Source organism: Bos indicus, chromosome 1 (assembly GCF_029378745.1).
Source record: "Bos indicus isolate NIAB-ARS_2022 breed Sahiwal x Tharparkar chromosome 1, NIAB-ARS_B.indTharparkar_mat_pri_1.0, whole genome shotgun sequence".
In the NCBI taxonomy this organism is placed as follows: Eukaryota; Metazoa; Chordata; class Mammalia; order Artiodactyla; family Bovidae; genus Bos; species Bos indicus.
Genome location: NC_091760.1, coordinates 112,861,264 through 113,005,442, shown reverse-complemented (window position 1 = coordinate 113,005,442; position 144,179 = coordinate 112,861,264). Strand labels below are relative to the sequence as shown.

Sequence of the window (144,179 nt, the reverse complement as noted above, 5' to 3'; positions counted from 1 at the left end):
TCCTGCCTTTTACCTTCTTTTCTTTATTGTCCACCCCTTTGTTTCCTAGTGTTTTGTTCTGGGTAATTTTTGTTTTCTTTTGATTTGTTTTTCTGACTTAGATTCAAGGTAAATAATCCTATATTTATCTTCAAATTTAGTTCTTTTTTTTTTTTTAAGTTTCCAGCTATATGAAAAAGTATTCAAGCTTGGCTTTTATGTCTTGGATCATAATAATCATATTTTGAAGAATTGATGCTTTTGAAGTGTGGTGTTGAAGAAGACTCTTGAGAGTCCCTTGGACTGCAAGGAGATCCAACCAGTCCATTCTGAAGGAGATCAGCCCTGGGATTTCTTTGGAAGGAATGATGCTAAAGCTGAAACTCCAGTACTTTCGCCACCTCATGCAAAGAGTTGACTCATTGGAAAAGACTCTGATGTTGGGAAGGATTGGGGGCAGGAGGAGGAGGGGACAACAGAGGATGAGATGGCTGGATGGCATCACTGACTCGATGGACGTGAGTCTCAGTGAACTCCGGGAGTTGGTGATGGACAGGGAGGCCTGGAGTGCTGCGATTCATGGGGTTGCAAAGAGTCGGACACGAATGAGCCACCGAACTGAACTGAACTGAACTGAACTGAATTATTTTAAAATCTGTTTTTGATAATTCCAGTGTCCATTACTTCTCAGTCACTTCTCTTGTATATTGTTTATCCAATGTTTTGTTTCCTTTCTCTCTTTTGCTCATGTGCCTGTTTATTTTTGACTGAGTGCTAAAAATTGTGTATTAAAAACTGTGGAACAATTCTAAGCATAGTGTAATATTATTTTTTGAAATAATTTTTCTAAACCATGGAGGATTTAGATTTGCTTCTTTACTGGTGTATGCATGCTCAGCTGTGTCTGACTCTTTGTGACCCCCTGTGACTCTTTGTGACTCAGAGGGCCCACCAGGATCCTCTGTCCATGGAATTTTCCAGGCAAGAATACTGAAACAGGTTTCTTTACTGGTGAGGGGCTAACAATGCTGGGTTACCTTAATTCAATTTAAGGGATAGATGTGTTTTACACTGAACTTCAGTTCCTAGAAGAAACAGGTTATTTTCAAACACTTTAATTCTTAAAGTGCAGTCTCAACTCAAAGCAGTGAGACATTTACTGTTTCATTTGTTTTCTATTGGCTGGTGCTATACTCAATTTTTGTTTTTTGTTTTTTTTTTAAATCTAGTTGTGCAAAACTGTGAAAAGCACTGCTTCATCTCAGGCTCTCAGACATCTCTTCAAATATGAGCGTATGACCCTGGAGGAACAGTGCTCCAAACTGAGGGCTCACTTCCTAGGTGATCTTTTTCTCCTGGATTTTGACCCTTTGATGTCCCACTATTTTATTATATTATCTTCCTTGCTTTTTCTGTTGTTCACAATAGAAATTTTGCTCTGAATTACACAGTCTGCTGGGGCTTCCTAGGTGGCTCAGTGGGTAAAGAATTTGCCTGCAATATAGGAGACACAGGAGACATGGGTTGGGAAGATCCTCCCTGATAGCTCAGTGTAAAGAATTCACGTGCAATGCAGGAGACCTGGGTTCTATCCCTGGGTTGGGAAGATCACCTGAAGAAGGGAAAGGCTACCCACTCCAGTATTCTGGCTTGGAGAATTCCATGGACTGCATAGTCCGTGGGGTCGCAAAGAGTCGGACATGACTGAGTGACTTTCACTTTTGGAGGAGGACATGGCAACCTACTCCAGGATTCTTGCCTGGAGAATCCCATGGACAGAGGAGCCTGGCAGGCTACAGTCAATAGGGTCACAAAGAATGGGACACAACTAAAGTGACTGAGCGCATTTAGTCTGCTATTATAGATAAGCCAATTCTTTCTAATTCAAACTCATAAGGTCTTCTGGTCCTTTTTTTTAAATTTCTTAACCATGATATAGCTAAAAAGAAGTTGCTGATCATAGAATTACTTTATAAATTTTATCTTAAAAGAGGTAAAAAAGGATTTAAAAATTGTATTTCTAGCTTTTCAAGATATAATTCAGGAAGAAATATTTATTTTTAAGGCAAAATAACTGGATCCTGTGTTAATTATGTGATTGATTTTGTTATGCCAGCTGATCTCAGCAAATTTTATACCATATCATCATCTTATAAAAGATGCAATAGTTGTTATCATGCAAAGGCAACCAAACTATAAAATAATATTTAACAAAAATTATTTAGAATCACACAGTGTCATATGATGACCTTTCTGTCAATGAGACAGAATGTAGCAGTTAAACGCAGAGTCTTTTGCAACAAAAACACCCATGCTTGACTTGTAGCCCATCATTTGCTGGGACAGATTAATTTCTCCAACCTTTAGTTTCCTCATTTGTAAAATGGTATTCATAATACTATGTACTAAATCAAGAATATCTTGAGGATAAAGAAACCATTGTTTAGAAATGATTTATTTAGCACAATGCTTGGTATCTGATAAATATTTAATAAAGATATTTATTATTAGCCATTATGCTAGATCACAGTTTTCAACCTTAGCTCTTGACATTTTGGACTGAATAACTTTCTCTGAGAAAATATCCTATATATAGTAAAATTTTCAGAGGTTATCTTGACCTCTGTTCATCAGATGCCAGCAGTATCCCCTCAGTGGGACAACTAAAAATGTCTCTAGAAATTGTCAAATATTGTCTAGAAAACAAAAAATTCCTGGTTGAGAACCTCTTTGCTTGAAAATCATGTATATATAATTAGTCATCAAACTCAAGTGGGAAAGATGCTAAATTTGAAGTTAGAATACTTAAATTAATATGCTAGATTTTATCATTATTAATCAATGAACTTCAGAAAATTCCTTAATTTCTCCCATCTCAGCTTCCCCACTGTACACATGCACACAGATGCATATATATGTTCATATGCTATACAAATGTGGGTAAATATATGTAGCTATTTAATATATATGGCAGTTTGTAGTATCCTTAAAAGGATCATACAAGAACAAACTGTGAAAAATAGCTTTGTAAACTTTCTCAATACTTCATTGACCTGATAAAGAAGAAAATAATAATTGCTTACCTGTTAATGACCTACACCCTGCCCTCCAATTCTGAGGAGAATAGAAACAGAAAACTTGTCATTTTATAACCTTTTACAGTGAAGTAGAATCTTCACTGTAGATCAGTCCAGTGATAGACAAAAATTAGGTAGAGCCAAAATTACTCTTGTAAACCATTAGAAAGTTGCTAAACTGGAAACTTATTAATGATCTCTGAGTAATTAAGATATCCAATTTTAGTTCATATTGGAATAGAACTGTTTCTTCAGTTGAGTACCAGATGAAGTGTTTGGGGCCATGGTGCTTTTTTAAAAACTATATTTAATAACTGTATTAACCCTCCAATTTGCGAAATACTCAATGAGAAGCGTGCTGCTGCTGCTGCTAAGTCGCTTCAGTCATGTCCGACTCTGTGCGACCCCATAGACAGCAGCCCACCAGGCTCTGCTGTCCCTGGGATTCTCCAGGCAAGAACACTGGAGTGGGTTACCATTTCCTTCTCCATTGTGTGAAAGTGAAAAGTGAAAGTAAAGTCGCTCAGTCGCGACCGACTCGTGGCGACCGCATGGACTGTAGCCCACCAGGCTCCTCCATCCATGGGATTTTCCAGGCAAGAGTACTGGAGTGGCTTGCCATTGCCTTCTCCAGATGAGAGGCATGGTGACCAGCTTAAAAAAAAAAACAAAAAACAGGCTAAAGTCTGTATCTCATTTCTCGTGTTCTTCCTGTGGCATATGCTCAATTGTACAGCATGATAAGGAACATCACTGGTTGTATTTATTATTCATTTAACCACACATAGCATGTTGAATTATAACTCAATTGTGTTAATAGGACTCTTCTATTCCTTTGCCTTTGAACATGCTGGCACCTTTACTTAGAAAATCTTTCCCTTCAGTGTACTCAGTGAGCTCCTAGGTATCTGGACTAGGATACCTAGTCCTAGTCTCCCAAGGACATTTTTAACAAAGTACCACCATTGGCTGCTTAAAACAATCATGAAATTTATTGTGTCACTGCTCTAGAAGCTAGAAATTCAAAAGCCAAGTGTAAATAGGGCCAGGCTCCCTGTAAAGTCTGTAAGGGAGAATTCATTCTTGCCTCTTCTAGCTTCTGGTACTTGTTGGTAGCAACCCTTGGCATTCCTTGGCTTGTAGAAGCACCACTCTAACCCTTGCCTTGACTGTTGCATGGTCACCTTCTCCCTGCGTGACTCTGCTCTGAGTCTTTTCTCTTCAAGGACATCAGGCATACTAAATTAAGACTCACTCTATTTCAAGACTTCCCAGATGGCTCAGTGGTAAGGAATCCACCTACAGTGTAAGAGACACAGGAAATACAGGTTCAATCCCTGGATTGGGATGATCCCCTGGAGAAGGAAATGACTACCTACTCTAGTATTCTTGCCTGGGAAGTCCCCTAGACAGAGGAGCCTGGAGGGCTATGGTCCATGGGGTAGCAGAGACGGACACAACCGAATGACTCAGCATGCATGCACTCCAATAGGGCCACATCTTAATGAATTATAACTGCAATGACCTTATTTCCAAATAAATTCTTAGTCTGAGGTTCCAAAAAGACATGAATTTGGAGTGGGAACATTATTAAGCCCAATAAAGTAGTGTTTGGCAGTTTCTTCAAAGACAATCTGTGTGAATTCTTTTTTTTTTAATTGACCACTTTAGGCATTCTTTCATCAGGGTGAGTTTTGTATTATCTAACTTAAAATATGAGCTATATGACATAAACACAATCTACCTTGTAGAGCACTAGGAGGTGCCTTAAATAAACAGGCAGTCATTGTCCAGAGCAACCAAAGCTGAGGTGAAGTGAGAGGTCAGAGATTAACTAGAAGAAGCTTTCCATACATAATAAGACACTGTGGTTGTAAAAGAACAGTAGCTTTAAATATGAACCCAAATTGTACTGATATGCACTGATGTTCCTAATTACTGTCACTGCTGTATATGGAGCTACTTTTACATGGACAGCTCCATATGTATAGTGCCTTCCAGGATGAATAAGGAGGGACTGATATTTTTAAGCCACTCAAGAGCTTCTAGCTGATTCACCTAATGAATCAAGGAGTGTTAGAGCAGGAAAGTATTCTAGATATCATATAGTCCACCCCTCACTTTGTAGAAGTGAAACTGAGGCTCACAGTTTAAGTACTCTGTTTCAAAAATCAACTTTCAAAGACTATGTAATGACAGAAAATAAACCTTTTCCAGTATTTATTTCTTAAAGAAATATATAAAATAATGACACAATCTTATTTATAAAATAACATGTTGTTGTTTAGTAGCTAAGCTGTGTCTGACTCTTTGAGACTCCATAGACTGTAGCCCACCAGGTTCCTCTATCCATGGGATTTCCCAGGCAAGAATACTAGAGTGGGTTGCCATTTCCTTCTCCAGGGGGTCTTCGCAACTCAGGGATTGAACCTGCGTCTCCTGCATTGGGAGGCAGGTTCTTTACCACTGAGTCATCAAGGAAGCCCCAAAATAATCCATATGGACATAGAAAGAGAGTACAGGATGTGCACTGAAAGGAAATGATAGCACAAACGAACACAGATGATTATTGTCTTCTTCGCATTTTCTGATATTTCCTATTTCCTATAAATAAATATTATGAGCTGTTATGATTGGTCCCAAGGTTGGGCACCCTAAATTTGTTTGTTCATCTCTCCTTGCTTACCGGTTGCCAATAGTGAAGGCACCCCCATGTAAACTCTCATTTCTTGGGTAGCATAGTTTTAAAGTAATTAGGATAAATATTAAAGCAGCTTTTCCCAAATTTCAGTCATTTGTGTGCATGTGTGTGTATTTGGAGGAAAATTGCTTTACAATGTTGTGTTGGTTTCTGCTTGTACAACAACATGAGTCGGCTATAAGTGTGTGTGTGTATATATATATATATATATATATATATATATATATCTCCCACCTTTGAGCCTCCCTCCCATCCACTCCCATCCCACCCCTCTAGGTCATCTCTGAGCACTGAGCTGAGTTCCCTATGCTATACAACTGCTTTCTGCTAGCCACATTTGTATATTATGTTAGTGAGTTTGGCATATCTGAGTATCAATTGAATATTACTTACCTTATTGAAAGTTTTTTAAATTGTTTTTTAATAGACACTTTAACAAGCAAGATATAAGGATAAAAAAACAGGCACATGGAAAGATTCAAAGTCACTAGTAATTAAAAAATATATACATTGAAATCACAATGAGGCATTACTATGTATCTGACCCAATGGCTAAAATTAAAAGATTGACCATGCCAGTGTTGGCAAGGATGTGGACCAAACAGAACCCTTACACATTACTGGTGAAAAGAAAGAAAGCTACAGCCACTTTGGAAAACAGTTTGGCAGTTTGCTGAAAAGTTAAACATGCCTACCATATCCAATCATTGCACTCCTAGGTATTTATCCAAGAGAAATGAAAACATATGCTCCTATGCTTGTACAAAGACTTGCACATTAATTTTCATAGCAGTTTTATTTGTAGTAGCCTAAATGGGAAACAGCACAAGGACTAATGGCTAAGCAAGCTGTGGTGTATCCATACGATGACACCACTCAACAATTAAAAAAAAAAAAACAGACTTTTGCTATTAAATGGATGAATAACTATTTTAAGTGAAAAAGCCAGGCAAAAAAAGAGTATACTTTTATAAATCTAAGTAACTAACTACATATTAATAAATATACATATATATGTGATTATATTTACATAAATTCTAGAAAGTGAAAACTATCATATAGTGACAGAGAGCCAATTAAATGTTGCCTGAGGATAAGAGAAAGGTAGAGGAGGGGCAGGAGAGAAAGATTATCAAGGGGCAGAAGGAATTTTTGGAGAGTGACGGATAAATTTGTTATCTTGCAATGATTCTTCCATTGATATGTACATATGCCAAAATGTATCAAGTTGTACACTTAAATATATGTCAATTAAACATTAATAAAGTTGTTGAAGCCAAAATAATGCCCCCCCAAAACTTGGGTACCATAAGCGTGTCTGATACAGTATCATTGGTGTTATTATCAACTACTTTGCTTGAAGTCTCTGTACTTATAAACACCTTTCCCATTCTAATTGGCCCACCACACACTTAACAAGTTTTACTAAATTTAGTGTAGCATGAGTAACATTTTAGACTGCAGAAGTCTACAGCAGTAGGGAATTATTGAAAGTTTTTGAACAGTTGAGGAGTGAAATAATCTGAGCTTCTATTTAAAACAATCTACCAGAGAGTATAGTGAACAATAAATTGGCATAAAGAAAAGATGAAATTGTGCATTTGTAAGAATAATAGTTAAAATGTTAGTATAATAATTCAGAAAAAGTAAGAGCATTCATGCTGGTTAATGTTAGCTTTGGAATAGGGTATAGGGGAAGAATACAGCAGATCCTATAGAGGTAAAAACATTAGGATTTGGAAACCTATTGTATGGTTAGTAATAAAGAAGTCATTAAAGGTCACTTGAATGTGTAAAGCCTAGGTGACCTGGGACAATGGTAATTCTATAAAATGTATGGGTTCATAAGAGCATGGGTATGTGGAGTTTCCTGCAGATGGAAAGAAAGTTGGGTCTACCACTCAGGAAATACACTGGACAGACTGACATCAATTTGGTAGTTGTCTGTCATGAGATCATAGCTGAGATAATGGGAATGGATAAAAATAATCAAGGAAGAAACGGTAGAGAGATGAAAAGAGAAGAAAAGATGCTTTGTTTACTAGACACACAGAGGGAAAAGAGGACAGGGGAGGCCAGTGTAGGCACAGTGTTAGCATAGCATGGCAGAAGCTGAGTTAAAAGTTCAAGAAATATATGTGTTAAGGGTTTCAGGAGAAGAAATAATCGAGAAAATTGAAGGCTTTCAGTAAGAGAGTGGACAACTCAGAGTTGAGAGCTTTGTCCAGGCCCGGGATAAGGCTAGAGGGAAGATGAACATTCCAGTAAATGAAGAGCACTAACCTGACCCTTTTGCTCTGAGGCACTTTATAGGAGTATTAATTTCTTGCTAGAATGTGAAATGGTGCCCTAGCAATTTACTGAAGATACTGGAGGAGGAGAAAAATTGTACTTTATGGAGAAATCTTTTTTACTTTTATATTAACTCCTACTTCAAAGAGTTCTTGGAGAAATTAATCTGGCCCTGAATTCCTTAGCAGAAAGAAACTCATTGAGTTTCAGATGAGTAGGAAGCAATACCATCAGCTTAACAAACTGAGACTAGGCTCCATTACCTTCAGCTATTTTAATACCCAGATACTGACTCAATTTGGCAAGAATGACACTGAACCTATTCCTTATCTTTGTGATGTCAGGCAACCCCAGCAAAAACACCTCTTTGGGATTTGCCTTCCTACCCAGCTCCAGAAGCAGCCAGAAATGAGCATAACCAGAGAGAACAGGAAGAGATTATTTTCCCTTTGGAATGTAACTGCCACCTCTACCCAAAACCAACAGATATCACAGGTGGACTAGGGGAAGGGACAATAACTGGTCTGCTGCTGCTGCCACTAAGTCACTTCAGTCGTGTCAAACTCTGTGTGACCCCATAGACGGCAGCCCACCAGGCTCCCCTGTCCCCAGGATTCTCCAGGCAAGAATACTGGAGTGGGTTGCCATTTCCTTCTCCAATGCATGCATGCATGCTAAATCGCTTCAGTCATGTCTGGCTCCGTGCGACCCTATGGACAGCAGCCCACCAGGCTCCTCTGACCATGGGATTCTCTAGGCAAGAATACTAGAGTGGGTTGCCATTTCCTTCTCCAAATAACTTGTCTATACAAATAAAATTAGTTTGATAGAAGTAAAAACATGGCAGACCACACAGTTTAATATGTCTGAAGCTTTCAATTATATCAATTTTTCCCTAGTGAAATTTCTTTAATTTTCCTGGCCCAGTTTTGAAAGTTACAATGCATTAATGTACATTGAACAAACTTTTTAAGTAATATTCCCCAATCACTATACTCGAAAAGATTTTTTACATTAAAAAGTATCTTGTAGCAATGAGCAGTTGGTTTTATTTAGGAATTGGCATTCAGAAATTTTGAACATTATTAAAAATATACACTGAAAGCCACTAGGTACATACATCTGCTTGTACAGATCCGATTGAAGTTTTTAAAGTTTTCTTTACAATTGAACTTAAAGAATGTAGGTAAATGTAATAATCTGATTGGTAAGAATGACTGTCTGGTGGAAAGGATTAAGATGGATGGGGTTAAAGGTCAGCTTTATCTTTGCAAATGAATTGGTAGAAACTAAAGCAGAAAACATGAGTCTAAAATCAAGATATTTCTATTTCATTTGGCACTTTTCCTGCAAACATTAGGCATTCAAGAAGTCGGGAATCAATTATATTTAAAATATGAGTATATCAAGGTAAGATACCAGCTTTCCTCTTCAGGATTGCTTAGAAGACACATTTCTTTTCTTTATCGTGCTTCTCCTGGTTTTGACTATTTGTAAACATCCCTCTTCCCCCTCCACAGTCAGAGTCAGAAAGTACCAGATATTTAAAGGTGAACTGTGCCAAGGCTGGACAGCTGTCCACAGTCTGGATTCTTCCTGTGGCTGTTGCTGTGTTGTATTCAACTCCCCACTCTTACCCCAGAGCCAGGGCCACAGATGTCCACAGGAAATGCATCTGAGAGGTCTAAGGGGAGTGAATCAGATGCACATGTTCCTTGGTATGTGGTGATGGGCATCCTCAAAGTGCCGGCCACAGGCAGGGCTCCCTCAGGCCAGAATTGTTTCCAGGCTTGTGAATGCCGAGTGTCTGCACAAGTTGTGCTGGAAAACCGCCTCTCCTTCCCCTTCTCAGTACAGTGTCAGCGATGGAATGTTAGAGTGTTGCTGAGATGAAACATGTAATCATCTTGGGGATGTGAGGGATGAGCACATCTTTGTAACTGAGCTTAGTCACGTTCTAGGTGAGGGGTAAGTGCAGCCTGTCCCCAGACGGATTTTCCTGCCCCACAATATCAGAGCATATGGAACAGTTTAGCCAGAGAAGAGGCTCGATTCCATGTTTTAAAATGCAATTTTCAGTGGCTCAGAGGTTAAAGTGTCTGCAATGCGGGAGACCTGGCTTCGATCCCTGGGTCAGGAAGATCCCCTGGAGAAGGAAACAGCAACCCACTCCAGTATTCTTAAGCCTGGAGAATCTCATGGGCAGAGGAGCCTGGTGGGCTACAGTCCACGGGGTCACAAAGAGTCGGATACAACTGAGTGACTTCACTTTCACTTTCACGTCAATCAAAAAATTGCTTGATGAGTAGAGCTTGGTGTTACAATGTTTCTGAGCCTTATTTGTATCATTGTCACAATTAATGATTGCCTTTGAAAGTGAAAGTGAAGTCACTCAGTCATGTCCGACTCTTTGCGACCCCATGGAATGTAGCCTACCAGGCTCCTCCGTCCGTCCGTGGGATTCTCCAGGTTGGGTTGCCATTTCCTTCTCCAGGAGATCTTCCCAACCCAGGGATCGAACCCTGGTCTCCAGCACTGCAGGCAGATGCTTTACCATTGGAGCCACCAGGAAAGACTCTGATTGCCTTTGGCACATAACAAATATTTAGATGTTTTGTCAGTTTGTCAGAAACAACAAACTTCCCATTGTTACGTTCTGTCATTTCACAGAAATACAGCAATTTCAACAATTTGTTCTACATTCTATCTATAACTCACCACCACCAAATGTTCCCTGTCTCAGTGAAGTGATAGATCCATCTCCTTGCCCCAAACGACAGGAATCATTCTAGATTCCTTCTTCTGTACCTTTAATATTAAAAAAAAAACCAAAGTCCTATGATTCCACCTCAAAAATCTCTCCTTTGATTGCCTTAGATCATTTGCTTTTAAGACACCTCTCATAAGAACTATTGCACTAGCTTTCTAACAGGTCTCTCTGCCTCCATTTTTTGCCTCCTCCAGCCGTGCTTCCCATTACCATCCATGCAGCAGAGGTATTCTCATGCACCACTCTGATAGTATTTCTCCCTTGTACAGATTTTACCATGCTCTCTACTGCATGCAACCAAATGTAAACAGTTTGTAGCACATACAAATTTCTTCATTATCTGGTTCCTCTCTTCAGTCTTCTCTTGAGAAACCTCCTGCTTCCTCCCTACGTCTTTTACACTTCAGCAATAACTAGCTACTCAAAGTCATCAGACTATTGCAAGGTATCTCATACAATATTCAGGACGTAGAAAGGTTCTCTATGTTCTCTCTGTCTTGACTGCTCTTATCCTCTCTTTTATCTGCCAAATACCTCAAGTCAAATAAGAAATATATTAAGTGATGAAGTGTTCTGATGTACCCAATGATAAAAAAAAAATGCCCTGTCACATATTTCAAGTGAACTTTGTATATTATTCAATTACAAAAATAACTATGTTCTATTGTAAAAGTTTGTTTGTATTTGTCTTACTCACTAAACTATGACTTCCTTGATTACCTAATCATCTTATCTTTTGTTTTCTTTTTATCTACACAATCCTGCAAAGGATTTGCTTGCTTTTTCACTCAAAATTTCTTTCTGAGTCATCCATATTGATTTGTTTAGCTGCAATTGGTTATTTTACATTCTGTGTAATATTCTAGGATTCCATTTTATGAATGTATTAGAATAGTTTATCCAATCTTCCATAAGTTGACTTTTGTTTCTTGTATATTATTATTATTATAGACAATGTTGCCATGAAGTCTTTCACACATCTCCAGATGCACATGTACACAAGTATGCATTTGAAGGTAAAATTGCTGGAATGTCAATCATGTACTTCAATTTTTCTAGACAATGCAAAAATTTTTCAAAATGATTTGCTAAAGTATATATATAATTTTTTTTTTCAAAATTCTATTGGCCAGTAATAGAACAATGGAAACAGTGAGAGACTTTATTTTTGGGGCTCCAAAATCACTGCAGATAGTGACTGAAGTCATGAAATTAAAAGACACTTGCTCCTTGGCAGAAAAACTATGGCCAACCTAGACACCATATTAAAAGGCAGAGACATTACTTTGCCAACAAAGGTCTGTCAAGCTATGGTTTTTCCAGTAGTCATGTACGGATGTGAGAGTTGGACTATAAAGAAAGCTGAGCACCGAAAAACTGACGCTTTTGAACTGTGGTGTTGGAAAAGATTCTTGAAAGTCCCTTGGACTGCAAGGATATCCAACCAGTCGATCCTAAAGGCAATCAGTCCTGAATATTCATTGGAAGGACTCATACTAAAGTTGAAACTCCAATACTTTGGCCACCTGATGTGAAGAACTGACTCATTGGAAAAGACCCTGATGCTGGGAAAGACTGAAGGGGGAGGAGAAGGGGACGACAGAGGATTAGATGGTTGGATGGCATCACCAACTCAATGAACGTGAGTTTGAGCAAGCTCAGAGAGTTGGTGATGTACAGGGAAGCCTGGTGTGCTGCAGTCTGTGGCATCGCAAAGAGTAGGACACAACTGAGCAACTGAACTGAACTGATTGGCCAGTGCCAGTTAAATGTAATGTTTGGGGTTATCTTTTCAATGGAAATTAACAGAATTTCTGTCCGAAAAAGTTTATTTGTATTTTTTAAGCAATAATTATTTTGATTCCTATCAGTTTCTTACAAATTACTAAATATTTGAATACACGTACTTTCCTATCAATTTCCAAAAATGGATATCTTTGCAGAGTTGTAAAATAGCATAGCCAATAAAGAGTCAGCCAAAGTTGTACAGACCAATAGAATCAGATAGTCCTGGAGGATCTGCTAGCCAGGGATCTGCAAGCTACCACTGGCTAGCCAAATCCAGTAGTAGCCTGCTTCTTAGATTCCACATACAATTTTTTTACATTTTTAAAGAGTTTTTAAAAAGAAAAAAATATGCAACAAACATATGTGGGCAACCCTAAAATATTAACTTTCTGGTCCTTTACAGAACAAGTTTTCCTACTTTTGTGCTAGCCAATTCTCTCAATTCCATTAAAAATAATCTCTTTTGTCCTTTACAAGGACAATTGTTTTTTCCTCCTGTGAGACTGAACAAATTGATACTCTTATCCGTGGTATGTAAGAAGTCAGGTGAGTAAAATTTGGTTTTATCTTGGAGTTTTAATTGATATTTACCTGTTAATTAATGAGATTGTGTATCATTTTTATTTAAAATGAAAGTGAAAGTCGCTTAGTCTTGTCCAACTTTTTGCGATCCCATGGACTATACAGTCCACGGAATTCTCTAGGCTGGAATACTGGAATGGGAAACCTTTCCCTTTGCCAGGAGATCTTCCCAACCCAGGGATCGAACCCAGGTCTCCCACATTGCAGATGGATTCTTTACCAGCTGAGCCACAAGGGAAGCCCAAGAATACTGCAATGGGTAGTCTGTCCCTTCTCCAGGAGATCTTTCCAACCCAGAAATTGAACTGGGGTCTCCTGCATTGCTGGCAGATTCTTTACCAATTGAGCTATCAGAGAAGCCCATTTCTATTTAATGTCTGTTTATGTCTCTTATTCATTTGGAGTGATTAACTTGGCTTCTATTTGCAGATCCTTATATACTCTAATAATTTTCCACTTTTATGTGTTGGAGATATCTTTCCCTAGTGCATTACTTGTCTTTTTATTTTCTTTAAAGTTTTTTTTTTTTTGGTAAGCAAATAGAATTCAATTTGTAATTATATTTATCAGTCTTTTTAGGTTTTGAACTTTTGGGGCTTTGAAATAATTCCATTTCATAAGATATGCTTTTATATTTATTTCTAACACTTTTAACACTTTAAAAATGTTTGCTTACCACATTTAAATTTCTAATTCACATATAGCTAATTTTGTATACTGTATAGAAATGCAATGTATTTTCCATCTGAGGTTTTATCACTATTTAAATAATTTAAAATTCTTTCTCTATCTATAAGCCAACTCTATGCGACTGATCTGATCTGATCTGATCTGATAGATATATCAAGTTTTCTTAAAAAAATGAGTCTATATTTTATATCCCTATTTCATTTGATACATTTTTCTTTGAACCATAAACTATTGCTAATTACTAAATTACTATTAAAATTAATTTATAAGTCTTATCTTCTAGAAGGTTAAATTCCTTCTACCTGCTCCTTTTCAGGATTGTCTCAGCTATAATTTTCTGTTTCTTTCATGATCATTTTACAATCAGCTTATCATATTTCCAAAAATATTTTGGCCATTTGATTGACATCTAATTTAATCTATAGATTAAGAATTTATATTCTTATAATATTAAATATTCAACTCTGAGTTCTTGATTTGTTTCTCAGTTTACCTGGTTTTCTTCATAACTTTTGGGAAGATTTATAGCTTGTATGTTTTTTATGAGATTTACTTCTAGGAAAAAAATCTTTCTATGTCCATAATTATATTATTATCTATCTATACATATATCAACCTAAAAAAAATAGTCACAACCTAAAAGTTGAAAGTTGTGTTTTATTTGGTATGGATTATTAGGACTTCAAGCCTGGGAGACAGCATTTTAAGTAACCCTGTGAGAACTTCTCCAAGCAGATGAGGGGAGGAGGCAGATTATATAGAAATTTTGCAACAAAGGGCAGATAGTCTGAACATCAAAAGACTATTGTTAACTAAAGAAAACCAGATATCCTAAGCTAAGGAATTTAGTGCTTTTCTATGCATGGGAAAATGCAAGAGTCTGGGTTCACTGAAATCATTCCTTTCGTGTGCATCTCAGCTATCTGGGGTCAGTATCCTGTGTTATTTCACATCCTGAGCTTCCTTGGGGCTCACCATAGGGAGTGGCTGCAGTCCTGATGGCTGCTAGTTCACAGATACTCTTCTTCCAGAGTTTCCCTTAGGGCTCACCTTAAAGGGCTGCAATCACTGATGACTGGGACATCCTTGTTTACTGATATGGCAAGAAATATTTCATTTCTCATATATATATATATATATATATATATATATATATCTTTGTTACTGTAGACAGGTCTTTTAAAGGTTACACTTTCTAAAATTTTATTTCTGCTGTATAAAGATACAATTAGCTTTTTAATACTGACTTTATATTCAATGATGTTATTACACTTTTACAAATACTAACAATTTTTTATTGATTGCATTCATTTTCCTATATTGATGATCATGTAGCAGGGAAGGGCCAATTTTGACTCCATGTTGGATCTGTTGTTTTGACTTTGACCATTGCTTTTGTTATATAATCTTACATAATGACGTGCTTCAGAGAACCCTGCCCACCTGTGAATGGCTACCGAAAAGAAGAAATTAATACATCCTCTCCTATTTTGTGAGGTAAATGGCCTTTTTATCTTACTTCCTCACCTCCTCCCACTCCCTGATTTTAAAAAAGGAACTGACACCCAGACCCTGATGAGATGGGTATTTGGTAACACTAATCTGCTACCTTCTCTGTCTGCTGGCTTTCTGAATAAAGTCTTTACTCCTTGCCTCAACACCTCATTTGTAAATTTCTTGGCCTGTTGTCCAGTGAGCAGAGCAAGCTTGGACTTGGTAACAATCATACTATTTTCAAACAATGACAGTTTGACATTCTTTCCTTCATTCTTTCCTTCTTTTTTTCTTTTCTCCTTTTTCCTGCCTCCTCTCTCTCTTTCTTTGTTTAATTTCTAACTGTATTGTCTCAGTTCTCTAAATACAACACTTAATGTACAAACTTGTATTTCTAGCTTTTGGATCATTTTTATATACTGCCTGTATTCAGTTTACCATTATTTTGGTTTTGCTTCAAAACTCATGGATGTTTGATCTTAATTTTCCCTTCAGATACTCTTCTGTTATTAGCATCAAGGTTATATTAATCTCATAAAATGACTTAGGAGATATTGTTCCTTATTTTATTTGCTAGGAAAGTTTGTATGAGAATGGAATTGCCCATTAATAAGATAGAATTTGCCTTTAAAATGTGTAGGCCTATTTCTTTTTTCTTTATGGGAAGATTCCTAACTGTTAAACTTATAATGATTATAAGATTATTTAGATTCTCTATTTATTCTTGAAACAATTTTTGTAATTTGTATTGTCCTAGGAATCTGTTCATTTTACCTAATTTCTTAAATATATTGGATATAACAGCATACAACATTTTCATTATCCTTTAATTTCTGTTTATTTTTTGTTTTTTCTTTTATTCAAGCCATGCAAGGTTCAATTGTAACCTTGACTCATCCATCTTTTTTAGTGAAGAAAAGTTATATGGCTAAAAAAAAAAAAAAAGAAAAGTTACATGGCTCAAAATAGCCTGAAGTTAAAACTCCCTTCCAGATCCTCCCCACCATTCTATGCAAAACAAAGAACTCTCTCATCCAGAGGAAAAAAATGGACATTAAGGATGGTTACACCCAGTTCCCAGCCAGTAACTTTCCACATACATGCCTATATATACTTACTCTTTTCTTGGATAAGTACAGCAGCTCGATAATCTGACTGCTGCCCCTTCTCGCCTCATTAAAGGTGATCTGTTCCTGTAAAGTGCCGGTCTCCTTTTTCTGAACCTCACCTTCTCTAACTCCCTTACCTTACATTTAGCCTTGCCAGTTTTATTTTGGAGAAGGCAATGGCACCCCACTCCAGTACTCTTGCCTGGAAAATCCCATGTGCAGAGGAGCCTAGTAGGCTGCAGTCCATGGGGTCGCTAAGAGTCGGACACGACTGAGCAACTTCCCTTTCACTTTTCACTTTCATGCATTGGAGAAGGAAATGGCAACCCACTCCAGTGTTCTTGCCTGGAGAATCCCAGGGACAGGGGAGCCTGGTGGGCTGCCGTCTATGGGGTCTCACAGAGTCGGACATGACTGAGGTGACTTAGCAGTAGCAGTAGCAGTAGCAGTTTTATTTGTCTTTTGTAAGATCCAATTTTGGATTTGTTGCTCTTGGTGGCTCAGATGGTAAAGTGCCTACAATGCGGGAGACCTGGGTTCAATCCCTGGGTTGGGATATCTCCTGGAGAAGGAAATGGCAACCCACTCCAGTATTCTTGCCTGGAAAATCCCATGGATGGAGAAGCCTGGTAGGCTACAGTCCATGGGGTTGCAAAGAGTTGAATACGACTGAGCAACTTCACTTTCACGTTCTATTATATTTCATGAATTTTATTATTTTAAGGTAGTTATTTCTTTCCTTTCATTTTGTTAGAATGTTTCCTGTTGTTCGTTAACTTTTTAAGTTAATGCTCACCTCATGAAGTTTCAACATTTTTCTTTTTAAATTAAAAACATTTAAGACTGTAAGTCTCCCTATAGATAAGTCAATTGATAGGCAGTATTTTCATTGTCATCCAGTTTTGTTTTTTAACTTTCATCTTTGATTCATGTGTTATTTATTTAAAAACAATTCAACTGAGTAAAATATAAAAATCAACAATTCTTAAAAGCAGAAACATTCAACCTAGCAGGTAGATAAGAGTTCTGAAGTTCTATACAGGGCAAGAGATTTTATAGATACAAGGAAGGAGGAACACGGAAGTTGTACTAGACAAAATAAAAAAAGAAGACAGATTAGTTATTGCAAAATTATTTTCCTTTGGCAGGAGTCCACCAGGCAGATTAGCTACCTAGTGCTGATCAGGCAATCCTGATTGACTAGTTTAAAATTCCGTTTCTGGAATAGCCTAAACTATAATTAAGTCCAGGCACAGTTTTAAGTGTTGTGGGAATTAACATATGCTACACTCCATTTGGGGCCTGTATTCTTGTCTTTAACATATGTAAAAGTGTTTGTGTGCATCATTTAACAATTTCTAAGTGTACATGTGATTTTGATTTAGCTTTCTTTAGTTGTGTTAAGTTCCAAAAATCTGTTATTTATAATGAAAAGTCTTTGAAATTCATTGGCACTTGTTTAACGGTTTGATATGTAATCAATGTTTATAAATATTCAGCGGGTGCTTTAAAAAATGTGTTTTCTCCAGTTCTTGGTTAAAATGTTCAATATATTCCATTAGGCATGCTTTTAATATTGTTATTTAGATCTTTTGTATCATTACTGCTATGTACATGATTTGTCAAATATCATGAATGATGTATTAAAATCACCCATTATCATGGTGAATTATCATTTTTCTCTTGCAATTCTGCTGTTATTTTTTTTACAGTACATATTTAAACTTTATAGTACTGGATCTAATAAAGTTTAGAATTGTATCACCCTGCTGAACTGACTGGTATCTTTCTTTGATAAGTTTTAAGTTTATTTTGTCTGATTACAATATAGCTATACCAGCTATCTTTTGGTTAACATTTGTTTGAAGTATCTTTTTTTAACATCATTTTGCTTTCAACCATTCTATATTATTAGGTTATAAGTGTGTCTCTTGGGCTTCCCTGGTGGTTGAGACAGCAAAGAATCTGCCTGCAATGCAGGAGACCCAGGTTTGATCCCTGGATCAGGAAGACCTCCTGGAGAAGGGAATGGCAACCCACTCCAGTATTCTTGCTTGGAGAATCACATGGACTGAGGAGCCTGCAGGCTACAGTCCATAGGGTCACAAAGAGTCGGACACGGCTGAAACACCTTAGCATGCACGTGTTTCTTAAACAGAAGATAGCTGGCTTTTATTTGTTGTATTACAATCTTTGTCCTATAATTGGAAAATTGGATCAAATTATATTTATTATAATTAATATATTCTTTTCCATCGGAGCCAACAGCAAAGCCCATAAATAACATATTTGGATTAATTTTTACAATTTTATTTCTAGAATTTCATTTTTTCTCTTTCCTTATCATTCAGTTCAGTTCAGTTCAGTCACTCAGTCATGTCCGACTCTTTGCGACCCCATGAATCGCAGCATGCCAGGCCTCCCTGTCCATCACCAACTCCTGGAGTTCACTCAAACTCATGTCCATTGAGTTGGTGATGCCATCCAGCCATCTCATCCTCTGTCGTCCCCTTTTCCTCCTGCCCCCAGTCCCTCCAGGCATCAGGGTTTTTTCCAAATGAGTCAACTCTTCGTATGAGGTGGCCAAAGTATTGGAGTTTCAGCTTCAGCATCAGTCCTTCCAAAGAACACCCAGGACTGATCTCCTTTAGGATGGACTGGTTGGATCTCCTTGCAGTCCAAGGGACTCTCAAGAGTCTTGTCCAATACCACAGTTCAAAATTATATTGCCTTTAATTCTAGTTATTTTCCTTATGTAAAACTTGACCTTATACACTTCATTTTTTTTTATGGTTAACTAGTAATTTTTACATGTATAATTAATTTAATAAGGTCTAAAATTAATGTCATTATCCTCCTTTCCAGCAACTAAGTAAGCGCTTTAGAGTGTTTGAACTCTATTTAATACTTTCCTGAGTTACACATCACCATTGCCTAGTATTTTAGTTGATCTTTTTTATTCCCATACATTTTGTCATCAGTGTTTCCTTAGATTTACCTATATTATTACTATTTTATTTGCTTACTATTTCTTCTTGCATATAAGATCTCATATCTAGTATTATTTTGTTTCAGAAATTCATTCTCAACAAGTTCCTTTAGTGAGAGTTAGGTAGTGATAATTCTCTCAATTTTTGTTTGGCATAGTCTAGCTGGGACCACTTTACTAAGAATTTTTAACTTGGGAATTTTCAGGCTGCACAATTAGTATAAATCTCAGCCCTATATCCATCTGAGGTCTGGTCTGATCATGAATTTTCACTGGAAGCTTTTTGGTATAAATTTACATACCTGAAGTGGAGGCTTAAAAATACATATATATTTATGTATTTATGTTTAGGGAGTAGGAAAGAGTGAAAGTGGGATTTGAGTTTTTTTCTTTTTTTCTAGTTCACCTTTTCACTGCAGATGTTCCTTTTTAGTCATCTCGACTTTATGTAGGAATCTGACCTGGCTTTCACCTTGTTCTGGACTAGGTTTTGTAAGGAGGTTTTGTAAGATTTTGTTAAAATTGAAGCTCTAGATCACCTGGGTTTGATAAGACCTCCTGAGATAGGTAAATGTCACCAGGGCAGCACCACTTTCATCACTCAAATGCCTTTCTGGATTCCTAGCTTTTGGCTTTTCAGATTTTCCTTCCATTTCTTGCTAGCTCAGTGGTGCACTTAAAGGGCCTTTAAAAAATATCAAGAATTTGTAAGTGTTGCATACAAGGACAGCTTTGAAGGGTCTACTCTGCATCCTTCTAGAACTTGCGTTCCACTCTTAATAACTTATGCATAGCAGCCGGGAGGACTACTTTTGTTACCAAAACAGTACCCCTTCCAGGGTCCGAGAGTGAGCTCTTGTCTACCACTCAGAAATGAATTGTCTGAGGAGAAACACATGCTAACAAAGCAAAAGAATATATTGGGAATAGGCACGAGGTGGAAAGCAGGAGAGTAAGGGAACTCAAGAGAACTGTGCTGTCATGAGGCTTGCAGTCTTAGGTTTTATGGTGATGGGGTTTGCTTTCTGGGTTGCCTCTGGCCAATCATTTTGCCCCTGCAAAATGATTCAAGACCCTTCCTGGCAGTGCACACATCTGTTAATTAAAGTGGTTTCCAGCACAAGGGCTTCTGGAAGGTTGGCAGAACATATTATGGGCTGGCATCCCCTCCCTCCTTTTGTCCCTTCCCAAATTCTCCCAATTAGTCTTACAAGACATATCAGGGGATGGTATCTCTCACCTCTTTTTGACCCCTCCTAAATTCTCTGTTAGTTTTTAGCAGCAGCATAGTGTTCCTTATCATGACCTCCTGTTGTGCAGCAACTCATGCCTGGCCAACAGTTCCCTAAAATCTTCTCCTCCATCTCTGTAACTCATCAAACTACCTGACTTTGGAAAACCTCTACAAACCTCGGTTTTCTGAGTTTCCTTATCTAGCGACTCTTTATTAGTTAGTGTTAGTCGTTCAGTCGTGCCCGACTCTTTGCGACCCCATGGACTGCAGCCCACCAGGCTCCTCTGTCCATGAGATTTTCCAGGCAAGGATACTGGAGTGGGCTGCCATTTCCTTCTCCAGGGGATCTTCCCAACCCAGGGATCGAACCTGGGTCTCCTGCACTGCAGGCAGATTCTTTACCAACTGAGCTACAAGGGAAGCCCCTGACTCTTTATTAGATCTATTATAAAAGAAATCTTCCCAGTTTAACCTCTGTCTAGGAAGACATTTGGCATTTTTGATATAACCCTTAAATTTCTGGGGAACTTTAATGAGATTAAGCTTTCTTGTAGGAAATACACACTTGACCAACAGCTAGAAGTCTCATTCTAAAAATAACTTGGCACTTTTTTTTGTTGTTAACTGTATACTCTATATCCAGTCTTTTTCTCTATGAAACAACCTTATCAAAAGTGAATTTTGAATTGGATTCCTGCAGTTTTTTTTTTAATTGCAATTGAATAGACTTAAATCTATGACATATGCTCTGTTAAGAATAGTCTGAAAAGTTTTCATTAACAAATCTTAATTTTTAAGACAATTTAAATGAATTAGCTTTGTTTTTATGTTTCAACTCTAAGTTCAGAGGCACTATAAACAAATCAGACCATCTTTGTTTCTACCAGAAATAAGATATTCCTGAACTGCAAGGATAAATATTACCTTCCAAAGGAAAATTTTCTTTTTAAAAGTTTTGTGCAAATTTGAAAACAGAACCTAGCTTGAAAAATTCAAATAAAAATGTTAGGACCAGGACTGAGTTTTACTTACATTTCCTGTTGATATGCAAACTTGGTGATTATTCTGGCCAAGGTATTCCCCCTCCACCACCAACTTTCATCACATATTAATCAGAAGAAATGTATTAAACTTTTAACGTACATGGCTCCTTATGAAGAAGCTGAGGACTGACTACATTAAAAAAAAAAAAAAAGACTTTTCTAGCTCATTTTAATTTATTGTTAATTACATAAGGTTGAAATAACATTCTGATGATTTAGCTGAAAAGTAATAAAAATTAAGTACTTGAGTGTTAGAAAAATCTAGATTTCTCACAGATTGAGTAAATCACCTTTCTATGTTTCACTCTTTTCTGTAAAGTGAGAATAAGAGTAACTCTTATTTGAGTCAAAATGAACTGGGTTCAAATTCCTGAGCTGAGTTCCTTATGCTTATTTGTGGGGTAATTACATTCATATTGTAGTATTGTGAGGATTAAGTAGTGTCTGCACCATGCATCTAGAAAGAGTAGAGAACAGAGGTTTGAGGAGAGTACTTTTGATTTTGCTATATAATCTAATTATACAATGATTGTTCTTTTTCTTAATGTCTCTCCATTGTATCCCATTTGCCCTTTCATTAGCAAGTATCACTTTTTCTCTTAGCTTTTCAGCTTTCTTTGTTATGAGAAAGATTCAAAATTTGTTAATGCAAAGGGACTTCTCACAAGCACTGAGTCATTGTGATGTTAAAAACAGTAACGGGAAATGCAGGAAAACGCAACCTGAATTCCAGTATGAATACCCCAGGATGTGTCATGTGTGTATATGTGTGTACATATGTTGACAAACATATAAGGAAAAAGACATCGATGTTAAAGCTACCTATGTACCTGGCATTGATTAACTGAACCAAAAATTATTGAAGCAAAAAATTAAAAAAAAACGAAATTAGAAGAGGTTTAGTTCTTCTAAGCTAAACTGTTTTTTGTGCCCTTGAAAAGGAATCACATGTCTTACATGAAAATGGTATGTTGCTTGACTGCATTAAAATGATGAGGGTCCAGCAGATACATTATAGCTAATTAAAAAAAATTTTTTTTTTATTTTATATAGCTAATTTTAATAGGTAGAGCAGACACACTTGAGTTTCTTTTTCTCACTCCCCATTCCAGCCCCCCAGGTATGCACATTACAAGATTCCCTAGAGTCAGAAGATGGAAGTGGAGAGTTTCACTACAGATTGTAGCTCTGGACATCCCCAAGAAAAAGAAAGGAAGGGAAGAAAGAGACGAGAGGGTAAGCAAAGAGGAAGGGAGGAAAAGGAACAGGAGAGAAGGAATAAAGGGAGCGAGGGATTGAAAGAAAAGAACGAAAGGAAACACATAAATGAAGGAGGGAAAGAAAATAAAGAAAAAATGAGAAAGGAAGGAAGCTTCGCTGATGGGAACGAGAAAAAGGGAGTGTGAGGAGAATTGTTTTTGTCTCAGGTCCATTAGGAAGAGAAATAGAACCTTTATCAGCACAACAGAATCTCGAAGAAGCAATGTATTGTTTTCTTGAAAGCCCAGAAGCTAAGCAATTCCAAGAATGTTTGGCAAAGACCTTTTGAGAAGGGTGAGGTAGGGGACGAGTGGGGGGGACTTTCTCATACCCCTAGCCCGCAGCCCTGGCCCCATCACAGGATGTGGCAGGATTTGGGAGACTTAGAGGAAACCTTCAGGTCACTCAGGGAACTGCTCCTCTCGCTGGTCCTGCAGTAGCGAGGCGGGGTGGGGGGTGGGGGGTGAGAGCGCCCAGACGCGCGGGGCGCGGAGATGTGCGAGTGGCGAAGCTGGACCCAGCGCAGGCGGGAGCAGCCGCCCAACTCCCGGCGCGGGATCTGCTGAGAGGCCACGGTGAGTCTCTCCGGATGCGGGTCAGGAGATGCCCTGGTTCCCCGTGGCCCCCGGGGCCCCGGCCGAGGCGGGCCCGGAACCTCCCTGGAGTCCGGCCTGGGCTCTGCGCTGCCACCAGCTGCCGGGAGCCCGCGCTGCTCCGGGCGCGCCTGGGCGGACGCACCTACCCACCCGCGCTCTGCGGGACTCCCCGCCGGCCGCCGGCCCTGTGCGCTCATTGGTCGGGGATGTGTCTGCTCAGCAGCCGCCAACTTCCCCCGAATCCCACGGGTGAGTCCCGGGAGAGCGAGCGGGCACCTGGGAGCTGAGGGAGATGGGTCCAAAGGGCGTGAGATCTCCCCTGGGGCGGTGGGAGCTGTTGGGACGACAGCTGGAGGGCAGAGCTGGCCGCGGGGCACGGCTGCCCGGGAGGTGCACGGAACCGGGTTGACGACTCAGGTCCGGCGCGATCAGAGCGCCCGCGACCCTGCGGGCGAGGGAGGCGTGCCCTGGGAAAAGCCGAAACAGACTTAAAGAGTGAGGGACCAGGGCAGAGAGGGTAACCTGGAGGAGGGCTCTGCAAGTGATGTGAGGTCGACTCTTCAGGTTCATTTCCATAGCTTTCTTGCAGCCTCTTCCTCGGAGAGTTAGGTCTGGTTACTGAGTTCAGCGGTACCAGATTGCAGCGGGGCTGATTTGGGGACTGGGCATTTGCCATTCCGCTGGACAGACAGTGTTATTGTATATTTAAAGTAAGGTTTGTTTTCATTTTGGTTTCTGTCAGATTTTCTTCCTTTTTGTAGCTCACTTTTCTATTTTTACTTTCCCTAACCTGAAGATCTTTTTATTATCCCACCTCTTCTTCTTGCTTTGAACCTTAGTTTCCTCTTACATAATTTATGCTGATAGAGTGCTTAAATCTCTCGAGGCTTGGTTGGTGGGAGTGGGTGGGTAGTTCTTTAGCAGATGAAAGTTTCCTTAATCGGTCTCAACCAGTTTGTATTATTCGAACAAAAGGGTAATTGCAACTGAACTGTTCTCTTTAGCCGCTTGATCAAGCCTATTCCTCCCCAATATACGATGCAAATAGTAATTTTATTAAACTGAAAAGTAGTACCTTGATTTGCAGTGTCAGCATTTGGAAGTTGCTAATCCGCAAATCGGCTATGAAGCCATCTACCTTGCATTATTGGTGGGTTTCAGCACTTACAGAAATATTGTCCCACAGTTTCTTGCGCTCCATGCTGTGTCTTTTGTTGTATAGCTGCTATACTGCATATGGGAGTAATGTGGTTGGGACTTTGTGCTCAGAACTCCGTATATTATTAATAGATCCTGGAAATACCTTCAAGTTAATGTCTGAGCAAACAAGGAGGTGATTTCTCTAGCATATGTGCCTCCTCAGATCTGCAGCTACCCTCTAGTATATGTGCTGCCCTCTAAATATGGGACCCATTACCATCTTTTTTTGAACATAAGTATAGTTCATTTATATGTGTCAGTTTCAGGCATATAGCATAGTGGTTCAGTATTTTTGCAGATTATACTCCCCTACAGGTGGAACCTGTTTCTCTTGCTTTCTATGCCTCAGTTTCCATAATACAAACTGTAATTGCATAGATTAACCTCAGGGACTAGTAGAAAAATGTTAATGTACTGTGAAGATGAACATTGCTTGGATTTATAGACTTCTTTTTAACAAACCAGTTACCCTCTGGATTCTTTGATGATGTGATAAAAGTAATGTGTATGCTCAACTGGCATAAAAATTGCTACTTTATATTGCTTTGAAACTCAGTTTCTACCTAGGCAAAATAATCATTTTTTTCTTTTGGAGATGTTGTCTGAAGTCTGCAGTTTGTTAGGTTAGACATTCTATTTCTCTTCTCGTAGAAGTATCTACTTTTTTGCTTGAACTTGCCAACACATCTCCAATTGAGGTGAAATACTTTAAGGATGTAGATATGTTTTGGCATATCCTGCTTTATATGGGACTAAAAGTATCAGCTGTATAATTTTTATATTCTTTTGTATAATTGCCTCCTTTACCCCTCTCTAAAACGGGTTGGGTGTGATTGCATTGGGTATCTAAGTATCTGAGAGATGGTGGTAAGTTTCTTCCTGAAATTCAAGATATTGACACTTATTTTCATATAAGAAAATAGTGAATCCACTGGAATTGATTGGAAATGAATGACAAAGTTGATTAGGTGGTTAAACATGCCTGCCTCCTTTTTGCTTTGCTAAGTGCTGTTGAAAAATGTGTCTTAGGAGCAAAGATTGCAAATTTACTGGGCGTTTACAAAAGGGCAGATGGAGAGTTCAGTTCAGTTCAGTCGCTCAGTCGTGTCCGACTCTTTGCGACCCCATGAATCGCAGCACGCCAGGCCTCCCTGTCCATCACCAACTCCCAGAGTTCACTCAGACTCACGCCTATCGAGTCGGTGATGCCATCCAGCCATCTCATCCGCTGTCATCCCCTTCTCCTGCCCCCAGTCCCTCCCAGCATCAGAGTCTTTTCCAATGAGTCAACTCTTCACATGAGGTGGCTAAAGTACTGGAGTTTCAGCTTTAGCATCATTCCTTCCAAAGAAATCCCAGGGGTTAGCATGTAGTTAAAAAATGATATTCTTTTGATGCAGGTAGAAGGACTAAACAGCCTCAGTCACGGCCTTCATTTACCCCTGTAACAATTTCTGCTGCCTTAGGTGCAGAACCATTAAGAGCTCAACTGCTTCAGTACCCCAATCTCATGGGTAAGGAGGAGAAACCTGGGAAAAGTATCCCAGAAGACAGAAAGATACACATGCCTGCTAGTTTTCCTGTATAGTGGAAGCCTGGTGGCGCCAAAGAGCAGCTTTAATTTAACCCCATGGCTGCCCTGGTTCCTGGCCCTAAGTTTTGCTAGAGAAACCGACGTTTCTAAGAAGGAACTAAAAAGAGAAGTGGGTCATAATGTATCAGAGAATGTTTCTCTAAATTGTCTTCTGAACTATTATTAGAGAAGGGAGAGAAATATTCAGGAAAGGGAAATACTCAAGTAAATGTGATTAATATTAAGATGTTTTTGAAGTCAGTCTTGAATTCATCTGGGAGAAGTGGGAAAATTATTCTTTTTATTGTTTATCTTTCTGTACAGCATACAAGTGTTCACTTTGTCGCCCATTTTCTTTCCCCACCTACCTCCCCTGTTAAAACTCCAAGGACTACTATCAGTGCAATTCCATATCGTAACCCAAGAAAGAGGCTGTGAGATGAAGCCTCATGTTATGGTAACATGAGTTACATAACCATTAAGACATTTTAACATTCAGGTACATTACATTCCGTTTTTATTGAGTAGACCCGGTTTTCATGGTCTAATAAAATATTTTTATTTGATAGTCTGTCCTTGGTTATAGCCTCATGTAATCAAGGGGACAGCATACTTAAAAATATGTATCCAGAAATTTCAAGTCCAGTTGTGGTTCACTTAGTAATAACTCACTAGGCATATTAAATTCCTAGTTATCTGCTGGATCATCCAGGCCTTCCTTTAAACATAGAATCCTTATCTACTTTATCCTGTGCTTCAGTTTCCACAAAACACACTCAGAAGATTACAAAGATTTCTAACAGTAAGAGCATCTCTGAGCAGTCATTTCATCTGGGAACTAAATTATATGCTTAATTTGCATCAGGCTATAAACAGTTAATCTGTTAGTTTACGATCCTTTTTTCTGCAATCAGCCAGGAAAATTGAAGTTGTCTGTTCTAAGCTTTGGTAAATGGCTGATAAAGAGTCACTAGGCCTCTAAAAGAAACATAATGAAATTTAATATTTAGGCTTATATCCCTTTAATTTTACCCCCTGGCCTTCTGCAATAAGGTTTATTTTATTTTATTTTTTTTTTGCAATAAGGTTTAAAGTAGCTATCTTTCTATGATGATTCAATTTTATTTCAAAATGTATTCTTTGTAATTGTGTTCTTTGAAATGTATTCATTGTAAATGTATTCTTAGTTGTGTAGCTCTGGGCAAGTTACCTGGTTTTTCTTTGCCCCACTTTCCTAAGGTATAGAACTGGAATATTAAAATCCAACTCACAAAGATTCAGAGAATAAGCACATGCAAAGCACTAAGAACTATGAATGACACAGGGGAAGTAATAAATGTCACCTATTATTAGTAGAAGTATTAATATTAGTAATTTAAAAACAAGTTAAATAAGTATCTTGTTATCTTGACCTGCAAAGTTGAATTTTTTTTAATCATATTTTTTCCTTCTTTAGTTGCACAAGGAAGCTGTGATTGTGGTTAATATCTCTCATCCCAGGTTGTAAACCATGACTTTTGGTCCAGTGAATGACCATCTCCAAGACGGTCTAACTAGTTAATAGATACTCATGTTAGCAGTTGTAATTTGGAACTGTAAAAATAAAAGACTTTTTAAGACTGAAAAAAAACTAGCACATATGTTTGTTCATTTTTGTTTTTATCTTTATTCACATTTCAAATTATTATTTAGTCAAAACCACAAAGTATTAGATGTTGATTTCCAAGCTTGTAAAAGAAGACAGTGGAACAAGATATAAAATTCACCTTTGATGTTGTCCAAAGTTCAGAAGGGTGAGTTTAAAAATTTCCTTAATGGTACAGAAGTTACTTGCTTATGAACCGCTGAAAAAATTCTATGTGAGTATTTAAGCAACTTTCCTTGTCTAATTTTGCTTGGATCTTTAGTGATATGTCAAAAAACCCCGAAAGATTGTGGCCAGGATCTGTCTAATTTATATGACTATATACTCCTTGCTTTCAGAATCAAAATTTTGACTTTCAGCAAAAAAACTTCTATTTCTAATTTTATACTGAGTTAGCCTTTTACTGAAGAAAGCAATGGCAACCCACTCCATTACTCTTGCCTGGAGAATCCCATGGACGGAGGAGCCTAGTGGGCTGCAGTCCATGGGGTCGCTAAGAGTCGGACACAACTGAGTGACTTCACTTTCACTCTTCACTTTCATGCATTGGAGAAGGAAATGGCAACCCACTCCAGTGTTCTTGCCTGGAGAATCCCAGGGACAGCGGAGCCTGGAGGGCTGCCGTCTATGGGGTCGCACAGAGTCAGACACAACTGAAGTGACTTAGCAGCAGCAGCAGCCTTTTACTTTTATTCAGCCACGTTAGGCATTTAGAAAATTGTGTATAGATCTCTTCGTTTTATTTATTTATTTGTTATGACTAGTTTTTAAAAATTAAGAAACAGTTTTTTGCAGATTTTAGGTAATGGGCAGATCAGAAAGTCAGATGGATATAACTGATATCAACACACCAAAGCCAAAGAAGAAACAGAGATGGACCCCATTGGAGATCAGCCTCTCCGTCCTCGTCCTGCTGCTCACCATCATTGCAGTGACAATGATAGCTCTCTATGCAACCTATGATGGTGAGTTATTCCCACACTCATGCCCACAAACATGCAGAAGACAGTGAAGTCTTTATCCTAGACTTTCCCCATCTATTAAACAATAGGTTAAGGAGAGAGACACTTAAAGACTGTGTGATATAAAGATTCATTTATAAAATGTAATATCAATATGCCAGAGCAATTAACTTTGACTAAAGTACAATGTTTTTTTATGCTTGAACTAAGTTATTAATTGCCAAGTATAGTGAGTGCACTCATACTTATTTGATGAAGATTCTAATGTATAATTTTACATGATGAAAATGTTCACAATTTTAAAACCAACTTCGTTTGGTCAACTTTTGTTGTGTCATTGAAATTCTAAACAGCTTTACGAGAATTTAAGAGGTCTAATTTGAGTCTTAAAAGTTTTTCACAAATGGGAAAAAAAATGGTATGGTTATCAGACTAAAACAACTGATATTTCAATTAAATAGTACTAAGGGCTTAGGGGACAGAGATGATATAAGAAATACATTCTCTTCATTTAAAAATGTAGGATTTGCTTATTTTATTCCTCTTTATTTTCTTCTAACTTCTGTCAGTGGTATATAATACTTGGGGTTTAATTCTTGCTCTAAGGAATTGATTATTTAATTGATAGTTTATAAAAGAAGAAAAGGTAGGGAGAAAATAGAAAACATGTATTGCAAGTATTTATGCATATATCTTCCTTTTTCTAGATGGTATTTGCAAGTCATCAGAGTGCATAAAATCAGGTAAGAATATGGTTTTTAAATTGAATAGTTTTATAATTAATGTATAAATATTTAAAAATCAAAGGCTAATATATCTCTATATTTGTGTATATTTTTATTTATTATAAATCACTAATTTATAGTCAAAGAAAATAAAAATACATTTAAGTAGTAGATAGTTAATTTATTCATTCTAAAAAGGAATTCACTCATTTGAACCCCAGAGTATATGGTAGGGTAGAGATGGAGAACTGTGTCTCTAGCTTTATGAAGCTTGCCTTATAATTGGAGAAAGAAAATCAGCACATTGAAATGGCACACGTCGTATCATTTAGTTTTAAATTTCTCAATGCAGATCATAAGCAAGGTAGAGAAACTGAGATTTGGGAGGGGTCTTAAAGCAGGGCTGGGATGTGGAAACGGAAGTACAGAAGAGAAAATTCTAAACTAGGAGAAAAGACAGGAATAAATCATGTAGAAAAGCAGTGAAAGTATAGACTTGATAGATAAAAGTTACAGAGAGCATTGAAAATTCATGTTTAGCCCTGATTTTGTAGTAGGAGTGGAAAGGATATTTTCCTAAACAGATCACTCAATAAGGCAATAGTTGGAAGGTGATTCTGGGAATGCTAGGGTAGGTGGACTGACTGAGAAGCTAGGGAGAGTAGGCAGGTAGGGACTGCTTCTGTAAGTCAGATGTGAACTGAGGAGGGCTACCTACGGTGGGATGAAAAAGCAATGAAACAATTGGATGGCTCAATAGCACTGACTTGCTAAAGGAAGGATATGAATAATTTGAACATGACACCAAGTATGAAACCTCAAGGGACTTGGGCGACTGTGGCAGTTCACACAGAAACAACGAAGTTCGGTAAGTTTGTTTTCGGGGGCGGTGTGATTAATGTGGATTTAGATCTGTTGGGTCTAAGTCAGGGGTAATATCGAAGTGAAGCTCGACAGTAAGACAGTAAAGATGCAGTGGATTTAGGGTCTGTCAGCCAAGAGGGGATGGTTGAAGCCTTGGGAATAGCTGAGTTCTTAAAAGGAGAAGTATAAGGTTGAAATTAAGAGGACATCAAGAATTAGAGTAGAAGGAGAAGAAAAATCAGCAAAGGGAACAGAGAAGTATATGATGCTTTTAGACGTCATATCAATTAGAGTGTGGTGAAAAAAAGAACATTTTGACAAAGAGAAGAAAGGTGGTCGCAGATATGTGAACACCTTGGATATGGACATAATATATATGCCCTTTAGCAAGAGGTTCTAAACTTCCTTTCTAGTGTCTACATTTCTTCTAAGAAATAACCTGTCACAAATTAAACGTTTTCTGTTGGACTGTCTTATGTGGTTTTTTGTTATTTACTGATTTGTGCAGAATAATGATAGGAAAACTATGGGATTATAGGTTGTAGTCTAATGTCCTGAGTGTATATGTGCTCTTTTTGCTTACCCTTCCCCAACCACTGGATCTTAAGGGCACTAGCCATATAGACATTTTGGGACATGATGTGGGTAGCTTAAGGGCAACCTGATTAGGATACCAGCCATTTGCTCCTCAGCATAACAACACATACTTCCCATCCAAAAGCCTTCCCAGAAACCAAAGAGTTTCCTTATTCCTCAGGGGAATGGCTACACAGGTCCCTTGGCTGGGTGGTATCCAGGGTCTCTGTGCTAAAGCTGGTAATGCTCAAGTTGTTTGTCTGAATTACTGTTTGCCCTCTCCCTGGGTCCCATCCCTCCTTTCTCTTTACCAGTTCCCTATGATATGCTCATGCTGTTCAGTTTTGAAAAAACCCCACTTACGTGTTGACTTCTAATTATCTCTGTTTTTCAATACACTTGACAGACCTATTAAGTCTCTTAATCTGTAGATTCTCTCAGACACTCTTTTTTTCCCTCTCACTTTTTTTTCTTGGATTTTATTTTTGAAGAAACTAGATCCTTTGATTCCTAGGATTTGTAGGATCACCTACAATCTAGGTGATTGTACCCTAGAGATCTGAGCAGGTTTCTTCAGTGATACCCACCCAATGAGCAATGTGACATTTGGAATCTGAGATCTTACACGTGACTTAATGTTTAGGGGTAAGGCTCTGGCTCTTTTTGATAGTGGCTGCCAGGCTTAACTCATTAAAATGTATTTAAACTGGATCCTTTAATTGTAGCTTAGAAATCATACCAAATGTAAAAAATACCTCACAGAACTGTATCTTGGCAGAGAAATGTATACAGTAGGAATAACTTCAGTGATAAACAAGATTGCTGAATAGCTGTATGTTTTTCTTCATTCTGCTTTGTTGATTCACAAGCTGTTAAGAATACATTTGTATTCCTAGTTACTATTCCTCCCTGGGGGAAGAATGGTGAAACTTACACTTATGGATAGAGTTTTCATGCTCTACTTACACATACACACACACACACACGCGCATGCACACACACAGTCCTCTACTGGTTAGAAAATATTTTCTGTGTCAGAAAATACAACTGTCAGTTTTGGAAGTTTCTATAGATTAAGAAAACTCTGGGGGAAATTTTGGAAAGAAAAAAAAAGTGAGAAAGTGAAAGAGGGGAATGGATGGAAAAGAAAAGAAAGATGGAGAAAAGGATGTTGACAAAAATATAAAGTCTCCCACCAGCAATTCTATAGATTACTTTAAAAGGTTCAGTTCAGACCAGTTCAGTTCAGTCACTCAGTGGTGTCCAATTCTTTGCAACCCCATGAATCACAGCATGCCAGACCTCCCTGTCCATCAACATCTCCCGGAGTTCACTCAAATTCACGTCCATCGAGTTGGTGATGCCATCCAGCCATCTCGTCCTCTGTCTTCCCCTTCTCCTCCTGCCGCCAATCCTCCCAGCAAAAGGGTCTTTTCCAGTGAGTCAACACTTCATATGAGGTGGCCAAAGTACTGGAGTTTCAGCTTTAGCATCATTCCTTCCAAAGAACACCCAGGGCTGATCTCCTTTAGAATCGACTGGTTGGATCTCCTTGCAGTCCAAGGGACTCTCAAGAGTCTTCTCCAACACCACAGTTCAAAAGCATCAATTCTTCAGCACTCAGCTTTCTTTACAGTCCAACTCTCACATCCGTACATGACCACTAGAAAAACCATGCTGCTGCTGCTGCTGCTAAGTCGCTTCAGTCGTGTCCGACTCTATGCGACCCCATAGACGGCAGCCCATCAGGTTCCCCCATCCCTGGGATTCTCCAGGCAAGAACACTGGAGTGGGTTGCCATTTCCTTCTCCAATACATGAAAATGAAAAGTCAAAGTGAAGTCGCTCAGTCGTGTCCTACTCTTCACGACCCCATGGACTGCAGCCCACCAGGCTCCTCCATTCATGGGATTTTCCAGGCAAGAGTACTGGAGTGGGGTGCCTTCGCCTAAATGGACATTTGTTGGCAAAGTAATGTCTCTGCTTTTCAATATGCTATCTAGGTTGGTCATAACTTCCCTTCCAAGGAGTAAGTGTCTTAATTTCATGGCTGCAGTCACTATCTGCAGTTGGGAAGATTCAAATCTGAGCACAGAAATTGTTGAGCATTGGAATGTTTAGGTATTGATACCCATGGTGTTTAAGTAAAAGTTGGTTGTAGCTTAAATCTTTCTCCCCGTGGAAGGGAAAGTCATGGCAAGTATACTTCTCTCTTTGATCCTATGAAGTCAAGGGATGGAGGTCAAGCCATACTAAGGCAAAAATAAAATATTACAGAAGGCTGTGGGTCATCTTGAAATTTAGTGTTTGTTCTTTAAACCTCTATAAATTTAAATATTGGTTTGGCCAATATTAAATATTGGTTTGGCCAAAAGTTAGTTCAGGGTTTCCATAAGCTGTTATGGAAAAACCTGAAAAACTTTTTAGCCAACCCAGTATTTATAATATACACAAAAATTATGTTTATAATACACACTTTAACTTGCTTGTGTAAAAACTGCATCACTATCAAAGATTCAGTTCAGTTCATTTGCTCAGTCGTGTCCGACTCTTTGCGACCCCATGAATCACAGCACGCCAGGCCTCCCTGTCCATCACAAACTCCCAGAGTTCACTCAAACTCGTGTCCATCGAGTCAGTGATGCCATCCAGCCGTCTCATCCTCTGTTGTCCCCTTTTCCTCCTGCCCCCAATCCCTCCCAACATCAGAGTCTTTTCCAATGAGTCAACTCTTCACATGAGGTGGCCAAAGTACTGGAGTTTCAGCGTTAGCATCATTCCTTCCAAAGAAATCCCAGGGCTGATCTCCTTCAGAATGGACTGGTTGGATCTCCTTGCAGTCCAAGGGACTCTCAAGAGCCTTCTCCAACACCACAGTTCAAAAGCATCAATTCTTTGGTGCTCAGCCTTCTTCACAGTCCAACTCTCACATCCATACATGACCACAGGGAAAAGCCAGAGCCTTACACCACACCTAAAATGAAACAACTACTATTTAACAAGTTATGGCAGTGTTCAAAACCCTACTCTTAAAGTCTGAGTAATATTATTTACCATACAAGGTTGTAAAAAACATGGAGTTACAGAGCCTGAATGTGATTTCTCAAATGTCTCTGTAAATCTATATCTTGAAACTGGCTTCCACTGCACTGAAAACTTACTGAGATGTCAAAGAATCATGAACTTTAAATCAAGGTTTTCCAGTTTCATCACTGTTGACATTTTGGGCTGGATCATTCTTTACTGTGTGGAAAGATCTGTCCTGTGAACAGTAGGATGTTTAATAGCATCCCTGGCTTCTACCACTAGGTGACTAGCAGCATCATTTCCCAATTGTGACAATCAAAAAATGTCTCCAGACATTGCTAGAAGTCTCCTTGGGGCAGCAGAATCATCTCCAGTTGAGTACCACTGGCTTAAATAATCTCAGGAGATCATCTAATGCTTTCTCTTTGTACTAGGCAGAATAATGCTTCCCTAGAGAGGTCCACTTCCTGTCCTTGGATCCTGTAAATGTGTTACCTTATAAGGCAAAGGATGCTTTGCAGATGTGATTATTAAGTTAAGGATAACTCAGGGAGATTATCCTGAGTTATCTGGATGGTCTTATGTGATCACAGGAGTTCTTATTGGGTTGGCTAGAATGTCCACTCAGGTACCATTTATAGAAAACCCCAAATGAAACTTTTGGCCAACCCAGTATAAGGAGAAGGGAGCAGGAGGGTCAGAATCAGAGAGGAAGATGTGAGAACTGAAGCAGAGGAAGCCAAGATTGGAGTAATACAGCCATAAGCCAGAGAAAGTGTGTGGCCTCTAGAAGCTTAAAAAGGAAAGGCATGGTTCTTTTTAGCGTATCCAGAAGGAATGTATCCCTGTTGACCTCCAGAGCCGTAAGATAATGCATTTCTGTTGAGTCACTGCGTTTGTGACAGTTTGTTGTAGCAGCAATAGGGAACTAGTAATATACCCTTCTATAATTTCTTTATTTGAGGCCTGTCTTTGAAGAGTTAAACATGCATACACAGTGTCTCTTGCTAAACTAGTCTTTTATTACTAAATTGTGTGTAACATATAAAAATAAGGAAGAAATGTTAAAAAGATTAATAGAGAGGTATAATACAGGAGAATAATAATCGAATCTAATAAAGTAAAAATAGGAGATAATAAAATAGAATAATAATAGCTAACACTTATTGACTGTTTGTGTGTCTGACCCAGTTGCAGGCAGTTTACATTTGATTCTTATAGTGACCTTGTGAATTAGGTACCGTTATACATTCTTTTAGGAGAAGGTGATGGCACCCCACTCCAGTACTCTTGCCTGGAAAATCCCATGGATGGAGGAGCCTGGTAGGCTGCAGTCTGTGGGGTTGCAAAGAGTCAGACACGACTGAGCGACTTCACTTTCACTTTTCACTTTCATGCATTGGAGAAGGAAATGGCAACCCACTCCAGTGTTCTTGCCTGGAGAATCCCAGGAATGGGGGAGCCTAGTGGGCTGTGGGGTCGCACAGAGTTGGACACGACTGAAGCTACTTAGCAGCAGCAGCAGCAGCATACATTCTTTTTACAGATGAACAAACTTGAGCTAGCATTGCACTCCAGGCAGCTTGGCTCTAGAGCCTGTATTCATGACCACTTCTCCATGTTGCCTTAAAGAAAATTAGGCATCTGTCAAACTTCTAATGCTCTATACTTGTACATATAGTATTTGAAAGCAAATTGCCTCCCCTCGTGCTAGAACTTGGAATTAAAGGACATAAATGACTCTCAGAGACCTGAAATAATTAAATCCAAACTGAGAAGGAGAAGAATGAATATCTCTTTAACCAAGAACCAAGCTACTTTACTGAGAACAGTAAGCAACTTTATCAGTGACTTTAGTACATCAAACTCAACTTGGAATTGAGGCGTTTATAGAAGCAAACATTAGTGGTGTGGTCCTCAACTCTCCAGGGGATAGAGAAACCAAGTTCAGATACATGATCAGTCCAGTTCTCAAGACAGCAGGAATACCTGTACAGGTGTGCAGGTTGTACACTGCACAATTGTGGCAGTCCTGAGAGATTTATGGAGCACCAGGATCTGGATGAACCTCTCAGAACTATCCATTTTCTTTACTTTAATTCTCTACTTACCAAGCAAACTTTTGATAAGTATTAAATATTAATACAGGAAAGGAGGCATTCTATTCATTTGATAGATATATTCAGCTTGGTGAGATAATGTATTCCTATTCTGATATATAATCACTTTTGTGTGGCTGAAGCTATAATCTTTGAAGTAAATGAACCTTCCAAATATCTGATCGTTTCTGCAAGGGCCAGATCCTGGTAGTAACCTCAGTGAAGCATCTTGTTAGCAACTGGCCTTTTCCTGACAACAGCAGGGAATATCTGCATTGATATGGGTCGTGGTCCCTCCTTGTCTGCTGACACCCGAGACCTCCAAGAAGAAAAATGACCAACTAGATAAGTACACTGAAGACTGCAGACTGACTCATGAGAGCTGCCAGCCATGTAACGGCCTTTCAGAGTGGATGAGGCGATTTCATTATGTAATTAAGCTTGAAAAAAATCCTTCAGGCAATAAGAACACAGCAGGTATCTTAGTGGGAAGACTGCTGAAGCATAGCTTTGTTAATTTAAATGTGGCATGTGGCAATTTGCTTTGGGCTTCCCTGACACCATTCTCCTGACAATTGTGTAAAAATACTAGCTTCAAAAATTCTCCAGTCTAAATTAGCATTTGTCAGTCAGATCCTTTCCAAGAAAGGGAGTCAATTATGTGATAGGTACACTCATATATAACATATCTTTCTTACGTTCTAGGTAGATTTTAAGCAGTCATGCACCGTCTCTTTTTAGTACATGGTCAAGGTATGGAAAACATAGATAAATTGGATTCAGTGGCTAAAGGGAAAAAAATTGGCAATGTCTGATAAGTTCATTTGGTATCTTAAGGTTTATTTTACTAAAAAGGCAAAACTATAGGGGCAGAAAGTGGAATAGCTATTGCCTACAGGCTGAGATTGGAACAAGGATTCCCACAAATGGACATAAGGAAACATTCTGGGGTGATGGAATGTTTCTAGAGTTGGATTGTGGTGATCATTGTACAAATATGTAGATGTATTAAAAGTCACTGGGTGAATTTTATGGTATATGATTTAAAAGCAGCAAAATCACCGTTATCCCTTTTTTCCATCTCTCCAGTGTCCATTTATAAGTAGTTATCTTCTGTTTTGATCTTATACTTGGAATCGTTAGTAAATGTTGAGTCCATTGATTCCCATATCCACAATTCAAAGCAATTATGTGTCATTTTCTATGCCTACCAAATCACTAAATAATTTAAGCTTCTCAATTTGAGTGAGTACCTATTATCTGATTACATTAACATTATATTGATGAAAAGTCTATGGAAATAGTAAGTCAACTAAGAAGTTAAAATTATTTCAGAATTGGACATGGGAAGCATTGTTTGCATATGTTGGAGTTGCATTTTCAGAGGAAGTCCGGGATATATGTGGTATGGTAGGCCAGGTAGATCAACCACCTCTTAATCAAAGGCAGGATACAGGGTCTACCGCAGAGTGGTTCTTGGGGATAATCGTGCTCCTGGGAAAAGGTGTTGGTTTTTCCCGAGAGTTCTGTGAATTGTTTCCCTTTTCACCCTGACTACTAATATGTCAAGAGATTTGTCTTTAACCTCTAATGATAGGACCTCTTTGTATACATTTGATTCATTAGCATTATCCCTGCCCTCCTTTTTCTTTCTCAGCTGATGTATATGATTTTATTTTATATATCCCTGTAAGGCCACTTTGAATTCTTTTATGAACCACATAGGTTAATAATTAGATGACTAGAATATAGAGAACTTCCAGTAATAGATATGTGCATGAGAAAGACTGTTAAAGGGTAAACTTTATTTCAAAGAGATGTGTTATGAATAATTAAGGCAAAATCTTTTGAAAGATTATGGCTTCTTTTTCCACAAAGCCAGCAGCACCAAAGAACTGAGATGTAAGTCTGGGCCACATCCTGTGTTGCTAGTATGTGATCTTAATTATGTCAGTTTAGCTCTCTGCATTCCATTTTCCTTATCTACAAAATTGAAATTAAAAGTGTCTCATTTTACAGGGAAACAGCAAAGACTAATGACAGCCCATTTCATTTTATGCATTCTTCAAGGAGATACACCACAGGTATAATGCACAGATGTATTCCATTTAATATGTTCTTTCATGAAAGTTGCAGATGCACTATTTAAGGCTGAGTTTTGAAGGGTAAAAATCTATTTATTGAGAATCAAAAGGCAGTCAATGTATTTTTTTTAAGTGGAAGGTGTATCTAAAAAAGAGAGAGGGTAGGGGCTGGAGGGGGAGAGAGAGAGAAAGTAGTATATTTTAGATACTCAGGTAAAAATGTGTCATCTCTTATTAACATTTTCCTTGACTACTGTGCTCTGTCTTAGCACAAGGAGTGACAGTTCAGCCTGCAAATCAGGTAAAATGAGCAAAATTAGTAATGGGCACTTGCATCCATGTTTCCTGTAAAGCAAACCACATTTTTGGGTGTGTGTGAAATCAGTCAGGCACACTTTGATTTGAACACATAGCTCTTCTGTGCTCACCCTTGCAGACACTCACTGTTATCCCTTCCCTCCCCAGGGATTAAACTCTAAAAGTAAAGAAGCCAGAGGGCTACAGTAAGAGGAGAATAACTAGATTCTTGTTATTCACAGTGTGGTCCACATACTAGCAGCATCAGCATTAGCTGGGAACTTGCAAAAATGCAAATTCTCAGATCCCAACTCAGACCTGTTGAATCTGCAACTGCATTTTTAGTCAAATTGCCAGGAGAGGACACTGCACAGTAAGGATTGAGAAGCACTGAGCAATAGTGATTCTCAACTATGGCTGCTTATTACGATAATTGGGGAAACTTTTAAAATATACCCATGCCAGCCTCTCTCTTTTCCCTGACACACAAAGTTCCCAGTCCTTCAGCAGAGTGGTTTCTGCTGAGTGTTGGCAGAAAAGGAATTTAAGTAAATAAAGTGACATTAAGGTATATAGAAATTCCCTAGGCATTTGCATTTTTACAAGAAGTTATATGTAACCAACTGATTGCTTTAAAAGGTGCAATTTTGGACAATGCTACTCAGTGAAAACTAAGTCAGAGCTGAGGGACACTGGGCCTGTTTTTTTTTTTTTTTTTAACTAATTATAATGGAGAAGCTGAACCTGATTGTTCCTTTGAATTTCCTAGTATAATATAGGCACAGATATTTCCATAGAGACTTCAGAACAACATCTTTCCTCATCTATTCCTCTTTTCATTCATTTATAGTTCCTCAAAACATTAATTGAACACTTTCTAAATATTAAGCACTTTTCTAGACACTGGGAGTTTGAACTTAGGTATACCCTGCCCTCAGGAAAGTGACAGTCTGTTCAGCATGACAGACCAATAAACAAAGTTACCATGTGGTTTGGGTAAGTGCTGGGGCAGAGAGAAGCAGTGTGCCTCAGGCGCTCTGAGAACAGAGCACCTAAAACCAAATCAATCCTTACATAGCTTGGCAGCTAGAGTGATTGTAACAGGGCCAGGAAAGCATTTGCAAGAGGAAACATTGCCTGCTGGTTCAGAAGGCCAGGCAGGGGTTGGCAGGCCAGTGGAGCAGAGGGCAGCATGTGCACAGGCTGGATGCAATACGCCTGGGAAACCTGGGTAAGTGTAGGGTCTGCAAAGAGTTCATGATGACTGGAGTGTAATGTGGAATGCACTGGGTTGTAATTCCTCTTCAAGTCTATGCATAAGTATAGAAAATGCATAAGTATGTTCTAGGGAGCATCTAAAGGATTTAAGCAGAGGTATGGCATTGTCAAGCTTGCCTGCTAGCTCGCGCCAACCTGGTGAAGCGGAGACAGAGCTTTACCCATACAAGGGAATACTATTTCTGTGTCCTGGGTATGAGGGAGAGCTTAGCAAGATCAAAGAACTAGAATAATGACTATAAGGCTAAGTCATAGGTGACGTGTGTGTGGATGTGAGAGTAGGGGTGATAAGGGTATGTCAGCATTGGCACAGGATTTTGTAGTCCATGGTAAATTCCATGGTAAAGTGTTTGAACCTTCTACCAATACCAGTGAAAAGTTATGGAATGAAGTTTTCAGTGAAGATCAGAATTGTTGAGAAGGTTCACTGACTGTAACTAAAGAAGGGCTGTGGGCAGGGAATTAGTCTACTACCCCTTAACCATAACCCTAATGGTTGCCTGGATTTGATGGTAACAGAGTGGAGAGAATAAATGGACTTGAGAGCTCTTTAGGAGTAAATATAGGCATAAAGTAAATATGTGAGGTTGTGAAAAAGAAGTGAGTAAAATGTAACTGACGTTTCTGGCTTGGGAAACTGGGTGATAAGTGTTGCCAGTCACTCAGCCAGGGGACACGGGAAGAAATTAGAGAGTATGTTAAAAGCTAGAGTCTGATCATTGGAGTTAAATGCAGCTGAGAAGTTGATAAGATAGAAATGAAACTATGAAACTATGAAGAGGTTGGGATTTCCCTGGTGGTCCAGTGGTTAAGACTTTGCCTTCCAATGCAGGGGGTGTGGGTTTGATCCCTGATCTGAGAGCTAAGATCCTTCATGCCTCATGGCCAAAAAGCCAAAATATAAAGCAGAAGCAAAATGTAACAAATTCAATAAAGACTTTAAAGAATGGTCCACATTAAAAAAAATTTTTTTTTTAATGAAGGAAGAGATTGAAGATTCCATTGGAAGATGGGAAAAATGATGGATCTTGTTCCTGGGGACATAAGAGAGGATACATTCAGAGAAAAGACAGCAGGGCTACTATTAAACAGAAGAGGAACCCCTCTTCCTCTCTTACCAGGCGGAAAGTGGTAATGATAGTGTGAGTGCTAGTATGGTTAGAGGCTGGCAAGGATGGGAACCTGTGTGACACATCACCCAGTTACTTCAGTTTTCTCTTTGTAAGAGAAATTACGGGTTTTGAAGGCTGTAAAGGGCCAGTGTGTGGAGTTGAAAGGAAAGACTAACCAGGCCCGTGTAGAAAGGCTTTGCACAGAATTAATGGCCCTGTTGAAGTTTTCTTATTTGAAATGGCATTAAACTAAGCAGTTACAGGGTTTTCCCAGCATCACAGATAATGTCTTCCACAGATATTTACTGAACATTGTTCCAGTTGCTGCAGATGTAGAAGTAAACAACAAAGTCCCTGCTCAAAATGAGCATGCAGTAAAAAGGGAGACTGATAATAAACAAGTCAATTGATAATTCTATACAAATATTCTGAACTATCTTAACCTAAAGTTGGAAGGGAAAAGGTAGGTGGCAGGGAGCATTCAGGGTGGGCTCATTTGTAAGGGGAAGGGAATAAACTCTCTGGTGAGATGACAGTTTAAATGATGGCACCATAGGATGTAGCCTAATAGAAGGTAAAGGAAAAGCCAAGAAAGAGCAGAGTAGACCTGAAGTAAGAATTCTCAGCAAAGTAAAAGGGCCGGTGCAGAGGGACTAAAGAAGTGAAAAAGCTTCTGAGGATGGGAAGGCTGATGTGTAGATGACGCAAGTAAAAGATGTCAAAGGTAACTATTCCATATGATAACATCAGAACATCACCCTGAAAATGCAGATATGAATGTGGAATGGAGGTGAAGGTCCTGAGACTTTGTAAAGTTAAGAAATTCTTAAGTTAGATAGTAGCAGCAATTGTCCACGTAGTCCCTCATGTTATCTGGGAACATGGTAGAACATTTGTGGCAGGGAAGACTGAGCGAGATGTCGAGTCTTTAATACAGATGAATGTCTAGGAATTTAGTAGACAACAGAGATAAAGCAGATGAAGTGGGGATGGTCAGCTGGCAGAAGCCTAAATAAACCCAGTAGAGAGGAATGATCTGAAGCTGCGTAGAGTGACGGTAGGAGGCTGGTTTTGTTTTTCAGTGTGTGGAGTGCTGACGGAGAGAGAGCTTCAAGGAAAAGGGCCTCCCTTAAATCAGAGAGCTGGGGGAGCGTCCTGTGAGTAGGCTGTGTGTGTGTTAGTCATTCAGTCATGTCCAATTCTTTGTGACCCCATGGACTGTAGCCCATCAGGCTCCTCTGTCCATGGATTTCTTCAGGCAAGAATACTGGAATGGGTTGCCTTTTCCTCCTCCAGAGGATCTTCCTGACTCGGGTCGAATCCGGGTCTCTTGCATCGTGTGCAGATTCTTTACCACTTGTGAGTAAGCTTAGGGATTAATAAATCATGCCTTCTTGTCCAAGATAATTCTAGAAATGCTCTTCTGATCCTGCTTCCTCACACAACCCAAAATGCTTTCTTTCACTCTCTAAAGGCAGACTTGCAGGAGATACCCTTCTGAATGGAGGTAAATGTTTGCTGATAGGAATCAGATTCTAGAATCATAGTATGGGCCACCTGATCTAGAAGTTAGCACTGCCAGACATAGTAGCAATGATTATAATGTTTTATTAAAATAAGTATGGGAAAATATTTCATGAAAGGTATCTTTCCAAACCCTTCTCTATACCCTGCCTTACTGTGAAGAAATTATGTACATATCATTTCCAGGTAAAGTTTGGGAATAGTTGTTCAGTTTCTCATTAGATGTGGACATTTTTGTTTTTGTTTTCAGAGATGAAATAAAATGTATCATTTGTACTTTGGAAATTAACCCACTCTCGTTAGGGTTTTCGACTTCTATGTGTCACCAGTTATTGTATCACCCCAGTGGGTCTGCAGCAGTGGGTAAGAGGAGATGCTGGAGGGCCACCCGTCCAGCATGTTGTGTGGGAACTCCATTTGATGGAATTAGAATTAGTCATGAATTCGTTTTTTTTTTTTTTATCAGCCCAGATGAAAACTCAAAGTGAACCAGTGAGTTCTTAAAGCAAAATGTTTGTTTAAATATTTTTCAAAGGCATAATCTTCCTTCAAAATCAAAAGGAAAAAAAAGCCCAAACAAAATTGTCACATTTTAGACACAACACGTCTTTTAAAAAAACTTTTCAAAGTAGTACCTTAACCTGAAACTAATAAAAAGGGATTTGGTCCATAGCATGGACTAGGTGGATTAGGAAATCAAATTGAAATCGATTAGCAGGTAACCAATAGCCAGCAGTACCTCTGTTTCTCTGGGCTTGATGCTTAAAGCAAGAATAAAGAAGCCAACCATAAAGTGGTGAAGATGGCTTAGGCCATACCTTTTAAGTAGTTTCCTTTGTTAATTAAGATTTTATTGAACTTTGGTTCAGTTGCTCAGTCGTGTCCGACTCTTTGCAACCCCATGAACTGCAGCACGTCAGGCCTCCCTGTCCATCACCAACTCCCGGAGTCCACCCAAACCCATGTCCATCGAGTCAGTGATGCCATTGATTCATCTCATCCCTCTGTCGCCCCCTTCTCCTCCTACCCTCAATCTTTCCCAGCATCAGGGTCTTTTCAAATGAGTCAGCTCTTCGCATCAGGTGGCCAAAGTATTGGAGTTTCAGCTTCAACATCAGTCCTTCCAGTGAACACCCAGGACTGATCTCCTTTAGGATGGACTGGTTGGATCTCCTTGCAGTCCAAGGGACTCTCAAGAGTCTTCTCCAACACCACAGTTCAAAAGCATCAATTCTTTGGCTCTCAGCTTTCCTTATAGTCCAACTCTCACATCCATACATGACCACTGGAAAAACCATAGTCTTGACTAGACAGACCTTTGTTGACAAAGTAATGTCTCTGCTTTTTAATATGCTGTCTAGGTTAACATTCCTTCCAAGGAGTAACGTCTTTTAATTTCATGGCTGCAGTCACCATCTGCAGTGATTTTAGAGCCCAGAAAAACAAAGTCAGCCACTGTTTCCAGTTTACCCATCTATTTGCCATGAAGTGATGGGATCAGATGCCATGAGAATTTCTTATCTAAAGAACTCGCAAATCATTAAAGACTTATAATAAAACGTTGTTGAGGATCTAGTAGTTATTTTAAATTACTACCAGAAAAGAAAGTTTGTTAAATCTAGAGGCTTAATTTTCTGCTTTAATTAAATTAATTGAGTGAAATTAAGATATTTCTGATATCTCTTGCCAATCTGAAGCCAGAATGAATTCATTATCCCCAAACACATATATATAGTAATTAATGATTTCACTAACTTAGAAACCAAAAAGCAAAGTATTAAAATTATATTTGTTCAGAGAAATAATTTAATTATATATAAGTGAATCAAAGAAAAAAACAATATTTAAAAAGTCATTAACTGAACAGAATGTTTCTCTAAGCCCTGCGTATTAATATTCTGTAGTAAGGAAGTGACAATGGGTTGAGAAAAAATGGTACAAGTGAAACCTTGAAAGTCTCCTTAAACTCATATCCATGCAAATATGAATCTCTAAAAGAGAATGTAAGGTAGCAGCTACAGATGCTGTGAAACATGATATATTTTGACAACTATGGTAATAAACTTAAAGAAGTGGAAAGATTTGCAAAGCTGACAAACTGGCTGAGTTCCATGCAGCCCCTTGTTGTACGATCAGCTCCATTCCAGCCCCAGGCACTTACTAAGCCAAGGTCATTGGCTCTGGCTCCTGTGTCTGGTCAGTCTCGCGCCTGGTGAACTACCTCTGACCCAACTCTAGTGACTGGGTTCCTACCTTGTCCCTTGGGACCTCACTTCTGGCTCATCCCCCAGTTTTGGAAATTGAGTTTCTGCTTTTTTTCCCCTGTCTTCTGGGACTGGAACCTACCTTATTGCCTTTTGCACACAGTCTGCTAGTTACAGTGCCCTCATCACAGCTGCCTGCTGCTTCTTGTCCCTGGGTAGCTTCTTTCCATTGCTATTAGGCAGGAACTTCCTCTGTTGCTGATCCCTCATAGTCTATCTAAATTGGGATTCAGTCTCCCAGGATTGGCTCAGATTACTTCTACCTGAGCCCACTTTATGTACATGACAACATTTTATATGGAAGGAAAATGTTTCTTCATTTGCTGACGAAGAAACAGCTCAGTGATGTTGTATGCTGATACAGAAAGCCAAGGATCTGGCTTTTCTCTCAACTATCAGCCAATCATGCCTGTTAATTTTAAAAATTTAGAGAGGGGGGAATCAATTTTTTGTCTTATTTTATTTCAATACAAGAAAATCTATGTGTCAAAAGTTCAAAATTTTTTCGATACTGCCTACTGGCTTAAAGCTCAACATTCAGAAAACGAAGATCATGGCATCCGGTCCCATCACCTCATGGGAAATAGATGGGGAAACAGTGGAAACAGTGTCAGACTTTATTTTTCTGGGCTCCAAAATCACTACAGATGGTGACTGCAGCCATGAAATTAAAAGACACTTACTCCTTGGAAGGAAAGTTATGACCAACCTAGATAGTATATTCAAAAGCAGAGACATTACTTTGCCAACAAAGGTTCGTCTAGTCAAGGCTAAGGTTTTTCCAGTGGTCATGTATGGATGTGAGAGTTGGACTGTGAAGAAGGCTGAGCACCGAAGAATCGATGCTTTTGAACTGTGGTGTTGGAGAAGACTCTTGAGAGTCCCTTGGACTGCAAGGAGATCCAACCAGTCCATTCTGAAGGAGATCAGCCCTGGGATTTCTTTGGAAGGAATGATGCTAAAGCTGAAACTCCAGTACTTTGGCCACCTCATGCGAAGAGTTGACTCATTGGAAAAGACTGTGATGCTGGGAGGGATTGGGGGCAGGAGGAGAAGGGGACGACAGAGGATGAGATGGCTGGATGGCATCACTGACTCGATCGACGTGAGTCTGAATGAACTCCGGGAGTTGGTGATGGACAGGGAGGCCTGGAGTGCTGCGATTCATGGGGTCGCAAAGAGTCCAACACGACTGAGCGACTGATCTGATCTGGTTTGATCTATCTGACTTTAAATGAACAATAAAAGCCATATTTAACTGTAGTAACAGGAAAAAAGAAGCCAGTATCAAAATATCTTAAGATTTTGATACAGTTAAAGTACAGCTTTAAAGTAACAGGTGGTGATAATTCACTAACAGAAGACAAGAAGGAAGGGTTCTTTGGGAGTGTCTCTTATGGAATAGTCATTGTTTAAGGTATTGGAATTAGAATCATTGCTGTGGGTAAAGGGTATACTTGTAATTATGATTGCTTTTATAGTCTGTGGTTTACCTGGAAATATACCTTGAGTTAATTCTTAGAAACTGCACATCTCATACTGATAACTTATTGCATGATTGATAGTCTGAAGCTCCATCTCTAACCTAGCCCATACAGTCATACAAATGATGCCTTTGTGTACAAATCTTACAGAAGAGGTCAATCAGCAGCTTAATGTCTGTAATCCATGAGAACTCTGTCTGGATTCATGGGGAGGCCTTGTCCAAGCAAGGGCTCCTGAAAGCCTAAGTTGACTGGGCAAGGGCATGTGCTGAAAGATGGTTTATAACTTTCTGACCAGCCATTCAGATAGATTGAGGATCAAAAGGCCCATTTCTATTAGATGCACATGATGAGGACTTCTAGGACAAGGCTGGCTATTTCCTGCAAGCTCAGCAAGAGGAAATCCTTTCCTGTGATCAACTCCCTTCCCTAAACTGGACAGGGTGACAAAGGCCAAGCCCTGCTTGTTGGCTCCCACAGATCTCTTTCTACCAATTGAAGAGGCAGGGATCCTCCTCAGGGATGCTCTGCCCTGGGGATGTTGAAGCCCTGGGGATCTAGCCCTTCATTCTTTATCCATGCTGTATCCTTCCTTCTGAGGATGGCCTACCTTTCCATACTCACAGAGAGCCGCTCTACGCTCCAGTCCTCTTTCAGTTGCCTCTTTTGTGAAAACAGTCACTCACCTTCTCTGCCTGGACCGCAGCTCTGTTCCTGACTCCACTATCTGTTGAGTGAATGAACGAAATGTTTTCCCTCTTTCACCTTTGCCTAGCTAACTCCTTTGCTCCCAGCACATCCTATATGTTTACCCATAACTCCCATCACACTTGTAGTTAGTTCTCCAATGTCTAGATTTGCCCCACTATAATAACTATTTCTATCTTACTCATCAGTCTGTTTCTCGCAGCTAACAAGGTGCATCGCAAATTGTAAGTCACCAATAAATACTGATTGCATATATGAAGATTTATGTTTTATATTTATATATTTTATTTACATTTTATATTTGTTTATATTTATTCTGTCAGGTTCCTTATCTTGGTTACAAAGCCACTGTTGTCTAGGCAAGGTGTTTTCAGGGCACCTTATACATAAATGCAGTAGCAAAGAAGTGGTCTCATTCTGACTGTTCCACATATGTAAATCAGATTTCTTAGTTTTGTATCTCCCCATCAAATTTCCTGAGTTTAGCCCTTTTCTGTTTGATCTATCTCTTTTGCTAGCAGTAAAGTCAATTATTCTCTTCTTGGTGGTTTAATTTTCCTTGTTAATTCTACCCTCCTAAGCTAGAACTGGGTCAACAAGAAGACAGTTTCTGTATGTATTTCTCTTCCCACTATTTTCTTCTTTCAGGGAGATTTTGTAACTAATGTTCTACTTACATAAGCATTTCCAACTTCATATGACCAAAATCTCCACTAGTCTGGCCTTTCTTTTTCTAACACCAGCTCTCTCAGAGCTTCTCCCTTCTCAATAACTCATCTCTGCTCTCCTTTAATGAGACCCCGTGCTCACCTTCTCTTGAATGTCTCTGTTTGGCTAAGTGTGGCTGGTTTTTGACCATCATCCTTAAAGATTCCTCTATCCTAGGAATATGTTTCACTCATAGTATGCTCATTCAGACTCCTGGTTAGTCCACACAATCACCCATAATAAGCTCATTTATAGAAGCACACTGAGAGTGGAGCATAACAACCCTTCCTTTCTAGATACAGTTACTTTATAGGAATTCGTGTGCATCATGAAAGAAATAGTCTTGTGTCAGAGGAAACCCTGCAATTTCTGTGAGGGCAGGGATTATACCTGTTTATTCACCATGACATATATTCAGATCCCAATAGTGTCAGACATGTAGGGGTACTCAAAATAGTTGTCGAAAAGTTTCAGAGTCTTTTCATGGTCCACAAAGAAAAAAAATCTTTTTTGGAGAAGGCAAATGATTTAACATAATCTTCTGCGTCTTCTGTAATAGAAGAGAGATAGGTTTTAAAAAGATAAATATATGGAGCCTTACGCTACCTTGTATCCACTAAATTTCTAATTTGTTAATATGTACTCAATGTCATAGTGCCCACTAGAGTTTTGTTTTGTTTTTATAATTTTGACTTCACTTTAGGCAGCATTCTAAAGCACCAGTGACCCAGTTTATCCTTCTATTGTGATCTTGCACCACTCCCTATCCAAAATTGATGCAAAGGCAGAATGTTTTGAATTACTCCCAGTAATTATATATCATTGAAGTTGGACTGATCACTTTTGTTCGACAGCATGATCCAAAATAGCAAAATTTTTAAATGGGAGAAACATGGCTATGTAATCTCATTGCTTTCTCCTTAGAGATACCTACCAGTGTCCAGAGTTTGAGATCTACCTAATAAAGTTACTAAGGGAACAATGTAGCCTTTTCATAACCTTCTGTATCTTTCCTTAAATGAGGAACATTATTATTCATTAATATTATAATCAACATGCAGCCTTGATAACTTATTTTAAGTGATATATTGTATTTAAATTGCAGTATAATCTTTAATAGCTTTTTGCCAGCAGAGAATCTTTTAGGATTTAAAATGCAAATTGGACTTGAAAAAGAAAATTTATTTTTAGACTTAGGGCACTTTAACTTAATTGTAACACAGTTTCAGGGCTTCCATTTGTTAACAGGATGTTTTGGGTTGTGAATTTTGAAGGAATCCCTACTGGAAAATTATTGACTATCCTCTCTTGGCTATGAGCCATTCATTTAAATGGGCTGTAAGATAAGGCTGAAGAATTTCACTAATTTGGAAACGCCAGCTAAGGATTATTACTGTAGGTCCATTAGACTTGAGATTTCTGTAATTATCTATACAAGTTTTAAAGTCTAGGGTCAAACGAGGTGAAAAACTTTATGTAGCTGTACTCATGTTATGAAGCAATTAAAATTTTAATTGGGCATCAAAAAAACAGTGACTGCTATATAATTTAATTTAGATTCTTGGAGCTTTCAAAATGTTTTTTAGTGTTATTTGGAGTTACAGAAGGATGATTCTGTAGAAAGACATCAGCTTAAAGTTAGACCTAGGCTCTCTCTAAAGTCGTATTGATAACTTCAAGCATGTAATCACTCAATGCCTAGGTTTCCTTAAAATAAACATAATATGTCCTATTTATAGAGCAATGGGAAGATGTTGTAAGAAAGAAAAATAATTAAAACCTTCAGCATTGCTATTTACCAACAGTGTGACTTCACATACAGATTCCTTATCCTCAATTTCTTTAGCTCTAAAGTGGGGACTCAATTACTATGGCTCTAAAGTGGGCTTCCCTGTTGGCTCAGACGGTAAAGAATCTGCCTGCAATGCAGGAGACCTGAGTTCGATCCCTGGATTGGGAAGATCCCCTGGAGGAAGGCATGGCAACCCTCTCCAGTATTTTTGCATGGAGAATCCCCACGGATGGAGGAACTTGGCGGGCTACAGACCATGGGGTCGCAAAGAGTCGGACATGACTGAGCGACTAAGCATACAAAGTGGGGACAAAAATATTGTTGCCATACTTCAGACTTAAAGTTTGAAGCAAATGCATGAAGTAAGTGCCTGGTGCCTAACACATGTCAAACATTGACTTTTTATTGTTATTATGACATGCACATCTTTGGCTGAACCTTAATTAAAATCCTATAGTTCATATTTTACCTATAAATTTGACAGTGAGTTTATCTGTAAATCTGATAGCAAATGTATTCCAGGTTAACTATGTATGGCTTGTGTCTGTGTGTATGTGGGTATGGAGCCTGTGGAGGCGTGGTTGTAAGTGTATGTTTGTGCCTATGCATTCAAGGTAAATGGTACAGTGGTAACGAATCTGCCTGCCAATGCAGGAGATGTGCCATACGCAGAATTCAGTCCCTGGGTTGGGAAGATCCCCTGAAGGAGGAAATGGCAACCCACTCCAGTATTCTTGCCTGGACAGAGGAGCCTGGCAGGCTACAGTGCCAGATGGGGTCACAAAGAGTCAGACATGACTGAGCACACATGCATGTCGTATATGAAATATAACTAATTACTCTTCAAGCAAAAACACAAAAAGTGAATCTCCTTTCCTGGGAGTTTCAACTGGACAGAGAAAATTCATTATCTTGAAACTTTCTTCGAATCTACTTGTGTAAATCCACAGTTTCTGAACAGTGGTATAGAGGTGGCTTTTGGCACTGACCAGTTGGACTAGTGCAAGACTTGACTTTGGCTTAGCTTGAACTTACCCAGTGGTTGACAGGGAGTGTTGAACTAAATGATTAACTAGCAGTTCTTATTACATCTTGATTACATCTAGCATCAGGTATTCCTTCACCTGCTTCCCCCAACCTTTCTTTAACCAAGGTATCAGAAAAGCCATTTGAAACAGGGATTTCATTTAAAAGGGAGGATTGGATTTTGCAAGAATCTGAACATTTGTAATGAAAACTGTTTGGTTTTATTAGCACTAGTCTGTGTGCTTGCTAATTTTCAGTCATTTTCTCTTTACGAATGGTCCCCCGGATTCTAGTTTCTACATTGCTGCCTTCTGAATGGAGTCCTTTGTGACCCGTTGTAATTACATTGCATTTTCCTTGTGTTCTTTCAAAACGTTCTGACTTCGCCTTGATTTTGGTTGGGAGATGGTGGGAGGAGGGTGGCAGCAGGGGAATGAGGTCAGCAGTACTTTCAGAATGTTTTCAAAGGAGATTTTTAAATTGTTAAAAATTGTATAGTAAGTAATAGCAAGCTTTGTGGTTTGTTGCTGTTTAGTTGCATAGTCATGTCCGACTCTTTGCAAGCCTTTGGACTGTAGCCCGCCAGGCTCCTCTGTCCATGGGATTTCCCAGGCAAGAACATGGAGTGGGTTGCCATTTCCTTCTCCAGGGGATCTTTGCAACCCAGGGATTGAACCCGCATCTCTTGTGTCTCCTGCATCGACAGGTGGGTTCTTTACTACTGAGCCACCAGGGAAACCCGAGTATCAAGCTTGGTATGTGTTAATAAAGGAGACAGGATAGGAGGTTGAGTCAGAAATGAATGTCCTCTGGTCTTCACAGGAGCGTTTGCTCCTTGATGCCCAGCATTTCTCTGATGTCTTCTGGACACTTCCAAAATGGTCATAGACCAGGCTGATGATTATAGTAATTTTTAAGGTATCAAAATGAAAATGTCGTGTGGTTGGGAACAAAAAACCAAGGGCATAAGCCGATTGAGAGAGAATAAGCTGAAAACAGTTTTGCTCATAACAGCTTTCTTAAACCTGATTTAAGCATGGAAAGAATAGTTAAGAGAATTTGCCACCAAGCTAGGAATGTTTCATATATGTTGTAAATAAATAGATGGCTAGTCTATTTAAAATGTTCAACACTAAAACATATAGGGCCAGGAGTTTTTAATAATACAATAGTAACTGAGAAAGAAATGATTTGAGTCCATTTCCACTTAATATTGTTGCTTGTTTTGCACATTTTCCTGGATATTTTTTAAAAGCCTGAAAGAAAAAAATGGACAAAACTGTAGTTGACCCTAGTCATTTACAAATTTTCTATTTGCTAATTTGCCTATGGGTTAAAATTTATTTGTAACCTCCAAATCAGTCTTCACACTTTTGAGATCATTTATAGATTGATGAAACATTTCCGTCACCCGCATATGTGTACCCTTCTGATGTCCAATGAGATTGTAAACAAGGGTCCTTCTCTTGGTCGTTTTACCACCACATGTTTCACATTTTTTATACTATTTGTTAATTATTTTATTGTTTAAAATGGTCCCCAGGACTAGTGCTGAAGTGCTATCTAGTGTTCCTAAGTGCAAGAAGGCTGTGATGTGCCTTACAGAGAAAAGACATGTGATACATAAGCTTCATTCAGGTATGAGTTGTAGTGCTGTTGACTTCAATGTTAATGAATCAATGATGTATATATTAAATCAGAAATTAAACAGGAACACATAAAATGAGGTTATGTATTGATCAGTTGATGAAAATGCTGTGTGATCAGAGGCTCATAGGAACCTAACCTTGCATTTACCAAGGGTCAATGCTTCAGAATTTTTTAAAATTCATTTTTATTGGAGAATAGTTGCTTTACAATTTGTGTTAGTTTCTATGTACAACAAAATGAATCTGCTATACATATACATATATCCCCTCTTTTGTCAACTTCCTTCCCATTAAGGTCACCACAGAGCACTGAGTTCCCTGAGCTATAAGTATCAATATTTGTTAATTCAGTGTTACTGTTGACTTTAGAACAAATCCATCAAATAATAGATATTCACCCTATTCATCAGTTCAGTTCAGTTGAGTTCAGTTGCTCAGTCATGTCCGACTCTTTGCGACCTCAAGGACTGCAGCACACTAGGCCTCCCTGTCCATCACCAACTCACAGGGTTTACCCAAACTCATGTCCATCAAGTCGGTGATGCTATCCAACCATCTCATCCTCTGTCGTCCCCTTCTCCTCCCGCCTTCAATCTTTCCCAGCATTGGGTCTTTTCCAATGAGTCCGTTCTTTGCATCAGGTGGCCAAAATATTAGAGTTTCAGCTTCAGCATCAGTCCTTCCAATGAATATTCAAGACTGATCTCCTTTAGGATGGACTGGTTGGATCTCCTTGCAGTCCAAGGGACCCTCAAAAGTCTTTTCCAACACCACAGGTCAAAAACATCAATTCTTTGGCGCTTAGCTTTCTTTATAGTCCAACTCTCACAAAGCTATGGAAAAACCATAGCTTTGACTAAACGGACCTTTGTTGACAAAGTAATGTCTCTGCTTTTTAATATGCTATCTAGGTTGGTCATAACTTTTCTTCCAAGGAGCAAGAGTCTTTTAATTTCATGGCTGCAGTCACCATCTGCAGTGATTTTGGAGCCCCAAAAGATAAAGTCTGCCACTGTTTCTGCATCTATTTGCCATGAAGTGATGGGACCAAATGCCATGATCTTCATTTTCTGAATGTTGAGCTTTAAGCCAACTTTTTCACTCTCCTCTTTCATTTTCATCAAGAGGCTCTTTAGTTCTTCTTCACTTTCTGCCATAAGGATGATGTCATCTGCATATCTGAGGTTATTGATATTTCTTCTGGCAATCCTGATTCTGGCTTGTGCTTGCTCCAGCCCAGCGTTTCTCATGATGTACTCTGCATATAAGTTAAATAAGCAGGGTGACAGTATTCAGCCTTGACGTACTCCTTTCCCTATTTGGAACCAGTCTATTTGGAACACTATTTGGAACAGTATGGTTCACATACTGTTGAAGCCTGGCTTGGAGAATTTCGAGCATTACTTTACTAGTATGTAGGAACTGTGAACTTCCAGATGTTCAAGCTGGTTTTAGAAAAGACAGAGGAACCAGAGATCAAATTGCCAACATCCGCTGGATCATTGAAAGAGCAAGAGAGTTCCAGAAAAGCATCTATTTCTGCTTTATTGACTATGCCAAAGCCTTTGTGTGGATCACAGCAAACTCTGGAAAATTCTGAAGGAGATGGGAATACCAGACCACCTGACCTTTCTCTTGAGAAATCTGTATGCAGGTCAGGAAGCAACAGTTAGAACTGGACATGGAACAACAGACTGGTTCCAAATAGGAAAAGGAGTACATCAAGGCTGTGTATTGTCACCCTGCTTATTTAACTTATATGCAGACCACATCATGAGGAACGTTGGGCTGGAAGAAGCACAAGCTGGAATCAAGATTGCCAGGAGAAATCTCAATAACCTCAGATATGCAGATGACACCACTCTTATGGCAGAAAGTGAAGAATAGCTAAAGAGCCTCTTGATGAAAATGAAAGAGGAGAGTGAAAAAGTTGGCTTAAAGCTCAACATTCAGAAAACTAAGATCATGGCATCTGGTCCCATCACTTCATGGTAAATAGATAGGCAAACAGTGGAAACAGTGGCAGACTTTATTTTTGGGGGCTCCAAAATCACTGCAGATGGTGATTGCAGCCATGAAATTAAAAGATGCTTGCTCCTTTGAAGAAAAGCTATGACCAACCTAGATAGCATATTAAAAAGCAGAGACATTACTTTGTCAACAAAGGTCTGTCTAGTCAAGGCTGTTGTTTTTCCAGTAGTCATGTATGGTTGTGAGAGTTGGACTGTGAAGAAAGCTGAGCGCCAAAGAATTGATCCTTTTGAACTGTGATGTTGGAGAAGACTTTTGAGAGTTCCATGGACTGCAAGGAGATCCAACGAGTCCATCCTAAAAGAGATCAGTCCTGCATGTTCACTGGAAGGACTGGTGTTGAAGCTGAAACTCCAATACTTTGGCCACCTGATGCGAAGAACTGACTCATTGTAAAAGACCCTGATGCTGGGAAAGATTGAAGGTGGGAGGAGAAGGGGATGACAGAGGGATGAGATGGTTGGATGGTATCACCGACTTGATGGACATGAGTTTGGGTAAACCCTGTGAGTTGGTGATGGACAGGGAGGCCTGGCGTGCTGCAGTCCATGGGGTTGCAAAGAGTCGGACACGACTGAGCCACTTAACTGAACTGACTGAGATGACTGCAATTGTACGGTAGTTTGAGCATTCTTAGGCATTACCTTTCTTTGGGATTGGAATGAAAACTGACCTTTTCCAGCCCTGTGGCCTCTGCTGAGTTTTCCAAATTTGCTGGCATGTTGAGTGCAGCACTTTCACAGCATCATCTTTTAGAATTTGAAATACTCAACTGGAATTCTATCACTTCCACTAGCTTTGATCGTAGTGATGCTTCCTAAGGCCCACTTCACTTCTCATTCCAGGATGTCTGACCCTAGGTGAGTGATCATATCATTGTGATTATCTGAGTCATGAAGATCTTTTTTGTATAGTTCTTCTCTGTATTCTTGCCATTTATTCTTAATATCTTCTGCTTCTCTTAGGTCCATACCATTTCTGTCCTTTATTGTGCCCATCTTTGGATGAAATATTCCCTTGTTATCTCTAATCTTCCTGAAGAAATCTCTAGTCTTTCCCATTCTATTATTTTTCTCTATTTCTTTGCACTGATCACTGAGGAAGGCTTTCTTATCTCTCCTTGCTATTCTCTGGAACTCTGCATTCGATTGGGTATATCTTTCTTTTTCTCCTTTGCCTTTAGCTTATCTTCTTTTCATAGCTACTTGTAAGGCCTCCTCAGACCCCCATTTTGCCTTTTTGCATTTCTTTTTCTTGGGGATGGTTTGGTCACTGCCTCTTGTACAATGTCACGAACCTCTGTCCATAGTTCATCAGGCACTCTGTCTATCAGATCTAATCCCTTGAATCTATTTCTCACTTCCACTGTATAATCAATAAGGGATTTGATTTAGGTCATACCTGAATGTTTCAGTGGTTTTCCCTACTTTCTTCAGTTTAAGTCTGAACCCTATTCATAATTCCTGTTAATTCATTTGCACGGGAATGTATCAGTGATCTACTAAGTAAAGATCAACATTAAAGAAAATTAAACTTACAACAAAGTGCCACAGCACAAAGCTTCTTGCTATCCAGTGGCAATCATTTATTTCAGATTACATTATGTTCCTGAGAGTCTTCCTAGGAGCACTTGAGACATGCAGAAGTCTCTTTAAAATACACATACAGATTCATACACACAGGACCAGAAAACTGGCCTCTATGGAATGTACATGTATAAACTTAGAAATCTTTCTTTTGATAGTGCCCCAAATTCCATTTTCACTCAGCAAACCATTGATGTTATTTGAAAGCATGGCATATAGATAAAAAAGGGGGATCCTAAAACATTGGAAGCTATTGGCATTCAAAGGCAGATCATGGATTGCCCCTTCTTGAGGTAGACCAGTAGCTGGTTTCCAGTGAAGCTAGAATTCCACCATGCCTAATCATGTCTGATAACTAGTGGAGTGGTTGTGTCTTGGGTCTGTTTGCTGAGAGGGTCAGGGTTCTCCCGAGATAGATAGAGCTCATCTCAGAGGAATAAAAGTCAAGCTCAACAGAAATATCTGTTGAAGAAAATCTTTCCCATCAGAGAAGTGATTCTGTATGCAGTCCAGTTTTTGCTGTTTTGGCCCTCCTCCCAAACCAGGCCCACTGGTCCTTGTGGTTCTTGGTAGAGGAAGGCATGGAGATAAAATCAAGAGAGCTCCTCACCTGGAGGGGCCATGAGCCCTCTTGGGACTCCCCTAAGACAGTGACTGATGGAAGAGAGCATGTTCCCTGCACCAGAGGTTGTGGATGGGATCCAGGAAAGGAGGCTGTGGAGGCAAAGCCAGTATAGTGGAGGGCTAAGGAGAGTGGGCTTGTACAGAAGACACTTGTGTGGTTCCTTGCCATACTGTGCCAGGGACTCGGAAAGGATCAATGCACTTAGAAATCTGGGTTGTCATGACACGAGCCCATTCACAATTACAGGCTGGAAAGGCGAGAAGGAATAGGCCTGATCCATCCAAGTATGCCTGGAGTAGGAAAGGGCAACCCACTCCAGTATTCTTCCCTTGAAAGTTTCATTGATTGAAGAGCCTGACAGGCTAGAGTCCATGGGTCTGCCAGGTCGCAAAAAGTTGGACACAACTGAGCGCACACACACACACATCTAAGCATAGTACTGTTTTTACTTGCTGATACTGAGTTCTCTTGTTTTCATTTTCCATGTTTCTCTATTGTCTAATCTGATAGTTCTTCCCTTGGATGGACATTAAAATCACTCAGGAAGCATTAAAAGATGCTGGAACCACCTCAAAGGTTTTGATTGATCAGGGATCTATCCTTGATCCTTGGCATCTTTATGTTTAAAAGGCTTCTAAGGTGATTCACATGGTTAACCACAGTTGAAAGTTGTTGCTGTTAAATATATCACGGAAAATCTTCAGTCTCCGTCATCTGTCCTGCTCTATCTAGAGGAGGGTTAGGCAAGACCCCTGCTACGTGTCCACCTCAAGAAGAGCTCTCCTGGGTGTGCCTCTGTCTGCTTGTTACCCTGTGAAGAATTCATCTGTTTCTTTCCCTGTCCTTCTTCCTGGCCCCTACAGACTCCAAATTCTGAGGCCTTTTCCTTCCTTGGACTCTGCACTAGTTTCTGGTGATGAGCTCAACACTGAGGGGAGGAGAGGAAGTAAAGAAGAGGGCAGGGCAAGGGGAGAATAAAGGGTAATTGGGAAGAAGTGGAGGAGGAGAGAGGGATGGAGCACACTCACTGCTTCTCACACACTCCGGCTATGGCCAGAGTGTGGAGGGAAGAGTGTGAGCAGGGAGCCACACACACCCAAGTGGAAGTTCTGGGTCTCCATTACTTACTAGCTTCTGGATCTTGGGGAAGCTACTTTTTTGGCTTGTTTTCTTTTTGGCTGCCCCGGGTCTTCCTTGTGGTACACAGGCTTTCTCTAGTTGCAGTGCACAGGTTTCTCTAGTTGTGGATCACAGGTTCTACAGTGTGTGGGCTTCAGTAGTTGCGGTGTCTTGAGTGAGGGCTTAGTTGCTTTGCATCATGTGGGATCTTACTTCCCTGACCAGAGATCAAACCTGTGTCCGCTGCATTGGAAGGCAAATTCTTAACCACTGGACTACCAGGGAAGTCCAGGAACTACTTAGTCTTTTACAGCTAAAAAGTGGGGAAGCTCAGGGATTCAAAACAAGCCTGACTGATTTAAGAACTCTAAACATTTTCTCAGCTTATGTAGCATCTTCTAATCCATACCCATACAATAGGGCCTGGTAATGAATACAGCAATTAATAATGTCCCAGATGGTAGTTGAGCTTGTTTTTAAATTCCTATGGTCAAATACATTGGGCAAATGTTACAAAAAGATTAGTTGGAGAAAAAAACGGTGTGCCATTTATTATCAGCCTAGAACATTCAGAATTGTCATTCATGAGAAATAAGCTCATTATTAATAAAAGATTACTTTTCTTGTCTTTATGTGACTATTTTCTTAAATTAAAAATAAACTCTTTTCTTATTGTAAAAGCAAAGCATGTTTATCTAATACAAACTGGAAAATATAGATAAGCAAATAACACAAAATTAAACACACTCATAATCTCTCTACCCAGATACAATTGCTCTAAAGACCTTTAGACTTCCTCTGTTTTTATGCAGATTTTCAAAAAGTCATAATATACACTTTCTTTTACCTTTATAAACATCTGGTCAACAGCATTTTGTGTCAATACACTGGTATTTACTACATCATTTTTGTGTCTGCTTATGAAGGTAAAATAATTTTGTTTGTTTTTAAACCACATTTGTTTACTCAGAAGTCAGAAACTCACAGATTCGGAAACATCTGAAGAGCCCCAGGTGTGGCTTTGTGGAGAGGTTGAGTAATTCAAAACAAAGTGCAAAATATAAAAACAATTACAGTCAGTTTGACAGTGGTGCGTCTGTTTCCTATGGCCCTCCTACCCCTGAGTCTACCGCTGACTTCAAAGGAAAGCCAGCACAGAGGAGGTCCAGAGGATAAGGTGCAAAACGAGAATCAAAACCCACGATAAGAGATTAAAGGAAGGTTGATCAAAGCCCCAGCATGAAAGTGCTAGCCCATGACTTGCCTTGGCCCATGGCCCCAAAATATTCATCAGAACAGAACTTTCTTTGATGTGATTGGAAGCTCCTGCGCTCCGATGAGCTCTCTGGTCAAAGGGAAACTTTAAAAGTGGCACAGAAGGGGTTGGCAGAGGTTCTCTCTCTCTCTCTCTTTCTCTCTCTCTCGTCTGCACATACCTCACAAATTGCTTGAATGCTGCTTCTTTGGTTTGTTGTCCAGATGTAAGTAGTTTCACTGTGTATCAAGTGAGGAATTCAACCTAAGATGGGAAGGATCGTCTTTTTCGTGGTGGGAGGTGAGGCTGTGTGAACGTGGCGTGTATTTGCACTCATGAATGTGGGACTTCAGCCACTGCTCCTCCTTTTCATTCAGGGTGGGTCAGTATGTGTTCGATGCCCTCCTAACTAGGAGTCTATGGCTCTTTGTGGTGTTAGGATAGAAGCCATCTATTTCCTCCGAGAATAGAAGAAAGTAGAAGTGCTTTCAAAATGGTGGTTGCCTTTACAACATTCAGCTTACACTTTTTAAAGTCTGTTGAAAGACAAGAGTTGTATAAAATTGCTAAAAAATGTGTGCTGAGAATGTCTTTAGCTAGTAGTCCTTTCAGGTTCCAGTTTTCTGGCTTTTCACTTTACATAATAATCTTCTATTATTTAGGGTCTTTATTTTTATTTCCCCTGTCATCATATCTTCGTTTCCTTAAAACTTTAAGAGATTTTCATTTTCTTTCTACCTTTTTAGGATCTATTTCTTAATCTTTACCTGAGGTTTCAAGTTAGAGTTTTTACTGACAAGTCTTGATCAAGCACAATCTTAGGCTCTGAGAGAAAACTGGAAATTGTATCTCTACCTTTGTGGGAACCACAATCCAGGTGAAGAGGCAATGGGTTTTCCAACAGAAAAATGAATGTCAGCCAGAATGGGCTTTGTAGGGACAGTCCTTCATGAAGAAAAAGGATTTGAACTGAGCCTTGAACAAGCCTGAAATTTCTGAATGTGAGAAAATAAAAAAGGATATTTTGACAAGGGTTGAGGCAACAAAGTCAAAGTTACAGAAATGGAGAACTGTAAGATGTTCCATAGCATAAAATGAATACATTCATTTACTTGGGGCAGATGGCTCATATAAGAAAGTGATGAGAGAAGCTTCACTAGGTATGTTAAGGTTAGAATATACTATGAATCTGGATTTTATTATGAATGCGAGAGGACTGAATACTTTGTAGTGGAATATTGAATAGTTTGGAGTGGAAATATTGAATACTTTGGAGTGGAAAATGGCATACTGAAATGCTAAGATGGTGTGAATCCAATTGACACACAGGATGGATGGCATGGGGAGAGGCCTGGGGCCATACTTTGGTGAAAGGGCATGAATAGAGCCTTAGAGACAAAGGCCCAAGAAAGAATGGAAACAGTGGGAACTGGAAGTATGGGATTGACCCTGGAGGCTGTGAAATGAGAACTGGTCTGACCTGCAGGAACTAGGGAAGGAGATGTGTAGGAGGAACAAGTAAAGGGACTCATTGATGATCCAGTAATGTCATCATACAAACTTAACACATTTTACTGAACATTCCAGGTGACAGGAATACAAAGAGGTTGAGTTCATCAACAGAATGGTTAGGAAGACTCAACAGGTATTTATATGAGAAATTCAAAATAGCCTAATCTAAGAGCATTTAAGACTGAGTGAGACAGTGACCTCCCAGGAGTTCAGAGAAAGAAATTTTCTCTATGGTTTGGAAGAGATGGGACAGAAGCTGAACCTTGAATAGTGGGTAGAATTTGGAAAGAATGGGAGAAGTTGAAAGGGTCAAGTTTCTACTCAGCCATAAAAAGGAACAAAACTGTGCCACTTGCAGAGACATGGGTAGACCTTGAGCATGTCATACAGTGGGAAGTAAGTCAGAAGGAGGAAAAAAAAATCGTATATTAACACATGTATGTGGAATCTAGGAAAAATGGTACAGACGAACCTATTTGCAAAGCAGAAATAAAGACGCAAACATACGGATACCAAAGTGAGGAAAGAGAAGGTGGGATGAACTGGGAGATTGGATTGACATGTATATGCTACTATGTATAAAATAACTAACAGGAACCTACTGTATGGCACAGGGAAATCCACTCGTTGCTCTGTGGTGACAAAGAGGGAATATATATTTATGTATAGCTGATTCACTTTGCTGTACAGGAGAAAGTAACACAACATTACAAAGGAACTGTACTCCAATAAAACTGTTTTTTAAAAAAGGGTGGAGTGAGGAGGAGAGAAACAAAGATGCAGGGTAGAGAAGCACAGGAGTGTTTGTGGTCCTTGCGGCAAAACCCACCTGGCCAAAGTACAGTGTTTTTGTGAAAACGCAGGGAGGAAAAAAGAGAGAAGGTAGAGACTTTACATTAGCCAAGTTAAAGAGTCGTAATTTAACCTGGGCAGTGTCAAGCCACTGACATTTTTGAGCAAGGGAGTAGCTAGAGCAAAAGGGTCTTTGGGGAAGTTTAACCTGTGAAAGATACACAACATATGTATACAAGTAGAGAGATAATACTATGAATAGCAAGAGGAGTAGTTGGGTGACGTCTAGTCAAAAGGGAGGAATATGTAAACTAGGTTGACATTGATTATCTAGAGTATAGATAGAAAGAGGCAGAAGAGTTACTGATAGCCCAAGAGAGAGCATGAAATACAGAATTCTACTCAAGATTTGAAACCTGGGAGGCTGTGATAACAATTGTACCACATGCCAAAGTACAAACATCCAGAGAGGACTGGTTTGGAGGTGACCCTCAGAGTTTAGTCTTAAAGAGTTGGAGACTGAGATGACAGTCAGGCAAACATGTCCAAAAGTGGTCAGAAGTGGGGGCTCGAGGCTCAGCGGGAAGACAGATTTACCATTCCAAGCTGGAAAAATCCACACAGCTCAGCAGTTCTTTAAAAGTGTTTAATTAATTTATTCAGAAGGCAAAGTATTTTCAAAAGCTCACTTGAGAACTTATACTCTCTTGATGCAGATGAATTCTCAATTGCTCTTTTGTTTTCCTTGCAAAACAGTTCAACTTGTATGAGAAAGAATGTGGGGAGGGCAATGGTAGGGTTTTCTCACTGTTCCAGGTGTAGAAATTGTGAGCACAGGAGTCCTGTACATAATATAGTATTTTTCTCTTCATAGATCTTCTCTTTATACATCTTTCTATTAATTGAGACACCTAGTACAGTCAGTGTTTTGCACATTGTAAATACTCAACATTAGTTGATTTGTTTTTTCATCATAATTCTCAAAGATAAAATCATGGATGAAAGAAAAACTAACAAGCTTACAGCTAATTTTATAATGACAGACTCTACATAAACAAATGCAAATTGGATATCCGGTATGAATTGCAGAAATATTGTAAGCAGAGTCCAAGAAGTATTAACTGTAGCTTCAGATCTTTACTGAAACAATAAAATCCCTTAACAATCCCACATACCGTAGAGCCTCCTAGATGTTCAAAGGTCACAGCACCTTGAAGAACAAAGTCAACAGCCAAAGTTATCAGAGTGCAGAGTGACTCCAGGCCCAGGACGGCTAAGGCAGGCCTGCATTTTCTCTTTCATCTGAGGTAGAAACTAGCGAGACACTTGGTTATTTAAAGAAAGAGATAAGATGCAGGATAGGAGGACCCAGACCTCTCAAGAATAAAACCAACCCACTACAGTAAAGGAAGAAGAAGTATACACACGTACTATTCATCATTCAACCTAAGTCCACAGTTCCACAAGTAAAAAGAAGAGCATCAGTCCAGTTGACTTGATCATAAAGAAGTAACGTGTCTCTTTTTTTTCCCCCCTTCCAAACTACTTACAAAACAAACCCTTCACTTTATCTCATCCTTTCTCTGGTCTTTCAGCTGCTCGACTGATCCAGAACATGGATGCCACTGTTGAGCCTTGTACAGACTTTTTCAAATACGCTTGCGGAGGCTGGTTGAAACGTAACGTCATTCCGGAGACCAGCTCTCGTTACAGTAACTTTGACATTTTAAGAGATGAATTAGAAGTCGTTTTGAAAGGTTAGTGAAGTTTAAGTCTATGTATCAAAGATTTCTGTCTTAATATATCCATTTTAAGGCCTTCCCAGGTGGCTCAGTGATAGAGAATCTGCCTGCCAGTGCAGGAAATGTGGGTTCGGTCCCCCGGGTCAGGAAGACCCCCTGAAGAAGGAAATGGCAATCTGCTCCATTATTCTTGCCTGGGAAATCCCATGGACAGAAGAGCCTGGTGGGCCATAGTCTATGGGGTCACAAAAGGGTCAGGCACAACTTAGCAACTAAATAACATCCATTTTCAAGATTTTACTTGGGAATGTAAAAGCCATTACAGGGAATGTCACACAAAATTAAAAGTTGATAATCCCTCCAAGTTTTGTGGACCATTGCTGAGTCACTCTAAGGATGGAAGACACTAAAATGAATATGTTGACATCTCAGCATTCCTGCTTTCATTTGAATATAACATGATAAATGCTCTATTATCCATGAAGGTGGTATCTATGCATTTTACAGGAGAAATTAAATGATTGCCACTAAACAGGACATGCATGTTTACCCTGGCCCTGTGTTGAAGTTGCTGTAAGATAGTACCAAGATTTGCCTTCCCAGACTAGGTATATCTGTTCTAATCCAGATATAATCAAGACACTCTGCCCGGGAAGCTGAGGAAGTTGTGTCTAGTCCTTTGTTATCCTACATTCTGTGTTCTTGTTTAGAATACTTTGTAAAAATCAAAACTTTTTTTTTTTTTTTTTACTATTTTTTAATATCCAAGCAAGTAGAACATTTCATTTGGAGCATGAACAGTATGACCACACAAAAATAATTACCCTCCAACCATCAAGAAGACTATCATATTAAATTACAAATTCCAAAACAAATTTGTTTTCTTTTTAATCTCAATATCAGAAAAAGTAACTTCTGTAAGGCAGAGCAGTACATATCACTGTTCACCAGAAACTAATAATCTAGTCAAAAAGACTTTCATCTAAGTTGGCTAATGAAAGTAACTCCTCCTTCTACACTACCAATAATGATCTGATAAGGAGTTTGGTTTTTCTCATAGGGTTTTGGAATGGGAGAGGTATGAACACATACAAGTTTTTTTTTTTCTAAACCAAACTTGCATTGAAAATGTTATTTAGAGCTGCAAATGAACAATTATATTGAATGCATTTTACCAACACTCCATTTCAGATGTCCTTCAGGAACCCAAAACTGAAGATATAATAGCAGTGCAGAAAGCAAAAATGTTATATAGATCTTGTATAAATGAAAGTAAGTGCTGTTTATTTTATTTTACTAAGAGTATGCCAAAATATGTATAGACTTCATAATATATTTATATTCATTATTTTTAAAAGCTGCTATTGAGAGCAGAGGCGGGGAACCTCTACTTAGACTGTTGCCAGATATATATGATTGGCCAGTGGCGCTAGAAAACTGGGAGCAAAAATATGGTAAGACAGTCTTCCCTTTAAAAAAATTATTTCTGTATAAAATCTGTTATTATTATACTTCAGTATCATATTACTGCATTAAGCATCTAGTGATATACTTCACCTTTCATTTCTTTAGGTTCTTCTTGGACAGCTGAGAAATCTATTGCACAACTGAATTCTAAATATGGAAAAAAAGTCATTATTAATTTTTTTGTTGGCACTGATGATAAAAACTCTACGAATCATATAATTCATGTAAGTTTATATGGCCATCAGCCAGAGTTATCTTTAATGTGATAAAACATTCACATGCATTGTTGTTGTTGATATTTAGAAAAAATAAGGCTTATTCTTATTTGACTTGTAGGAACAAAGTGGTAATAAATTCAAGGACAGATACCTGGATTTCCAATTTTGAAACTTTTCTTGATGCTGTGTTTTAGACATTCAACTCTCCTTTCTGCTATCTTTGTTTAGATAAGAAATGAAAGACTTTAGGTCTCTCCTATTTAGAAAAGGGGCTTCACTGGTGGCTCAGTGGTAAAGAACTCACCCGCCAATACAGGAGACTTGAGTTTGATCCCTGGGGCAGGAAGATCCCCTGGAGGAGGGCATGGCAGCCCACTCCAGTACTCTTGACTCGGGGAATCCCAGGGGCAGAGGAGCCTGGTGGGCTACAGTCCACGGAGTCACAAAGAGTTAGACACAACTTAGTGACTAAACAATAACAATTTAGAAAAAGCACTTGATTTCTCTATACATTCATGAAAGGAGCATGGTCTAGTTTATATAAGTAATATGGTTTGGAAATCAGAAATTCCTAACTGACTCCAAAAAGATCATAAAAATGGGATACTACTACTACTACTACTACTAAGTCGCTTCAGTCGTGTCCGACTCTGTGGGACCCCGTGACTGCAGCCTACCAAGCTTCTCTGTCCTTGGGATTCTCCAGGCAAGAACACTGGAGTGGGTTGCCATTTCCTTTTCCAATGCATGAAAGTGGAAAGTGAAAGTGAATTCGCTCAGTCGTGTCTGACTCTTTGTGACCCATGGACTGCAGCCTACCAGGCTCCTCCATCCATGGGATTTTCCGGGCAACAGTAGTGGAGTGGGGTGCCATTGACTTCTCCCAAAAATGGGATATTGAACATAATTTTGATGCTTGCTACATCTGTACTTTTTTTTTTTTCCCAGTTAAAGTAAGCAAAATGTCATTCTTCTTAAAGAGCTTGATAGAAGCAAGGTCCGATGCTGTAAAGAGCAATATTGCATAGGAACCTGGAATGTTAGGTCCATGAATCAAGGCAAACTGGAGGTGGTCAAACAAGAGATGGCAAGAGTGAATGTTGACATTCTAGGAATCAGCAAACTGAAATGGACTGGAATGGGTGAATTTAACTCAGATGACCCTTATATCTACTACTTCGGGCAGGAATCCCTCAGAAGAAATGGAGTGGCCATCATGGTCAACAAAAGAGTCCGAAATGCAGTATTTGGATGCAATCTCAAAAACGACAGAATGATCTCTGTTCATTTCCAAGGCAAACCATTCAATATCACAGTAATCCAAGTCTATGCCCCAACCAGTAACGCTGAAGAAGCTGAAGTTGAATGGTTCTATGAAGACCTACAAGACCTTTTAGAACTAACACCCAAAAAAGATGTCCTTTTCATTATAGGGGACTGGAATGCAAAAGTAGGAAGTCAAGAAACACCTGGAGTAACGGGCAAATTTGGCCTTGGAATACGGAATGAAGCAGGGCAAAGACTAATAGAGTTTTGCCAAGAAAATGCACTCATAACAAACACCCTCTTCCAACAACACAAGAGAAGACTCTATACATGGACATCACCAAATGGTCAGTACTGAAATCAGATTGATTATATTCTTTGCAGCCAAAGATGGAGAAGCTCTATACAGTCAGCAAAAAGAAGACCAGGAGCTGACTGTGGCTCAGACCATGAACTCCTTATTGCCAAATTCAGACTTAAATTGAAGAAAGTAGGGAAAACCACTAGACCATTCAGGTATGACCTAAATCAAATCCCTTATGATTATACAGTGGAAGTGAGAAATAGATTTAAGGGCCTAGATCTGATAGATAGAGTGCCTGATGAACTATGGAATGAAGTTTGTGACATTGTACAGGAGACAGGGATCAAGATCATTCCCATGGAAAAGAAATGCAAAAAAGCAAAATGGCTGTCTGGGGAGGCCTTACAAATAGCTGTGAAAAGACGAGAAGCGAAAAGCAAAGGAGAAAAGGAAAGATATAAACATTTGAATGCAGAGTTCCAAAGAATAACAAGAAGAGATAAGAAAGCCACCTTCAGTGATCAATGCAAAGAAATAGAGGAAAACAACAGAATGGGAAAGACTAGGGATCTCTTCAAGAAAATCAGAGATACCAAAGGAACATTTCATGCAAAGATGAGCTCGATAGAGGACAGAAATGGTATGGACCTAACAGAAGCAGAAGATATTAAGAAGAGATGGCAAGAATACACAGAAGAACTGTACAAAAAAGATCTTCATTACCCAGATAATCACGATGGTGTGATCACTGACCTAGAGCCAGACATCCTGGAATGAGAAGTGAAGTGGGCCTTAGAAAGCATCACTACGAACAAAGCTAGTGGAGGTGATGGAATTCCAGTTGAGCTATTCCAAATCCTGAAAGATGATGCTGTGAAAGTGCTGTACTCAATATGCCAGCAAATTTGGAAAACTCAGCAGTGGCCACAGGACTGGAAAAGGTCAGTTTTCATTCCAATCCCAAAGAAAGGCAATGCCAAAGAATGCTCAAACTACCACACAATTGCACTCATCTCACACGCTAGTAAAGTAGTGCTCAAAATTCTCCAAGCCAGGCTTCAGCAATATGTGAACGGTGAACTTCCTGATGTTCAAGCTGGTTTTAGAAAAGGCAGAGGAACCAGAGATCAAATTGCCAACATCCGCTGGATCATAGAAAAAGCAAGAGAGTTCCAGAAAAACATGTATTTCTGCTTTATTGACTATGCCAAAGCCTTTGACTGTTTGGATCACAATAAACTGTGGAAAATTCTGAAAGAGATGGGAATACCAGACCACCTGATCTGCCTCTTGAGAAATTTGTAAGCAGGTCAGGAAGCAACAGTTAAAACTGAACATGGAACAACAGACTGGTTCCAAAAGGAAAAGGAGTATGTCAAGGCTGTATATTGTCACCCTGCTTATTTAACTTATATGCAGAGTACATCATGAGAAATGCTGGACTGGAAGAAACACAAACTGGAATCACGATTGCCAGGAGAAATATCAATCACCTCAGATATGCAGATGACACCACCCTTATGGCAGAAAGTGAAGAGGAACTCAAAAGCCTCTTAATGAAAGTGAAAGTTGAGAGTGAAAAGGTTGGCTTAAAGCTCAACATTCAGAAAACGAAGATCATGGCATCTGGTCCCACCACTTCATGGGAAATAGATGGGGAAACAGTGGAAACTGTGTCAGACTTTATTTTTCTGGGCTCCAAAATCACTACAGATGGTGACTGCAGCCATGAAATTAAAAGACGCTTACTCCTTGGAAAGAAAGTTATGACCAACCTAGATAGCATATTCAAAAGCAGAGACATTACTTTGCAAGCAAAGGTCCGTCTAGTCGAGGCTATGGTTTTTCCAGTAGTCATGTATGGATGTGAGAGTTGGACTATGAAGAAGGCTGAGCACCGAAGAATTGATGCTTTTGAACTGTGGTGTTGGAGAAGACTCTTGAGAGTCCCTTGGACTGCAAGGAGACCCAACCAGTCCATTCTGAAGGAGATCAGCCCTGGGATTTCTTTGGAAGGAATGATGCTAAAGCTGAAATTCCAGTACTTTGGGCACCTCATGCAAAGAGTTGACTCATTGGAAAAGACTCTGATGCTGGGAGGGATTGGGGGCAGGAGGAGAAGGGGACGACAGAGGATGAGATGGCTGGATGGCATCACTGACTCGATGGACGTGAGTCTGAGTGAACTCCGGGAGTTGGTGATGGACAGGGAGGCCTGGCGTGCTTCGATTCATGGGGTCGCAAAGAGTCGGACACGACTGAGCGACTGATCTGATCTGATCTGATCTGAAGAATACCTAAGATGAGATTAGTACTTAATAAGTATGTTTGGAATGGAGTAAAACATTTACAGAGCTTTTCCTTAGTCTCCTGTAAAAGAAACTACCAAAAGTTACAGATCATAGAAGCTTGTGTATGTCACAGTTATATAAATCCTTATGGTCATTTTTATTAAAACCATGAAAACAATTGAACCTGACTCTTGTCTGCAGTGGACCCTTTCTGTCTTCCTAGAGTCTCTCCTTTGGCTGTGGAATGCCAGCATCCTGCTTGATCACCATATGAGGGTTGCTAAGGAGGCTCAGAAGGTTAGAGAAGGAACAGGGCCCCTCCTGTGGGGATGTCTTCTGGCTCTTTCCCCGCCAGTCTTCTAGGTTCTATTTCTTTTATATTGGCCTGTGTCTTTACACTGCTAGGATTCTCACTTCCACCCATAAATGCTCTAGTTACTCACTTACCGTGCAGCATGTAGGAGGGAATCTCACAAAGCTGCGAGGATGTCTAGGAGCTTTCATGAGGTATCCAGGGTGGAGTGGACGTGCTGGAGCAGAGATAGGTTACCTCTTTCATATGCTCAGCTGGCAGCTGGGTCTGCTGACCTCCTGAACAGGGCAGCTCTGAAGAGGAGTCTTCTCTGTCCTCATAGGGTGTTGTGTGTGTATGTTACTTGCTCAGTCATATCCGACTCTTTGTCACCTCATTGATTATAGCCCACCAGGCTCCTCTTCTGTATGGATTCTCCAGGCAAGAATACTAACACATTCCCTTCTCCATGGAATCTTCCCAACCCAGGGATTGAACCCTGATCTCCTGCATTGCAGGCAGATTCTTTACCAACTGAGCTACCAAGGAAGCCCCCTCTTAGGGTAGAGAGTCTCAAAAAAATCTCTGGCAAGATTTCTACTAGCTTAGAATTTCTTGAGTCACCATAGAGGTTTTCCACCTTTTTTTTTTTTCCATTACAATTAAGGGTAGGGGCAGAAGAAAACATCCAGCAAGGGAGTATATTAGAAACTCAGGGACCTGAAATGTCCTATAAAAGTATAAAACTCCCCAGCCCTAGATTCTAATGTGTGTTTGTTTATCTCTCCCATTGTTATACAGTAAACTCCTTCCCCATATGGTTTTTGTGGGTTTAAGATTTCATTGGTTTCTCTCAAATATCTGTAATATGATCTTCCAGATTGTCTCACCTACCCATCAGTTTAACACTGAGAAGTATTATGGAAACCATTTCTTAATTGTATATTCATTCAGTGTTAGCTTGTTATATAGAGCAAGAACACTAAGATCTTGTTTACACATAGGTAGGCATGCTTATAATTTGTCAACTGAATATTTTCTTCTTTGTACATTTTTTATAGATTGACCAACCTCAACTTGGCCTGCCTTCCAGAGACTACTATGAATGCACTGCAGCATATAAAGAGGTAAAAACAAAAACAAAAAACCAACAAAACTAAACTACAGAATTTAAACTTAACCCTCTGTCTTCTTCACTCAGGCAGATACTGAAAATCATACATAATAGCGAGCTTCCTTTAACTGACTGAGTATTCTCAACAGAACAAATGAAGATCTTTTAAGAAACAAAGAAACTTGAAATTCCTTGTTTGTGTCTTGATTCTTAGTATTTAAGTCATGTGGCCCATTTTTAAAAGCCAATTTTATTTACTTATTTATTTTTACTTTTAATTTTATATTGGAGTATAGCCCATTAACAATGTTGTGATAGTTTCGGATGAACAATGAAGGGGCTCAGCATACGTATGTTGTTCAGTCACTAAGCTCTGTCTTTCCCTTTGTGACCCCATGAACTGCAACACACCAGGCTTCCCTGTCCCTCACTATCTCCCACAATTTGCCTAAACTCATGTCCATTGAGTCGATGATGCCTTCCAACTATCTCATCCTCTCTCGCACTCTTCTCCTGTCCTCAATCTTTTCCAGCATCAGGGTCTTTTCTAATGAGTCAGCTCTTCACATCAGGTAGCCAGAGTATTGGAGCTTCAGCTTCAGCATCAGTCCTTCCAAGGAATATTCAGGGTTGATTTCCCTTAGGATTGACTGATTTGATCTTGCTGTCCAAGGGACTCCTAAGAGTCTTCTCTAGTACCACAGTTCAAAAACATAAATTCTTTGGTGCTTAGCTTTCTTTATGGTCCAACTCTCACATCCATATATGACTACTAGAAAAACCACAACTTTGACTAAGCGAACCTTTGTTGGCAAAATAATGTCTCTGCTTTTTAATACTCTGTCTAGGTTTCTCGTAGCTTTTCTTCCAAAGAGCAAGCGTCTTTTAATTTCATGGCTGCAGTCACAGTGATTTTGGAGCCCAAGAAAATAAAATCTGTTGTTTCCACTTTTTTCCCATCTGTTTGCCATGAAGTGATGGGACCAGATGCTATGATCTTCGGTTTTTGAATGTTAATTTTTAAGCCAGTTTTTTTACTCTCCTCTTTCACCATCATTAAGAGGCTCTTTAGTTCTTTACTTTCTGCCATTAAAGTGGTGTCATCTGCATATCTGAGGTTGTTATCAACAACCATATCATGGTATATCCATTCTCCCTGAAAAGCCAATTTTAAATGTCTTATTTTCTTTATAAATTCGAATGATTTAAAAAATGAACAGATAAATCATAGTCTAGGTCAGTGCCAGTGAAGACTGGGGAATGGTCCAGTAAGTACAGACATTGTGCTCAGCACCATTCTTCTAGAGCCTTCCTATTTGACTTTCAGAGGGCTGCCCACATAGGGGCATTGGGTTAGACAAACCTTTGTGGCCACCTTCTGACGATGTTCATCACACTCCACAACACTGCTTCTTATTGTCTCACAGCCTTGCCTTGCTCAAGCTGGTGTTGGTGTGCACTTGCTTGTTGATATAAGGGAACCACAGAAGATGAACTTAGCAGAGTAATGTATTAAGTATTTGGGGAAGGTTTTGGTTCCATAAATGTTTTCTTTCCTAATTTGAGGCTCAGAAGTAAGTTTAGTTACCTTTTATTCTAATGGGTCAGAGGTGTTGTGGCTGAAATTACTTCTTAATTAAAATGATTAACTCTATATGTTCATACTGAGTGTGCATTTTGCCTCATTATTAAGTTCAAAAGCCATGAAATAAATTCAGTATAAAGTATCTTTATGAGTGGCTACACAGCATTGAAATGAAGAAAAAGATAAATATGAAAGTCCACAATTAATGTCATAGGCAATCAAATGGGTGTGGGATATTTGAGTTCTTGACAATGCAGGTATCATGTGGGTTGCAGTTGTTGGCTTCACAAGCTATCTAGCTGCTTCCTATTGCAGAGTTGAGGGTGATTGAAGAATTTTGGCTCATTACACTACCTTTTCATTGTTATTAACTGGAATGTTTTTCAAATTTAGGATTTTGTCCTAAAAACATACTATATTTATCCAACCTTATAAAGATGTGTGAGGACTTCCCTGGTGACTCAGTGGCAAAAAATTTGCCTGCCAATCCAGGAGATGTTGGTTCAGTCCCTGGTCCAGGATGATCCCCTGGAGAAGGAAATGGCTGCCCACTCCAGTATTCTTGCCTGGGAAATCCGGTGGACAGAGGAGCCTGGCCGGCTCCAGTCCATGGGGACTCAAAAGAGTCAGACGTGACTTAGCAACTAAACAGCAACAAAAAGGATACATATTTTTTGTATTTTAAATTCCTGATATCAAGGTATACCTGGCAGTCAGTGTATACACGTAATGTGATAAAGTTTCCTTTTTGCATTTTTTTCTTTTGGAAAGGATCCTGTTGTTAAGAGGATGGTATATATGTGCATTTTGTATTCAATATTGTCTCATAATTAATAGAATGTCATAATCTAGGTCATAGGTTTGAGTCATAGACATTTTGTTTAACCTGTGGCTAATTTTTTTAAAATTTTATATTAGTTGCCAAGATTTTCTAAAAATTGAAGATTTTACTTGAGAATCCAGATCTCCTGATAAATTAGCAGAATTGGAAACCCTAGGCCTACATCCCCATGTAGTTATGGGACAGAGTTTTTTTATGGTTCTTGCTTCAGGTAGGGCCTTTGTTCTCCAGACTTGGGCAGTCCTCATCGAGATAATTCATTGATTTTTATTGACTTTGTGGTTCCTCTAGACATTTGAGTTTGTAAATTAGTTGGGATCTTACTAAACTGTGGTAAAAAAGAGACTGAAAAAGCAGGAGAGAAGTTCATTTCTGTCTCCAGAGAGGTAGGAAGCTCTCTTCATGGGAATGGCCAGGAGCACTGTTTTCTTTGACCTCTAATATTGACCTCCTCAAGTGTTTTATTTGTAGTCTGTTTGGTCAAAGTTGGTTGACCAGTGCCCTGTTCACATTTCAGTTCATAGGAAAAAGAAAAGAGGTAGTGATAGACAAGCAATTTCTTGTCATGTACGTGATGCAGGAGTTGTATACATTTCATTGCTTAGAATATTGTCATGTGGACACAGCTAAGTATCAGTGAGGCTGAGAAATGTAGTGTTAAACAAGTGGCCATGTGTATGCCTTATTAAAATTTGGTTAATGGGAACAAGGTTCTATTACTGAAAAGAAGAGGAGCTCAGACCACAGATACTTACATTTGGCAGTCTGTACTACCCATTGCATCCACTGGTCGGGAAAATACTTATAGTCAAAATATTTGTAGTCAAACAATGGAGTGGAGATTAAATCTGGAATTAGTAATGTGATTAGAGTTTATAAGTGAGAAATCCAAGGCCTAAAGATTGTCAGTCTTTGTCAGAACGCTCAAACAATAGTAGAACCAGAGATAGAACTTTAGTCCCTATCTTCTGTTCCTTCCGTTACATCATTCCAACTTCCTAAGAGTAGTATTTCTAGTAGTAGAGTTCTTTATGGGAACAAATGATTTAGAAAACTCAGTAGCAGTAGCACTTTCAGCTAGGAAGTTATTATTAGCTCAAATTAGGTGCCTTCCCATGATCTGGATAAGAGAAGCAAACACACAGCATGCTGGGTGCCTTACCCCGCTTCCATAACTATGGCTATATGGTCACTGCACTCTTTCCCCCTAACCTCCGACCTCAGAATATGCCTCAGCTTAGTGCTCCAAGCTCCAAGCAATGTGCTTCCAGTTGCAAGGAGTCTGCATATAATATGGAATTCTTTTTTTTTTTTTAATGAGATGAAATTCTGTCATCCTGAAAATGGGTAATTGCTAGAACATTTCTGTACTCTTCCCATCTTAAAATCCATTTTTTTGGACTGTTAGGGGGAGGGGGAAGAGTATATAACTATGGAGAAAATTCCAATTTTCTACCTATTTCCCTCATGATAATTGCTACTCTTTCCCATTCATTACTACCTGTAATCCCTCACTTAGTTTCATCTGCATCCCCAGCCAGATATCAAATTAAAGTTCATTCTAGTTTTTCCACTACTCTGCAGTCTCTGAAAGAATTCAGTCCCTTCAAGTACTTTTTTTTTTAGGATTTTATCATTCATGGTTTGGAGAAGGCAATGGCAACCCACTCCAGTACTCTTGCCTGGAAAATCCCGTGGATGGAGGAGCCTGGTAGGCTGCAGTCCATGGGGTCGCTAAGAGTCAGAGACGACTGAGCGACTTCCCTTTCACTTTTCACTTTCATGCATTGGAGAAGGAAATGGCAACCCACTTCAGTGTTCTTGCCTGGAGAATCCCAGGGACAGGGGAGCCTGGTGGGCTGCTGTCTATGGGGTCGCACAGAGTCGGACACGACTGAAGCAACTTAGCAGCAGCAGCAGCAGCAGCAGCGGAATCTATGGATGAATGGTTGAGAGGGAAGATGTCAGGGAAGACAGGAAAGGTACTTTATCTTTGACTAGAGAAGACTGGCTTCTTTGTCTGTCACTGTAGCCAGTGATTTTCACACTATGATATGGCATCTGGTTTGCAGATCTGTCTCAGGGGCTGGGGAAGAGGAAGCATCCCTTTCTGATCAAAGGGACCCTAATTGTAGATTTCCTTGATCAAATCATTACCTAAGGCCATTTCCCCCAGGTCTTTTTTGATCCCTGTTTCTAGGGAATCATCTTACAATTCTACAACCAGACTTCTTATGAGCAATGAAAACAGCCCCTGTGATTACAAGGAAGTCCATTCCACCACACTGAGGTATTTGGGGGCTTCTGATATCCTAGGAATGGAATTTTTGTGTTCAAATATTTGTTTGGCATTCAAAATAGTAAAATGTGTCATTATACCACTAAGTGATGAAAATAGGTAATGCATTTTTTAAAAAGAACTATATCTAACCTCCTTCCTTAAAACAAAACCTATTTTTCTCTTGTTAAAAAAAAACAAAAAACACGCTGCTTTTCAAACGTGTGCTTTTATTCAGTAGTTTTGAATGTTATATTTTGAGAAATGCATATTGTATTCCTCTCGTTAATGTTCTGAACCTAAATACCTCAGTTCCTTTTTGTTTTCTGTGCTTTCCTTCCTAAAGAGGGAATAGGCCTTAAAGGCAGTAGCAACTCAAAGAAATATATTCTTGTATTTTTTACATAGTATCATATATTTTCATAGTATATTTACTTATGCACAGACTTTAAGAGCTAAATGATGATCCTTGGCAGCTTTGCAATCTAGAGAAAAGAAATCCCATCTCTGTTATTGTCTATCGATTTCTGAGGAAAGGGCTCTGATCCTGATTGAGCCACCTGCCTTTCTTTTGACCAAGCACTATGTCCAGGGAACCAGGCTCTCTGAACAGCTAGTTGGTACCGTCAACCCATCTCAGTGGCTCAGGAAAGTAGACCCCTTGATTGACTGTCAACCCATCTCAATGGCTCAGGAAACTAGACCCCTTGTCCACCAAGAAGAAAGAGAACAGAGGGTTCTGTTGTGAGCAGTTGTCGAGAAATAGCTACTGGGTAGCTCCCCTTGTCATGATCCTGTCTTCCGATTCCCAACTAGTTTTACTTCTAGATGGTGCAATTTCTAAAAAAAGACCTGGAGAGCAGCTCTCATTGAAAATAGTGAACTAAGCTGGCTCATGTGGATGACATAAGGTGCCCAACTAGACAAACTCTGTCTTTTTCCAGGAGTTTATAGTGTAAAACTGATAACACAGTGTCCCTCCAGCCAAGTATTAGGCGAAAGGCCACATAGACATCTGTATAGACACCGAACAAATACATACATTTATTTAAAAAATTGGGATTTAATTGTGCTCTCAAAATGGGTTCATTAAGGAGCCACTCATGCTGGAAGTCTCTGGCTGGAGAGATAGAACTTTATTTTGGAGGTATTCTGATTATCTGAAGAGATCGCTTAATGACACACTGCTACCTCAGAGGACAGAAGTAATGAGATTTGAGACAACTCCATCCTGTACAAGAGCATACATTTTTCTATGCTAGCAAAACAATGTGAGAGATACCCATTGCCCATAAAAAATAATCATCCCATTCACAGAATTTTCAAATGGAACCAACCAACTACTTAGTGTGGGAAAGTGCTTGCATATTGATTCACTGAAAGGAATAGCAACCTTAATTTTCTTGAACAATCACACCTTCAGAAGAGTTTTTAAACTCTATTCGGGAGAATGGAATTGGTTTCAAATCTTCTCTTTCTCTACCTCCTTAGTGGTTCAAGGCTAATTGTTATCTTGTCCTCCTTCATAAGGAAATCTACAGGTTAGGTAACCAGCATATTGGAGCATAATTGGATTGTAGCTATGTTTATGTTCTGTTTGTCTGAGAAGGTAGAATAAGCCACAGGAGTGGCTTCTGAATGTTCGGACCACTTGGCGTGTGCCAATGACAATGCTCTGTGTAGCCACACCTTCAAGTATACATTCTTAAAGATTCATTTTACTTGTTTATACATTAACAAAACATTCATCTGAATATAGCATTTCAGGGCTAAAATAAAAGTGAGAAAATCTCTCATCTAGTTAATGAAAGCCTGCTGCTATGTCACTTCAGTCGTGTCCGACTCTGTGCGACCCCATAGACGGCAGCCCACCAGGCTCCCCCGTCCCTGGGATTCTCCAGGCAAGAACACTGGAGTGAGTTGCCATTGCCTTCTCCAATGCATGAAAGTGAAAAGTGAAAGTGAAGCCACTCAGTCATGTCCGACCCTCAGCGACCCCATGGACTGCAGCCTACCAGGCTCCTCCATCCATGGGATTTTCCAGGCAAGAGTACTGGAGTGGGGTGCCATTGCCTTCTCCCATGAAAGCCTGAGGAGGTAGCAAAGGGGTTCGAGATTAGAAGCTATATAGTATATTGCTATGAGGCATGGCAGGGTAGGAAGAGGAGATGAGAGTTATGAAGAAATTTAGAGCAGTTAAAAAAAATGATGTTCATTAAAAAAAAAAAGGTAAAAAGAAAACACTTTAGGGATGAAGACAGAGGACTTAGAATATGGCTGAGATGGTTAGAAGCCAAAAAGAGATGATCCAAGGCTTGTGTACTGAATAAGAGAAATCAACCACAATCCAGGGAAATTCTCTAAGCTGTACCTACTCTGGAAATAGCACAAACTGAGATTTTCAGTCCTTTAGATGAACAGGTTTTAGAACTTAGGGTAAACCAAGAGAGGATTTTGTTTGCCTGCTTACCCAAAATGCAACCTCAAAGAAACTGCTCTGAACTTGGACTATGATTAGAAGGCTGATGACACAGTAAGTGAGGGATATTTACTCAGTATACTTACAATTAACTATTTTTATTGAGCTTCTACTATGTGACAGATACTCCTCTGGACAGGAAGGATATCAAGGAAACAAGAGAGAAATGGTCTTTAATTCACATAGAATGCTCATGTTCTAATCAGAGGAGATAGACAATAAAAAATAATTTAAGGAAAGAGGTGAATGGAGGCAGTGTTATAAAAGGTGAATGACTGGCGCTCCAGGTCAGTGGATAATTTAGATGTGATTTGATTTGGTTTTTACAAGGATTGCTCTGACTGCTGCTTGGTTGACTTGATAAAACAGATCCTGCAAGGGAAACTGCTGACCTCGTTTTGTTCTTTCTGGGCATCAGGTGACTAATAGTCAGGAGGTTTCCCCCAAGTATCTGTATTTAACAAAACATAAAGGAGCTTTTGAACTTGGGACTTAGTGGGTATGTCAAGGGAAATTTTTTTAGATCATCTGAACTCAGTTTGTAAAAAGAAGTACATGCACCTTCCCAAACATAAGCAACAAACCTTAGAAGTTACACAATAAATTCTCATGTGAATCTGCAGGTGCTCTCATTAGTAACCTGACAAAAGCCTCTGACCATCCCCATGTTCGTCCACAGTAGATTCTCTTGTGCCTATGTTTCTCCTGTTTCTGAGCCCTGTTAGCTTCTGGGGACTTTCTCACTTCCTGTCTCCAGGATCCGCTGTGTGATTCTGTATGTTCGTATCCATCTTTGGGGAGCAAGTCTCTGTGTTCTGGCAGCTGCATGATCCCTGACATGCTTCGTCAAGTGGAAAAAAATTCATAGTCTTCTGAGAGGAAACATATCTCTCCTGGTGGGGGCCCTGTGTGTTCCCTCACGAAACATCCTGTGTAACACTATTAAATAACACCCCTGGCGTCAGCGGCTAGGAATAAGACAGTTCTGTGACTTTTCAGTTGTTTAATGCTCCACATAATATCTGGGAAAGGGAAGGGCAGAAAATTGCTAAGACTGAGGTGTCCGGGAAATGAAACTTCTGGTCCATGGTTGTTGGCATACCAAGGTGCACAAATATCAGGCAGTATTTCCAGAGTGCTCTCTGTTACTCCCTGGGACTTGCTGTTACTTATTAACAAAGATATTAAGTGTGAAGGACAATAGTTGAATGGCATTGCTCTCTTGCTCTTTGGCAACTCCAACAAATGGCAGCTTTTTTTCTAAGCAGAAGGAATCTAATTTCTGAACAGAGCCAACATAAAAATATTATTGCCTGGTCCTGCAGATTAAAGAGTTAGAGTAACAGTTCCTGGTGTTAGGTATTGGTAAATATCTCACCAATAGTGTATAACTTAAAAGCTCACAAAACTGCGATTGTGGATTTTACCCAACCATTTAAAACCAATTATCATCTTCGAACCTGCTATTACAAGCATTGGGATTTATAATGTTTTATTTTTTAAAGGAAAGACTACATAGATATTTAGGTTTTTTGTTTTCTCTGTTTTGTTTTTTTTTTTTTTGTCATGTAAAGGATTCACTGTATCAAAGCTTTAACTAGGCTACCTTACGACTGTCAAAGAAGATAGCTGCCTCTCACCCTTGTCCTAATATCTAGTTGCTCTATTAGTGACAGAAAATAAAAATTAAATTTTTGATTTAAAAAATATTCTGGCTAATATACTGTTTAAGGTTGAAATATGTGTTGATTACTTTCTCCCCAAATTATAATTGCTCTTATTCGGCATTTTACATATCTAGTAGTATTTCAAGGAAGAAAATTAATATGTTAAAGTAGAATCATATCTTGTAGAAAAGACTTTAAGGATTTATTCACTTTTTCTTTTTTGACTGTGGTGAGTCTTTGCTGCTGTATGAGACTTTCTCTAGTTGTGGCGAGCGGGGGCTACTCTTTGCTGCAGCGTGCAGTGTTCCCAGTGAGGTGGCTTCTCTTGTGGAGCGCAGGCTCTAGGTGCTGCAGGCTTTGGTAGCTGCAGTGCAGGGGCTCAGTAGTTGTGGTTTGAGGGCTCTAGAGCACAGGCTCAGTTGTGGCACACAGGCTTGGCTATTCTGTGGCATATGGGATCTTCCTGACCCAAGGATCAAACCTGTGTCCCTTGCATTGCAAGGTGGATTTTTAACCACTGGGCTACCAGGGAAACCTCTCTTGTAAAAAGGATTTAACAGCAGCAGTAAGCCTGGGTTTTGACAGCTACTGGATAAATTTGGAATCCAAAGAAGATAAAATCAAGATACTAAGACATACTTCACTCTGTATAACAAGCTCTAGGTTCATCTATCTTAGTTCAACTGACTCAAATTTGTTCCTTTTTACGGCTGAGTAACATTCCATTGTGGGCTTCCCAAGTAACTCAGTAGTAAAGAATCTGCCTGCCACTGCAGGAGACACAGAAGTTGTAGGTTCGATTCCTGGGTCAGGAAGATCCCCTGGAGGGGGAAATGGCAACCCACTCCAGTATTCTTACCTGGAAAATCCCATGGACAGAGAAGCCTGGCAGGGTACAGTCCAAGGGGTCACAAAGAGTCAGACACAGCTGAGTGACTGAGCGTGCAATATTCCATTGTACATATATGCCACAACTTCTTTATCCGACTATCTATCAATAGACATCTAGGTTGCTTCCATGTCCTGGCTATTGTAGGTAGTGTTGTGATGAACACTTTGGGATACATGTGTCTTTTTGAATTACGGTTTCTCAGAATCTTTGCCCAGTAGTGGGATTACTGGGTCATATGGCAGTTTTATTCCTAGTTTTTGAAGGAAATCTCCAAAGAGAAAAACAAATACCATATTAATGCATATATATGGAATCTAGAAAAAATGGTACTGATGAACTTATTTGCAGGGCAGGAATAGAGATGCAGATGTCGAGAATGGACTTGTGGACACAGTGGAAGAAGGAGAGAGCGGGATAAATTGAGAGTAGCATCGAAATACATACATTACCATGTATAAAACAGTTAGCTAGTGGGAAGTTGCTGTATAACACAGGGAGCTCAGCCTGGTGCTCTGTGATGACCTAGAGGGGTGGGATGGGGGTGGTGGTGGGTGGAAGGCTCAAGAGGGAATATATATACATATATATATATATATATATATATATATACACACTTATGGCTGATTCATGTTGTATGGCAAAAACTAATACAACATTGTAAAGCAATTATCCTCCAATTTAAAAAAAAAACATACTGAAACATGTTTTAATCAGTCACACTGTACAATTTTGCCAGGTAATGGAGCTCATTAAAGGAAAGAGTGTATTTTGTGTTAACTGTATTTAATATTCAAGCATCTCAGAAGTCCATGATATCATATACTTCTAGCTTTCTGGGAAGCTTACCAGTTCATTAGGTTGGAAGCATTGTACAAAGTTCTTGTGCTCACCAAGTTCTGTAGCCTTTAAACACATCTTTAGGGATAAAGACACAGGAGTAACACCCTTGCAGAGTCAGTGAAATGGAGGAGAGTACTCTTGCTAGTGTTTTCTCACCTCATTAACAAAAAAGCATCCCATAGTGTACAAAAAAATCTTAGAGATTGATATTGGAAAATTCAAATTACCATTTCTTTGCAGTCAAGTAGTAATTCCCTGCTGAATGCAGATGAATTTATATGATTTGAAATACAGTTAATTCAAAACACTGCATGCTTGTACTTTGGAATCGTTGGTCCCATTAGGTATGAACTCAGACATGTTTATTTTCTTCAAAGTGAAACAAGAATTCTGATTACTTTTTAATAGGAAAAGAATGGAGTTGGCAGGACTATACATAAAAACATCCTTTTATCCCTGTTACCTTAGTGATTAAGTGTTTAATACAGAAACAGATGAAATTTTTATTGAACAGCAGATCCAGGATAGAGATGCTAGTTAGACAGCCTCCTAATTGCAGGGTATCCTTGGAAGAGAGAGCCCTCTCCCAGGAAATTGTTTACTTAGCATTTAATAATGGTCATGGAATACCAGTATCTAAATGTTACTTAAAGATGTCCTCTTGAATTTCAAATTAATAACAGCTTACATTTTGCTTAGGTTCTTGTTTGATAAAATATTTTCATTTCCCTACAAATTTTTTGTGTGATCCTCTTGAGTCACTGTGAATTTAAATGTGCCTTTTCACTCAGCGTGACAGGAAGGATGCCCCTTTCACTGATAATCAGTAGGGTTATAAAACCCCCTGGAAACTGTGAAAGGGTTAAGTACTCTTCAGCTCTTCTTCATATTTATCCTGTGTGGACATATATTTGAAGCTCAGAACTACCCATTGATCCCAAATGTGTGGTATGGCCTTCCTAATTGTAGTTGTCTAGTTGCTGTTGTGTCCAATTTTTTTTGCTACCTCATGGACTATAGCCCATCAGGCTCTTCCATCCATGGGATTTCCCAGGCAAGAATATTAGAGTGGATTGCCATTTCCTCCTCTAGGGGATCTTCCTGACCCAGGGATTGAACCCTAGTCTCCTGCATTGGCAAGTGGATTCTTTACCACTGAGCCACCAGGAAGCCCTTACCAAATTGATGCTGGGACTTGAAATTTTGAGTAAATTTTGATGTGGGACTTGAAATTTTGAATAAATTTTAAGTTGTTTAAACTGCTGATAGATAATAACTAAATAGCAGTGGGCTGAGATTTATGAAAGTGTTATTCAATTTCCTGGGTTCAGTGCCAGTTAGAACTTGAATAAGGGATTTATATATTCTGTAAAAGGTCAATAACATAATTAGGTTATAGGTTATCTTCATACAGTTAAATGTGTGTGAATAGAAAATGGAAAATTTTGAGTTTTTGGAAGAAAGCTGATAGTCAAAATGGCATATTAGAAATTTCACAGTAATGAGAACCAGCTATGGAATTAACTAAAGCCCACAGATTTGTCTTGGAGGAGCTCATGGGAAAACAGTCTCATTAAAAAAAAATATTGCTTGGCTAGAGGAGACAATTAAAAGATGTCTTGATAATATGATATGCTTGTGGCCATCTCTTCATGGATAATTGAAAAAAATTTATATGAGCAGAGAAAACCTGATAAAAGGAAATTTGGCAAAATAATGTATTTTTAAGGAAAAAATACTAGTTTACTGCTTACCAAGTGTTTTGCGAGTGTATTCTTATTAAAGCAGTATAACTTGGTTAAAAGTTGAAGATTATAAAATCTCCATAACCACATAGTTTTAAATGACTTAGTACTTTTAGAGTGATCCCTCATTGTTCTGTTCTAATTCAAAGGTACATTGAGAATCTGTTATGATTCAAAGACACACTGAGTTTGAATCTGTGCAGGTCATTTCTTTTAAGATTCAGAAACGAATTTCTATTTTGTGCTTCATCTGTTACCAAAAATGAATATTGAATTGAAAATAAATTTTAATTTTAAGTGCCATGATGAATATTTAGAAGGTTCTTCAGTAATGTACTGTTATTTATTTCTTGCAGGCTTGTACGGCATATGTGGATTTTATGATTTCTGTGGCCAAATTGATTCGTCAGGAAAGAGGACTGCCCATAGATGAAAACCAGCTTTCTTTGGAAATGAATAAAGTTATGGATTTGGAAAAAGAAATTGCCAATGTAAAACACATATTCTCTTATACAATGAATAATGTCAACTGCTTTTTATTTCTTTCTCCTCTCTATTGTATTTTAAGGGTAAAAGGTACAGCTCCTCAACTAAGTGATAAAAATGTACAGCTCAGTAATGGATCATTGACTTCAAGAGGACCTTTGAAACTGGAGTTTTTCAGTAAACCAAATTCCAGACATCCAGGAGACATACTAAGTTTGACAAATATTAAACTAGATTTGTTTAATGACCTATTATAACTGGAGCACGTCAAGATCTTAACTATTTGCAGTCACACTGTTGTTGAGATGCCCTTGAGATTCAGGACACATGTGATGACTATTCAGCAAAGCTGTTTTAATTTTAATGTATACAATTTTGCTTTATTTTAAAGTTTTAAAATTTAAGGTGACCACAGAAATTGTCTCTATCCCTTTGCTAAGAAGTATTAGCCTCTTAACATGGCCACACTACCATATGAAATTCACTGAGTTCAGACTGTCAGGCTGCTTATTAGCTCAGGGGAGATCTGACAGGAGGAGTTTATCAGCAAAGCCAAAGGGGTCTGTTGCTGAGATTCCTCTGGTTCTGGGTCAGCCCTTAGAGGCTGAGTTGGCACATTCTGTTCTGACGTTCCTCTGACAGGATCTGCAGTCTCAAGCAAGTGAACTCTGTCTAAACAGCATCCAGGTTATTGACTGATCTCATAGTCAGTTTCAGTCTAGGATCCACAGAGCTGTGACATTGCCACCAGCAACCTACAGTCCTAAATCCCCATCTGCTTGGCAGTTTGCCATCAGAATCTTGAAAATGAAAGATCTTTGAGGGCAATTTTAGCTTTCCTGGGGCCACATGAAACTAAAAGTCTAGAATCAGAACCAGACATTGGTTGGAGCTGCAGCTGGATGAGTGGCAGTTTGATGGGTTACACATGGTTCTGTGTTGGAAACAGAATTCTTAGAGAAGCATAGTTTATTACCCTGGGTTTTTACCACTTGTACCTTATCAGACTGTGTGCTCCTTTGATCAGCCTCAGCTCTATAATAGTCGTATCTTACTTCAAAATTCTTTGTGTCTATATTTTCTCTCCTCTCAGACACTGAGATTTAGTGGGGTCTTAGTGCTCTCTGAATCACCTATGTGTCTCTAACAATGTCCAGCATATCACTGCAGGCAGATTTTACAAACATAATCTTTAAGTTGTTGTTGTTCAGTTACTCAGTCATATCCAACTCTTTGTGACCCAGAGGACTACAGCATACCAACCTTCTCTATCATTCACTATCTCTTGGAGTTTGCTCAAACTCATGTCCATTGACAAGTTGTCCATTGTCGCCCCCTTCTCCTCTTGCCCTCAGTCTTTCGCAACATGAGGGTCTTTTTCAATAAGTCAGCCCTTCGCATCAGGTGTCCAAAGTATTGGAGTTTCAGTTTAGCATCAGTTCTTCCAGTGAATATTCAGGGTTGATTCCTTTAGGATTGACTGGTTTGATCTCCTTGCTGTCAAAGGAACTCTCAAGAGTCTTCTCCAGCACCATAGTTTGAAAGTATCAATTCTTTGGCACTCAGCCTTCTTTATGGTCCAACTCTCACATCCATACATGATTACTGGAAAAACCATAGCTTTGACTATACGGACCTTTATCAGCTAAGTGATGTCTCTGCTTTTTAATACATATACTTTCTAGGCTTGCAATAGCTTTTCTTCCAGGGAGCAAGCGTCTTTTAATTTCATGGCTGCAGTCACAATCTGCAGTGATTTTGGAGCCCCAGAAAATAAAGTCTGTCACTGTTTCCATTGTTTCCTCATCTATTTGCCATGAAGTGATGGAACCAGATGCCATTTTTTTTGAATGTTGAGTTTTAAGCCAGCTGTTTCGCTCTCTTTCACCTTCATGAAGCGGCTCTTAAGTTTCTCTTTACTTTCTGCCATTAGGGTAGTGTCATCTGCTATCTTAGGTTGTTGATATTTCTCCCGGCAATCTTGATTCCAGCTTGAGAGTCATCCAGCCTGGCATTTTGTATGACATACTCAGCATAGAAGTTAAATAAGCAGGATAACAATATACAGCCTTGTCATAATCCTTTCCCAATTTTGAACCGGTTGTTGTTCCATATCCAGTTCTAACTGTTGCTTCGTGACCTACATACAAGCTTCTAGGAGGCAGGCAAGGTGGTCTGGTATTTCCACCTCTTTAAGAATTTTCCACAGTTTTTCGTGATTCGTACAGTAAAAGGCTTTAGTGTAATCAATGAAGCAGAAGTAGACTTTTTCTGGAGTTCTCTTGCTTTTTCTATGGTCCATCAGATGTTGACAATTTGATCTCTGATTCCTCTACCTTTTCTAAATCCAGCTTGTGTACTTGGAAGTTCTCAGTTCACCTTTTGTTGAAGACTGGCTTGAAGGACTTTGGGCATTACCTTGCTAGCAAGTGAAATGAGAGCAACTGTGAGGTTTGAACATTCTTTGGCGTTGCCCTTCTTTGGGATTGGAATGAAATCTGACATTTTCCAGTCCTGTGGCTGCTGCTGAGTTTTCCAAATTTGCTGGCATGTTGAGCACAGCACTTTAATAGCATAATTTTTAGGATGTGAAATAGCTCAGCTGGAATTCTATCACCTCCACTAGCTTTGTTCATAGCAGTGCTTCCTAAGGCCCACTGGACTTCACACTTAAGTGGGTGCCCAGACCATTGTGGTTACCTGTGTCATTAAGACTTTTTGGTACAGCTCTTCTGTGTATTCTTGCCATCTCGTAATATCTTCTGCTTCTGTTAGGTCCATATTGTTTCTGTCCTGTATTATACCCATCTTTGCATGAATGTTCCCTTGATATCTGATTTTCTTGAAGAGATCTCTAGTCTTTCCCATTCTATTGTTTTCCTCTATTTCTTTTCTTTGTTCACTTAGAAAGGCTTTCTTCTCTCTCGTTGCTATTCTTTGGAACTCTGCATTCAAATGGGTATGTCTTTCCTTTTCTCCTTTGCCTTTCACTTTCTTCTTTTCTCAGCTCTTTGTAAGGCCTCCTCAGACAACCATTTTGCCTTTTTGCATTTTTCTTGAAGTAAATAAATAAATCCGTGAACTGAAATCACAAGTCATTGTTAACTAGAGAAATAATTCCCATTTTTACCTTTTGTCTCTCTTCACTTAAAATTGCTTCTACTCCTTTCAACCACTAGTTGGGGAGTTGTTATTGAAATTTTCTTTTTTCAGTCAGTGAAAACAGTAATACTGGATGATGATGATATTACTAAACTCGTTAGGCCACATGAGCGGACAGTCACAGAAGTAAGTGCTAGCACTCCCCTCAGATAATTTGGCACCTACCTACACTGTGTACTAGGGATTTTCTTGGTCTCACTTGCCTTCAGTTCTTGGCAGAAATCATTGTGGGTGTGTGTATGTGTGTTTTCCTGTCTGAATTTTAACTAGGACACTGAATGGTGGTGGGTAGCAGACAGAGTGGGAGAAGGCAATGGTAACCCACTCCAGTGTTCTCGCCTGGAGAATCCCAGGGACGGGGGAGCCTGGTGGGCTGCTGTCTATGGGGTCGCACAGAGTCGGACACGACTGAAGCGACTTAGCAGCAGTAGCAGCAGCAGAGTATTTGAGGGATTAATTGGAAATTACTTTATTCAAGAAAATCATTATATGAAATAGCCACAGGCACAACTGTGCTGCCCATTAGCCATGGAAGGAAGGAGGGCTGCAAATATTGCTGATGTTTTTCGTTGTTATAAAAATACAAAATGATTTTTGAAGACCACATGGACTGTAGCCTGCCAGGCTCCTGTGTCCATGGGATTTCCTAGCCAAGAATGCTGGAGTGGGTAGCTCCAGGGGAATCTTCCTGACCCAGGGATCAAACCCAGGTCTCTTGCATTGCAGGCAATGTCCTGCACTGCTCACCGATTCTTTACTGACTGAGCCAGCAAAGAAGCCCTCAGACTTAACACTAACCAAATCTTGATGATTGTTACTAAATATACTTAAAATCTCTTAATTTCTCTTTTCTTCTTGATGTGACAAGATAAATCATGAAACAAATACAGAATATAAAAACAAATATAATTATGTTGTACCAATGCCATATTTCTTTCCCCCTTGTATAAAGGTGTATTTTTCAAAAGAATTCTTGATCTAAAATAATAATAAAACATTAAATCCATAGGCTACAACTAAATCTGAAGATCGAAATGATCCAATGCTTCTTTATAACAAAATGACATTAGCTGAGGTCCAAAATAAATTTTCACTGGAATTCAGTGGGAAGGTAAGTAGCAAGATTTAAGTACTTATTATGTCATTTTCAAAGTTAATATTAAAATGAAGTTAAAATTCAATGATTTTTTAATTTATTGAGATAAATTGAACATCAAAATGAATTTAGATGATACCAATCATTTGATTTTAGGAAAAGACTTGAAAAAAACTATTCTATTTATATTTAATTAGAGTGAATTTCAAAGATAAAAAGCCTTTTCAAAGCAGCTATGGAATAGTATTAGAAAGTATCATAAAAAAGGATTTAGAAACATTAAAAGGGAAAATCCTTCTGAAAGGCCATTATATAACTATGGGACTTGGACAGTCATATAATATGTACCAGACTTATTACCTCCAAAAAAAGAATAATTTATTCATAGAACTTGCCATGTTCTCATCAGGGCCATCTATGGAGGTGTTCAAAGCAATAATGGAGAGATAGAACACAGGAAACAGAAAAATCTGTGGGTACCATTTATAAATGTCAATTGACATCTTTTTGCTTAGTAGTAATTCCTTAGCTAGTATTTAATAATCTTTTCTAAGCTATGCATATATTCTGTGTGTGAGCCGATGCACACAATTGAATAATGAAGCAACATTCATAAAATCTACAAACTACCACATTCAGTGATGGAATTCTATTTGGAATTGCAATAAACAATTGCAGTTGTTGTTTTGTTTATTGTCTAGTTGCAATAAACAAGGAATTTCTTACATAAAGCTTTTTAATAAGTGTTTAATAAATGTTTTGAAAAAATAGTCCATGCCACTAAAAGAAATCAAGAAAAGCCATAGCACCTCATACTGAGTAAGTGATCAGTGTATTTATGTACTTCTAGGTAGCCTAATATATCTGTAATCTTAAACATTCTCAAGCATTGAAATGTGACATTTCAGCAAGATTTGCATAGTCTTCACTTTTGCTATCTTTCCTTATATCCATTGGTGGTTGAATACCCACAATTCCCACTGAAAGAATAATAGAGAAACAAGATTCTATCTCTCAGTAACTCCAAATCCAGCTTCTGAAGTGTGAAAACTGCATGTCTATATAGACCTGACATTGATAGCGTAAAATACGTTTTGTTCATCCTCACGAGACCATGTGTGTTGTGTCATTACCATTACTTATACCTCTGCTAGAACAATAGTGTGCTTTCACCTTCATGTACAACACAGTCTCCACTGAAATGGATTACTGTGTTAAAACGAATTGTCTGTTAACATACACTTTTAAGGAATATGCATATTATACCCATTTAAATTTTTGCTTAAACCTAGAAAACATTATAGCTAAATTTCTTTTTCTCTCTTCTGGCTAGACCAAGAATATGACATTGAGCCTGATTTCTACCATATGACTACTACTCTTAGAGGCTTTGTTATTGCTCTTAAATGGTTGGTTTAATTCTGCATTTAAATAATTATGCTGCAGAACTAATTTTTATTCAAAAACTGACAGAAGCAATTAAAGAAGAAGCCCAAACAAATATCACACTGACCATTGTGATAATTATATAGGATACAATTGACACTGTAACCATGTCTGACCATGTAACCATAACTGATTCTTGGAACCAAGAAGAAAAATCCATAATTACTGAATGTTTTGTGCCTGATTTTTTCCAGCCATTCAGCTGGTCAAATTTCACAAATGAAATCATGTCAACCGTGAATATCAATATTCCACATGAGGAAGAAGTGATTGTTTATGCTCCAGAATATTTAACCAATCTTAAGCTCATTCTTGCCAAATATTCTGCCAGGTAGGTATGTCAGCGTCCCCATGTCCCCAAAGTTTGCATTTAATATCATTCTTTAGAAGCTTTGCAGCCTCATCTTTTCTGTTGCTGGGTGGTGGGTTTTTTTATACAGAGATCTTCAAAATTTAATGTCCTGGCGGTTCATAATGGATCTTGTAAGCAGCCTCAGCCGAAACTACAAGGAGTCCAGAAATGCTTTCCGCAAGGTGAAGAAAAAATCTCTCTTTTCTTAAGACTTAAAGCATAAAGAGATCCATGGTTATGAAGGCTTGCCATGTCCATTGCTAGAATGTGGTAAACTTTGCGAAGAGACAGAAGGCCAAATGTTGCTTACTTTGCCTGTATTCAAGCCGTGTTGCCTAGGAAAGCCAGGTTTCAGGTGCTCTGTTGTCCTGTCTACTTTGGCACCATGATTGAATTGCCCTGGAAGGAAGGGCATTTGGTTATTTACACAGTTCATGAAAGAGTACTGGCTTGGTTTGGTGTTGTGTTCCAAGTAATTTCAGGGCTATCTATCTCAATTAATTTGATTTTTCTAGTACTCACAGCACAGTAGACATACAAACAGATGGACTACATTGTGTGGACTACCCACTGAGAACACACCTACCTGGAGATACCCTTAAGACCTTTTATTGGGCTGTACCCATATTATTTAAACAATCATCATTTTGGTCCTAATGTGAGGGGAAAGACAAAGTCCTAATGTGAAAAAGAAGAAATTCTCACAAATGTATTGGTTGGTGTCATGGGAAGGGAATAATTCTCATTGATTGAAATTTTTAATTTTTTACCCTTTAAAAGAAAATGTAGATATTTTAAAAATTAAAGAAGATAAAAGCTGTGTTTTGCTAAATTTTCCTTCCACAAATGTATCCCTTTATTGGTACTTAAATGTGTACACATGCAGTTCTTCTAAGTACTGGAAGTTCAGCAAAAGCATTGAAAAACAGCAATGTGTTTTCTTGTATACCAGGTCTCTCCCTTGGTACATATATTGAATATTGCTTCATGTTTATGTTTATGCAGTGGCAACAGCATTATTTTGAGATTTGGCGGGGCAGAGTTTTTTCCCTAAGGTGGTCCAGAAGGATATTAACTTGCAGTAGCCAACAGTTCTTCTAGGACTTGCTACTGAAAATATACCTTATTTCCAGATCATATATAAGTAATAATTCTATTGGATTACATTTTTTCCTGTGCACGGACATCCTGACGTGTGAGGAGAAGCAATGAATATTGAAAGAATTTGAGATGTAAGAGTAGAGTCCTATGAAATCTGTGCTCTCACCGCACTTCGGCTATCTACGCCTGCTCAAATGCCATTTCCTTTCTCTCTCCCATAGGCTCTTTATGGCACAACATCAGAAACAGCAACTTGGAGGCGCTGCGCAAACTATGTCAATGGGAATATGGAAAATGCCGTGGGAAGGCTCTATGTGGAAGCGGCATTTCCTGGAGATAGTAAACATGTGGTAATGTTTTAAGCACAGTACTCTATCAGTTTGCATCAATGGGAAGTCACAATAGTCCATCATTTCCTAAAATTTTACTGATTGGCTGAGAACTTCTGAATTACCATTTGCCATTATTACCCAATAAATCTTATCCTCCCTCCCCCAAGGGTCTGCATGTTTTTCTAATCCTAATATTGTTTAACCCAAAAGCAATTGTCCATTTTCCAAAAGCAGTGTATTCACAATACCTAATCACATGTTCTTATAATATAGTCATTTGTAGTCTCTTCTATTAGCAAAATTGACTAAGAATTAGTATTTTTTCTTAAAAAAAACAGAAAGTAAATCAGAGTTCATTTGAAGTATAAGCCAAGTACTGTATATTTTATTGTTACTGAAGGGAAGACAAAGGAACTTATAGGCAAGGTGAAAGAATCTATTGAAATGCTACTTCATGCTTAACTGAACTATTAATAGTAATGACAGCTACTATTTTATGTTAGTTCTTCTTTCTTGATAATGGAAACCATACATTCTAAAGAAGAATTTTATTAATGTATACATTAGGATCTATTCAGTCGTTAGTGTTGATAATGGAAGTGCTGCTTTAAAAATATAATTATCCATATATATCCATTTGTTTAGACCATTTATACATTTATATTTATTAACATATTATTGAATCACATCAACACAGCTTATAATTCTATTTTTCTTAATTTTTATTACAAAAAATTATCTCATGGCTCACATTTGCTTTCTGTTCTTTTGGTTTAAGGTTGAGGATTTAATTGCCCAGATCCGGGCGGTTTTTATTCAAACTTTAGATGACCTAACTTGGATGGATGCTGAAACAAAAAAGAAAGCTGAAGAAAAGGTAAAGAGCAAGGCAGAGCTAACTACCAAAGAAAAATCTATAAGAAATGATGAACTTTTATGATATTTGGGGAAAATATGCTAATCAAGAATTGTATAAAATAAAAATACACTCTTTCAAGATGTAACATATCCAGGAACAATTTTCATGGATGAAGTTTTTTCCTATGATTTTCGTCTTTCATTATTTCTTTGCAACTAGCTCCTACTCTCCATGTTCAGCTCAAAACTTTGAAAAACTGCTTTTCTTTAAAAAATAAGTCTTTACAAACCAAGAAAATAAGAGAAAAATCTTATGTGAATAAGAAAGCATTAAAAGATATTATCAGTGGTTCATATTTTTCCTTTTATGAAACATATTTAAAAGACTTCTACCAATATTCAGTAATCTTTAATGCAAATTTCTAGCTAAAAATTTGTAAACATGTGCTATTTAGTTGTTTTTTTTTTTTTTTTTTAATATAACCTAGGGAAAATAATACCAAATTTCTATTAAGCCAATGTGAGGTAGTGCATTATTTGAATACTATGGAGTGTCCTACAGTTACAGAGATGTTGACGGAGCTCTTTATAAACGATTCTTATTTACCCCCACTATTCACCATTTATTGAGATTTTTAACATCTTGCATAGAATAAGCAAAATGGAAATTCTAAGGAAATCCCAGGTTTAAATTTACTATGCCATTGTCTTGATAACTATATAAAACTAGAAGGAACATGTCCAGTGAAAACTGTATGTGCTTTATAAGCAGTATTCACATGCAACCTGATTATTCCTCAGTAGTTAGAGTAGCAGGAAGAACAGACCATTCTCTAAACTTAACACAGAAAGAGTCCATAAATCTATTTATAATAAGAGAATCCAACTGAAGTCTAGTTTTCTTTCAGGATTAGATCACATAGAAGGATCATCTTCTTCAGTGACCATAGAACCCTGTATGACTCAGATCTAGAATTTGGCACCCCAGGATAGCTGTCTTTGCAGCACTGTGTCTAGCTCCTCAGAAGTTCAGGCTGGATTTGCTCGTTTAGTGTTCTAGCTGTCATAACATGATTCTTTTTGATGTAACCAATTAGGTTGTTCTAGACTTAATAATTTCCCAAGGTGATATAAAACTCTGGATCTGCAAATTGCTTTGTGAAAGAGTCCCATACTCAAAAAGTTTAGGCAACACTTCCTGAAGGAAGGCTTCCCTGATCTTACCCTCGATTAGGTTACATGCCTCTAGAGTATGATTTTATGGCATCATACATCACACTTGAGAGTTAATATTCATTTTATTGCCTACCATTGACGTTTACAATAAACTCTCCATGAGCAGAAATTTTTGCATTGTATCCTCAACCCCTCACAAAGTACCTGGTTTGTTGTAGACCCTAGAACACAAATTGAGTGAATAAATAGGCAGACTAATTCATCCTCTTGGATACTTGCAATTACTTAATTATAGACTAAGACGTCCTTCAGTGAAAGAGCCTGCTTCATGTTTCTGTCATAGTGCTCGCGTGCTCAGTCGCTCAGACATGTCCAACTCTTTTCGACCCCATGGACTGTAGCCTGCCAGGCTCCTCTGTCTATGGAATTTTCCAGGCAAGAATACTGGAGTGGGTTGCCATTTCCTTCTCCAGAGATCTTTCCAACCCAAGGACTGAACCCATGTCTCCTGAGTCTTCTGCACCAGCAAGGTGGATTCTTTACCTACTGAACCACCTGGGAAGCGGTCACAGTATTTACCCCAAATATTTTACAATATATCCTTTCTTATGTAGTACCTCCCATTTCTGTAGATTTTGTATCCCTTAGAATACTTTTGGGGGAAATATCTTCTAGAAAAGAAAATACCACTGAGAGGGGAGTGATTTATTATGGGCTGACAGTATGGAAAGAAAATGGGCTGGGCCTATTAGATTAGCTGACACCTCTGTCTGATCCACTGGGGAAATCCTAGACTCATGAAACAGATTTGTAACAAAACCACATCCATTTGATGGCAAAACAAATAACTCAGAGATGCAAGCTTAATACCTCATGAAAAATGTAAATTAGTTAAATTATTTAAGAACAGTGTGGCATGATTGAATCAAATATCTTTGAGAAAAATGAGAGAAGTGAAAAATAGAAATAGCAAGTAGTAAGCAAGTGGGCTTCCCAGGTGGCGCTAGTGGTAAGGAACTCGCCTGCCAGTGCAAGAGACATGAGAGACACAGGTTCAATCCCTGGGTTGGAAAGATCCCGTGGAGGAGGGCTTAGCAACCCACTCCAATATTCTTGGCTGGAGAATCCCATGGACAGAGGAGCCTGGTGGGCTATGGTCCATAGTGTCACATAGAATTGTGCACAACTGAAGTGACTTAGCACCCACAAGCAAGTGGTAATAATGAAATAATTATAAGTAAACAATTTTAAGGATGGCCCACGTGGTGCTAGTGGTAAAGAACTGGCCTGCCAATGCAGGAGACTTAAGAGACTCAGGTTTGATCCCTGGATTGGGAAGATTCCCTAGAGGAAGGCATGGCAACCCACTCCAGTATTCTTGCCTAGAGAATCCCATGGACAGAGAAGCCTGGAAGGCTACAGTCCATAGGGTTGCAAAGAGTCAGACACAACTGAAGTAACTTAGCATGCACATATACAAACAGTAGTAAGCAAGTGGTAAACATGAGATGGTATAACAAGGAAAACCCTGCTTTCTACTCATTTAACTAATATCATTCATTTAACTGTGGAAAGTTGGGTACTCTAGCTCTGGAGACCGAAAGAGAACATAAAAACTCCAGGAACCAATATTCAAGAAGAATATTTGGCACTGAACCTGTAAGCCCACATCTGTTTTCTCAGCCAAATTGGTGAAGTGGAAAGATAAGCTACTAGAATGGAAGTTCTAAATATTATTTCTCCTATAGTAGTAGTAGTCGTAGTAGTTAAGTCGCTAAGTTGTGTCCGACTCTTGCGACCCCATGGACTGTAAGATTGACGAAAAAAGCCTTATAGAGAAAAAGTTCATAAGAGTAATACCTGTGTTTGTAATACCTTTGTTTCAATACCTGTGGAACAAAGATTTGTCAGTTTTTAATGTTAATTTTCTTGGGCAAGCTTCAGACTATGAGAATAGGGTATTAGAAGCTAAATTTCAGGACACTTTTATTTTGAATTCCAGGAAGAAGCCATGGCAAAGACTCTGTTTAAGTGTGGTCAAATACTCATTTTGTAAACAGTATGGATCAAGTTATTCAATTTCCAGTCAAGGGCACAATCATAAAGTTTGCATTTGAAAGTTCATAATCATGCTCACATTCAATATTATAATTTTCATAGGCCTTAGCAATTAAAGAAAGAATTGGCTATCCTGATGACATTATTTCAAATGATGACAAATTGAATAAAGAGTACCTTGAGGTAAGTCTTAAAAGGACTCTACACTGATGATGCCTGAGGCTGGGGGCAATGTCATTTCTTGCTATGGGGGGGCCAGAACATATGAGGGCCTACACAGAGAGCTCTTATTATATTAAGCCTTTAACACTGAAGCCAGAACTGTTTGTTTTAGTGTTAGCTTATTGTTTCATTGGCCTGGTCTGTATTTGGTTTTCTTATTTTGCTTTCTATATAGTCCATTTTAAGAGTAGTGATAAAAACTTGGTGTTTTTTTTTTTAAGTGCATCAAGGCATGGATATTTAAGTGATGAACCGGCAGTACTCAGGCTTCTTATACATGCCTGAAAAGTCAAATCTTCAGGTTTCTTTCCAATTTCTAATTATTTCTCCACTGGATTAACCTGGTCATGTCTTCTCTATTTGGAAAAAAAGCATCTATTATTCGAGAATAAGAAACTGTTTTATTCCCCTGTGTAATGTAAATGATGAAACCAGAGTTGATTGAAGTATGGATTTCAGAGTCACATAAGAGCTTATTGCTAACCTTGCAGTCTCCACGACTACTTGCCACCTTGGTGACAAGGTGGTCCTTGCCTAGATCCGGTGATGATGATTTCTAATCGTTGATTACTAGCCTAACTTGAGAGTTTGCAAGGCACAGTGTCCTCATTTCTTTTTCTATTGCAGAAAAGCTTGACTTTAAAAAAAAATGAGCTCACTGTAGCATGTGCATCCTTGGGGCCCTTGTGGCAGGAGTCTAGTGGCTGAGCATATAGCCTCAGAGCTGAACTGCATGGGTTCAGATCTCAGCTCTACCACACACTAACTGGCTAAGAGCATCAACTCAAAGTCAGACTCCTAGGGTTCAAATCTCAACTTCATCACTAATTAACTTGGACAAGTGACTTGTCTGTGCCTCAGTTTCCTCAACTTTAATAATGGTGATAATAGCCCATCTTCATAAAATTATTTTGAGGATTAGAAGAATAAGTGTTCTTATAACACAGTAAATAAGAATGCTGTTATCTGTCATGTAAGGATTGATACAAATATAGAAAAGCTTGTTTGACACTTAGTTTCATTTGATTAATTAGAAAAGAATACACTGAAGAAATAATTCAGCCAGAGCAGCAGTGACTTGTATAGAATTAATTAGAACTTAATTTTTCTTTGGTAAGTTTTAATGCTCTCTGCTAACTTTATTAAGTAATAATCTCTTAATGCTATTTAGCAAAACTTTGGAGACACATTTTTAATATTGTTCTCAAAATTCTTTTAAATTAATATAGTTGAGCTACCAGGAAGAAGAATACTTTGAGAATATAATTCAAAACTTGAAGTTTGGCCAAAATAGACAACTAAAGAAGCTTCGAGAAAAGGTGGACAAGGATGAGTATGTATATTTCAATTTTCTAATATGTTCATTCAGAAGAGGCCCTTTGTTGGATTAAGAACCTGACTTAGAATAAATGTTAAAAGGTGAAATGTTCTCTTTCTATTGAGTACTTCTAAGAGCATCTAAGAATATAGGAGGATTTAATCAAAATATAAATTTTTTCCTTACGGTGTTAGACTACCCTTGGTTTCTTCTCATATTATCGTCTGTCCCTTCTACTTTGTGGACAGAGCTCCCTAGAACACTTTAGTCTAAGCAGTCCTTAGATCCTTCAAACCTTCTTTGGGTCTATTACTGTACTCAGAATTATCATCTACCCTCAGACCCACCTACCTTTCTATTGTTCAGCCATCCTGCAACTCCATCCCCTACCTAGCTTGTCCAGGTAACACTTCTCTCAACCTTGTGAGAACCAAATCTGAGATATCAGGGTTCAGTCGCATTCATAGCTTTCAAATGATTCAGTCTCTGCTTACTAGTGGTATTAGTACATCATAGTAATGATCAGCTTAATGTTTATTTTTTGGTTAAATGGATGTCTTTAAAATATTTATCAACATAAGTGTTTATGCACTTAAGTCCCTAGAACTGTGTGGACTTTTCCCCACACAGCTCCAAGAGAATAGGAGATCATTCAGCACAGTGCTGGATACATAGGAGATTTTCAATTAAAACTAAATTAATGAGTGAGCAAGTGCAAAGTAAATATACTAACTTGATCTTTGTGGTAACTGACACAATACCATGCTAGTGAAGTGTATGGTTCACTCCTATATTCCTTTATTCTTTCACTAACATTTATTAAGTTAATATTTTGGAATAGCGACCAAGTCAAGATGGGAACTGGAAAAATCAAAGGTGAACCTTGATTCAATTACATTATATTACAATAGTAGAGTGTAGGAAAGATGTGTTATAACAAACTGCCTCCAGGAGGGAAATGTGCCAAGAAAGGGACAAAGTGCAGAAGAACTATTTGATGACAGAGTGTTCTATTCTCAGTAAACCAAGTACAGGTTGGACAAAATTCCCAGTATGAAAATGCCAATACATTTCAATCCCTGTACAACATTTTTAATCCTTCAGGTATTCTGAAAAAGACGGCAATTTCTTTTACTGACCCCTGTGTTTCCACTGGAGCAAATGTTATGTTATCTGGTACTAAAAATAGGGCAGCAAATGTCAGAGAACGTTTAGTGCCCCAGGTGGGAAAGAAAGAGATTGAGTACATATGGCTTCTGTCATACTCAGTGGTCAAGTCCTAGCTGTAGAAATTGACAGAAAGTCATCAAAAAGAATACCTTGTGGAAAAATTTATAATCAAGTCTGAATGTTTTTATTTCTTTACAAAATATAGTTACATACTATATACTTACATTTAATAATTGTTAGCACTTTGTAAAATACCTATATATAATTATCATCAAATATTCCTTCCGAAAAGAGCTAATATAAGCTGCATCCACCTGACATCAGAATATTTCTTCATAATTTAAAAAATCGTTGTTGAATTATTGCTTGATGTTTTCTTTGGAAGTTAATATATTCTCAGTTCCTTAATAATTTTGTAATGTAGTATGTAATTTTCACTCCTTTTCATCATATGTGTTGATCTTCTCTGAGTTCTTTTCTCTTTACCACAGATACTCAATAGCAAAGACTGTATCTAAGATTTAATGAATGTTTTCTCAATAGCATGCACAGCTCAGTAGTACTTTTTGGATCTTTTCATGAGCCTCTGACAGTCAGTGACAAGTGCAATATGCCTTTTAAGGTCTTCACTGCCATATGAGGCTAGTTTTTCTTCCTTCTTCATCTTCTACCTGTATGCTGAATACAAGGGTTCAACACTCTTGATTGCACTTTAGATTCAGCTGGAGAGCATTTGAAATAGACTGATTCTCCAGCTTTCCCACCCTAGATTGTGATGGACTTGCCTCTAGGTGGGGTCTCAGGTACTGGTATTCTTTTTAAGTACCACACCCCCTTCTCAGGTCAGAATCTTTGCATTAATGTTAATTCCTTTTTATATTGAATCATACTTGCTCATATTCAATATTGTGAGATATTTTTACAAGATGATACTTTTAATTTAGGAATTTTGATTTTTTTTAAAAAATTAAATTTATATTGGACTACCCACTCCAGTACTTTTGCCTAGAAAATCCCATGGACGGAGGAGCCTGGTAGGCTGCAGGGGTCGCTACCATGGGGTCGCTAGAGTCGGACACAACTGAGCGACTTCACTTTCACTTTTTACTTTCATGCATTGGAGAAGGCAATGGCAACCCACTCCAGTGTTCTTGCCTGGAGAATCCCAGGGACGGGAAGCCTAGTTGGCCGCCGTCTATGGGGTTGCACAGAGTCGGACACGACTAAAGCAATGCAGCAGCAGCATACTTGATTTGCAATGCTGTGTTAGTTTCAGGTGTACAGCAAGGTGATTCAGTTATACATATATCTATTCTTTTTTCAAATTCTTTTCCTATTTAGGTTATTGCAAAATAGTGAGTAAAGTTCCCTATGCTAGGGAACTATACTATACTCTAGTATAGCTATACTCTAGTATACTATACTAGCTATACTCTAGGCCTTTGTTGGTTATCTACCTTAAATATAACAGTATGTATATGTCAATCCTAAACTCCCAATTTATCCCCCTCCCCCTTTCCCTTTTGGTAACTATAAGTTTGCTTTCCTTTTTTTTTTTTTTTTTTTAATATATTTATTTGTTTATTTGGCTGCACTGGATCCTAGCCATGGCATGTGAGATCTAGTTCCTTGATCAGGCTTGGAACCCAAGCCCCCTGCATTGGGAGCACAGTGTGTTAGAAACTAGACTACTAGGGAGGTCCTGATATGAGTTTGTTTTCTATCCCTGGGTCAGAAAGATTCCCATGGAGAAGGGCATGGCAACCCACTCCAGTGTTCTTGGCTGGAGAATCTCATGGACAGAGGAGCCTGGTGGGTTACAGTCCGTGGGTCACAAAGAGTTGGACACGACTGAACGACTAACACACACACACACGTGGGTTCATCATTTCAGAGCAGTTCTTTTCTATCATCTCTTGCAATTGCTGTGATATTTACTACAAATCCTATCTTAAAAAATGTTTATATCCACCAGCTGCTAATTAACTATTTTATTGGCATGAGGGCATGTGGATCCATCTTACATCTCCATTGTCATGCCTTATTCGGACATTTCTCATTGTTCACCAGAGTGATTACAATATTTTTCCTAATCTTCTCAATCATCTCACAGTCAATCTTGAGCTAATTTTCCAGGCTACCACCTTAGAGAGCTTTTAAAAACACAGACTGAGTCATGTTGTTTTCTGATGAAAACCTTTCAATGTGTTCTGCCCATCTCATGAAGCTTGTACAAAGCTCTACAATCTACTGCTCACACTCTAGAATCCCTTCAGAGTCACCCTACCCCACAGCATTGTCCCAAATCTCCAGCCATAGGAATTACTTTAAAATCACTGCTCCATCTCTTCCTCCTCCTTTTCCCTTACCTCGGACCACTCTTTCCACCCTTGTTCATTTATCAGAAACCTACACTTACTATAATTCTTCTTGAGTGTTATCTCCTTACTCATGCATCCCTTACATTTCTCTCTTCACCTTGTCCTTGTATGATACCTTACACATATTTTAGTCACCAGTATATTATGTTACATTTAGCTGGAATAGCCCTTGTTGAAAGAAAGCAGAAGTCATGTATTTGTGCCACCAGAGATTGAACATTGATGAATAGAATGTGGACCTTCCTTCAATGATGACAGAGTGAATGATTGATAAAACAGTCAATTGGTAACAGTGCTGATAAAGTGAACTCAGCCACTAAAATAAATACTGATATATCCAAGCATTTCACCATCATCGTTGGTGAATACGTCCAATATGATCTCTGTTTTCTCTGCTTAAGAATTCAAAAGATTGAGAAAGTCAGAAAGTTTGAGTGTGATATGCCTAAGTTAGTCATTTGGCTAAAAGAACCTCCTTCTGCCCATTCAAGCAGCTGGCAACTGCAAAGGACAAAGATTTAAATTTACAAGGCTGTTGGTTCATGGGGTTTCTGAGTACCTAGTTTATGTTTCCAAAATTACCTCAAACATCATGTTCTCTGCAGACTTAATGACAGTTTGTAAATAATTTCAAGCACATCATGTTATCAAATAGTAATAATGTTAGATTGAAAATGTAATATCCATTGGCAAAGTGACTTGGCGAAGTATCTGAAATAATTTACTTTCAGTAACATGAGTATTCACTTAGACTCTATGGAACAAACATAAACCTTTAAAAAGAAGCAACGTACTAGGACAAAATAAAGTGAATTCCTTAATTTTAGACTTGACATTATTTTGTTAGTTTCTCAAGACAGGATTTTCTGTAATATAATTTGGACAAGTAGTACCAGCCTTGGTAAGTTATGACTGTTGAGCATGTGGAGTTGCATTTCATAAACTACAATGACTTATTTCACTGCTGCATCTTTCCTGCCATTGTTCATGAAACTCAAAACAATCTGACAGTAATAGCAGCCAACTCAATAAACATTGGAGAAGGCAATGGCACCCCACTCCAATACTCTTGCCTGGAAAATCCCATGGACGGCGGAGCCTGGTAGGCTGCAGTCCATGGGGTCGCTAAGAGTTGGGTACAACCGAGCAACTTCACTTTCACTTTTCACTTTCATGTACTGGAGAAGGAAATGGCAACCCACTCCAGTGTTCTTGCCTGGAGAATCCCAGGGACAGAGGAGCCTGGTGGGCTGCCGTCTATGGGGTCGCACAGAGTCGGACACGACTGAAACGACTTAGCAGCAGCAGCAGCAGCAATAAACATTTTGCCAAATAGCTACAGTGTGCAAAGTACTGTGCTACCTTGTAGAGGATACAGAGATGAGTAAGACTCAGAGCTAGCAATCTAATGGAAGAGGCAGGTATGTAACAGTGAAAGCCAATGGAAGGCGGAGTTGGCTGTTGCGATTACAAGACAACAAGGTGCTAGGATAGCACTTTTCTAAAACCACAATTAAACTTTTACTTATTAGTAAAACATTCTCTGGAAGGAACATGTCAGCATTTAAATTAATGTTGAGGTGAACTAGAGCAAAACAAACAAAATGATTGATTCGTTTCTTCTCCTTTATTGCTTCAAGTCTGCTGTTTTTTCTAATCTGGACCAACTGGATGTTTGCTAGTCCCTGAAATAAGTGGTGCTACGGAGGTTGGCGGCCAACAGCTGTGGCTCTGTGTAGTTCTTCCCGAAAAACCAACAGCACCAAAAAGACAGGGTGGCTGGTTCCACTGTTGTTTTGCTGCTGCAGTGACTTGCTACCCCTTTTTCAGTGTCTCAGTTCTGCCAGTTACTATCTGTAGCCTTTTAAAAGCCTTGAAGTTTCGGTATTTGTGAAATGAGCAGGTTGATTTAGACCCTATAACATCTTTAAGATTCTTTTCAGCACTAAAATTTTCGGGCCCTTACTGTGAAGTTTTGATAAGAGCCAAGATGTTTTAGTCCTTGGCTTTTCCACAAGTGACCCAGGAGAGAAAGACCATATTCTTATAAGGTAGGGATGTACCTCACTTCTTTCTGAAGTATCTCTTCTGCTATTTCCCCTTCAGGGATGTTTCTAGACTTAGTCTTCTAATTAAGTCTTGTATCATTGAACTTGAATTTCAAAAGAATAGCTATAGAGGATTTCTGTGAAGTAATGAGATGGCCCAGAGGTGGAAAATTGATAAGACTCATGCAGGGTGGGCATTTAGAGTGCTGGAGACTTGGGACACAAGTGACTCTCCATGGTGTAGATGTATGGGAAGATACATAAAGCAGATGGTTTTGACTCATCAAGTACTACTTAGTCAGAAAGACTAACAGACTAAACCTGGACAAGTCACTCTGATTTCCTGTGGCAGTATCTGCCTTGGTGTGCTCATGTTCTACACCTATAATAATAGATTAAAATATTAAGTTCCATCTATTTAGATTCCCATTAAGATAACAGACTGTGATTTTTCAACACGTTTTTGGATTATAAGCAAAATATATCTTATCAGTGAAAAAAAATTTTTTTGCATTTTAATTAGCACCAAGGAAGGTTTGTTTCAGAGGGGAAAGAAGAGATAGAGAAGGAAGGCTAATAAGTTAAAGGTTTAAACTGAAGAGCTTTGCAAAAGAAGTCTAGAACTTGATACCAGTGTGCCCTCTTGAGAGGACAATGCCCAGATAGTGCATGGCTTCTGGTTGTCATGACTCTCCACAGTCTGCAGGGCAGCAGTGCCTCACCTAGGCTTACCACGCATCACCCTTCCAGATTGAAAAGAGTCAGTACTCTTGGGGCCTGAAGGACTCATTGGTATCCCAAGACCTATATGTGTGTGCATGCCTTTCATGTTCTCAATATTGTGTTAAGCCCTAGAGATGCTTTAAGAACTAAGCATAAAATAAATAAGTGGGAGTGGGACTCCTTGGAATTTAAAAGCTTCTGCCCAGCAAAAAAAAAAAAAAAAAAAAAATTTAAGGTTCTAAGGAATCGACACTGACCTAGAGCCAGACATCCTGGAATGTGAAGTCAAGTGGGCCTTAGAAAGCATCACTACGAACAAAGCTAGTGGAGGTGATGGAATTCCAGTTGAGCTACTCCAAATCCTGAAAGATGATGCTGTGAAGTACTGCACTCAATATGCCAGCAAATTTGGAAAACTCAGCAGTGGCCACAGGACTGGAAAAGGTCAGTTTTCATTCCAATCCCAATGAAAGGCAATGCCAAAGAATGCTCAAACTACCGCACAATTGCGCTCATCTCACACGCTAGTAAAGTAATGCTCAAAATTCTCCAAGCCAGGCTTCAGCAATATGTGAACCGTGAACTTCCTGATGTTCAAGCTGGTTTTAGAAAAGGCAGAAGAACCAGAGATCAAATTGCCAACATCTGCTGGATCATGGAAAAAGCAAGAGAGTTCCAGAAAAGCATCTATTTCTGCTTTATTGACTATGCCAAAGCCTTTGATGGTGTGGATCACAATAAACTGGAAAATTCTGAAAGAGATGGGAATACCAGACCACCTGATCTGCCTCTTGAGAAATTTGTATGCAGGTCAGGAAGCAACAGTTAGAACTGGACATGGAACAACAGACTGGTTCCAAATAGGAAAAGGAGTGCATCATGGCTGTATACTGTCACCCTGCTTATTTACTTATATAGAGAGTACATCATGAGAAACGCTGGACTGGAAGAAACACAAGCTGGAATCAAGATTGCCGGGAGAAATATCAATCACCTCAGATATGCAGATGATACCACCCTTATGGCAGAAAGTGAAGAGGAACTCAAAAGCCTCTTGATGAAAGTGAAAGTGGAGAGTGAAAAAGTTGGCTTAAAGCTCAACATTCAAAAAATGAAGATCATGGCATCCGGTCCCACCACTTCATGGGAAAAAAATGGGGAAACAGTGGAAACAGTGTCAGATTTTATTTTGGGGGGCCTCCAAAATCACTACAGATGGTGACTGCAGCCATGAAATTAAAAGATGCTTACTCCTTGGAAGGAAAGTTATGACCAACCTAGATAGCATATTCAAAAGCAGAGACATTACTTTGCCAACAAAGGTCCATCTAGTCAAGGCTATGGTTTTTCCTGTGGTCATGTATGGATGTGAGAGTTGGACTGTGAAGAAGGCTGAGTGCCGAAGAATTGATGCTTTTGAAGTGTGGTGTTGGAGAAGACTCTTGAGAGTCCCTTGAACTGCAAGGAGATCCAAGCAGTCCATTCTGAAGGAGATCAGCCCTGGGATTTCTTTGGAAGGAATGATGCTAAAGCTGAAACTCCAGTACTTTGGCCACTTCATGCGAAGAGTTGACTCACTGGAAAAGACTCTGATGCTGGGAGGGATTGGGGGCAAGAGGAGAAGGGGACGACAGAGGATGAGATGGCTGGATGGCATCACTGACTCGATGGACGTGAGTCTGAGTGAACTCCAGGAGTTGGTGATGGACAGGGAGGCCTGGCATGCTGCAATTCATGGGGTCGCAAAGAGTTGGACACGACTGAGCAACTGATCTGATCTGATCTTAAGGAATGGGAGAAAGTATTTGCCAATCACATATCTGGTAACAGATTAATCTCCAATATATATAAGGCACTCCTATAATTCAGTAGCAGAAAAAAAAAACCCTAATAACCAATTTAAAATGACCCATGAACAGAGGAGCCTGGTGCGCTACAGTCCATTGGGTCACTAAGAGTCAGACGCGACTTAGCAACTGAGCGTGCACACAAGGATTTGGATAGACATTTCTCCAAAGATGTACAAATGGCCACCAGGTAGATGGAAAGATGCTCAACATCACTAATCATCATGCATGTGTGCTAAGTCACTTCAGCCATGTCCGCTCTGTGACCCAATGGACCGTAGCCTACCAGGCTCCTCTGTCCATGAAATTCTCCAGGCAAGAATACTGGAGTGGGTTGGTGTGCCCTCGTCCAAGGGATCTTCCCACCCATCAAAAGGTCAAACCTGCATCTCTTGTGTCTACCTGCATTAGCAGGTGGTTTTTTTTACCACTAGTGCTACCTGGGAAACCCCACTAATCATCAAGGAAATGCAAATCAAAACCCTAGTGAGATATCACATCACTCCTGTCAGGATGACATATTGTTAAAAAAATAAATAAAAAGACAACAAGTATTGGCAAGGATGGGGAGAAATTGGAACACAATTGGTGGGAATGCAAAAGGGTGCAAAAGTTATGGAAAAGAACATAGACATTCCTTAAAAAGTTAGAAATAGAACTGTCATAAGAGCCAGCAATTCTGGGCCTATAGCCAAACTAGTTGAACTCAGGATCTCAGAGATATTAGCAGTCCCGTGTTCATAGCAGTACCATTCACAATAGCTAAGATGTGGAGGCAGCCTCTTTCCCTCAACAGATGAATGGTTGGAAAAAAAATATCTGTGTATACAGTGGAACACTACTCAGTATCTAAAAAGAAGGAAATTATGCAGTATGCATTGACGAAATTAAGAAAATGCGCTAATTGAAATAAGCCCAGAAAGATAAGTACTGCCTGATTCCATTTATATGAGGTTTCTAAAATAGTCAAATTTCATAAAATCAAAGGAGGGAATCATTATTACCAAAAGATGGGGGAAGAGGGAAATGAGAAGTTAATAATCAACAGGCAAAAACTTTCCAGTTAAGCAAAATGAGTAAGTTACAGCATTGTGCCAAGTGTCAACCATAATGTACTAGGTACTTAAAATATATTAAACGGGTAGATCTCATGGTAAGTATTATTGCCATAATTTAGAAAAAGGACAAAACATGAAACATTGCGGCCTTCATGGAGTCACTATTTCATGAGCTAGACAGACAATAGACTTGTAATGTTATGTCCTTGCTAAGGGGTATATAGGATGTAAGAGCTTTCAGTTCTTTCCTGAAAGATCACAAGATTATTCTCAGTCAGGAGAATAAATACTACAAGAAAATTCTAACAGAAAAAAATCCACCCACCCCTATATGTTCCAAATTGGGAATTTCTCTGAATTTGACATAGCGCTCACATGAGTGCGCACATCATGCATGTACACACACATAGAGTTACTGAAGACTAAAGCGATTGCGTCTTGTTGCCAGTGTATAACCATACACAACCAACTGATGACTTCTAGGAAGAAAATCAATGATTTTGGGGTTGGTTTTTTTTTTTTTTTTTTTTGGTTGAAAGAGAAGTTGATTCTCTTATTGTGCTATTAGAGAAAGAACCTTGGCTCTCACCTCCGAGGATCAGGTGAATCACTCAGAGTGCTTGTTAACAACTCTTAAAGGACCAGTTTATTGAGGCTCTTTGGTCCTACTATGCTTTTGCCTTTGTATAAAATATTGTACTTTATGCAGCAATGGAAAGAGCTTGTACTCTGGAACCAGGGGGCTGAGGTGGATGGTAGAGAGAGTGAGCAACCATGAGTTAAGATTCCTGCTCTGCCACTTATTAACTGTGTGAAGTTAGACAACCACCATGATACCTCTGAGCCTCAATGGTCCCTTTATAAACTGAGGATAATAGCATTTACTTTTGCTTTGTGAGGTCATTGTGTATTGTGTATTGTGCCACATAACTTAGGTGTTCATTAAACAGTAGCCATCGTTATGATTGGGTCATGATGAGACTTCAGGGTGGTGTATAAGCCAGCATCCTAAAGCTTGTTAGGGTAGGGGCCGCCCTAAATATAAAGTAATGTAAAAATGAGCACTGGGACTTCCCAGTGATTAAGACTCTGCACTTCCAATGCAGGGGCCATGGTTTTGATCCCTGGTCGGGGGACTAAGATCCTAAGCACAGTATAGCCAAAAAATAAAATAAATCTTTAAAAACGATGAAAAATGTGAACACCTTCATTTTTAAAGAAGTTAGCAAGGAAATGGCATTGATTTTTGTAATGAAATTTTATGCATGGTGCAGATCGACATGTTAGAAGTAGGGGATTGATTGGAAGATGAGTGTATCATATTTCTCCATAGTTTATATATTCTTTTCCCAGTTGTATCACTAACTCTATAAATAAATTAGGAAAAAGAGTTTGATCTATGATGTACCTTAGTTTCTATACATGAAAATTGAGGTATCATCTATCTTATATGGGTGGTTTGAAAGATGAATGAAAATATATAGAAAACTTTGAAGTCCTGCTGAGGCGATATTAATAAATATAAAGAATTACAGTGATAATTACCATTACAAATGAGAATTCTCCTTTCCAGAAGTATTTGAGGAAGACAGAGAAAAACCTTTGTATTATACTGCTGATTTCAAAGGAATTGCTTCAAAGCCACTAGATGCTGGGAAATTAAATGTTTTCAGGGAAAGGAGCATTCATGATTTTGTTGTTTAAAGATGTTTGTTTTAAAGTTACACATGAATAAGTGAAAGAAGTTTTATTCCATATGTTTTTGCAATCCAGTCGGTTTATTATATCCAAGAGGCTATAGGATCAGGCTGTAGACTTCTGTTTTCAGTGCCCTGGGTAAAACGGTGTCCTGTGCTTTCATCTCATCATCACTTAGGTTCCTCAGGGTAATTAAGAGGTGGAGGAGAAACGCACCTGGTCCGCCTCTCCAGGAGATTTCAGTTATATTTCCCAACTACATTGTTAGTTCAGTTTGTTCTATGTAAATGCCCCCAAACCAGAATAAGATTACTTGACAAAATTGTTTCTCAGAAATGGAAAGTAAAGTTTGCTTACCTCTTGCTTCCCCACCCTTCACTTTATACTGCACATACCCATCCTTCTACAGCCACATAGTGGAGGCAGGAAGAGAAGTCAAAGAACAGAGTGATGTGCACTCTCTCTCAGCTCCAGTACCTGCTGTAGGAGATGCTAGTGTCTGGCCTCCATACTTTAAAGGTATCTTCAGATAACTTGCACTATCCATTTTGTTACTGGACACTTGGTTCTCTCGTTAGTTGTGCATTTTCTCTTTTCTGTGCTGCTGTTCAGGGTCACATTTGTCTGTTTTCCATAAACGAAAGCCTCTCCTGAAACTCTGAGGCTGCATCCAAATCAGAAGATCTTACAGTTTTTGTTATATCACCATTTACTTTAAAAACTATATTCTTTGTCCTTTAATTTAGCTTCTGCTGTAACATAGTGAGATATTTCATGATTGACCACAAATATTAGACACTGAGTCTGTAACTGCTATCATCACTTTAAGATGAATGATCCAATTACAGTACCTTAAGTTCTGGTCATTCCCAGGGACAAAGTGCCCTGTGCTTTTGGATCTGGATAATTACCCAGGGTTGGCCTGAGGATGCACTGTGAAAGGTCTTGGGGAAGAAAAGGCAAACACTACACATTTGTGCTCTGTGAAACTAACCACCATGATTCTAATTTTATGTGAGTGTTCTGTGGTCATAAATAGCTACCTATTTTCTTGAAGGTGTAATTCACAGTGGACATTTTAATATGTAAAACTTTCCCTGCTAAGAAGTTACAAACATTGATCAAAGTACAATTTTAAACAGAAGAGCAGAAAAAAAAAATCATTAAAACAACAGGTGGGACATTTATTTTTACAAAAGCAATAAACATGAGATGGATAATACAAACTCCATTCATCTATGTCCAACTTTTGAGATCTGTTGCTATCTGCAACATCAGATTGCTGTATCTAGTTTATTCCTCTCTAATATACTAATTTAAAAATAGAAAACATGTTGACTTGGCACCTTTTGTGTTTCATTATTAGTACTGTGCCTGAGTGCAAAACCAACAATTTGTATATATTATCTGTGATTACCCACTAATGTCCATGCAGAGTATATTATCACTAAATCAGAAGTTCAGAACTGAACAACTGGGGCCTAGAAATATGTTAAAGTAATTTTTAAACAATTGAAATTCTAATAGGTATAAGCTATTTATGCATAAAATCTGTTATGTTGGCTATTATCAGGGAGGAAGAAATTTTCTTCAACCCTTCCAGGATCTTCTGGCTGGTCTATGAATTAAATTGACATGAGACAGATTAACAGGAGAAAAATCAAGGTTTAATACCATGTATACACAAGAGAGACCCAGGAAAACTGAGTAACTTGCCAAGGCTGAACCCCTAACCCTAAATACCATCTTCAGCTAAAGACAAAAGAGGATGTTGAGAATAGTGGTTTGGGACCTCAAAGGGGAGGAAGGCAATTCACATGAAGATGGAAAATCAAATGTTTGGGAAATGCTTATTCAGTGCGTCATGCTGTCACAAAGGGATACAGAATGGACTCTGATCTCTAGGCTCTGAATAGTTACCCCACCACATCTAGTCCATATTCCCTGAAGATCCCTCTGGTGATGGCTCTTTTTCAGGAACAGGTCTCCTCTATCTAAATTTTTTTAGGCAGTCATGGGGCAGGTCGAAGTTTCTTCCTAAGTCTTCCGGGAGATTTGTTTTCATCTCAAAATTATCTTCATGCCAAAGAGACTTTTTATGGGTGGCAAGTTTTGCTGTCTTACACTTTCAGAATGTTGATGACACATCAGAAATACCTCTAAACTCACCACAAGGAGCAGTGTTTCTGCTCAGGAGTGGGGTGAGCATGTTTCCTATTTTCTGCTCCTGCCAGATAGCCTTGAACCATATGTGAGTCATGTGGTTCTGTGTGAATTTATTTAAACATAGTCCTAATGCATCATTTTTCCTGATCGTGAGTTTTATTTATATATTTTCTTTCATAATACTTTTGGGCCACACAAAATCAACTTTTCCTATGTAGCTTCTGATATCAAGATTTTAGTCTAACATCCCTGGGTTTACAAATACATGTTTTTGTTGTGAGTCACTACAAAGCACGTGGGAAGCAAGTCAAGTTTAATTAAAATAAATAAAATTGTATGCTTATAATCATCAACCTGCAAGAAATTAAAATATTGATGACTCAGCTGTGGTGAAATTAGGGAGGACTGAAATATTGGTCATACCATCCTGTTTGAAAATGTTTTTCTCTATTTGAAACAACAAAATCAAACTAAAGAAGAAACACATTGATTGACCATCCCCCAACCCAAACCCTCCATCTTCAAACTTATTTTCTTCCTAAAGAAAAATTCCCAAAAATTCTATCTGAATTTTTTTTATCTACAGAAACTCTATCTGAATTTTTTTTTAAGCCATATATCCTTCATATGAATGTCTTAGTCTTGTTATTGGAGGTAAAACTCATGCTTAATTAGAATTTATCTAACAGTTGTTATATGTGACCCTGTCTGAGTTACTTTTAATAGATCAAAATAGGACTTACATCTGATATCCCAGAATAGTTACTGAAAATTTAACTAAAATGCTGATTTGGGCAGCTGACTTTGGACTGCTTACCTTGCAAAGCAGGGTCTGGAAACAGTTCTGATTTAACCTCATTGTGTTAATTACTGTAAACTTGTTTCATGAGTAGGATAATAATTTTCACTTGAATTGTTGCCCTAAAAGTGGGGTAACTATGCGGCCACTAGATAACAATATATGGTTGTTTTGAGTGTGTGTGTGTATGTGTGCTGACATTTAAGAAGGTATCAGAATTCAAGTAAATTGACACTTTCAATATAAGGATATGTGTCTATTAATGAGTATATAAGAATACAGCCTATGAAGACAGTATTACTCCTGTTGCACAAAAGTGCTTAACAGTGATTGTTGATATGCAGTCTTCATAACATCTTAGCAGAAAGACATGGGAACACTGGCTCCATCCTTTACCTTACTGCTGCTCTCAGATTGTTGTTTGGGGAACTGGATTGTTGGTTTTTTTCTCACTCACTCTTGTATAAGCTATTTATGCTTCTTTATCATTTCCTCAACTAGGGTCTTCTGAAGTCAAGAATTGTATTTTATAAAATCTCTAGGTCTAATATAGAGCCTAATTCATGGCATATACAGACAGACAGATTTATTTAAGAATCACCTGGATTTCATTTTGCAGTCATTATACAAAAATATACCTTTGCTCACTTATCTGTCATATTTTTTTTTTTAAATTTTAAGTGACAATAATCAGAGTAGGCACACTACACAAAGCTAAATACCTGTCAAGGGGATCTCTTAGTCCCCAAAGATGCTCTTTGTAAACCAAGAATTTAAAAAGTTTAAATGTACTTTTTAGCAACCTGAAATCTGCTGAATTGAAATTTTAGCATTATTTCTATATTTTGTCAACTGTTCCAGAATTGTTGGCATAGTCACCTAGTATCAGGAACACAGAACTAAATAAATTTCAATATAATTTTAATCCATTGCAGTTTCCAAAGAGATGTGTTAGAATGGGTTTTGCACTATGAGATGCCATCATTAAAAATGTATGCAAATTAAATAACAGATTGCAGACCTGTGTACACTCATTTTTCAAGAAGTGGAAATATTTTTAAATGAATGCTCTCATCTAGTGAATTAATTTTAATTTGTTGATCATATTTCAAACAGAAAATTAAAATTCATCTTGGAATAGTGGTAATGCTTTTATGGTTGTGAACAGATTGAATCAGATAATTTAGTATCTTTTGTAACAAGTTCTTATGTTTTCTATAGGTGGATAAGCGGAGCAGCTGTAGTCAATGCATTTTACTCGTCAGGCAGAAATCAGATAGGTAAGGTCTGTTCTTAAATAACTGTATAATATTTCTCTGTTGGTCCCACGCTTTAGTGCTTTGCATGACCAATTTATTATATTCCCTATAAAAGCAATGTTGAGGCTGAGTTACTGATTTATTGAATATCCTCCTTGGAAATAAATGTATCCATGTACCTCTTTTCACTATAATAGCAAAATTTAAATCAGTATAAGTCACATTAAGTGGTTTTGTTTCTTTTATAACATTCTCATTTATAGCTAAGTGGTTTATCTTATTGTTAAGTACTTTTATTTCAAACTGCTTTTTAAAAAAATTCCCTTATATCTCCATAAAGTTATACTAACTTTAGGACTTTCTAAGCATCAGCATCTTAAGTGGTTTAAGTTTCAAGAACCAAAGTTTCAGAAATCCAATTTTTTTCTCAGTTCTGTATGCAGGCATTGGTAGAGATGATCCTGCTCTGTATCATTGTTTTTTCCTAGAAGGTTCCAAGAGAGAAGCTCAGAAAGTTGCAAAGTCGGTTTTACTAGGTTGAACCATGTGGAATTGTGTTTACTTAACCACAAATGGCAACCCACTCCAGTGTTCTTGCCTGGAGAATCCCAGGGACGGGAGAGCCTGGTGGGCTGCCGTCTATGGGGTCGCACAGAGTCGGACACGACTGAAGTGACTTAGCAGCAGCAGCAGCAACCACTTTTGATCCCCCCCAAAATTTATGTTCACTAGTAGTAATATCACATAAATAAGCATAGAAATTAATACCTCTTTGGAGAAATGTCTATTTAGTTCTTTGGCCCAGTTTTTGATTGGGTCATTTATTTTTCTGGAGTTGAGCTGTAGGAGTTGCTTGTATATTTTTGAGATTAGTTGTTTGTCAGTTGCTTCATTTGCTATTATTTTCTCCCATTCTGAAGGGTGTCTTTTCACCTTGCTAATAGTTTCCTTTGTTGTGCAGAAGCTTTTAAGTTTAATTAGGTCGCATGTGTTTATTTTTGCTTTTATTTCCAATATTCTGGGAGGTGGGTCATGGAGGATCCTGCTGTGATGTATGTCGGAGAGTGTTTTGCCTATGTTCTCCTCTAGGAGTTTTATAGTTTCTGGTCTTACGTTTAGATCTTTAATCCATTTTGAGTTTATTTTTGTGTATGGTGTTAGAAAGTGTTCTAGTTTCATTCTTTTACAAGTGGTTGACCAGTTTTCCCAGCACCACTTGTTAAAGAGATTGTCTTTAATCCATTGTATATTCTTGCCTCCTTTGTCAAAGATAAGGTGTCCATAGGTGCGTGGATTTATCTCTGGGCTTTCTATTTTGTTCCATTGATCAATATTTCTGTCTTTGTGCCAGTACCATACTGTCTTGATAACTGGGGCTTTGTAATAGAGCCTGAAGTCAGGTAGGTTGATTCCTCCAGTTCCATTCTTCTTTCTCAAGATAGCTTTGGCTATTCGAGGTTTTTTGTATTTCCATACAAATTGTGAAATTATTTGTTCTAGCTCTGTGAAGAATACCGTTGGTAGCTTGATAGGGGTTGCATTGAATCTATAAATTGCTTTGCGTAGTATACTCATTTTCACTATATTGATTCTTCCAATCCATGAACATGGTATATTTCTCCATCTATTAGTGTCCTCTTTGATTTCTTTCACCAGTGTTTTATAGTTTTCTATATATAGGTCTTTAGGTCCTTTAGGTAGATATATTCCTAAGTATTTTATTCTTTCCGTTGCAATGGTGAATGGAATTGTTTCCTTAATTTCTCTTCCTGTTTTCTCATTATTAGTGTATAGGAATGCAAGGGATTTCTGTGTGTTGATTTTGCATCCTGCAACTTTACTATAGTCATTGATTAGTTCTAGTAATTTTCTGGTGGAGTCTTTAGGGTTTTCTATGTAGAGGATCATATCATCTGCAAATAGTGAGAGTTTTACTTCTTCTTTTCCAATTTGGATTCCTTTTATTTCTTTTTCTGCTCTGATTGCTGTGGCCAAAACTTCCAAAACTATGTTGAATAGTAATGGTGAAAGTGGGCACCCTTGTCTTGTTCCTGACTTTAGGGGAAATGCTTTCAATTTTTCACCATTGAGGATAATGTTTGCTGTGGGTTTGTCATATATAGCTTTTATTATGTTGAGGTATGTTCCTTCTATTCCTGCTTTCTGGAGAGTTTTTATCATAAATGGGTGTTGAATTTTGTCAAAGGCTTTCTCTGCATCTATTGAGATAATCATATGGTTTTTATTTTTCAATTTGTTAATGTGGTGTATTACATTGATTGATTTGCAGATATTGAAGAATCCTTGCATCCCTGGGATAAAGCCCACTTGGTCATGGTGTATGATCTTTTTAATGTGTTGTTGGATTTTGATTGCTAGAATTTTGTTAAGGATTTTTGCATCTATGTTCATCAGTGATATTGGCCTGTAGTTTTCTTTTTTTGTGGGATCTTTGTCAGGTTTTGGTATTAGGGTGATGGTGGCCTCATAGAATGAGTTTGGAAGTTTACCTTCCTCTGCAATTTTCTGGAAGAGTTTGAGCAGGATAGGTGTTAGCTCTTCTTCTCCAAAGAAGACATACAGATGGCTAACAAACACATGAAAAGATGCTCAACATCACTCATTATCAGAGAAATGCAAATCAAAACCACTATGAGGTACCATTTCACGCCAGTCAGAATGGCTGTGATCCAAAAGTCTACAAGCAATAAATGCTGGAGAGGGTGTGGAGAAAAGGGAACCCTCTTACACTGTTGGTGGGAATGCAAACTAGTACAGCCACTATGGAGAACAGTGTGGAGATTCCTTAAAAAACTGGAAATAGAACTGCCTTATGATCCAGCAATCCCACTGCTGGGCATACACACTGAGGAAACCAGAAGGGAAGGAGACACGTGTACCCCAATGTTCATCGCAGCACTGTTTATAATAGCCAGGACATGGAAGCAACCTAGATGTCCACCAGCAGATGAATGGATAAGAAAGCAGTGGTACATATACACAATGGAGTATTACTCAGCCATTAAAAAGAATACATTTGAATCAGTTCTAATGAGGTGGATGAAACTGGAGCCTATTATACAGAGTGAAGTAAGCCAGAAGGAAAAACACCAATACAGTATACTAACACATATATATGGAATTTAGAAAGATGGTAATGATAACCCTGTGTATGAAACAGCAAAAGAGACACTGATGTATAGAACAGTCTTATGGACTCTATGGGAGAGGGAGAGGGTGGGAAGATTTGGGAGAATGGCATTGATATATGTAAAATATCATGTATGAAACGAGATGCCAGTCCAGGTTCGATGCACGATACTGGATGCTTGGGGCTAGTGCACTGGGAATACCCAGAGGGATGGTATGGGGAGGGAGGAGGGTTCAGGATGGGGAACACATGTATACCTGTGGCAGATTCATTTTGATATTTGGAAAAACTAATACAATTATGTAAAGTTTAAAAATAAAATAAAATTTAAAAAAAAAAGAAATTAATACCTCAGTGAATAACACTATGAATAATGCAATGGCTTAATAAACCAAAGATATATTTTTTCTCTTCCTGGGAATACCTTGTCATCTTGAAGCTCTCTCTTAAGTATCTTACAAATAGATACATTTCCCCCTGCCCCAAGGATTTTAGTATGAAGAAAGACAACCAACTGATTTAGTACTTCAGTGGAAGTATTCTCAACAGTATAGCCAGCTTCTCCAGGTTTGTTCAGTCCAGCCCTTCATTTCTAAGTGTAGTCAAAAATCAAGTGGGAAGGTAAAGTTTGATGATACTTCTTAGCATTGCTTTTAAAACTAGTCTGATACATCTCCCAGCTAGTAAAATGATTACCTGAAACTAGATCAGAGCCTGTTTAATTATCAACTGAGAACCCGTGCGCTCTGTCCTTTATAAAGTATTCCTAGAAACCATTCAGATCTTTTCCTGAAAGTTGCTCAGTCGCGTCCAACTGTTTGTGACCACATGGACTGTAGCCTGCCAGGCTCCTCTTTCCATGGAATTCTCTAGGCAAGAGTACTGGAGTAGGTAGCTATTCCCTTTTCTAGGGGATTTTCCTGACCCAGAGATCGAACCCAGTTCTGCCTTACAGGCAGATTCTTTACCATCTGATCCACCAGGGAAACTCTTTATCATTAAAGACCTTTGCTTTTTCTCTGGAGAGTCTTTACTTTGAAGACCTCTTTGATGTTCAGTAGTTCTGTCGGTGTAAAGTCTAGTTCATTCTGCTGCTGCTGCTGTTTAGTCACTAAGTCACGTCCAACCCTTTGCAACCCCATGGACTATAACCTGCCAGGCCCCTTTGTCCATGGGATTCTCCAGGCAAGAATACTGGAGTGGGTTGCCATTTCCTTCTCCAGGGGATCTTCCCAACCCAGGGATTGAACACACATCTCCTGCTTGGCAGGTGGATTCTTTACTATTGAGCTACCTAGGAAGCCTCTCGTTCATTCAAGACTTAGACTAAATAGGATAATTGACTTTTAAAGGATTCCCAAGGCAAAGTGAGGCAGCCTCAACTTCAATTGTGCATTAGGGCAGACTAAAGGATACTGCTTTCTATTAATCCAGCTCAGTATCCTATCAGACCTAGTGCTGAAGCATTCCCAAGAAGACCACTCTGGCATGTTCATCCTCTCAGTATTCTAGGGCAGGTCAAGACAGACTTCGTTTGTCTCTAAATTACCCCTTGTTCCTGAAGCTGGCTCAAAATTGGTCTGCCTCAGAGATTCCCTGAGCAGAGAAGACCTGGGTATGTTCTCATTTTGAATTTAATACCCTCAAACCAAACAAGCTACAGCAAAAGGAAAAAGAAGTTAAAAGTGGCCTGACATCTCACAAAGCAGACAATTATCATCTGAATAATCAAGAATTGGCTGTAATAAGCATTCTTAATGTATAAGAAAGACCTCTTAAAGATGCTTAATATAAATTCCTCTGATGGAAATAAGAAATCTGAAAAATTGCTAACCTCTTTTCATATGCTTATCTGCTAATAACAGCAGTTCAGAGAAAGGGAAAGTGTCATGCATGAGAACGCTTTGACGTGTACATTTTCTCCTTGACAATTCATTTGAATCTCCAAAATGGGGATTGTCTTAACTAAAAACAATTGAAGATCCTGATCTCTCACTTTCTTCTTCATAAAAGTGTATTTGTATGCCTATCCATGTCCATCCATACCTAGATATACAGCTTTTGCAACTCTCTTAATGGATTTGATATCATGTGCATCACAGAATTAGAACTGGTATAGAATAACATGTCTCATAAATGACCCTCCCACCTTCACACAAATCCCCTAAACTATATCACATGCAATTTCTTGCAGGATTGATCTTTTTATGTTATGGTGAAAAAAGAACTTGTTTTATTATTATATAGGGAGTTATCCATATTAATAATTTCTACTTTTAAAAAATTTCTACTTTTTAAAAAGTAGAAAAAAGTTATGACCACTTTTTGTCATAACTCACACATGTAGGCTAAAAGTGGTCAAAAAGTTATGACCACTTTTTGTCATAACTCACACATGTAGGCTACATTCCAATTTTTATGCACACTTGCTACTGCTAAGTCGCGTCAGTCGTGTCCGACTCTGTGCGACCCCATAGACAGCAGCCCACCAGGCTCCCTGTCCCTGGGATTCTCCAGGCAAGAACACTGGAGTGGGTTTCCATTTCCTTCTCCAATGCATGAAAGTGAAAAGTGAAGATGAAGTCGCTCAGTCATGTCCAACTCTTCACGACCCCATGGACTGCAGCCTACCAGGCTCCTCTGTCCATGGGATTTTCCAGGCAAAAGAGTACTGGAGTGGGGTGCCATTACCCTTGCCCCTTCTCAAAAACAAAAAGTCAACTTTCAGGACAGGAAGACATGCTGAAAGCAGTAAATTCACTTGTTCCTCTTCCTTATGTAATTGTACCATAGAGCTTTAGGGACCTTTCATGTTATTAGAAAAGCTGCACTTGAATGTTTTGTCAAGTGTTTCTCTGTAAGTTTCAGGCACTATCCAGTCATCTTATTAAACTTTCAAGTCTTATCCAAGGAAATGACAAGTCATTTGAGAAGTCTTACTACTGCTGCATTCTCCTTTTTCAATAACAACAAAATTCTTTTCCAATTTTAGGTAATTTATAAGTAATTTAGAGTATATTCAGCCTGGGTGATCTATGACTACCTTGACATAATTAAACTTTGTAAAATTGTCTTATTCATCCTTCAGTTCAGTTCAGTCACTCAGTCATGTCCGACTCTTTGCGACCCCATGAATCCCAGCACACCAGGCCTTCCTGTCCATCACCAACTGCTGGAGTTTACTCAAATTCATGTCCGTTGAGTCAGTGATGCCATCCAGCCATCTCATTCCCTGTCGTCCCCTTCTCCTCCTGCCCCCAATCCCTCCCAGCATCAGGGTCTTTTCCAATGAGTCAACTCTTTGCATGAGGTGGCCAAAGTACTGGAGTTGCAGCTTTAGCATCAGTCCTTCCAATGAACTCCCAGGACTGATCTCCTTTAGAATGGACTGGTTGGATCTCCTTGCAGTCCAAGGGACTCTCAAGAGTCTTCTCCAACACCACAGTTCAAAAGCATCAATTCTTTGGTGCTCAGCTTTCTTCACAGCCCAACTCTCACATCCATACATGACCACTGGAAAAACCATAGCCTTGACTAGACGGACCTTTGTTGGCAAAGTAATGTCTCTGCTTTTGAATATGCTGTCTAGGTTGGTCATAACTTTCCTTCCAAGGAGTAAGTGTCTTTTTTAATTTCATGGCTGTAATCACCATCTGCAGTGATTTTGGAGCCCCCAAAAAATAAAGTCTGACACTGTTTCCACTGTTTTCCCATCTATTTCCCCTGAAGTGGTGGGACCAGATGCCATGATCTTAGTTTTCTGAATGTTGAGCTTTAAGCCAACTTTTTCACTCTTCTGTTTCACTTTCAACAAGAAGCTCTTTAGTTCCTCTTCACTTTCTGCCATAAGAGTGGTGTCATTAGGATTCTTATTTTCAGACTTGAGAATTAAGAGTAAATTTTTCCAAACAGGTTGCTATTTCATTTAATATAAAAACAATGTTTAACTTTTCCACCAAAATTGATTTTATCTGATTGCACTCTTGAGCTTTATATCAAAGATTCTAAAATTGAGTTGCTTGCAGCCTTAACAAAATAAACCAGGGAAGTGAGGGGATAGGCGTGAGGAGAAACACTGTCTTTTGTTTCATGGAACAATGGTGTATTTAACTAACTTGTTGACAATCATGAACATAAAAAATGCACAACGAAGCAGTTGGTAATTATCAACAGTTGTGATGTCTACTAGTAACAACGATAAGACTAATCAGTAAAATCCTCATAAATATTTAGCTGACAGAGTAAAAGGAGAAATCATGATTTGCAAAGTTGAACTTGAAGACTAGTATTTAATATGAGCCATAAAAATCTTATCACTTGCCTGAAAAATGTATATCAGGGTATAATTAAAGCAGCAGGATCTTTATAGTTAATGTTTAGTCTTAATAGTGTGTTTCATAAGAGCATTTTATATAATGGATGGATTTTAATCAAAGTACATAGTGTGGGAGATAGTCCTCACTTTAAGTTAATAAAGTACTGCACATAATTTTTATACTTCAAGCTAAAAATAATTTCTTGGCACCGTTGATAGCTCAGGCAGCTACACGTGACATATAATGTTCATCAGAATTCTCCAAGGACAAAAATTTTGTGTGTTTTTTTTAACTTAGTCATTTTGATTGTTAAGACAACTTTCCAGATATTTTTTAAAGATCTAACGAGTACTTAAATTGCCCAGTGTATATTTTAAGGTCTCCTTTGTAAATAGCTCGTATTTATCCCTGAAACACTAACAAGTTAAGGTCATACTCACACACCAGCTGAATGACACAAAACAACGTTTGCTACTCTGTATTAACTAGGTCTTATATTTCTTAAAATAAGGGCCTTTGTTTTGTGCTGTTAATGTTCCATGCAGCAATAGCCCAGGCCTTTACATGTAGCAGATGTTGATACTAATGATTTTTTATTTTTGCTTACAGAACATAATACTTCAGTGGATAGTAGAATTTTACAATGTGAAAGATAAAATCTCAAAACTATGAACGTTATGAGGGAAGGGAAGGGCATAGGGGAGGTGGAGAAGTAGAACACCATAGAGACAAAGGCCAGGAAGAATATGCTGTCTTTAGTTAGGAAACAATGATAAGCTGTCCAAGGTGTTTTAGCAGGATAGTGATAATGACCACAGTGGCACTTTAATTGGCAGGCAGGATAGAGTAGATTTAGGATAGACTGAAGTTGGGGGAGACTGGAAGTAAGAAGATCTAAGAAAGCCAATTAGGAAATTAAGTAATTCTTCAGGTAAGAAATGAGAGCATGAACTCAGAAGGTGGCCAGTAAGACTGATAGGAGGAGATAAACAGAAGAAATGCTTCTGGAAAGAAGGCACAGGACCTGATGTTTTCCATACTAGATCATATAAGGACTTTGTAGAAAGAAAGGAGACATGAAAGATAAACAGAAAAATGTTCACTTTGGGTGATTGAGACTCTTCACATGCTATTAGCAGAAATAATAAACTCAGATGGTTTAGAAGGGAAATGAGTTTGATGTGTGACACATGAAATTTAAACAGTATGAAATGTCTAAGTATAGAAAATTAGCTAGTTAAGACAGATGTCAGGGTAGATATAAAAATCATAATTCATTTATTTACAAGTCTTTAGGACACTGTACAAAATTCACTCATTCATTCATCAGTTATTGATTTATTCAGCACATTTCCTGAGTACCTGTTATGTTCCAGGCACTATCCAATTTAAGGTGCTAGAGATAATTAAAAATTCAAATGGACTCAAAAACAAATAAACAAATACATGTATGTGCAAACAAATCTATGCTCTCAAAGAGCTAATACTTGAGGTGCTTTGAGGAAGACATGAAAAATGAAGGACTAAACAACCATAAATAAATAAATAGTCACATGCCTTGATGAAAATTTAAAGAAGTTATGTGATTAGGGGGTACTTTTGATTGTCTCTGTTTATTTAGTAAGCTATTGTAGATGGATAAACTATTAGACATGTTAAAAACAATACTTCTGTTACTAACTGTTTCTCCCAAATATTTGCAGTGGAAAGACCTTCTGAATGAGATGATAATTTTCCCTTGCTCTAAATTCCTTGTAGCATGAAAACAATCTTAACGGATGTTATACAGTCAGTTGTAATTATAAATCACAGATATGATGCATTCTGGGATAAACTCTTTACTGTCATCAACAATAAATGATGACCTGGGGATTTCCCTGGTTGCCCAGTGGTTAAGAATCTGCTCTTTCACTACAGGGAGCATGGGTTTGATCCCTGGTTGGGGAACTAAGATCCCGCTTGCCTTGGCGGTGCACCCAAAATAAATAAAATAAAATATAAAGAAATAACAGCATCTTAATATCCTTTTTTAAAAAAAAAACCAATAGATAACCTGCATTTGTTTCTGTCACAGAAGATTTTTGTATACAATTAAATGAAACTGACATACTGGAAAGCAGCTTAGCAGGCAAACAGCCAATCCAATGCCTGCCATTACAGAAAAAAACTACAAGTAATCTTTAACCATCTTCTTTGCTTATAGTCTTCCCAGCTGGCATTCTGCAGCCACCCTTTTTCAGTGCCCAGCAGCCTAAGTCATTGAACTATGGGGGCATTGGCATGGTCATAGGACACGAAATCACCCATGGCTTCGATGACAATGGTAAAGTACAACTGATGCTTTTATTTGCCTGAGATATACCCTAGTAAACCTAATTAGGAGTTATAATAATGTATCGATATAAAACACATTTATTCATCAGTGTATCATTAGCCTAACAATCACTGCACTTTTAATGTTCCTTTTAAATTGTTGCTTTAGAAGATAAGAATTTTCTAATAGGTTTAGTAACGTGTGCTTTTTACTCTGACAGAATAAAACAATATCCACATTGAGAAAACACTGATATTTGTCAACACCAATGATAATGTTTGTTCTCATTTCATGATTATGTCTTATCTCTCCAGAATTTTAGAGGGTAGAGTCCATGTCTTAAAATTAGATGTAAACTCAGAAAGTAAGGTGCCCCCAGGACTTTTAAACTTCCTGTGGTCAGAGACTTTTTTTTTTGACTGCATCTCACATCTACTACTTAGTTCACAGCCTTGCAAACAGTAGGAAATTAAATGTTTACATGCTGCCCCAAACAGCAACATAGATTTCGAGTTTCAATGAAATTTGAGAGGAATAGAAGTAAAGACATGAGAGATGTAAAGAGGTAGGAGTTGAAGCTGTAACAAAGATCAGTTCACAATTGGAAAGAAAATAAAAACAGTAGAGAGAAAATAATTAAGCCTTAATCTAACTTCAAAGCTTCAGAAGAAGAAAAGGAGACAGGAGGGATATACTAAGGGTCTGTTGACTCAATTAAACTATATAGCAATCTTCACAAGTAGATATTAATACTATTTCCACGTTTCAAACAGAAAAATATAGAGACACATAAGACTTGGTCAAAGTTACAAAACTGGGAATTGGTGGAACCAGGATATGGGTTCAGGTAGTCTGTCTTTATAGCCCTTACCTTATTCACTACATCATAGATAACTGTTTAAAAGATGACAAAATCAAGTGTCAAAACTATAATGTATATAAATGCTGCTGAAGCTCAAGAAGGAGAAAGATCAATGTAGTTAGGATCAGCAAGAAAGCCCCAAGAGTAAAGGTGACTTTTTGTTCATGCTTGAAGTAGGGCAAAACTATGAGTCCACAATTACTAATGAAGGGTTTGAGATAGGAAATGAATGCCATAGTGAAATACTGACCTCTTTAAAAATCTCAGAACATCAAAGTGAACAGATTTGGTTCAGGCAAAAATCATCCAACAGAAACAAGTCATGATTTCAGGAGTATTTATCTGGTGGCCTTGGCTGAGACATCAACAACCAAGTGGGTAAAATTGGATTAATCTGGATTAATACTAGGGCATATCAGCATAGAGAGCCCAAATGGTCTGGTTTTTATCAACCCTAGATGAGAAAGCAGAACAGTTTATCTACTCATCTGTCCAGGTTAATGTTCTCTTGCATGCTTGGTATTTCAGTCCTTGCACTTTGAATTAAAGATATCTTATTGCAACTCTTGATGTAATGAGTTCTCATTTTACTTAGATAAATATATATTCCAGGCAGAAATTTTAACAAGGATGGAGACCTTGTTGACTGGTGGACTCAACAGTCTGCAAATAATTTTAAAGACCTATCCCAGTGCATGGTGTACCAGTATGGGAACTTCTCCTGGGACCTAGCAAATGGACAGCATGTATGTCATCAGCATTCTCTTCAAAAGTTGTATTCAACCTTAAGTGAATTACTGATGTTTTCTTAACAATCCAAACATAGTTAAGGATCTTTAAGTGGTTTTTTTTTTTTTTTTTTTTTAACAGCTCAATGGAATTAATACACTGGGAGAAAACATTGCTGATAATGGTGGTATTGGCCAAGCATACAGAGTGAGTAATATTTTCTTTCCATTTTAGTGGTTAGAGTGGATATTGATGACATTTAATCATTCATTTTAAAGCTTTTTGCAAAAGATACATGTAACAATAGAAAATTGAAAATACACAGGAGAAAGGGGATTGTAAATATGCTAATAAGAAGGGACAATACAGTTGATAGGCTTGAGCTAGATACCATTCTCTAAGCTTCAAAGACAGGAAAGAGAAAAGGAAACAGAATATTATAATGACAGAATTGAGGAGTATGCAAGTTCCATAGAGGAGGCAACATTTTCCTAAGAAATAATCTCTGAGATAGTTTTTTAGGAAAGATAGTCTACAAAAAGATTTATTATAGAATCATTCACTGACGTACTGAACAGGACTCTCAGTTTCTTAGCAGGTGAAGCAGTATTTGGGAATAATAATCAACATAAACCCAGTCCAATTACAGTGATAAGTGAAGGATTGAAGTGATATGGTTCCTGCAAGTAGCCTTGTAATGGTCCATACCGTAAACGCAGAGGAGTATATTGTTGGAATATCCTTTAGAATCTCATTTAGGCTTGCATTCAACAATACTTTCTGAGGCCTTCACTCTGTGTTTGGCACTATTCTTGGTGCTAGAGATCCAGCTTCAAACCCTTCATAAAAGATGCCATTATTTGATGATCTGAACCAGGATTAAAGATGGCCTGCTGCTGCTGCTGCTAAGTCACTTCAGTTGTGTCCAACTCCGTGTGACCCCATAGACGGCAGCCCACCAGGCTCCCCCGTCCCTGGGATTCTCCAGGCAAGAACAGTGGAGTGGGTTGCCATTTCCTTCTCCAATGCATGAAAGTGGAAAGTGAAAGGGAAGTCGCTCAGTCGTGTCCGACTCTTCGCGACCCCATGGACTGCAGCCTACTAGGTTCCTCCATCCATGGGATTTTCCAGGCAAGAGTATTGGAGTGGGATGCCATTGCCTTCTCCAAAGATGGCCTAGTGGATACTATGTGTACAAAAAAAAGTAGAGTTTTTCACAAAAGAGTGGGGGAATAATGATCTTGGAAGTAAATATGGAGTGAGTATGATTTTGAGTTGTTTTCCCAACCTTGAGATAGCCCACATGTGGGAGAAAAAAGCAGAGGCTACGTGAGAGGACACGGGACAAGGTGTCCACAGGAGAGAATCAGGCTACTGACATAAGATGGATGGAATGTTCATTGTAGTGGATGAAGATGTAGTGTTATTTGTTCACCATAGAGATGTTTGGGTTGGAGGGGAGAAGAGACTTGGTGGTTGGGTCAGGAAGAAGGAATGATCAGAACAATGTGGGAGAGGTGACTTGTGAGGCCTGTAAATTGGCAGTGACCCGAATGATCAAAGTGTGAGGCTTGGGAGATAAATCTGGCTGGAAATTTTCCTAAAGAATGAATCCCAGCCAAGTCCTGGGGGATGGTCGATTACTGCTTCTTTGAATATTTGATCTGTTTTCTTTTTTTAAACTCGATGCCACATATTGTACATTTTACATCTTTGGGTGGAGAAAATTTTTGTTCTCCTGTTAATATTCTTGAGCTTTATTTTAGGGTGCAGTTAAATCCCTCAGAAATGGCTAGATCCTTTTAGATCTTGCTTTTACATCGTGTTAGGTATGTCTGGGGTAGTGCTCAGTCTAGGGATAGTTCTTCACTGCTGAGCAACACCCTGTGTGAACCTAGAGGTCTTCCATTCTTGTATTGTGTGAGTACCAGACATTTTATCTCGAATCCTTTTCTGCAGTCCCTTCCCTAGCCTTGGATAGTTTGCCCACATGTATACTCAGGTACTCAGCTGAATACTGAGGGGATGTTTGATTTCTGAGAGTCTCTTTCTCTGCATTTTCTCCTCTTCACCCTGTCCTTGGTGTCCTTGAATTCTCAATGCCTTTTCCTCACCCGTTTGCAATGTCCACCAGGCTCCACTGGGGTTTCCTGCTCTATTTTGTGGTCCATAGTGCTCAAGTTATAAGCTAGGGCAGTCATAGGGCTCCTCTTGTTTACTGTCTCCTAGAGAGATCAGATTTTGCCTGATGTCTAGCGTCATGCAAACCATTGTTTAATATATTTTGTCTATTATTTGGTTGTTTCAGCGGAAGGATAAATTCAGTCTCAGTCTCTCCATCTTGCCTGGAAGTGGAAGGAATTGACCCTTTTAATAGTCCTTGGTGATTCTAATACACAATCAGATTGAGAATCACTGCTGTAAAAATTCGGCCAAAGTCTGAGTTAAGTGTAATTCCATGGAGATCCTCATGTAGAACAAGTACAGGTTAAGAATAACAAAGCAAATTACAATTGTGCAAATATATTATTATATATGAAGTCTTGACTTGTAATACTCCCTGGTAGATTGTGAAATCCCTCAGAGGAGTAGGTTCATGTCTTTCCTATATCTCCAGCATCTTTGCACATTAGAGATGCAGAAAATCTATGTTGATGACAAGCAAGAAGAAATGAAATATATCTTCTGTGTATCTAATTATCACCTTTCTTTTTTTCAATTAAAGCTAACACATCTCAGAAATTTGTTGTCAATCCCATTCTTAAGTATATTTTGTAGCGGAAAACTATATTTTCCAATAGTGTCTATAAATCCTTAAGAATTAAGGACATTTCCTGACATTCAGTAATCTAAATTCCTCCTTCGTAGGATGACTGAGGTTCAATTTATTTTGCCCTGTCTTCAGGGGCCATAATAATTGCTCATCCTTATTCTTAGAATCATATGGTGCTAAACCTCTAAGGAATCTCAGGAGACGCCCTTAACTTTTCTCAAGTATCTCTCAAATGAAATCTGTTGTGAATCTCTTTTTACCGAGAGTGATAACCCAGTCAAGTATAGCAATTACAGATTCTCTTGGCTACTTTTTCTTCCAACTGGCTAGACTTACTCATCTATAGAACAACATTTAGATAAGTTTTTTATCACTTATGTAAATCCATCCTTTCAGTTAACATTTGTTGATTTTCTGACATTAGCTAGGCTTTTATCATCTGTTAATCATTAATCTTATTCTTTTCAGAGTATTTGTAAATAAATTCTAGTTTTCTTTCTAATCCATTAAATACTTGAAGGTTGCCATAACTAAATGTATTATTATGGTGATTCTGATATTAATTACTTGGTCACATGATCTTCAAATAGGTTTATGTATAAATTTAAAAATTATAAACATCATGTTTCTATTTCGTTAACTGCCTAGGCCTATCAAAACTATGTTAAAAAGCATGGTGAAGAAAAATTACTTCCTGGACTTGACCTAAATCACAGACAACTGTTCTTCCTGAATTTTGCCCAGGTATTGTTATCTTTCTTGATTGATAGATATGAAAATCATTTTGAGTTATAATTTCATACTAAGTTAGATATTGCATACTGAGTTTTCTTGTTTTAATTGATTGTGGCAGAGCATTTGATTGACTGACTTTCATTGTGTGTAATAGTCTGTCAGACCGTATTAATGATAATTGTGTTTCTGGTTGCCTATTATTAAACATTATTTGAAGAGTAATTGGCTGTGGAATGCAGAACTTCTATTTAATTTCTGCAATAGGAAGTTTGCTTTTCTTCCAAACTGCCCAAACAAATAATCCTTGATGCAACCTGAGAATACTGCTTTCCTTTCTCCATTTCTGTCCCTAGGTGTGGTGTGGAACCTACAGGACGGAGTATGCTCTCAACTCCATTAAAACAGATGTGCACAGTCCAGGCAATTTCAGGTGTGTGGGTATCAATAGGGTCAAAGTGCTCCAATATTGGCTCCATTATTTCAGATTTGGAGGGTTGTTTTTGACTCTGATTCTGTACAATTTGGAAATCCAGTGCTTTTCCTTTTCCTTTCATTTTTTTCTCTTTGTTTTTTGAGGGTCTCAGAAAGAATTAACCAAACACATCAAGATATATGTCATGTTTACCCAAGCATAGCCTTGACTGCTCTTATCTTCAGATTGTATATAACCTAGGCCCAGTTGTTAATGAATTCCAACAAAGATGTCACCTCGGAACAGTGGCTCTATTTAAAGCTAGCAGAGACATTTCTAAGGCTACAAAAGGCAAAGGCCTAGAACCAGTGAGTAGCTGTTCCAAAAAGATTTCCATTCAACACAGAGGAAAATTTTCTAGTAATTAAAAGGTCCCAACGTGGAGTAAAGTTGTTCCCAAAACTCCAGGAAAGAGTATGATGAAGCAGAGGTCAGAGAATAGCCTGGCAGGGATGCTGGAGGAAAATTCTACTCTGTGCAGAGTAGAAGGTTGAATTATAAGGTATCTAAAGTCCTTCCCAATTCAGAAAATCTAAGAGAACACCAGATTGAAAGAAGATCAACCAGCTATCATTTGAATGTTAAATTTAAGTCCCTGTGTGTCTGTTTTAGGGCCGAGTTCCTAATTCCTACCCCTTCCTCAGGTTCTAAACTCTTCATCACTGATTTGCTGATCAGCAGCAGCACCTCTCAGGCATGAATGTATGAGAAACAAATTAAAATTTCTGTAGGCTTATTGGGAAACAGTTTGAGGACAAAAGGAAACTAATGGGCTAATTTTAAAAGCTTCTCCTAAAACAAACACAAACATACTACCCAGATCATTCATTCCTGAGAAAAATACACATTCAATTGTGAAATAATAAAAAAGCATATTTAAAATTAAAGAATTTACTCATCTTATTCTTGTAGCATCATCACCATTTAGTATTTGCCTTAACAGTTTTTTCAAATTCATTCATTCAACAATTGATTATTGTATGCCTATTATATGTATAGTGCAAACTAAATTTATCCTTGCTAAGATGTACAAATTAGGTTCTTTTTTAGATAAAAAAGTGAAGTGCTAGTCACTTAGTTACATCCAACTCTTTGCAACCCCGCAGACTGCAGCCCGCCAGGCTCCTCTGTTCATAGAATTCTCTAGGCAAGAATACTGGAGTGAGAAGCCATTCTCTTCTCCAGGGGATCTTCCCAACCCAGGGATCGAACCCTGGTCTCTTACATTGCAGGCAGATCCTGTACTGTCTGAGGCATGAGCAGCATAATCCCTGGACCAATTCTCATTATGGTTTTGTAATTTTTAGGTGTTTTTTGTTTTTTTTTTTAATTTTAAAAATTTTACTTCCAGTTTTATTAAGATATAATTAACATACACCACGGTATAAGTTTCAGATGTATAGCATAATGGTTCAAATTGCATACATCATGAAGTGATTACCATAACATTAATAACTTTATTGAACTATCGTCTCAAATATATACAAAATTAAACTAAAAAATACTTTTTCCTTATGATGAGAACTCTTCCATCTTACACTCTTAACTGTCATGTGTAACATACAGCAGTGTTAATTTTATCTGTCATGTTGTGCATTGCATCCCTAGTATTTATTTCTTTTATAACCGGAAGTTTGTACCTTTCAACTACCTTCATCCAATTCCCCTCCCCCTGATAACCACAAATCTGATAGATTTTCCTCTGAGTGTGTTTCTTTATTTTATTTTTTAATATAAATTTATTTATTTTAATTGGAGGCTAATTACTTTATAATATTGTATTGGTTTTGCCATCCGTCAACATGAATCCGCCACAGGTGTACATGTGTTCCCCACTGAACCCCCCTACCACTTCCCTCCCCATCCCATCCCTCTGGGTCATCCCAGTGCACCAGCCCCAAGCATCCTGTATCATGCATTGAGTATAATTGACCTACAATACCATGTTAATTCCTGCTCCAAAACAGTGATTCAATAGCTTTAATTTTTTAAAGTTGTCTTTTTCCTTACTGAAGTCTTTAGAAGTTAAGGTCTAAAAATCTGGGGATAACAGAGTATTTATAAGCTCACACAAATGACCATAACTAATCTGTCAAAGCTCTGCCCTATAGAGCATCATGAACCAAAGCATATATCCATAAAATGCCCAGGTTAATTTAAGTAATTTTATCCAGTACTTTGTATGTACAGCATCCTCAAAGAACAAGGGGTAGCATATTAATATTTTGACAGCTAATGTTTATCTCTTGAGTATTACCATTTTTATTTTAACCAGTGGATTAAAATTTCTGTGCTTAAAATAAATTTTCCAACTTCCTGCCTTATTAACACAGCATCCTGAAGAAAACCTCAGCTTTCTTTTTTGATGATATAGATTTTTGTTATGAGTAATACTTATGGTTTCACTGTTTATTAGGTTAGAGATGGCCTCAGAGGCTGTAGCATGTGGAGTAATTCCTACACTATAGAGCCATTATGGTGATTTTATTTACTTTTCAGTTAAGGTTTTTTATTAGGATTTTTCTACCTGTTGTCTCTTCCCTAGTATTTTTTTTTTCTTATTATGAAATTGCCTGCCTTCAGCCATCCCATTTTCCATTCCTATTGGCTCAAAAAACATATCCTACAGTTTATGGTAGAAAATGAATGCAAACCTTGAATTAAGAAAAGTGTTGAGTTCCATTCAGGGCTCTGCCATTTATGAGCTGTTTCTTAATCATCTGGGTCTCAATTTCTTGATATATAAAACGAGAAGTAAATTATAATAAGAGTTGCTTGGGGGGCTAATGTTAATGTATATGAAATCTCTATTACATGTATGTGCTTGAAAATTAGTGCCTGAATTACTTTTATGTGAGAGAAATGTGAACAGAATAAGAGTTCCTATGAATAAAGCATATGGATTTTGCAGTCATTCCCTATTTAGCTGACAGTCAAGGGTTTTTTGGGTTTTTTTCTCTCATTTCTTATGTCTGCATAGTTCAAAATGTCAATAACTGATCACCAGTAAGTGATCATATAGGTAAACAAGGAATTTTTTTCCACTCCCAATTTTAAACTGAAAATAGTATTTTGTTATAAATATGTAAAATTATTTGTAACTTTTGTTTTCTTTGTTCTGGCCCAAAAGATGCCTCTTTGACTATTTTTCATTCATAATAAGAGAAGTATGTGTTGATTTTTTTATAAAAGAGTAAATGGAATGCCAACCTTTTTTCCAGGAAAATTATTATTTTCTCTGGAGGTAAAGGGATTTCCTCAGCAAAAGGTTGAGGTCATAGTTAGTTTTGGAAACAGGCTGCTTCCTGGCTGTACAAAGTAAAATACATTTTTTTTTAAAAGAACCTTAAAAACCAATAGACACTGAGTTGCTATTGAAAAACTGTGCATAGTGGTTTCTGTAGAAATATACCTGAAATGAAGGGGGATTTTGTAACTTAAATAACCACACTATCAAAAGTATAAGGCCAAGTATAGTTGGTTTAAGTTGAATCTATAGAAGCACATTGTGTGTGTGTGTGTGTGTGTGCACTCAGTTGCTTTGTCATGTTTGAGTTTTCGCAACCCCATGAAATGTAGCCCGCCAGAATCCGATGTCCGTGGGATTTTCCAGGCAAGAATACTGGACCCAGTTGCCATTTCATACGCAGGGATTGAATCTGCATCTCTTGCATTTAAGATGGATTCTTTACCACTGAGCCGCCTGGGAAGCTCACACACAACACTAGGTTTAGGCTATAATTATTTTATTCCTCCTAACTAAAGTCTTATGTACTTTAAACTTTAGTATTTAAAAACCTTTCCTCCTGATATTCTGGAAATTTAAATGACTTCATTTGGAAATCTAGTTTTTGTTAGCTCTCTACACTCACTTCAGGGAATGGTTGCTATGATACTATTTATTATACAATCTATAAATGTGTTTCTAAGGTTATTCAGATATAATATTTCTGTATAAGATATAAAGGTCTGATCATTTTTAAAGTAAATCCAAATAGACAAAAATGATACCCATGTCTGCTTCCTAAATAGTACGGGTGCTAATCTAGATACTTAGATTGCTTGAGATCATCCACCAGTCAGAATAAAGTATATTTTACAGATCCTAGTAGTAGTAGTTCAGTCGCTCAGTCGTGTACAACTCTTTGCGACCCCATGGACTGCAGCACCCCAGGCCTCCTTGTCCATCACCAACTCCCAACTTTACCCAAACTCATGTCCATTGAGTCAGTGATGCCGTCCAACCATCTCATCTTCTGTCGTCCCCTTCTCCTACTGCCCACAATCTTTCCCAGCATCAGGGTCTTTACAAATGAGTCAGCTCTTTGCATCAGGTGGCCAAAGTATTGGAGTTTTAGCTTCAGCATCAGTCCTTCCAATGAACACCCAGGGCTGATCTCCTTCAGGATGGACTGGTTGGATCTCCTTGCAGTCCAAGGGACTCTCAAGACTCTCCTCCAACACCACAGTTCAAAAGCATCAATTCTTTTGTGCTCAGCTTTCTTCACAGTCCAACTCTTACATCCATACATGACCACTGGAACAACCATAGCCTTGACTAGACGGACCTTTGTTGGCAAAGTAATGTCTCTGCTTTTGAATATGCTATCTAAGTTGGTCATAACTTTCCTTCCAAGGAGTAAGCGTCTTTTAATTTCATGGCTGCAATCACCATCTGCAGTGATTTTGGAACCCCCTCCCCCAAAATAAACTCTGACACTGTTTCCCCATCTATTTGCCATGAAGTGATGGGACCAGATGCCATGGTCTTAGTTTTCTGAATGTTGAGCTTTAAGCCAACTTTTTCACTCTCCTCTTTCACTTTGATCAAGAGGCTTTTGAGTTCCTCTTCACTTTCTGCCATAAGGGTGGTGTCATCTGCAAATCTGAGGTTATTGATATTTCTCCCGGCAATCTTGATTCCAGCTTGTGCTTCATTCAGCCTAGTGTTTCTCATGATGTACTCTGCATATAAGTTAAATAAGCAGGGTGACAATATACAGCCTTGATGTACTCCTTTTCCTATTTGGAACCAGTCTGTTGTTCCATGTCCAGTCCTAACTTGCTTCCTGACCTGCATATGGGTTTCTCAAGAGGCAGGTCAGGTGGTCTGATATTCCATCTCTTTCAGAATTTTCCACAGTTTATTGTGATCCACACAGTCAAAGGCTTTGACATAGTCAATAAAGCAGAAATAGATGTTTTTCTGGAACTCTCTTGCTTTTTCAATGATCCAGCAGATGTTGGCAATTTGATCTCTGGTTCCTCTGCCTTCTCTAAAACCCACTTGAACATCTGGAATTTCATGATTGCTGAAGCCTGACTTGGAGAATTTTGAGCATTACTTTGCTAGCGTGTGAGATGAGTGCAATTGTGTGGTAGTTTGTGCATTCTTCGGCATTGCCTTTCTTTGGGATTGGAATGAAAACTGACTTTTTCCAGTTCCGTGGCCACTCCTGAGTTTTCCAAATTTGCTGGCATATTGAGTGCAACACTCATAGCATCATCTTCCAGGATTTGAAATAGCTCAACTGGAATTCCATCACCTCCACTAGCTTTGTTCATAGTGATGCTTCCTAAGGCCCAGTTGACTTCACATTTCAGGATGTCTGGCTCTAGGTCAGTGATCACACATTGTGATTATCTGGGTCGTGAAGATCTTTTTTGTACAGTTCTTCTGTGTATTCTTGCCACCTCTTCTTAATATCTTCTGCTTCTGTTAGGTCCATACCATTTCTGTCCTTTATTGAGCCCATCTTTGCATGAAATTGTTCCCTTGGTATCTCTGATTATCTTGAAGAGATCTCTAGTCTTTCCCATTCTATTTTTTCCCTCTATTTCTTTGCACTGATCACTGAGGAGGGCTTTCTTATCTCTCCTTGCTATTCTTTGGAACTCTGCATTCAAATGGGTACATCTTTCCTTTCCTCCCTTGCTTTTCACTTCTCTTCTTTTCACAGCTATTTGTAAGGCCTCCTCAGACAGCCATGTTGCTTTTTTGTGTAAGGCCTCCTCAGAAAGTCATGTGTTCTTTTTCTTGGATAGATTCTATACCACTATTAATGCTAGAAATGTTTAACACAGCTTGGAGCTTGGTGGGCTGCAGTTCATGAGGTCGCTAAGAGTTGGACACGACTGAGCAACTTCACTTTCACTTTTCACTTTCATGCATTGGAGAAGGAAATGGCAACCCACTCCAGTGTTCTTGCCTGGAGAATCCCAGGGACGGGAGAGCTTGGTGGGCTGTCGTCTATAGAGTCACACAGAGTCGGACACAACTGAAGCGACTTAGCAGCAGCAGCAATATCTAATATTTTTAAAAGAATATTCTTTCTAATGATTTATTTAGACATTTTAAAGTAATGTGGCTATTTTGTTCCTTATTATTCTATGATTGGTCTTCCCTGGTGGCTCAACTGGTAAAGAATCCACCTGCAATGCAGGAGACCCCAGTTTTATTTCCTGGGTTGGGAAGATCCCCTGGAGAAGGGATAGGCTACCCACTCCAGTATTCTCGGGCTTCCCTGGTGGCTCAGATGGTAAAGAATCTGCCTGTAATGTGGGAGACCTGGGTTTGATCCCTGGGTTGGAAAGATTCCCTGGAGGAGGGCATGGCAACCCACTCCAGTATTCTTGCCTGGAGAATCTCCATGGACAGAGGAGCCTGGTGGGCTACAGTCCAAGGGGTCTCAAAGAGTCGGACACGACTGAGTGACTAAGCACAACACAGCACATTCTATGATTTAGCATGTCGAAGCTAAGCCCTCTTTGAAATACTGATGTTTCCTCCATTTACCTTAAATATTAGGATTCATTTCTGGTATTTTATACATGGTGTGGATATTAGTGGGCTTTGTAGAATTTCTTTTAGCACTTACTAATCTTTAGCCCATGCCTGCGAATCTATTCACACATTTATTTCTTGATGAATTTATAATGGAACACATGTGGACCAATGTGACCTTACCTTAAAAGAATCATGAATGTTAGTTAATGATAAATTTTAAACAGTTTATTCATGAATGAAGCTAATTAACCCTGTATCCCTGTTGTGTGTTTTAAACAAGTAGCAAAAGATTTTCAGAGAACTCATAAATTGTTAAAAGCTCATTCAGTAATTTAAAAAACAGTTAATTTCAAGCAGGAGTAGTCAGATTTGTGGTAGATAAAGTTCATTCTTGATTACATGATGTTCAACTGCACATCTCTTAGATATTTTCAGTACAAGTGATTATTTGCCAAGGTAATAAGCAGTAGGAATATGATAAAATAGCAGTAATATATGTTTTATATAATAAACTAAAAGTTTCAAGAAAATTACTTTAGGAAATAATAAAAGATGTTATTGTCTCCTCTTATTATAAACACAAATATATATAGTTTTCATATAGCATTTAAAAATTATGAAATATGATCCTATTCTTAGAGAAGAAATTTATATTTATCAATAATATATCTACTTTTTGAAATAGATTATTTATGTCATCCATCCAAAGAGTTGATGTTATAAACACACAAGCACTAATTAGAGTCCTAGGAAAGTAAGGGAAGCCCTGGTACACTGTTGACCTAATTTTTCAGAATCAGATTATCTAAACTGGAGTTTTTGGATGGAAAGAAAGGAACTGGAATGGAAATGGAGGGCTGAGTGTTCCTTACTTTGAGTGTCATTGCATGGCCAACTCCCAGTGGTGTTTTGTGGGCTTTCTTGTTTTGTGGTATATTCTTTTAAATGTCTTTAATATTTTTAAGAGAAACGTAGAATTAAGTCTTGGGTTTGGACATTTTTACTGAAGTACTTATCCCCATGTGGTGATGTCTAAGATAATGATCCCTTGAAAAAATATTAATAAAGTAAGAGCAAAGAGATCAGCTCTTCCAGCCAGTGATGCTCAAATGGTCATGACCCCATCCATCAGGGAGCTTGCTCCTCAGAGGAATAGTCAGACCACCAGCATACTGTCTCTCAGCGAGCACTTAGGGTTTCTAATAAAGGAAGAGAATCAGATTAAATGAACCAAAGCCCTTCTCAACTCCAAGTCTATGAGCCTACAACCTTAAAGACTAAGTACACCTATAAATCCCTGATGTCTGAAATCTTCCTATTGTTATATGTATGATCACTTTGACCAGGTATCGAGTAAATCTGTTCATGAGCTTTCAAGTGTAAGAAATTACACCATGGACATTATTATTATCATTAATCAAATTAACTCAAAGTCTAAGCTCCCACCCTAAGCCAGGAGGTGAGAAATTCAGTTTCAGTCATTTTCAGTGTAGTCCTTCTTGGGGTTATACAGGAATCCAAAGGCATCTGATGAGCCTAGAAATCAAGAAATTACCTCCTTTTCTGGTCTGCCATGGGTACTGGCATCCTTGCAGTCCTCTCGTCCTATCTGAAGTCAAGTGGCTCCTTTTCCTTCCGTTGGTCATGGTCAAGCTAGGCAGCAACCACTGCTCTTGACGTTCAGCCTCACTGACAGCCACGTACCATCCTATCAGGGGTCCTCTCTGGACTCTGCTCAGAGGCAGACACATCCTTGCCTTTACTGGGCCCTTTTTCAGGCTTGAGGAGACCTCCCTCTTCAGCCAGTGAACAGATAGATTCTTCTGCTCTACCTCTCTCCCCTACTCCACTTTATGCTGGGAAGATTCCTTTTGATCTTTAATAGTGCTCTGAGTGCATGCATGAGAGATCACTCAGTCGTGTCCGACTCTTTGCAGCCCCATGGGCTGTAGCCCACCAGGTTCCTCTGTCCATGGGATTCTCCAGCAAGAATACTGGAGTGGGTTGCCAAGCCTTCCTACAGGGGATCTTCCCAACCCAGAGATCAAACCCGTGTCTTCTGCATCTCCTGAATTGCAGGCAGGTTCCTTACTGTCTAAGCCACCAGGGTAGCCCCAAGATTGCTCTGCTGCTGCTGCTGCTGCTGCTGCTGCTAAGTCCCTTCAGTTGTGTCAGACTCTGTGCGACCCCATTGACGGCAGCCCACGAGGCACCCCCATCCCTGGGATTCTCCAAGCAAGAATACTGGAGTGGGTTGCCATTTCCTTTTCCAATGCATTAAAGTGAAAAGTGAAAGTGAAGTCGCTCAGTCATGTCCGACTCTTCGAGACCCCATGGACTGCAGCCCACCAGGCTCTTCTGTCCATGAGATTTTCCAGGCAAGAGTACTGGAGTGGGGTGCCATTGCCTTCCCCAAAGATCGCTCTAGGAATCCTCAAAAACATACAACCAAAAAAATTTACATCCTCCTTGAATGGGAAATTTGAGAAATAACTGATGTGGTGATGGGTTACACATTAGGAAGTAGGACTTTTACAAATTCTATGTGGAATGAAATAGAGGAAGGAAATGCTTTCTTTCCCTCCTGTTGGTTCATTATAACAAATATACCAAAAACACTGAGCTTTGTTTTTATTCATAATGTCCTGTTACTCTCTATATGTAATCACCATGACCAGGTGACGGGCTCATTCGTTATTTCTGGAGTTCTGCAATAAACAAGGACTGTGCTAAGCTGTGGTGGAGCAGCAGGGAGCAAAGTATATTCCATATGTTGTCCTCATAGAGATTACAGTGTCGAGAGTATGTCAGGAAGGAAAGAAGGAGAAAAAAATCATCACATTTCATGATAAGTGCTGTGATGGGGCTGGTACAGGTGAGAGGGGCTCACATGGACAGTATTCCAAGAAGGCCTCTAAGATGATGTGTTGAAGCAGGGGCTGAGGAGTTAGCCACATAGTCAATGAGGAGTTAGCTGCATAGTCATTGGGGAGTAACTTTGTAGGGAGTGGGGTCAGCAGGCACAACAATGCCAGACAAGGGCAAGAGCTTAGCCAGTTTGCATAATGGAAGGTGGATCCATGTAGTTTGAGCCTAATGAGGAATAGGGGAAACAGATCATGAGGAGGCTGGAAGGTAGGCTGGAGCCATCAGGACACTGGAGATGATGGACAGGAGTTTGGATTTTCTTCAAGTCTCTAGAAGGTTATAAGTAAAAGAATTACTGATTTAAATACTTTTAAACTTTTTATTGGGGTATAGTTGATTTACAATGTTGTATTATTTTCTGCTGTATAGCAAAGTGAACCTGTCATACATATATCCCGTCTTTTTTGGATTTCCTTCCCTTTTAGGTCACCACATTCAGTATTAAGCATTAAGTAGAGCTCCCTGTGTTACGCAGTAGGTTCTCATCAGTCATGTGCTTTATACATAGTAGTGTATGTATGTCAGTCCTAGTCTCCCAATTCACTTGACCCCTCCTTTTCCTGCTTGGTGTCCATAGGTTTGTTCTCTACATCTGTGTCCCTATTTCTGCTTTGCAGAGAGATTCATCTGTCCCATTTTTCTAGATTCCACATATATACATTAATTTACAATATTTGTTTTTTCTCTTTCTGACTTACAACATCACTCTCACTGCTGTGTGGAAAATGGGTTGGAGGAGGAGAGAAATGTTGGGATGTATACAGTTCAAAAAAGGAAATGGCAACCCACTCCAATATTCATGCCTGGGAAATCTCATGGACAGAGGAGCCTGATGGGCTACAATCCACAGGTCTCAAAGAGTTGGACACAACTTAGTAACTAAACAACAGTCATGAAGTTCATATATCTGCCATGTAGGGAGATCTCAGCAAGTTAGAACATGTTCATAGTCTTCTGATGACTCCAGTTTGCTTGCCTCTTGACCCCATGCCCCCAACCCAAGGTGGCTGAGTTGGGATGGTCCCAGTGGAAAGAGAAGGGAAGGAGCTGGTTCATGGTTGATGGGAAAACATCACCTCTCCATCACTGTACTGACCAGTGTCCTTCAAGTACTGCTTGGTGCCAATAGTGGGTTGGACAGTGTTGGTTTTGCCCATTGGGGTTCAGAGATAAGAGGAAATTGGTATTTTTCCAACCTTTCCCAGGTTCTCAGGTTAAATCCAGTTTCTGATAATCTATGGGGTTCTTTGAGAGGGAAAGGGAAATAATTATTATTTTTCCTATTAAATCAACAGATACCTATTTAAAATCTATCATAAAGTTACACTGTGATACTTTCAAGATATATTCAGTTCAGTTCAGTCACTCAGTTGTGTCCAACTCTGTGACCCCATGGACTGCAGCATGCCAGGCCTCCCTGTCCATCACCAACTCCTGGAGTTTACTCAAACTCATGTCCATTGAGTCAGTGATGCCATCCAACCATCTCATCCTCTGTCATCCCCTTCCCCTCCTGCCTTCAATCTTGCCCAACATCATGGTGTTTTCCAGTGAGTCAGTTCTTCACGTGAGGTGGCCAAAGTATTGGAGCTTCACCTTCAGCATCAGTCCTTCCAATGAACACTCAGGACTGATCTCCTTTAGGATGGACTGGTTGGATCTCCTTCCAGTCCAAGGGACTCTCAAGAGTCTTCTCCAACACCACAGTTCCAAAGCATCAATTCTTCGGCAATGAGCTTTCTTTATGGTCCAACTCTCATATCCATACACAACTACTGGAAAAACCATAGCCTTAACTAGGTGGGCCTTTGTTGACAAAGAAATGTCTCTGCTTTTTAAGAAATCATAATTTTATTCTTTGACCAAATTCTTCTTAAAATAACTGCACTTCCAAACTTGAATTATTCATTTATCCTACCAAAATATAGAGAGTATTTATAAATTAACTCCCCAAACCAAGCTTAAAATGCAGGTAATATTATTATATGCATTTTACAGAAAAGGAAACTGAGGCACAGACAGGCTAAATAAAAACAGCTCATAACTGGGATTCAGAGCATGTGGTCTGTCTTCAAAATCTGTGCACTTAACCCCTGTAGTTTGCTATCTCTCTATTTAAAACATTCTGTTAATGAAAAGGAGTGGGCTACCAGTTTTTTTGTTTTGTTTTGTTTTAGTTTCCTTTTAACCTTAAAGTTCCAAACTCACTCAATTGATCTACATAAATTCTGTAGAGCTCTTACACGGCATGGACATGAGTATCAAATGCTGATGGTGATTTTTGTTTGTTTCCCAGGATTATTGGGACTTTGCAGAACTCTCCTCAGTTTTCAGAAGCCTTCCATTGTCGCAAGAATTCATACATGAATCCAGAAAAGAAATGCCGGGTTTGGTAATCTTCAGAAGAAGTGGTGCAGCCCTTGGCTAAGCTTGCCCAAATCACAGAAATGGGGAACTCTATCCGAGAGAGAAGGGGTCAGAGAGGTCACTGATTACATGGAGGTGGTTCACAGGGGTGAGAACATGGCAATAAAAATGAAGTTTGGTTTTCTGGAAAAGGTGTGGAGGGAGGAAGGGTCTACTGTCTATCAAATCACTCATTCTCAGTGTCTAAATCATGCTTAATCTCTAGACAGAATATTACCATTCATTTCAGTTTCCCATATGATCTGCCAGTTTGATGTTGTCTCTTGATGTGGACTGGAATTTCTAATGAAACGGAGAAAGAAAAGGTAGAATAATTCACTTGGCCCCAAAAGTACAGCAGTAGCATAAGAGTTAAAAACATGAAGCCTGTGTACCTATTTTTACCTTTATTTGCAACATTTACACTCCTTCAGAACTCTTCCAAAGAAATCTTATACATATTGGGGCCTTGGGACTCAACATAGTTTTAATCTAATTTTACCAGTTATCAGTTATTCATTCTGAGAGTATTCTAAGCACTCTTAGGGCTAAAATGAATGTCTAAAACTGTTTTTTGTTGTACCTATTTCCACTGATAATGAGATTCTTGAGGCTCCCTGCAATTTTCTAAGCAGTTTCTTGTTCTCTCTCAAAACTTGGTCTTTTTAAGAGATTTGTAGTAATGTATAAATAATAATTTTTATATTTAATTATTAACTACATTTATGACTAAATAATTGTTATTATAAGTAACCATTGAATATTGAAGCTTCAGATCAAGATAAATAGTTAATGAACCAACAAGGACTGTAAAGTGATGTACAGATAAAGATTTGAGACTTTTTAAACTTATAAATCATATTGATGAAAAGCTTTAAGCACAAACTTTGGGTTAAAAACTGCCCCTGGACAGTTGGCTAGAGGTACATAAGAGTTGTGGTTTAAAGATAACATAAAAGTTGTAGTTTAAAAGCAGGATTTTCAACGTGAAATCTTCTCTGAGGGTGGCTATGATAAAAGGGCACAACTGCATTTATGTAGCTCTGCATCTCCTGTCTTTTCAGATTTGTCATGATGGAAATATTTTGATAATAAATTGAAATTGTGAACCCATTATTCACTAAGCTTATTGTACCAGCCGTCCAGCTTTGGAAGTGCATTTCTGAATAGAAATAAGAGGCTTCTGCATATCCAGTGGGCTTGTTTCTAAAATTCTGACTCACCTAGAGTTCTGGAAGCAGGGATCTAGTCCCTGAGAGCAGTTCAGTTCTTGAAGCTTTTTTGTTCTCTTTTCCTGTCCTGTTAGCTAGTTCAGTTCATTACTTGAGTAATATTTTACAGAAGGGGTCCAAAATCCTTATTTTTCCTAGTGAAACATGAAAATGGAATATCCAAAATACAAGTGTTGGTTTTCCTACCTCTTGAAAAATGCCTGTTTACATTTTTTAATGGTATTGAAATACATATACCAAAATTTCATAAAGCATAAGCATACAACTCAGTGAACTTTCTTCAGCCGAGCACGTCCTATAGCCTAGGACTCTGAGAAACTCAACATTACCAGTGCCTGAGAAGCCCCTCCTCCCAACTGTCAACTGGATCTTTTTATCTCTAGAAATAGAAGACTACCAAATAGACCAAAGTCAGAATACCAACGCCTCCCCACCCTGACACATGTGGACATCATCCATTGTACGCGGCACTGTGTTGAGTTGTATGGGGTGATATGGTCTCTCTTAACCATGCCCAATCACTTGGTATTATCCCATCAGATAAAAGCTATCTGTAATGATCTCACACATAAGTCTAACCATGCTTGAATCCTGGTCAAGAAAAGAGTTCCTAAGCTGAGACACTAAGGGTTGGGGGCTGATGTTACTCATGAATGAAAATAGGAAAAAGTTCTTGGCAACAACTTTGGTGAGGTGCCTGCTCTGTGCTGCACTGTCTACATAAATTCTAGAAGCAAAGTGGAAAGGATGCTATCCTGGGAGAGGAGTCCTTTGTTATCAGGTTCCAGTCTCAAAAATATATAGTGAAAACACATATATTTCATACTATTGCTCTTATTTCTAGTCTCTGTTCCAGCCTCCCCATCACCCCTCATGTAAACCTTCACAGCATTTATGCCTGGAAAAACATTAAGGCCAAACGGAGCATTTGTCACTGTAATCTTATACTTCCTGCTAGCTTCAAATTGAATCTTTTAAAAATGAATGACAGATGTTTTTGACTTGTATTTTCTTGTTTTCACCACACCTATCTTGCAAATATACCATAGTTTTCTAATCTGATTTGTTTTCAGAAGTTAAGAAAAAAGATTGCCAAATGCTATAGAGAATTACAGGTATAATCAGATGACTTAGGCAGGAACCAAAGTGTTTTTGTGCAATGTACCAGGACTGAGACTTGACTTTTGGTTGATCAGGTGACGAGAGAAGCCACATGTGACTGGTGTCCAAGTGGCACGTGTTTATTTCATTCTAGTCTTTAACAACGCTGTCTTAATTTCAACTCCTTTGTTTATTTGTTTAGAGGAGGGGGATTGTTTGTTTTTGCATTTCCTCTAAAACAGTGAGAAATACTACTAGCATTTTCAACCTCATGGCCAAACTGCTTCTATTTTGTTTGACAAAGCAGATCCTCTAGGTTGTACAAGCAAAGTCTAGCAGAAGAATGGGCATTGGCTCTTGCTGGAAACAAGGATGGACTCCGCTTGGGGAATGAAGAAAGATGACATCTAGCCGTTATGACTAATTTTTATACTTCTTGCCAAAACTAACAATCATTTTTTCAGGTCATATCTGATTCAACTTTGGTAAATGCACTTGCTGTCATTTCTGACCTGATCATCTCAAATTCTAATGCATCCTGAAGATCTACTCTACATCCGAGAAGATAAAAATGGATTATTGATTTTGTCACATACCTGGATTATTGATTGAAAGTGAAGTCACTCAGTCTTGTCTGACTCTTTGAGACCCCGTGGGCTGCCAGGTTCCTCAGTCCGTGGGATCTTTCAGGCAAGAATATTGATTACCTTGGTGTTAATCCTTCAACACATATGCTCGCCAAGCTCTCTGTTCCCTACAATATGTTGTCAAAGATGCAATGAATGCTAAAATGGTCACCACATCTTTATCCATGATACCGAAGGAAAAAATAAACAGCAGAAAATGTTTAGATTTGTTCAAAGAAAATATGAAAAGGACACAGTGCTGAGTATGCATTATGATTTCAATCATGTTTAAATAGAGTTGCATGGAAAAGAGTTGGAAGAATATATGCCAGAAATTAGTAGGGAATGTCTCCAGTTGATGATATTGCAGGTGGTTCTTATTTCCATTTTTTCTTGCATTTTAATATTTCTATAATGTGAAAATGGTACATTTTACCATTTGGAAGAAAGGAGGAAGTATGGGAGCAAGGATGGAAGGGAAAGAATGATGGGGCGGGGTGGGGGAAATGACTAAAAAAGAGAAATATAATTCCCCTGGATTTAAGCTATGTTGATTTATTTAAGAAGCTAGTCAGTTTGGTATCTCAGTCTACTTAGATCCAAGTGCAAAAAATCTGGGTCAGGAGCTTCCTTCGCTCATCTTCACCTGCCTTGCCACACAAGCACACACAAAACAGGCTAATTCTCAGATTTACCAAGTGGCTTCTACACACGCTGCCTAACATAAGGCAGGAGACTTTGATGGACTTCCCCCTGACTACTTGAAGTGGTTCTGTAAGAACAGGTCTGCTTGGGTTTCTTTTTTCCCCTGAAAATGCTAAAGGACTGATCTAGCCACACTCTTCCATTGGTCTCCCTCCATACAAAATGCTATCATTTGCCAAACACCGACCAAAGTTAAGGATGCAGTCTAGGACTGAAACAGAAGGCAGTAAACTATACAGTAAGCAAACTTAAATGCTTTACCAGGGGGTCAGATGCTAATGTGTAGAGACTGAGCAGGAGGAAACACCAGCATACAGCTAATTCTAGGTGAGCCACTGCTTATATTTGACTTTAGTTATAAATGTGAAATCAAACTCTAGTTTAGCCAAAACTGGAGATTGTGTTGATCCCATAATCAAATTTGGGATAGTAGGAGTACCAGGTGACTCTGTGTTAAAGAATCTGCCTGTCAATACAGGAGATGTGGGTTTGATCCCTGGGTTGGGAAGATGCCCTGGAGTAGGAAATGGCAACCCACTCCAGTATTATTACCTGGGAAATCCCATTGACGGAGGAGCCCAGTAGGCTACCGTGAATGGGGTCGCAAAAGAGTTGGACATGACTAAGCAACTAAATAACGAGTAACTGGGGCTTCTTTCCATGTGGTTTACTTTATGATTGCCAGTCAACTTTGCCAAAGGAAACCTTGCTGGTCAACCATGACAGGCTCAAAGAGTCTCTGCTTTCTTCCCAGGGGAAGTACCGCCTCTAGCTACAATACACTTGACAAATCCTGGAGAAAACCAATTGGCCTGTTTTGGAAACATGCCTATCCATGTGAATAGGTCATGGGGAAGTGAGGAGGTTATAGAAATTATGATCACTGATTCCCTACAGAATAGGAGAGGGGCAGTTTCCCAAAAGAAGAAAAGCACTGTCCCTAGAAGAGAAAGGAAGACACAGATGTCCCAAATGCCAGTTATACTAGATATTTCTTTTAAACTGCAAAACGCCTCAGTTTGGATTATACTGTGCATATTAAATTCTGAATGTGTCAAATGAAGACATGCATTTTACCTAGATACAATATTTAAGATATACATTTTCAATAAGAGGATGGGAAGGAAGATAATATATTTTATTGTGAGTAAGGCCCATGATTTAGGTTGTTTGTATGAAGTTTCCATTTACTGTAACTTCCTTGTGAGTTAATTTTAATACTCCTATTTTATAGATGGTGAATTTGAATTTGAGAGTTTAACTAATTTTCCCAAATTCACAAAGATAGTAAATGACAAGGCCAGGGACCAAATCAAGATATGTTGAAGTCCAAAATCTATATAAATTTACTATCAGTTTTCTATGTCACTATAAAATGGATTTTAGCCTAGCAATATCAACTCACTTATAGCTAAATTCCCAAAACATATCTTTTTTTAAAAAAAAAGCTTAAGTAATTTTATTCATTAGTTTTCCTCAGAATTCTATCTTTTGCCATGTCTTGGCAAAACAATTATCTTTTATAGGAAACAATATAGTTTCCAATTTATTACTTTATATAAGCCTTTGTTATTTTTAAAAGAATATTTAGTGCTTTAAACAATTATAGCAGTAAACACTTATTGAGCATATGCTATATTCAAGGTACTCTATTAGAAACAAAATAAAAATTTTTAAAAAGCAAGATAAAGTGATACTCTTTGGTGAGCACTGCAGTTGTCCATTACACACATTCACTTACTCATTGACCAAATGTTGACCACCTTTTATGTGTGATGCAGTATATTGCATATAAAAGAGTCCTCAAAAGATTACCCTCTAGTAGGATCATTAGAAGATAAAAATGAATGAAAACAGCTGGACTTTTAGTACAGACATTAAAATGTACACAAATACTTACACAGCTGAATATGTGATGTGCCAAGAAATACAGAGAAAACACAACTTGAGAATTCAAGGGATTTTCCTAGTATGGCAAAGACATTCTGTTAGAAGTAATACGTTGTATTTGACAGGATGGATGGGGTTTTGACAGTTGGAAAATGAGACAATATTGCTATGTGACCCTGGAGTAGGAAATGTCAACCCACTTAAGTATTCTTGCCTGGAATTCCATGGACAGAGGAGCCTAGTGGGCTACAGTCC

The 144,179-nt window shown here is 38.7% G+C and overlaps 1 protein-coding gene across 4 annotated transcripts; it reads left to right on the top strand.

The window, feature by feature from the left end:
• Window positions 1-23,455: 23,455 nt before the first annotated feature.
• MME (membrane metalloendopeptidase) lies at window positions 23,456-139,484 on the top strand. 4 transcript variants are annotated; one of them, XM_019960575.2, is made up of 23 exons: window positions 23,456-23,583; window positions 28,818-28,987; window positions 29,692-29,727; window positions 62,716-62,877; window positions 64,054-64,134; window positions 64,221-64,316; window positions 64,435-64,553; window positions 69,762-69,827; window positions 82,498-82,632; window positions 86,799-86,900; window positions 88,526-88,662; window positions 88,772-88,865; window positions 90,006-90,134; window positions 90,895-90,993; window positions 94,311-94,391; window positions 95,660-95,763; window positions 110,860-110,918; window positions 120,568-120,687; window positions 122,153-122,286; window positions 122,411-122,476; window positions 125,691-125,786; window positions 126,131-126,207; window positions 138,261-139,484. In XM_019960575.2, exons 2-23 carry the CDS (start codon window positions 28,828-28,830, stop codon window positions 138,358-138,360), a joined length of 2,253 nt encoding a protein of 750 aa, XP_019816134.1. In that variant the 5' UTR covers window positions 23,456-23,583; window positions 28,818-28,827; the 3' UTR covers window positions 138,361-139,484. The 4 variants fall into 4 exon arrangements, with proteins under 4 accessions (XP_019816134.1, XP_019816146.1, XP_019816139.1 ...); XM_019960587.2 differs by lacking the exon at window positions 23,456-23,583 and adding an exon at window positions 23,714-23,853; XM_019960580.2 differs by lacking the exon at window positions 23,456-23,583 and adding an exon at window positions 24,002-24,314.
• The last annotated feature ends 4,695 nt before the right edge of the window (window positions 139,485-144,179 follow it).

Bases quoted from the DNA above. Each gene is read 5' to 3' on its own strand.
- MME (XM_019960575.2), top strand. From the start codon at position 28,828: ATGGGCAGATCAGAAAGTCAGATGGATATAACTGATATCAACACACCA. The intron at 64,135-64,220 runs GTAAGTGCTGTT...TATTTTTAAAAG, and splicing joins TAGATCTTGTATAAATGAAA to CTGCTATTGAGAGCAGAGGC. The intron at 95,764-110,859 runs GTATGTATATTT...TGTTTTCTATAG, and splicing joins GAAAAGGTGGACAAGGATGA to GTGGATAAGCGGAGCAGCTG.